Here is a 144,179-nt window from a genome sequence, read left to right on the forward strand (position 1 = left end):
CCTTTCTAACATAAGAAATTTTCAAGTTCTATTTTAGCAATTTCACAGAATGAAAAATGTACACAGTAGTAGTCAATTCGGCCATTTATTTTTTGCACACCAGTGAACCTTGTAGCTCAGGCTTCTTAGTTGTTTGTCCATAGTTTTGTTTGTTTGGTTCTTAGATTCTTAAAATCCTTTTGGGCAGCAAGTTCCAGACCTCAGTTTCAAACAAAATTTTCCTTGCATCTTCTCATTGTCTTCCCAGTTCCATTTAAGCTATGGTCCTCCCTGTCAAATTAGATATTTTGTTCTTGTTCATCTGGTTTGGGCTTGTTAATTTTATTCTTTAATCAAAACTCCCCTGACATTCCATCATTACAAGGAAAAGAACACCAATCCAGCTAGTCTTTCCTTATGACCAAATGCCACATTTTCAAGTTTGCTGAAAATGGGATTGTGTAGGGAGTACAGGGTTTTTTCCCCCACAGTAAATAAAGGGGATTATGGCACGTGGCCTAGTGAATAAGGCATCGGACTAGTAATCTGAGGGTCACTGGTTCGAGCCTCAACTGAGGCAGCATGTTTGTATCCTTGAGCAAGGCACTTAACCACACATTGCTCTGCGACGACACCGGTGCCAAGCTGCTTGGGTCCTAGTGGCCTTCCCTTGGACAACATTGGTGGTGTGGAGAGGGGAAGGCTTGCAGCTTCCAGTCTCCCATGCAACCCTGCCCAGGCCTGCACCCTGGAAACATTCCAAGGTGCAAATCCATGGCCTCACCAGACTAACGGATGCCTATATGTAAATGCAATATAATGTGGGAATTTGAAGTTTTCCACTTTCATGCACAAAACAAATGGATTTTATTTTTATAAACTAAGAAATTAGATAATGTTGATCTTCAATGAGAGAGCAAACATGCAGAACTGTAGCAAGCAATCAAGTAGGCAATACTACACTGTTTACACTGGATTATGATTTCTAACTACAAGTGTTTAGGACCTTTGTGAGACCCACAGTATTATGTAGTTTTGGTTTTGATTTAAAAATGAGACATCCACTCAGTGGCCATTTTATTAGGCACACTTCACTAATGCAAGTATCTAATCAGCCAATCATGTGGCAGCAACTCCATGCATAAATGCATGCAAATATAATCAAGAGGTTCAGTTGTTCAAACCAAACATCAGAATGGAGAAAAGTGATGATAATATATACTTTATTGATCCCAAGTGGAAAATTCTTTCATTACAGCAGCAACATTTAAAAGCACATTTAGCAGTGTGCAGACTTAACTAATAAAGTACAGAATAACATATACAGTAATAATTTACCAATATGCAATAATGTACAAAATAAAACTATTGTACGATGAAGTGTGTTCTCCTGTTGCACAGAAATGAGCTGTTGTGTATGCTTATTGCATTTGTAGAAAAGAGTTTCTGTAACTATCCTTGTGACAATATAGCCAAGTTAGTCTGTTCGGAAGGGTGCTCTGCCGCTTATTCAGTAGATTGACTGTGGAATGATTGTTGGTGCCAAGCGTGGTAGTTTGAGTACTGTATCTCAGAAACTGCAGATCTCCTGAGATTTTCACATACAATAGTTTCTGGAGTTTACAGAGAATGGTGTGGAAAAACAAAACTCCCAGATAGTGATCAGTGGTTCTGCGGGTGAATACGCCTTGTTAATGAGAATGGTTAGGCTGGTCTAATTTGTCAGTAACTCAAATAACCATGTGATACAATGGTCAGTGGTGTACAGAAGAACATCTTTGAATACTGAACACATCAAAACTTGAAGTGGATGGGCTACAGCAGCAAAAGACTATAAACATATACTTAGTGGCAACTTTATTAGAAAGTGAAAATTCAACAGACAGATTTCCTGGACAAAAACAGTGAGTGGACTAGACCTGCAATATCTCTAGAGTTTAGAATAATGAGAGGAATTTTCTTTAAAAATTACAGAATTCTTACAAGGCTGTAAAGTTGCATGTTTTTCCAGGGTAAGGAGACAAGTACCAGGGATGATGGTCTTACAATAAAGGGCAAGCCACTTAGAACTTAGATGGATTGATGAAGATGGTGAATGTTACTGTGGAAGAGTTTGTCACTGAATAAATTTGGAACAGATAAGTTGATTGTAGAACATTTCACTAATACAGAAGATCAACTATTTTATCTCAGTTTTATGCATTTCTAACACAATTTCTGCTTGTATTCATTGTAATAAAGGCAAAAATATTCCATAAGCTTTCATAACCTCATTCTTACTTTAAAAGATCTATGAAATGCAATCCAAAACTCGTCTCTACACTAAATGTCCTTGCATGTATTTTGTAGTTTCTTGCCTTATTTTCCCTCTGCAAGTACTTTGCCATTTACTTCTCTGAATCAAATTCCATTTGTCACTTTTATCACCACTAACAAGTTCATTGAAATCTATCTTGCTAAAGTCCACATAGACTATGTCAACTGCTACTCTCATCAACATTCATCGCTTTCTCATAAAATTCATTATAGCTAGACAGTTTTTTAAAGTCCATACAAACTCTCTAGCTAACCTCCTAGTCTTTTAATGCCAATTTATGCTATCCCTCAAATTATTTTTACAAGTTTCTCACCATTGATTTGGACTGGTGCTGGCCTATAGTTCCAAATCTTATCTTTTTTAAAACAGTTGTCCAACATAAGTGATGTGCAATTTATCCATTGCCCTGCCAGTCAAAAACGTTAGATCCTTTTCATTTCTATTAACCAGATTTTATTCTCCACTTCTAAAGGTATACTGACTCTAAAGATTATTATTTTTATTGATTAGCATTATCTATATTTTCCCCCATCTCCCACCTTCTCTGAAGCAAATCAATCAGAATACATTGTGTCAGGCTTAGTATTACCCAACCCTTGTGTAATTAATTTGGTTTCTAATGGAATCCACTGTGTTTTTTATCAATCCCATTTCCCATTATTTGTTGTTGTACCATACTACACCCTCTTAGAATTTAATTGTTACTTGTTAACGTACTCATTACCTTCCTAATTTTCTTTTTACTCTCATTCCATCTGTCCTTTAGGTTTCCTAAAGCTTTAAAACTTAACTTTATTTCTGCTTTTTTTCCCTCTTCCTTGACATGCAGGGGAAACTAGAATTAATCTGAAACCTCAATACCTGGATTGTGTCCCATCATTCTTACAGTGCTTCTGCAAGTTTACAGTTCTGTTTTGCTAAATCCTATCCCAGTGCAGTAAAATTAACTTTACTCTTGATATACTTCAGGATAGGTTTGTTCCAATAAGAAATGAGATGGATTGCAAGAAAACCTTGGATGTTGAAAGTGGTAGTTAATTTAGTCTAAAAGAAGTAAACATAACTAGAAAGCTAAAGTAGGGTGCTTGAGGACAATAGAGGAGCCAGAAAGGAACTCAAGAAGGTACTTAGGAGGCCGAGAAGTGTCTTTGCTGAATAGTATTAAAGAGAAACCCAAGGTATTCTACACATACATTAAGTGCAAGAGAATAACTATGGAGAGAGTAGGATTATTCATGAATAAAGGATGGCACGTACTTAGAGGTGGAGGATATGGTTGAGATCCTAAACGAGTTCTTTGTATCGATATTCACTGGGGAGAAGGATGTAGAGGATAGCAGGATCAAAGTGATGCATACAAAAATACTATCACAAACAAGAGAAAATCTGCAGATGCTGGAAATCCAAGCAATGCACATACAAAAATACTGGTGCATTTCGAGATTAGAAAAGTAGTTGTTCTAGGTCTCTAGAAAACCACTTAAGGTGTATCTCCTAGTACCTGATGGAATATATTGTATTTCAGCCTACTGATAGGGGTAAGAGAAGAAATTGCTAGGGCTTTGATCAAGATCTTTGAATCTTTTCTAACCACAGATGTGGTACCAGAGGATTGATGCATAGCTACCTATGTCTCTGTGTTCAAGGAGGGAAATAGGGATAATCCTGGAAATTATAGGCTAGTGAGTCTCAGGTCAGTGAGAAGGAAACTAACGCGAGAGGATTTTTGAACATGTGGAGAAACATGATCTAATTGGGGACAATCAACATAGTTCTGTGAGGGGCAGGTCATGTCTTACTCATCTAAGTTTTCGTTAGTCTCGTGAGACCATGGATTTGCACCTTGGAAGGTTTCCAGGCCTGGGCAGGGTTGTATGGGAGACCGGTCGTTTCCCATGCTGCAAGCCTTCCCCTCTCCACGCCACCGATGTTGTCCAAGGGAAGGGCACTAGGACCCAAGCAGCTTAGCGATGTCATTGCAGAGCAATGTGTTGTTAAGTGTCCTGCTCAAGGACACAACATGCTGCCTCAGCTGAGGCTCGAACCAGTGAACTTCAGATCACTAGACCGATGGCTTATCCACTAGGCCACGTGCCAACACATAAGTTTTTCAAGGAGGTGCTGAAGGTGAGTGATGTTGTTCTATGGAATCTAGTAAAGATTTTCTCAAGATCCCGTACGGTAGGTTCATCCAGAAAATTAGGGTGCATGTGATCCACAGTGACTTGGTTGATTTGATTCAGAATTAGCTTGGGAAGACAGAGTGATGGATAGATCTTATTATGGATAGAGGTCTGTGACTAGAGGTGTTCTGCAAGGATCTGGACTGAGACCTCTGTTGTTTGTCATCGTATGGATGAAAATGTGGTAGGGTAGGTGAGTAAGCTTTCAGATGACACAAAGATTGATGGCAATGTAGATTCTATAGAAGATTGTCAAAGAATACAGCAGGATATAAATCAACTGCAGAAACGGGCGTAAGAGTCCCATCCAGGCACAATGAGCTGCTGAACTTTAGGAGATCCATCATGAAAAGAGAATGAATAGTTAATAGCAGGATCTTTAACAGTATTAATTAACAGAGGGAATGTGGGATTCTGGTACAAGGATCACTAAAAATGGCCACAAAGATTAATAGAACATTATTAGTGGAGGCATTGAGTTAGAAGCAAGTTATGTTATAGCTTTATAAAACTCTGGTTGGGCCACATTTAAAATATCACATTCGTTTCTGATCACTTCCTTATAAGAATGATGTGCAGGTTTTAAAGAGGATGTAGAGGAGGTTTATGAGGATGCTGCCTGGTTTGAGGGGCACACACTCCAGACAAGCTAGGGCTATTTTCTCTGAAACAGCAGAAGATGTAAGGAAGTTTGATAGAAGTTTATAAAATTATTCTATGCATAGGAAGAGTAGTAGCCAGTATCTTTTTCCCAGGATTGAAATGTCTAATATGTTATTGCTCTTAAAATTAGTTATTATTTTAAAATTATAATTAGCCTTAAATCACAGGATGTTTTCTCATAGACTGCTTTCAGTAGCCAAAAGACAAGAACAATCTAACAAAGTATTATTGCCTGATGTTTCTTGATTCTGTCCATATTTAATGGAGATTAGCCACATAAAACAAACAATGTCATAATGTTTAAATATTAACTTTTACAAATACTTGGCATTTCTCTTTAAAAGTAGTTGCAAGGTTACATGAATGAACCACATGGTTTGCTTCCACTTGCTGAAGTCACCACTAAAGTTCTTAGCTCATGGAAGATTTTTTAAAAAAACCTGAAAAAGGTTATAATCAATGTTGATGACGTCAACTCAGGGCTGAGAGGCCTGTGTCAGGCATTTTCATGTCTTACAAGGCGCAGAACTAAAGACCGTGTGGTGCACCACTCCTCACACAGACAAGGTGAAATAAAATTTTAAAGAGCAAACATGAGGAAATAAAATATTGCTGCTTTTGATTTAGGAATAAAGGATGGATATGAATTTCATTACTCTAAATGTATTTCTTAATTTGCATCAGGCTCAAAAGATTAGCAACTCAAGTAGGAAAGCAAAAATAGATGTCTCGTGTAAGCAAATAATAACTACTTAATCTTAAATTATTAAACTAATTTAAATCTACCTAAACCATTTGGATAAACTTTGTGAAGCTTTTGATAAAGTATTGCTCTAACGATCAGCATCATCCCAGTTTGTTTTATCTAAAATGTGCTCTAGATGAATCATCTAACATTTTGTTTCCAGAACATTGCAGTTACAAAGGTAGCTTGCCCTCACTTAAAATGAGCAAAAATTTGAATTTATGGCTGCCAGCTTGACTCTTTCTTTTTCGGTCATGAAGGCAGTTGACGTAAATAAATCAATCTCTTTGTTTGCTGGACGTTAAATGATTTTATCTTGAGCTGTACTAACGACAATCTGATTCCAGAGACTGTTTTACAAGTCTGAGCACCTAATTGTATATACGCATGTTTTAATTAGACTCTTCTACCAATAGGAAACTGGTGAACCATTTGATTTCTAACTAAATTCTGCCATTACACATCAACCACTATTTGAGTGTTATATGCATTAGTGTTTGACTAGGCTGCTTCCTGGGATTTACTGCAGGAAGCAGGTAATTCTTGCTCCTCATGGATCAATTAGATAGACGTGGACCACCCTGCCCACTACAAACATGGTTTGTACTTGATTACATGTATTATTTACTTCCTTGGTAAGTAAAATTTCATTTAGTCAATCAGCATTTAAATGGGAAGATTTTTTGGAGCTAGTAAAAATGGAATGACAGAGAAGCAATAACATTTCATGGTCAGTTCTTCCACTTGGAAGAATTTCCATTTGATCACTGCCTATTGTAATGACATTTTGCCTGGTCCTTCATTTGTAATTGGTACTCCTGAATATTAAGTCGATTGCTGGGCACTGCTCATTACTTTTGCCAATTAACCCATTTTTAGTTGCATTGCTTACAGTACTTTTGACAGCAGTAAATGAAGATATCTGATTAATCAGCTTTCCCAGGTTAGGTCCACAGATGGAGACACAAGAGGCTGTAGATGCTGGAATCTACAGCAGTTTTCTTCTTGCTCCAGGTGTGCAGGTGGGCTAGAGAGAACTGATCTAGTTGCACCAAGCTGAGTAAATGGCTCCCACTACTTTAAAAGTTGAATCATATAGCTTAAAGCACTATTTAAATTGTTACTTATATAAAAGGCAAGTACACTGAATTATGTAGATTTAAAGAACTGAATGGTATTTTAAAGCAAATGGAATAGCTGATGAGAAATGAGTGCTCATTTTGCTGAGTGCAATTGGTGGAAGAGCATACAGTTTGCTTAAAAATTTGACTGCTCCAACCAAACCAGCTGAAATGAGATTTATTGATATCGAGAAAATCATGCAGGAACATTTAGAAGTGAAACCATTATTGATTGCAGAATGCTTTATATTCATAAGTGGAATCAAAAGGAGCGAGAGTTGATTTCAGCATACATGGCTGAATTGAGGACATTGTCCAAGTATTGTCAGTTCAGGCTTAATGATACACTCAAAAATAGTTTAGTTTGTGGAATCTTACAAGAAGGCTTTCAAAAATTGCTCCTATTTGAAGTACAACTCACATATAAAAGTGCAGTGGAAATCACTGTATCGATGAAATCAGACAGAGATTCAGCTGAGTTGCAGTCAGGAATGCAAGTGAGCATGAACAAGAATTGCAACATCTAAACAGAAACTGACCTGGCCAGGCAAGTTGTGTTACTACAGAGGCAAGAGCTCACAGGCACCAGTTAAATGTTGATTTAAAGGTGAAACCAGCAGAAAAATACAAAGCAGGACATATACAAAGAGCACATCAGGCAGAGAAAAATAAATGGACTGCATAGGGAAGAGAAAAAGATAAAAAGTCAAGTTGCAGTTTCAAAAAGAGAATGAATCTACATGCTGTTAATGAAAAGTCTGGGATGTTGAGAATGGCACAGGACTGCATAGCCTTAAGACTTTCAATGTGAAATCTTACAAAAAACATAAGCCATATGGCTTACGCAGAAGTGAATGGCAAATCAATTAAAATGGAATTGGACACTGGTTTGGTTCTTCAGTCTTTCCACAAAACAAGTTTGTTTGGCATTTTAACATATACTGTTGAAAAAAATAACTCCTGTGGGATGACATTCTTAACAGTGAAATACAACAACCAACAAGCTGCATTGGGCTTGTATGTAGTAAAAACAGAAGAGCCAGTATGGTGGGGCTGTGACTGGCGAAGACAACCACAACTTGATTAGAGATCCATCCACCATTTGCATGCCACATCCCCTGCAATAGAGTCAACCGAAAATGAATAAAGAAATGCACTGGATGATGCCACAGCAATGTTCAAGGGTGGCATTGGAAGACTCAAACATATCATGGATAAAATAGTGCTAAATGAAAATGCCATGCCCAAGTTTTACAAAGCCCATCCGGTTCCTTGTACCATCTGTGATCAAGTAGCCAGTGAGCTAGATCGCATGGAGGCTAAATGAATCTTTTCCAAGGTTGGGTGGAGCCCTGTGACCAACACCAGTAGTGTCAGTAGCCAAAAAGAATGGGTCTGAGAGGATCTGTGATCATCTTAATATTACCATAAACCCAATACTAAAGGTAGATTAATATCCACTGCTGAGGTTAGAGTATATATTTGCAAACCTTTCTGGAGGGAAACACTGCAGGAAACTGGGCTTAGCTGAGGCCTATCTATAGATGGAGATAGAAGAAGAGTCCAAATTGTTTCTCACCATAAACATTCTCAAAGGACTTTATTGCTATAATAGGCTTACTTTTGGAGTAGCATCTCCGCCTGCACTCTGGCAGAAAAGCTATGGACCAGGTGCTGCAAGGCTGCCCGGCACTCAGTGTTACCTGGATTTCATCATTGTTGCCAGTGAGAATGACAAGGAACATCTCCAAAACTACAAGACAGTGTTAAAAAGATGAAAAGATTATGGGCTCAGAGCACAATGCAACAAGTATGAATTCTTTAAACCAAGCATCACTTACTGTGATCATACCATTGATGCACAAGGTTTACACAAGTCTGCAGAGAATTTTCAAGCAGTGATCAATGCCCAAAGACCAAAGGACATGTCACAGTTGAGGACCTTTTTAGGATTCATCAATTACCATAGGAAGTTACTACCAAACCTGGCCACTGTGCTCCACACCCTGAACTCATTACTACAGATCAAGAAGAACTGGCAACTAACAAAGCAGTATGAGGTGGCTTTCAAAAAGTTAAAGGAAATGGTGACATCAGACACTGAACTACACAATGTGTTCCATGTTGTCCAGTGAAGTTTGCCTGTGACACCTCCGCTTGTTGTACAGCTGCATTCATCACATGTTATGAGTGATGGAAGTGAACACCCCATAGCCTTTGCATCACGTTCCGTTACCACTGCAGAGAAAAATCACTCAGAGGTTAACAGAGAGGCTGTGAGTCTGGTGTGTGGTGTAAAGCAGTTCAGCTAGTACTAGTATGCGAGAGAGTGTCCCCTCATTAATGATCATCAACCAGTAGTTTCCATTGTCAATCCACAGAGGGGTGTTCCACTAACAACAGCAGCATAAGACTACAAGACATAGGAGCAGAATTAGGCCATTCAGTCTGATGTACCATGGCTGATCCCAGATCGCACTCAACCCCATACACCTGCCTTCTTGCCATATCCTGACTCATCAGGAAAATGATCAACTTCCAGCTTAAATGCACCCACAGACCTGGCCTCAAATGTGGTCTGTGGCAGAGCATTCCACAGATTCACTACTCTCTGGCTAAAAATATTCCTCCTTACTTCAATTGTGAGGCTGTGCCCTCTAGTTCTCAATACTCCCACCATAGGAAACATCCTCCCTATCTAGTCCTTTCAATATTTGGCAGATTCAATGAGACCCCCCCCATTCTTCTAAATTCCAGTGAGTAGAGGCCCAAAGCAGCCAGACGCTCCTCATATGTTAACCCCTTCATTCCGGGAATCATCCTCATAAACCTCCTCTGGACTCTCCAATGACAATACATCCTTTCTGAGATATGGGGCCTAAAACTGTTGACAATACTTCAAGTGCAGCCTGACTAGTGTCTTATAAAGGCTCAGCATTATTTCCTTGCTTTTATATTCTATTCCCCTTGAAATAAATACCAAAATTCCATTTGCCTTCTTTACCACAGACTCAGCCTATATATTAACCTTCTGTGAGTCTTTCATGAGGTCACCCAAGTCCCTGTGCACCACTGATGTTTGAACCTTCTCCCCATTTAGATAATACTCTGCACTATTGTTCCTTTTACCAAAATTCATTATCATACGTTTCCCAACACTGTATTTCATCTTTCACCTCTTTGCCCATTCTTCCAATTTGTCTAAATCCTGCTGCAATCACATTGCTTCCTCAGCACTTTTTCTTGGAGGACACAATTGAAAGATCAGATTGCAGAGGAATCATGGAAATGCTGATGGATTGTCCCATTTACCCCTGGAAAGGGAAATACCTGAAAAAAATTTACAAAGGAGGACACTCCTCTTGACATATTCTACCTAATGCAAGTCAAAGGTCTCCCTATTACAACAAATAATCCAAAGGGAAACCCAAAAATACCACATACAAAATGTGCAGCAGAAATTCCAGTTTTACCACCATCAGATGAACTTGCCCTTGATGGGGGTTACTTTATGTGGGCATTGAGAGTTGTTGTACCATCCAAGCTGAGAGCTAAAGTGTTGGAGGTGTTACAGGCTGGTCATCTAGGCATGGTTAAAATGAAAGCATTGGCTCGAAGTTTTGTCTGGCTGCCTGCCAAAGGTCAACAGGTCGAGCTGCTTGCCATGCACTGTTTGGCATGTCAATAGAAGAAAGGTATCCCGAGCTGTCAGAACCACTCCTGCAATCCCAGAACCAATTCCTATAGGCACCACAGAGGAGATCCCAGAAGGACCTGTGATTGTTTTACAGCCACAAGTCTCACCTGGTAAGCAGACTGACCCACCTTGTCAAGAAAGACATTCTCTCTCAAGAGTAAGAAATCCTCCACAGCAACTAAATCTTTAGGCCCAAAAGGGACAATTTAAAATTTACTCTGCTGTGATGTCTATATAATAGTTGTATTATATCGTATACTGTGTGTATAGATAGTACTATGCAAAAGTTTTTTGCCCCCTAGATTTTTAATTTAAATTTTATTTTAGATGTTTACTTTTTGTCTTCTGCATTAGTGTGTCAGTAGAAAAAAGCAAATTTTAGATTTCCAAACATTCAATTTTCAAAAAAATTACGTTACAGAGAATTTTTTACATTTTATTTAAGTACCGTATTAAATCATAGACCACTTTTCAAATAAAAACTTAATTTCTTTGTAGGCATAAGCCCAGTGTATGATTAAACAGAGGTGTTATGAATGTGGAGCAACTCTGGGGGGCCGAAGGGTGCAAAGTCGCCCCCTCCTTTTTGAGAATCGCAAGATCGCTAGTATTTCGGGTCTGAGACCCAGGAGATCAGAGAGATACACAGCATGCCAGGAAATGAGAGAGAGAGAGATGCAGAATACACAACAAGGTGGAATGTCTCCTGACATAAGCGGAATGGAACCACTGATTACTGCTATTGTCTCTTGGAGAAGGAATTGTGTATTGAATACTGTACTATTCATTGAAACCCCTCAGGGGACAACCAGAGTGGTCTGGTTGAGGGATTGCATCATCCCAACCTGATTGACATCTGAGACCCCTTCAGTGAGGATAAAAGATGAGTCTGGGGAACACCCCTTAGACGCACCAGGAGAAACGCTAGAAATCCAGTGACAGCGTTTTATAGCGAAAGCCAGTGGGAGCTCGTGTGTGTCCTCCCTTGCCTGGGTGGCGGAAGAACGGTTTAGCAAAAGGAGAGGTCTACTTGAATGGCCACAACAATGAGACACCGACGGATCGAAATCATAAAGGAAGGTTGGCAAAACACTTAGCGGTAACTGTTCCCATTCTTCTCTCTCTCTCTCTCTCTCCAACAATTGCAACACAGCGACAAACAAACAACGGCAGCCTGTGTGAACTGAAACAAACTTTATATTTCCATCGGACAATTCATTATTCCCTAGACAACGATAGAGCTTATTTCTTATTGATTATTATTATACCCGCAATTTTAGATTTAGTATTGACAATGTATGTTATCTGTATATTTGCATTGATATTATTTTTGTGTACTTTTACTAATAAATACTGTTACAAATAGTATCACCAGACTCCAACGGATGCCTCTATCTTTGCTGGTAAGTAACCCAGTTACAGGGTTCATAACAGAGATAACAAACAAGATGCTAATGATCAATAACTGTGAATTACAATATTATATATATAATAAGGATCCCATACCTTCTCTCTAACGGTAGCAATGAGAAGAGGGCATGTCCTTGGTGATGGGGGTCCTTAATGGTGGATACTGCCTTTCTGATGCATCGCTGGGGAGGCTAATGCCCATGATGGAGGTGATTGAGTTTATAACATCCTGTAAGCTTATTTCAATCCTGTGCAGTGGTCACCCCCTCCATACAAGACAGTGATACAATCAGTTAGAATATTCTCCATCATACTTCTGTAGAAATTTGTGAGTGTCTTTGGTAACATACATCATGGCAAGAGTGAGCATCAGCAAGGTCTCTCCCAAATAGAAATTTTGCAGCAGGCAGGAGTTTCAAGATGTGCTGTCCAAGCTCTTCTGAAGAAGAACAAAGAAATGGGCAAGGATGAAGACAGAAACAGAGTGGTTGGCCATGGAAACCGGATGCAGCAGATGAGAGAAACATCAAACTGATGTCCATTCTAACTCAGAAGCGGTCCAGCACTGCTATCAGCTTTGAACTCTCATAGGGAGCGTAGGAGTTCAGGGAGTTAGGTGCGAAGCTGAAGAGCAGGACCTCCTCGGTAACAATCTCAGGATTGCTACCTGTGCCACGTGCGAGTGAGGCAAGGAACAGAAAGATTATAAAGATTAATACGTGGCTGAGAGGATGGTGCAGGAGGGAGGGCTTCAGGTTTGGGGATAATTGGGCTTTGTTCCAGGGAAGGTGGGATCTGTTCCGAAGGGACGGTTTACACCTGAACTGGAGCGGTACTAACATTCTTGCAGGGAAGTTTGCTAGTGCTTCTTGGGGGGGGGGAGGGTTTAAACTAAATTTGCAGGGGTCTGCGATCCAGAATGTGAGAGAGCATAGTGAGAGGAAGAATAAAGGACAGGTGGGGACTACACGGTTCCGGAATATTAAGTGCGTAGTAGAGAAAGGTGAAGTGGAACAAGTGATAAGGAGGACACATGTACAGAGGGATGGTCTGACGGAACATGGAGTTAAATGTGTTGAAAGAATAAGTAAATTTAGGAAGGACAACAAAATTCTAGGGGCGTATAGCCTGATGGGAGTTCGGGGAGCTGGGTTAAGCACAATAGGCAGCGATTCAAACAGAGAGAGGAGAAGTGGGCTAAAAATTCTATATCTGAATGCACGAAGTGTCAGAAATAAGGCGGATGAGCTTGAAGCTCAGGTGCGAATGGTTAACTATGATGTTGTTGGGATAACGGAGACATGGCTGCAGGGAGATCAGACCTGGGAAATGAATGTACAAGGGTATATGTGCTATCGCAGGTACAGAAATGTGGGCAGAGGGGGTGGGGTGGCCCTGTTGCTGAGGAATGAGATTCAGTCCTTTGAAAGGGGGGACATAGGGTCAGGAGAAGTAGAGTCTGTGTGGATAGAACTGAGGAACAGTAAGGGCAAAAGGACCCAAATGGGTGTTGTCTACAGGCCACCAAACAGTAGCATGGACATTGGGTACAAGTTGAATAGGGAGTTAACATTGGCATGTGGCAAAGGTAATGTCGCAGTAGTTATCGGTGATTTCAACATGCAGGTGAACTGGGAGAATCAGGTTGGTGCTGGACCACAGGATAGGGAGTTTGTAGAGTGCCTATGGCAGGGGTCAGCAACCTTTACCACTGAAAGAGCCACTTGGACCCGTTTCCCACAGAAAAGAAAACACTGGGAGCCGCAAAACCCGTTTGACATTTAAAATGAAATAACACTGCATACAACGTTTTGTTTTGCCTTTATGCTATGTATAAACAAACTATAATGTGTTGCATTTATGAAATTGATGAACTCCTGCAGAGAAAACGAAATTACATTTCTGCATGCAACAAAAACATTTTGAACTCCGAAAAAAAAGACGTTGGGTTGAAGGTTACTTTTAAGTAAAATACTCAACGTCTATTTGAGTCCTTCTTGTATTTATGAAAAACGCCAAACTTGAATTTGCCGCCAGCAGCAAACCAAAAATAACGTCAGCCAGCTGTCAACCTGAAAAATAAAAGGACTATTTCACTGAACAATGAAAACATATGAATATACGTAAAATAATAGGCAATTAAAATATTTATCATACTTGTTCAGGTTGACTCACACCTGACAATGCAGTCGTATTCAGTAGGGATGGATCGATGCTTAGGGGAGTGACCGGGAAGGATAATGTGTTTTTTTCCTCTCTGAACTCACAGAAGCGTTTCCCAAACGATGTTTGCATTGCGATGATTGCAGAATGTAAATACTCCGAATTTATCATGTCGTGACCTTGTTTGAACTCTCTCAAATTGGGGAAGTGAGACAATGTGCCTTTCTGTAAATCTCTGGCAAGCACTGTCAACTTGCGCTCGAATGCCAAAACATCCTCCAACATGTGCAGGGCTGTACGTCCTTACCCCGTTGAAGAGCTGTGTTTAGCGTGTTCAGGTGCGCTGTCATGTCTACCATGAAGTGTAGCTTTTCCAGCCACTCTGGCTGTTCCAGCTCAGGAAAGTTGAGCCCTTTGCTGCCCAGGAAAGTTTTCACTTCTTCCAGACACGCGACAAAGCGTTTCAGCACCTCCCCTCTGGACAGCCAGCGATAAAAACACGTTGTAGCGGTGTGCTACACGCAGTCAGTAAACTGCAGTCAAAGATAGCTTTATTCGAACTAAACAGCCTTGCTTTTAAGCCTCCCTCAACCCGCCCCCCATGGGCGCGGATGCTGCAAAAGACACGTACTCACAAACCCCCGTAGGCTATCTCCCTTAGCCTGAACGCTGGCTAATTGTGAGCCGGTTCGGATGTGTCAGGAAATGGGTCGCCACAACGTCTTATTTAGATTGTACAAGATCACCATAATCTTCAAATTTAGATTTACATTTCAAAAACTAATAAACTAACATAAAATACATTTTAATTAAATACTGACCATGTAGCGGTGTGCTACACGCAGCGCTAAAATTACGACACGGAGTCGGTAACTGCAGTCGAAGGAAAAAACTTTATTCGAAATCTTCAGCCTCACTTTTAAGCCTCCCTCAACCTGCCCCCCATGGCGCAGAGGCTCCAAAGCTCTGTGCTCGCAAACCCCCGTAGGCTATCTAATAGTGAGTCGGTTCGGATGTGCCAGGAAAAGGGTCGCCACAACCAATTATTTCCCAAAGCAACAGGGAGCCACAGCACAGACGTAAAAGAGCCACATGTGGCTCCGGAGCCGTGGGTTGCCGACCCCCGGCCTATGGGATGCATTCTTGAAACAGCTTGTACGAGATCCGACCAGGGACAAGACTATTCTGGATTTAGTGTTATGTACTGAACAGGATTTGATAAGCGATCTTGAAGTAAAGGAGCCATTAGGAGGTAGTGACCATAATATGATAAGTTTTTATCTGCAATTTGAGAAGGATAAGGGCAGATCGGAGGTGTCAGTGTTGCAGTTGAACAACGGAGACTATGGAGCCATGAGGGAGGAGCCGGCCAAAGTTGACTGGACGGATAGCCTAGCAGAAAAGACAGTGGAACAGCAATGGCAGGTATTCTTGGGAATAATGCTCAAGGTGCAAAATCAGTTCATCCCCCAGAGAAGGAAGGATTCAAAGGGGGGAAAGGGGCCACAGTGGTTGACAAAGGAAGTCAGAGATTGCATAGCATTAATAAAAAGGAAGTATGATAGAGCTAAGGTAAGTGGGAGGACAGATGATTGGGAAGTTTTTAAGGAACAACAGAACTTAACTAAAAAGGCAATACGAGGAGAAAAAAATGAGGTACAAACGCAAGCTAGCCAGGAATATAAAGGAAGATAGCAAAAGCTTTTTTAGGTATGTGAAGGAAAGAAGATAGTTAAGAACAATGTTGGGCCCTTGAAGAATGAATTGGGTGAAATTATTATGGGAAACAGAGAAATGGCAGAAGAATTTAATGAGTACTTTAGATCTGTTTTCACTAAGGAAGACACAAGCAATCTCCCAGATGTATGGATGGGCCAAGGACATAGGGTAACAGAGGAAATGAAACAGATTGACATTAGGAAGGAAACGGTGATGAGTAGACTGATGGGACTGAAGGCTGACAAATCCCCAGGTCCAGATGGTCTGCATCCTAGGGTACTAAAGGAGGTGGCTCTGGAAATTGCAGATGCATTGGTAATCATTTTCCAATGTTCCTTAGATTCAGGATCAGTTCCTGAGGATTGGAGAATGGCTAATGTTATCCCACTTTTTAAGAAAGGAGGGAGGGTGAAAACAGAGAACTATCGACCTGTCAGCCTGACATCAGTGGTGGGGAAGATGCTAGAGTCCATTATTAAGGATGAAATAGTGGTATATCTAGATAGCAGTGATAGGATTGGGCCAAGCCAGCATGGATTTACCAAGGGTAAATCATGCTTGACTAATCTATTGGAGTTTTTTGAGGATGTAACCAGGAAGTTAGATGGGGGAGATCCAGTGGATGTAGTGTACCTCGATTTTCAGAAGGCATTTGATAAGGTCCCACATAGGAGATTGGTGGGTAAGATCAAAGCTCATGGCATTGGGGGGAAGACATTGACATGGATAGAAAACTGGTTGGCAGATAGAAAGCAAAGGGTAGCGGTGAATGGGTGTTTCTCGGAATGGCAGGTGGTGACTAGTGGGGTGCCACAGGGCTCGATATTGGGACCACAGCTGTTTACAATTTACATCAACGATTTAGATGAAGGCATTGAGAATAACATCAGCAAATTTGCTGATGATACTAAGCTGGATGGCAGTGTGACATGTGATGAGGATGTTAGGAGAATTCAGAGTGACTTGGATAGGCTGGGTGAGTGGGCAGATACTTGGCAGATGATGTTTAATGTGAATAAGTGTGAGGTTATCCACTTTGGGAGTAAGAACAGGAAGGCAGATTACTATCTGAACGGTGTAGAGTTGGGTAAGGGAGAAATACAAAGAGATCTAGGAGTCCTTGTTCATCAGTCACTGAAGGTGAATGAGCAAGTGCAGCAGGCAGTGAAGAAGGCTAATGGAATGTTGGCCTTTATTACAAAGGGAATTGAGTACAAGAGCAAGGAAATCCTCTTGCATTTGTACAGAGCCCTGGTGAGACCACACCTGGAGTATTGTGTACAGTTTTGGTCTCCAGGGTTAAGGAAGGACATCCTGGCTGTAGAGGAAGTGCAGCGTAGATTCACGAGGTTAATTCCTGGGATGTCTGGACTGTCTTACGCAGAGAGGTTAGAGAGACTGGGCTTGAACACGCTGGAATTCAGGAGATTGAGAGGGGATCTGATTGAAACATATAAGATTATTAAGGGATTGGACAAGATAGAGGCAGGAAATATGTTCCAGATGCTGGGAGAGTCCAGTACCAGAGGGCATGGTTTAAGAATAAGGGCATTTAGGACAGAGTTAAGGAAAAACTTCTTCTCCCAGAGAGTTGTGGGGGTCTGGAATGCACTGCTTCGGAAGGTAGTGGAGGCCAATTCTCTGGATGCTTTCAAGAAGGAGCTATATAGGTACCTTATGGATAGGGGAATCAAGGGATATGGGGACAAGGCAGGAACCTGGTATTGATAGTAGATGATCAGCCATGATCTCAGAATGGCGGTGTAGGCTCGAAGGGCCGAATGGTCTACTTCTGCACCTATTGTCTGTTGTCTATAAACCACTGGAACCCAACTACAGTCCAGAGATGTCTTGTCAGAAGTGATCCTCATGGAAGAGTTGCCACCAAAAAGCCATTCTTCTGAAGTGAAAACGAAGCCAAGAGACTCACCTATGTACAAAATGACAGGGACTGGGGTATGAACAATGGCAGCATGTGCTCTGGACTGATGAGTCTAAATTTGAGGTTTTTGGCTCAAGCAGGAGGCAGTCTGTCCATAGAAGAGCTGGAGAGTGATACATGGATAAGTCTCTGCAGCCAACAGTGAAGAAGAGCGGAGGTTCCCTCCAGGTTTGGGGCTGCATTTCTGCAAATGGAGTTGGTGAACTGGTCAGATTTAATAGAATCCTCAAAGCTGAGAAGTACAAGCAGATTTTCATCCATCACACAATACCATCAGGGAGGCACATGATCGGTCCCAACTTTATTCTGGAACATGACAATGACCCCAAATACTGAAGGACCTAAAGGACTAATTTCAGTGAAGAGAAGAACGAAACAGACATGTACTCCTGGGCTCCCATGTTTTTCTTTCAGTTTGTTTCAGGAGTTACAGAGCATTACACATAGAGCCTTTACTTTATTAACAGTTAAAACATTTAATCATGATCTAAAAACTAATACAATCTAATTATTTTGTAAATGGATTAGGGGGTTATTTATTGTCATGTATTTGATGCATTTAGTATTACAAAATGATTAGATTTCAATATATAGGGACTATTGGGGTTTTATATTTTTTGCTGTATTCACTCTAAATTGTTAACTTTTAAAGTGCAAGATGAAGGAACGGGGAATCGCTCACTAATTGTGATCACCCATTGAATGTAACCAGCTCAGAAACTGGGTAGGGGAAAGGTAAAGAGCTACCAGGTCTAACAAAGAGCTGCAAAATCTGACAGAAAGGAAGCAGAACCAAATATGGAAGTTGGGGTTGTGAGATGGGCACGGGGGAGGGCTCAGCTCTCTGCTGGTTTTTCTGCAGCAATGAAAGTGTTAAAGTGATCTGAGGGATCTCTCCATGGTAATGTGTTTCTCCGCACTGGGAAGAGCAGTACAGCAGAACAAAGGTGGGGAGACCACAGCTTCCATCAGAAGGAAATCTGCAGCAATGGCCAACAATCACCGCGTGGCTGGAACGCAGCCTGGAGTCACGCATCTCAGTGTCGAGCAGGAGCACCGTTCTTCCCAGCCCAGTTAGACCAGCCATTGCTGGAGGTTCCTTAGGTGGCTCACTGTTTTTACCGAGCCATGAGCTGATGAGGTCACTGCTTCCTTACGGCAAGAGTGCCCGCACAGGCGTGGGTTAGTGCCAGACTCCCGGCACTGAGCATGCAACCCAAACTGGTGTACTTCCTTAGAGAAAAGTATAAATGGATGGAACATGCCTGAGAGTGTTCAGGCACCTGACTGAGAGCAGGACACAGGTGTAAAATCCCACTTAGAAATCTCAAAAACAAAGATTTTGACAGCCTGAATTATTAATATCAAATGTATAAAGGGGCAAAATTATTTGTAAATACAGAAATTGTGTGCAATTCAGTGGGAATACTTCTCAAAGGAAGTGTTAGGGGAGTAGTGGGATACAGGTGGGTGCTTCTTTAAGAGGACTGATTGTGATATTACCTAGTTCTCATATAGTTCCTGAGTGGACTGGACAAATCACGTCCACCTGGTAAAGTTATAACTCTGCATGCATTACATTATGTACACTAAATAGTTACTGTCCAACTTAAAAGTGCATAGTATTGGAGTTTACACTACACCTTCCAGGAAAGAGACAAAAGAGAGTGCCTATGCTGGAAACCTAGAGCATCACACAAGAAGCTGAGGTAATTCATGGGGTCAGGCTGCATCAACAGAGGGAAGTGGACAGTTGGTGTTTCAGATTGAGGCCCAAATAAATCCTGATGAAGGGCTACAACAAAGATTTAGCAGACTGTTCTATGAATGGCAGATTTGATAGATGGGAAGAGATTAGGCAGACCTGATCTGCATTCTCCAGAATCTCGTCAAAACTCACAAGATTCTTAAAGTGCTTAAATTGTAAGATGCTGGGAGAACGTTCCCTCTGACTGAGGAGTCCACAGCCATCGGTACAGTTTGAGAATAAAGGGTCAGCTGTCTGGAAATGAGACCGGGAGCTACTTCTTCACTTGAAAAAAGGCTACCCATTGAAATTCCCTACCATGAATGGTTGTTATGATCATTCCATAAGACCATTAGAACATAAAACACAGGAGCATTGATCCGGCTCAACCATTCAATCGTCCTTTTATTTTCTCCTCCCCAACCCCAGTTTCCGGCCTTCTCCCCGCAACCTTTGATGCCATGTCCAAACAAGAACCTATCAATCTGTGCCTTAGTTGGAGATCCATAGGCTTTTGGCTATTACATGAAGCAAGGAACATGGGGCTGGTGCTCGAAGCTGATGCTGAGGTGGTCGATCAGCCATGATCTAGATAAACGGTGAAGTAAGTTCGAACTACGCATTTAATGCAAAATTCAATATTGTTTGTTGTCATACTTCTAAACAGGAGTGTAAAGGAGAAGGAGGTGATTGTTACTCTGGATCTGATGCCACATGTGGGTTGATGGGACAAGGTAGAAAAACTATTTAGCATGAACAAACACGAGGAAATCTGCAGATGCTAGAAATTCAAACAACACACACAAAATGCTGGTGGGACACAGCAGGCCAGGCAGCATCTATAAGGAGAAGCACTGTCGACGTTTCGGGCCGAGACCCTTTGTCAGGACCATGTACAGCCTAGTCCTCTCTTCACCCTAGTCCTGGCGAAAGGTCTCAGCCCGAAATGTCGACAGTGCTTCTCCTTATAGATGCTGCCTGGCCTGGTGTGTTCCACCAACATTTTGTGTGTGTTGTTAGCATGGACAAGATGGGTTGCAACATTCTAGACTCTATGACTCTAAACTTTTGTTCAAAGGTTAATGATAATAAAATATATCTTTATTTGTCATGTGTACATTGAAACGTCGAAATATATAGTGAAATGCTTTATTTGCATCCTGTTTTCTCTCTCACCTCTCTGCTCTCTCCTTTCCTCTCGCCCCCCTCTCTCGTTCCCTCTTCCTTCATTCTTTCACTTGTCCTCTCTTCCCCCTTTCTTCCGCCTCTCTCATCCTCTTTTCCCCTCTCCTCGTTTTCTCTTTCTCCTCTCCCTCTTTCGTTCTCTCTTCTCCCTTTTCCCTGACCCTCTCTCGTTCACCCTTCTCCCTCACCCTCTCCCCTACCTCTCTTGCTCTCCCTTCCTCCTCTCCATCTCTCTCTTCCCCCTCATTCTCTCTTCCTCCTCTCATTCTCTCTTCTCCCACTCCCTCTCTCATTCTCTCACTCTTCCCCTCTCGTTCTCTCTCTCTTCCCCCTCTCATTCTCTCACTCTCTTCCCCCCATTCTCTCTTCCCCTCTCGTTCTCTCTTCTCCCTCTCTTCCCCTCTCCCTCTCTCGTTCTCTCTCACTCCCCCCTCATTTTCTCTTCCCCCTCTCGTCCTCTCACTCTCTTCCCCCTCTCCCCCTCTCCTTCTCTCACTCTCTTCCCCCCTCTCTCCCATTCTCTCTTCCCCTTTTCTCACTCCTCCTTCCTCTTTCTCTCCCTTTGAGTCACATGCTTTGCGTTTGCATTCTATGTTCTTATGCCCAGTTATACACGTGCTCCTGAGCTGCATGATGTTTACAAGAGCCAGATAGAGGTTAATTAGGGTTGTTTCCCCAATAACCCCCCTTTGGTTTGCCTGCTAATTGAAAGCTGAAAGGCACAGATGATTAATTAAAAACATAGTTGTCAAACCTGAATCTTGAGCTGTAGCAGCATGATACACTGGGAATGGCTGTACATTCAAGGAGCTAAAGCCCTTTCTGCTGCATGACTTTGGGCCTAATGACACAGACAGGTGATGAACAAATCAAGTCTGACCCCCTGAAAAGGCCAAAAGAAATCATTTCAAAATGGAAGCGAGATAATTCACATTTAAATCAGTGACAAAAAAATCAATTATTTCAGCCACACAAAACCAAGGGTGAACTTTAAATATAATTTCCTATTAAAGAAAAAATAACCAAAAAAAGCACTGAAACAGTCAGGCAGCATCTGTGGAAAGGGGCTAACATTTCAGGCCAGCACCCTTTATCAGCAAGTCTGATGAAGGTTCACAGACCACAGTTCCTCCTTCCACAGATATTGCCAGAGCTGTTAAGTTTTTTCAAGACAATTTATTTCCAATGTCCAGCAGTAATGATAGCTCACTACAGTTTTAAAAGCTCATTCATTACTCCTCACCAGTCACTCTTTCCAGTGAAGAGCTGCGAGAAGGTGGAGATTCCTCATAAATTCCAGATCCAAAACATACAACAATAAACCAGCATCACAGACAATAATAACTAACCTTTCACATTCAATTGCAGATGAGGATGGCAGAAGTTGCTGCCTGCCCAGGCCATTAACTGCCTTTATTTATGCACTCCTGCTAAATTGTTATGCTTGGAAAGGAAACAAGTGGGTTTTCAGACTGTCAGGGCCCAGGGATTTATTAGCTTTCAATGTTATTATTTTCTCCTGTTTTTATTTAAATGACAGTTTCTTTCAGCTCGTTCTTGGTAGGACTATCGTTCCTTGAGAAGCATATTGAAAGTAAAAGAGGTCAAGTAAGCTTTTCAAAGTTTCTTACAATTCACTTTTAACAAGGCTCCTTCAGAAAAACAATTGATGGGGAGAACATGAGTGGCTGTAAATTTTGTAGCTGGCTGTGGGCAATGAGGACTAGATAAAAGCTAGGAGTGAGTGAAAAATGCCACTGTAAACTGACTGGAAAAAAACTATTTAGTCTTAGTTTCCAGTCAATTTTCAGACTAACTGGAACAAGAGATTCTGCAGATGCTGAAAAGCAACAAACACAAAATGGTGGACGAACTCAGGCAGCAGCTATGGAAAGGAATAAACAGTTGGTGTGATGAGGGGACTTGGCCTGAAACGACTGTTTATTCCCCTTCATTGATGCTGTCTGACTTGCTAAGTTCCTCCACCATTTTGTGTGTGTGGCTGAAAACTAAGGCTGATTTCTGCATGGAAATATTTGTCAAACACATCTATAACAGAAACTGACTGTGAATTTGACTGTCACTAAACTTTCAATAGTATGAACAGTGAGTCCCTTGTGAGAACTACTAGGAAATCCTTTTAGGGTGTATCCAGGTTCAGAAGAACTATATGGTAAAGCAATTTTCAAAAAGTACTGTACCATATTTATAGAATAAACACCAGATTTTGCAGAAGCCAGAAATCTTGAGCAACACATAATTATAGAATAATCTCCTCTAGAGGGTGCCATTTGGAGATCAAGCTCACACAAGGTGTTACAAATACTGAATCAAAATATCTGAAATAAAAACAGAAATACTAATCAGACTAGTGCAGTTTGTCCAGAGAGAGAACCGGAGTTAATATTCCAGTCAAACACGAGGAAATGTGCAGATGCTGGAAATTCAAGCAACACACTCAAAATGCTGGTGGAACGCACAGGGAGAAGCACTGTTGACATTTCGGGCCGAGACCTTTCATCAGGACTAACTGAAAGGAAAGATAGTAAGAGATTTGAAAGTAGGAGGGGGAGGGGAAAATGCGAAATGATAGGAGAAGACTGGAGGGGGTGGGGTGAAGCTGAGAGCCGGAAAGGTGACTGGCAAAAGGGATACAGAGCTAGAGAAGGAAAAGGATCATGGGAAGGGAGGCCAAGGGAGAAAGAAAGGGGGAGGGTATCACCAGAGGGAGATGGAGAACAGGCAGAGAGATGGGCAAAGAGAGAGAAAGAAAAAGAGGGGGGATAAAAGCTAAATATATCAGGGATGGGGTAAGAAGGGGAGGAGGGACATTAACAGAAGTTAGAGAAATCAATGTTTGTGCAATCAGGTTGGAGGCTACCCAGCCGGTATATAAGATGTTGTTCCTCCATCCTGAGTGTGGCTTCATCTTGACAGTAGAGGAGGCCATGGATAGACATATCAGAATGGGAATGGGACATGGAATTAAAATGTGTGGCCGCTGGGAGATCCTGCTTTCTCTGGCAGACAGAGCGTAGGTGTTCGGCTAAATGGTCTCCCAGTCTGCGTCAAGTCTCACCAATATATATAAGGCCACACTGGGAGCACCGGACGCAGTATACCACATCACCCGACTCACAGGTGAAGTGTCGCCTCACCTGGAAGGACTGTCTGGCCCTGAATGGTGGTGAGGGAGGAAGTGTAAGGGCAGGTGTAGCAGCTGTTCCGCTTACAAGGATAATTGCCAGGAGGGAGATCAGTGGGAAGGGATGGGGGGGGGGGGGAACGAAGAATGAACAAGGGAGTTGCATAGGGAGCGATCCCTGTGGAAAGCAAGCAGTGGGGGAGGGAAAGATGTGCTTGGTAGTGGGATCCTATTGGAGGTGGCAGAAGTTATGGAGAATTATACGTTGGACCCAGAGGCTGGTGGGGTGGTATGTGAGGACAAGGGGAACCCTATCCCAAGTGGGGTGGTGGGCGGATGGGGTGAGGGCAGATGTGCGGGAAATGGGAGAGATGCATTTCAGAGCAGAGTTGATGGTGGACGAAGGGAAGCTCCTTTGTTTAAAAAAAGAAGACATCTCCTTTGTCCTGAAATGAAAAGCCTCATCCTGAGACCAGATGCAGCGGAGACAGAGGAATTGTGAGAAGGGGATAGCATTTTTGGATAGCAGCTTCTCCCTATAGATGCTGCCTGGCCTGCTGCGTTCCACCAGCATTTTGTGTTAATATTCCAGTGTTTTCCTTTGATTCCAACACTGTATATTTTCATATCAGAAACAAGTTCTCTCCATGACTCAAAACTGATTACCACTAGATGATGCCATTCTCACGATGCAAGTCAAAAATAACAGGCATCTCGTTTTGTTCGGTTCATTATTGGACCTGATAGTTACGTGACACTGTCACTGTGATAAATGGGTACCAGACAGACACCGGGGCCTAATACTGAGAGTTCATGAGGCACCATGGTCCAGCAACAAAAGTGAATACAATAATCTCAGATTCCTGTGCACTCTAATGTTTATTATTATCATCAAGTTCAATCCTGGGTTAATGTGCAGAAGAGCACAGTATGGGCACAGCTGCAGCTCTAAATGCCTGTTCAAGACCGAGATACCATGACTTGGCGGTGCACTGATAACAAGAGCACATGACAGCACAAGGGTGCCAAACTTAGCAGGCTTGTACTTACTGAGAGCCATTGCTGCAGATGGATCCTCAGCCGCCTGGGGCGGGATCTGTGAGATGAAGGTGTGATTCCAGATAATTTGCAAGTCAGCCTTTTATCACCAGGTTGGGTTGCAAGTTACAATGTCAAGCAAACAGAGGACAACTAAAGTTGGTGACTGAAGATTTCAAAACGAGAAGCTGTTTAGATAATAAACAAAGTTCATTAAGTAAATAAACTTAGGAGAGAGTTACAGGCACAGGTAATGGATTGTAGCTGTGGCACCTGGGTGTTTGTGGAAGGGGGTGAGATGTCAAACAAGCAAGTGTCTACTGCTCCGAGTGAAGAGCTGGTGCCTAAGCTTCAGGGAGGGATGAAATTACTTGGACAAGAGAGAAAATGTTTTGAATACACAGCTGATCAAGAAATGTATATAGGAAACAGAGTATTGATAAAGGTTCTTGACCTGAAACATCAACTGTTTATTCATTTCCACAGATGCTGCCTGACCTGCTGTTCCTGCAGCATTTTGTGCGTGTTGCTCTGGATTTCCAGCATCTGCAGAATCTCTTGTGTCTGGGAAGACAGAAACATTTCTGGTGAATTGACCTTCCATCAGCAAGTTTGATGTGCACAGTCAACATTGAGGCGATTGTCATATGCACAAGAGCAAGGACAAACTTGCCGGCACATAGCATTGCATTCTGAGTGGTAGGTATTGTTCGTCGTAGTGTAACAGTGGTCGAGAGTGTTCAGACCTCTCGTGCATCAACATATCACCTGCAATACTAGGGATCCCAGCACACCAACCATTCTGTGCTATGATTAGGAACACCTACTGTTCCATCCCTAAACCGCATTTCAGGAAATCTGGTTGTTCTTCTGCCTGCACGTACACAGAGGCTAAAGAGCCAGACTCCAGAGATAAGGACAATAAAGAGGTGGTCTCACCAGGCAGAGGAGTGGCTATAGGATTGCTTCAAGTCGGTGGACTGGACTGTGTTTAAGGACTCAGAGGATCTGGATGAAGACGCCACAGTTGTCACGTACTTTATAAAAATACTCCTAGACAAGTGTACCCCACAAAATCATTCAGAATCTTCACAAACCAGAAGCCCTGGATGAACCAATTCTGCAGTCTGCTGAGGGCCAGATCAGTGGTATTCAGGACTGGTGACCAAATAAAATACAAGAGGTCCAGGTACGATGTCCAGAAAGCTAAATCACATGCAGAGTGGCAATTCCAGCTTGAATCACTGAAGGATTTTCAACAGCTCTGGCAGGACATGAATGCTATCACCTCCTACAAAGTGAGGCCAAGCAACATAGGTCAAAACAAGGTTTCGCTCTCAGATGAGCTTAATGCCTTGTATGCTTGCTTTGACCAAAGCATGGAGGCATCTTCATGAACTCCCACAACCCCAAATGACCAAGTGATTTAAGTCTCTGAGGCTGATGCGAGAGTGTGCTCAGGAGGGTGAACCTGTTGAAAGCATCCGGCCCATACGGGGTACCTGTCTGATTACTGGCTGGCATGTTCAGCCAGATCTTTAATCTCTCACTTTGACAGTCTGAGGTATCGACCTGCTTCAAGCAGGTTTCAGTTACATCAGTGCCTAAAAACGTGGTAACCTGCCTCAATGATTATAGTCCAGCAACACTCACATCCACTGTGCTGGAGAGATTTGAGAGGTTAGTGATGGAACACATCCACTCCTGCATGGGAAGCAACTTGAATCCACAGCAGTTCGGCTACCATCGTGACAGGTCAGCAGCAGATGCCACTTCATTGGCTCTTTACTCAATCCAGGAACACCCAGACAGGGGAGATGCATATATCAAGATACTCTTCATTGACTACTGCTCATTATTCGATACTATCATCCCCTCAAAACTAATCAGTTAAGTTCTAATAGCTCATTGATCTACTGGAATCTCTACTTCCTCACTTACAGACCCCAGTCAGTTTGGATTGGCAACAACATCGCCTCTACAAGTACCATCAATACTAGTGCAGCATAACATTGTGTGCTTAGCCTCCCCTCCCCCCACCCCCAGCTCTACTTGGCCTAATACTTATGCTGGTGAGGCCAAGTACACCTCCAATGCCACTTTTAAGTTTGCTGATGCCATCACCGCCAGTGGCAAAATTCAAGGGTGGTAAGGAATCAGCATAAAGGAAGGAGATTGAAAATCTGGCTGAGTGGTGCTCAACATTGACTTCAGGAGGAAGAAACTGGAGATCCAGGAGACAGCCGTCATTGGGGGATCAGAGGTCAGCAACTTTAAATTCCTTGGTGTTTTCATTTCAGAGCATCTGTCCTGGGGTCCAGCATGCAAGCGCCGTTATAAAGAAATCATGACAGCACTCTGCTTTCTTAGAAGTTTGCAAAGATATGTCATCTAAAACTTTGACGAACTTCTAGAGATAAGCAATGGCAAATATCCTGACTGGTTGCATCATTGCCTGGTATGGAAATTCCAATGCTGTTGAATGGGAAAAGCCTACAAAAAGTAGTGGATACAGTCCAGTATATCATGGGTAAAAGCCCTCCAGACCATTGAGCACATCTTCTAGTGGGTCTGGAGAAAATTGCATGGAAGGCACTCCAGGAAAGTGTTGAAAATTTTCTTGGCAATGACAGAGGGCCAAACAATGCGCTGCTGGTTCACAACATGCTTCAAACATACAAAACTACAAGGTGTAACATGTCACTAAAGATTCATGGTCTGCATTCCCATTTAGACTTCTTCCCTGCAAATCTTGGGACTGTCAGTGATGAACATGGTGAAAGGTTTCACCAGGACATTAAGGTCATAGAGAAACGGTATCAGGGCAACTGGAATCCATCAATGATGACTGATTATTGTTGAACACTTGAGTGAGAAGCTTCTGACACTGAGTACAAATGAAAATCATCAACAAACCATGTTTAGCTTAGTTGAAGTATTGCGAAGTGTCAGCACCGTTATACAGTTAAGCACATTATATTTGATAAAAGTTAATTTCTTGTTTCTCCAAATTCCTATGTGATACAAATTATATTTGTGTTCAGCTTCAAGTGGTCTTTCAGAAACAAAAGAAAATTCTGAGGAAGCAATACTTTCTAAAAAAAAAATTGTTGTCCATGCCATTGGCAGTTCAACTACTGGACTATTCGCTCTAAAACACCAGTTTGAATACCACCAAGCTAAGAAGTTTATAAAATCTGAAATAGAATGCTAGTGCACGTAACGATAACCTTGCATTGACCAGACACTTACACAAACCCACCTGATTCTGTCATGTATTCTTTGCAAGGAAATCAACATCCTTTTTCTGGTCTGGCCGGGTCGATAAGTGAGTCTAGACACAGCAATGTGCTGGATTCCTGGTTGCACTTTGAAATAGAGCAACAAATCACTCAGCACAAGAGAAGGTTGGCCTTCATGTTGCATTTGCTTCTCTTGCTGCCACCTCCCATGCTTCACTTCAGACTCGATGATTTTATGGATCCCTCTTTTCTGATATCCACTTCTCAGGAATGTCCAGACCAGCTTCTGAGGAAATAATTGCTTGCTTATTCCTCGAGCTGCACAATATGCTCCAGGCAGATTTGAAATTAATGTCCATATCCTCAAAGCTGTAGAAACACAACCTCAGTCACCAGTGAACTAAACACAGAATTATTCCGTCACTAGATGTTAATGTTAAAAGCAATGTGAATACTAACAAATAATAAATCTTTGTACTATATAAACCCATGTACATCTTGAGTGTGTGGCACAGGAGATATCCTTTGGATACTGCTATTTTGCTGCAGTTTCTAGCAAATCTCTTCTAATTTTTCCTCCACTGATGCTACATGATCTGCTTTGCACTTTCATCTTTGTTTTGTGCTAGCCAATTAGCACAGTGTCATTTGACAGGCAGCAATAGTTGATGTGGTGTCTATATCAGAAGCTGTATACATAAGATATTTACTCATCGATTTGCAAATATTTTCTTAGTGATAATTTAGCCCTCAAGTGACTGGCTGCTGCTCAGAAGCAAATACAAGCAAAAATGTGTAATTATATGCTAAAGCACATACAATGAGTTACTACAATTGGAAAGTTATTATTTTAATATTGGGTCCTGTTTCAGAACTGCATATTCAATAGTTGATAAAACTTTGTAACTTCCAAGATTTTGAGTCAAAGCTTTTGAAAAATCAGACTGAAAAGCAACACCTGCCAAAAAATGTCTATCAGTTGCACTTTGATATGGTATTTGGGCATGAACATACATTACATTTAAGATTACTTTGTTATGACTAACATTGGCATGTTTTTAAATCTAATTACCTTTTAATTTCAATTGCTCTTTTCAAGAGAAATCACAATTTCACGTTTCTCTCTCATGCCTGATTCATATTCCTGCAAGTTCAACAGTCAGTTCTTTTCAATTTACAAGTTCAGAACCCCTCTCTGCGTTTTAATTAAAAAGCAGATTTTGTACTGGGATTATTTAATTAATAGCTATGCACACAAGGAAAACATTTACCTCCAGCAGTTAAATTCTCAGTTTCACATGTACCACTGTAATGATACTTGCATTCTTCTGAACCAAGTTGCATTCTAGCACTGATAGGAACATAACATCATGGGAGAGAGCAAGGACAATGAGGAAGAAATGATCAAATTAAAAGAGAATTATTATTACTAAAGTCACAATATCCTGTAAAAAGGGTTACTGCACATTATTCACAAATTCCCAGAAATCTCTTTAGACTGCACACTTTGCAATTTTATTTACTTAGTGCCCTTGTGCTGTTAGGAGGAATGTACCGGGGTTTCAGCTTCCCAACAAAGCAATGAAAATATTATTTTCTATACTTATTGTAATTTCTTAAATCTATAGTTGATAGCAGCATATAGTATTTGCAACACAAAAAACAAACAAAAAAACTAGAATGTTGAAAGAACTCAGTCCTCCTACAGGGTTTTGACCTGAAATGTTGGCTTACATGTTTGCTAAACAGATGTTGTTTGACTTGCTGAATTCTCCCGGCATTGTTTTTTGGTTCTAGATTCCAGCATCTGCATTCTCTTTTATCGTCTGCTTTACTTCAGCATTACACCTTTTTGTTGATTTTAGCTATTGCTAGCTAAAGTCATTTGAGTTAAGCAAAGATAAATGAAAAGCAGAAACGGGTGGCTTCCTGCAACAACTATCTGCCTGAATTTACAAGTGCACAAGATTTTTCAACCTGATTTATGGAAATATTATCAAAGCTGGCTTTAAATGATCTTTTGAAAAATTGGTGGTTCTCTGCAAATACATTCAAGCTCAATATTTCCCTTATTGGGGAAATCATTCAGCTGTTTATTTTCCTCCTCTATTCTTGGCCCTTTGTTCATGTTGACTCTGGTGCCTTAGTGCCAGATTTCCCCATTCCCTTTACTGACCTGTGACTGACAGTAATGATTTCAAATCCGATTGCAGAGTGCTGGAATAATAGTCATGAAGCTAGCCAGATGCACACGTTCCCTAGATTAGATAGCTGTCAACAAGACCTTTAGCTAATTTTGTACATTCCTTACCTCAAGGATGTTGGAACAACACTTCTAGTATTCCTGGCTGAGATCAGGTGACTTGGCACTGATCAAAAAACTGAACGCATATGGAACCCTCCTGATTCACAGATTTAGTATATGTCTCTATTGTTATTTCCTCACCAATCCATCACAGGAGCGAGCAGTACTTGTAAATTAGAGCTTGTATACTGGGGTACATTGTGCTCCTGTCTGCAGTACATTGTCGAACTTTTGCGCATCCATAAAGACCATATCCTCCTAAGCGTCACCTATTCAAGACCTATCTAATTAACTCTTAAACTAAGTAAACCATTGTTGGTAGAATCTCAGATGGAGACGAGAGGGCGCACAGGAGCGAGATAAGGCAACTAGTGGAGTGGTGTCGCAGCAGCAGCCTGGCACTCAGCATCAGTAAGACAAAACAGCTGATTGTGGACTTCAGGAAGGGTAAGACAAAGGAACACATACCAATCCTCAAAGGGACCAGAAAAGGAAGGAGGGGGAGAGGGGAGAAGGAGCTGTTTCAAGTTCCTAGGTGTCAAGATCTCAGGACCTAACCTGGTTCCAACATATCAATGCAGCTAAAAAGGCAACACAGTGACTATACTTCATTAGGAGTTTGAAGAGATTTAGTATTCAACAAAAACATTCAAAAACTTTATTAATAGAGATGTACCATAGAGAGCATTCTGACAGGCTGCATCACCGGCTAGTATTGGGGGGGGGCTACTGCACAGGGGTGTAAATTTAGTTGGCTCCATCTTGGGTACAAGCCTATAAAGTACCCAGGACACTTCAAGCGATTCAGGAACAGCTTCTTCCCCTCTGCCATCTGATTCCTAAATGGACATTGAATCCATGAACACTACCTCACTTTTTAATATATATTATTTCTATATTTGCATGATTTTTAAAATCTATTCAAAATACTGTAACTTATTTATTTTTTCTCTTCTATATTATGTATTGTATTGAATTGCTGCTGCTAAGCTAACAAATTTCAGGACATGCTGGTGATAATAAACCTGATACTTTTTTTTGCAATTTTTTTATTGAAGTTCATCATCAAACATTTCCATAAGATGTATTTCAGACATTGTACATATATATCAGATAATCATATATAAATAAACCTGATTCTAATTCTAATGATACCTAATCCTGTCGTTCCCACTGGCAGCGAAATCCAGAAGTCAGATGTTGTGTTAATAAAAAATTACCCCTTAGATCTTTAATCCTCCTACCTCTCATCTTAAAACTATTCCTGTTTGCTTTTGATACTCCTACCATTGAAGAGAGATTTTGACTATTGAACCATCTGTTTCTCCCATTTCTCATATTACTTCTCAGGCACCACCCCCTCCCCTGCTTCCTTCACTCTGAGAATATCAAGCCCTGCCTCTCCAATCTCTCCCCATAATCAAAAACCTCCAATCAAGGCAACATCCTTATGAACTTCCTCTGCACTCTTACGAGTACAACATGATACTCGTAAGTGACCAGAACTGCACAAAATGCTTTAAGTTAGACTTAAGTTAAATTTTAAATAAATTAGCACAATATCCCAACTCTTCTGTCCCCCAAATCACAAAGGCAAGCATGCCACCTGCCTTCATCACCACCCTATCAATGTGGGCTAAACTAGAAGCTTGGACCCCTCAGTGCACTAATGTACGTCTTCCCAAAAACCATCCCTTTGCATTTGTCAGGATTAAACTCTCTGCCAATACTCTGCCCAACTTTCCATCTGGTCTGTACCCTGCCAAGGTCATAGGTAAGCTTATTTATCTGTGTCGCCACTAATATTTGTATCATGTAAACAAATCTAACCAACGATTGCAAAGTGAAACCAAGCAAACAAAATTACTAATTCACCTCTCACTGATACACAGTTCTCAACTTCACTGCTAAATAAGCAATGCTGCAGATCTGGTGTAGATTCTTGTTAAAAACTGGACATGAGATTGATGCTGAAAGTAGATAATCTCTCAAGTACAGTTAAGTATTCAGTTATTTAAAAAAGAAAAGCATGCCACAAGGACTAGTTTGCTGAGTATACTTATTTTAATAAATTACTTTTATATGTACATTATATACAGTTCTGGATGAGGCACAATTGAAGAAAGTGGTAATGTAACTGTAGCAGGGAACAAACACCAGAGTCAATTTTTGTGCAGTTCCTGCTTTCTATTTCAGAAAAATATATTTTATAATACTTTTTAAAATGCAAAATATTTTAAGGTATTCTCTTCACAATATTGTAATAGAGCACAACTTAATGAAATAGATCATTACCATGTTCTGCAAAGTAATCAAAATTAGGTGGGTCACATTTTAAATAAATCTGAAACAATGTTAGAAGTTCTCAATTAGAAGTCTGGCTCTAACTCACTACTACATGTGAAAAAACTGATGGAACTAGAAGAGTTTGCTTTCTCTGAAATCAAGTCTGATTGGATATTAATGAAGTGTGTTGAGGAGGGAACTTTGACGTGCTAAAGGACATCTGTCAAAAGTGCCAACAGTAATCTAACTGGTGATTTTGCCAGTGGTGAATAATATTTTTAGGGATGCCAGTTGAGCTGTTTCAGTAACACCAATTAGAAAAATCACACTTCACTAAGTACTTTTAAAGATAGCAAATGCAATTGTGGAGAGTCATAACTTAGGCTTTTGCCTTTCCCCATATTTGTTCTTAACCCAATAAACAGAAATTAAGTAGATGATCACCTCATTTTAATATGTGCTATAATCCCAAAATAACTTTGTTCAGTGCATTTCTTCAGTTTGTATTTGAAGACAAAGACCACCAAGAATCATGGAAACATTATATATATATATGAATTTTAAAAAAAAACAGATTTCAAGGGGGAGCATTTAGTTTCTGTATTGGTTTCACAAGTAAACAACAGGCAATATTGAAATATGTGTTTTTGGAGATGATATTTTTGGGAGGGTAGGCAGATCTTCACTGCTTATCAGACCACAAAAACTAATTAAGGATGATTCATTTGAAAAAGTTTACCCAAAAAAAAAGCCATGGTTTACAGTAACAATTACAAAAATGTTTACCAATTTCCATAGTTAAATTTAATGATCATTTTACCAATCAGACTTTTATGATTAAAATATTAAATTAATGAAACAATTTCATCCAACAGTATATTTGTGTACATTTGGATCAATAATTTTTCATCAGAAGCGTGCATCTTTCAAACATAATAAACAGGAGTTTCATAAACATCAGGGAAGAAGTTTTTGTACATGCCAAGAGAACATCTCAGAACCAAAGTTCAAACTGAATATCATTCATACAGGCTAGAGCCCTAAAGCACAAGAGCGAAGAAGGGTGGATATGAGCAGGCCTATGAAGCTGCATATAGGCTAAAGCTGAGGTAGCAGATTAATGTGTTTGAGGCTGTGCACAGTTAGCAGCTGAGGCCAAGTGCAAGGAAAGAACAAAGACATTGTTATTCTGCTAAACTGGACAACTTTTTTCAGTTTTAGTAAAACCATTTGGACTTTTAATAATAGGCAGCTTTTCACGAGTACAAAAGGTTTCTCTATATTCCCCATTATACTTTGTTTTAAATGTTAAATATAAATTTTGTCAAAAATAGTATGATTAGATAATTAATATTGTTCTTTTTTACAAAACTGTAGTTACTTTCACAGGTCAAATTTTATTTGTACCTTAAAGTAAAAGCAATAAATTGGATTCTTCAAGCCACTGCCATAGGATTTATACAAGCCTTAAAATGCTCATTTAACTATCCATATAAAACTCTAAAGAAACTAGTATTTCTTTAATTACAGACAGTTAAATTGCCTGGCATTTTAACACAAAAAAAATGATAGCTCATTTAATGTAACCACTATGGTTCTAAAGGGAATTCTTCATCTGCAAATAGTCACCAAAATAGTGAGCTTCACATTCTCACGATATATTTTGCTCAAATTTGTAGGCTGTGGGAATGTTGGGCTGCAGTTTCAAAGTTTGCATTCTTCTAAAGTTTGCCAAGTTAACTGAACTTATGAGTTGCATAGCCGTCTTCAAAGATCAATACATACATCACTATTCAGATCCTTTCCCTTTGTTTCAGCTCCACTTTGTGGAGAAAAGGGACTGAACACAAATAAATGTGATGTGAAATGAATGCAGTCTGTTACAGTAGATTGTGTTGTTGTTGAGGGGTTAGCAGTCTACATTATTTGCAGACAGATGTAACAAAACTGAAATCCGAGAGTTCATTATTCTGGGGTAATAAACTGATCGGATTAACATGTACAAAATATTGTCCCTTTCCACTGATGCACAAGTTACAACCCTGAGATGTGAATCTGAATGCATCTTTCTCCAAAATTATCTGAGCATCGATTAGTCAACTAAACTGGAATTACCACCATCAGGATAACACTTCAAACAAGTACTTGAAGAACTGGCAGTGCTGGAAACATTTGTTCAAGTAGCTTGCAATAAAAGCATCCTGGTACATCGACTTTCACGGACCTTAAAGTCCTTCTTCAAAATGACTCCCTTTGGTTTTTCAATGACCAGTAGTTCTATTGCATTTAACAGATTGTTCTTTGTTTGGATCTGTTTATTTTCCTTCAATGCCATAAAGCTGGTCCCTTCATACACTACTGTCCCGCAGCAGCGGCTCATTGTCCTCATCACTGCCAACGGGAGGAGTGGTGGGAATGTTGCCGAGATTGATGCTATGCTTCCTCACGTTATTGGCTTTACCAGACATGTTGTGCTCAGGGATAAATAAGGCAACCAAAAAAGCTACCAGGACTGTAATGGCTCCAAATAAGAAAGGTGGTCCAGGGATAATTGATTCCTGAATGAATAGATATTTAACAAATGAGTAAAGCAGCAATCGTCAAAATCATTTTTGAACACAGAGTGACTAATCAAAAACTATTTGAAACAAGAAAGGATGATCAACCCCTGACGGGTTACAAAGAGAACCTTAGAAGAGAGGCAAATAAAACAAAGAGTTTTGGGATATACACTTAATGGACACTTTATTAGGTACATCTATACACCTGCTAGTTAATGCAAATATCTAATCTGCCAATCATGGTAGTAGCTCAATTCACAAGAGCATGCAGACATGGTCAAGAGGTTCAATTGTTGTTCAGACCAAATATTAGAATAGGGAAGAAATGGATCTAAGTGACTTTGATTTTTGGCGCCAAAAGGGGTGGCCTGAGTACTTTAGAAACAGTTGATCTCCTGGCATTTCTTACGCACAATAGTCTGTAGAGTTTAAAGAGAATGGTGCATAAAAACAAAACAAAAATTGACTGAGTGGCAGTTCTGTGGGCGAAAATGTCTTGTTAATGAGAGAGAACAGACTGGTTCAAGCTACAGGAAGGTGACATCAGCTCTAATAACCAGGCGTTACAACAGTGGTATGCAGAAGAGCATCTCTTAATGAACATGTCAAACCTTAAAGTGAATGGCTACAGCACAAAAAACCACAAACATACACTCAATGACTTTTATTAGGTACAGCAGGTACCTAATAAAGTGACACTGAATGCATTTCCAATTGAATGGTATGGACAATTAAAATCATGGCTGCCAGCTATGGGGCAACAGGAGTGGGAGTGTGAGCACACACGAAGCATCCGGAATAAGACTTGTGACTGGGAAGGATTAGAAATGTAGGGTGAGATTTCAATCCCAGAACAAGAACTTTAATCACTAGAATTTAAAGGGCTTTTTTACTGATGGGCTGAGGTTGGTGGCAGAGACCAAGAATCAATAATGTCAACAAAGATGTTGGGAACATCGACATTATGGGAGAAGACACAAACAATGGTTTTTATCTTATACTTAAGTTTAGAGGGAGAAGAGAGAAAACCAAGTCACAGAGTAGGGCATTAGAAAGTCAACTTTTGAGCATCAAAGATTCCAGAGTTTCAGAGGCAAAGAGATTGAAGCAAGAACAGTATTATAGAATTGGAAAATGTCTCTGACAGAGGAAACATGGAATTAGAAGTTTAGCTCAGAGTCACAAAATAATGTAAACAATCTGCTCTAGCCTGAGACAGTGGCAGTGCATTAAGGTAAAATTTCAAGACTGTAATAGGGAGCAAATACAATGTCTTTGCAGTTTCTAAAGTTCATCTGGATAATTTATATTCACTTACTAAACTGAACACATAACTGATGTGATAGTCTTGCCAGGAGATAGTGAAGTAGGAACATGACGTGTTGAGGAGACAAAAGGCTGGTTAAATTCTAAACACTGTACAGTAATATTAGATTAAGATCCTGTATTCAGTCTGTGCCTGGAGGATAAATTCACTCATGCCATTAGAAAGCAGAGACACATGATTATTACATTTGAAATTCAGACTCAAATCACTAATTAAAGGGGACTCCAAATAATCAAATACAAAATATCAATAAAACTCAGGTCTACCAATACAAACGCGCAAAAAAATTTCAAAAAACAATGAAAAGCCAGGGAATTTTAAAAAATCATTTGCTGAAATTAATTTACCAAAATCCTGCTGAATAAACATATAATTGCTTGAGGCCAATTTTTGTGTTTATAGTTTTGTTGAAATTAGTACAAAAATGCAAATAAATATTAAATTTAGAAACCATTGTAGATGAGATTTTACCTCTATTTTGGAAGTTTGCACATTAACTGTTTTGTCAGGGACTGCATCCAGCTCCACATGGAACAGGTAGAAAATAAATCCATACAGAGCAGGTCCGAGGCCATTGCACAATCCTCTGATTCCTGTGATCATGCCTTGGACAACACCTAAAAAAAGTTAATAATTAGATTATAAACCAAAACAATTACTTCAGAAATGAATTTGTGCCAACATTAACATAACTTAAAAATGTAAGGCAACAAACCAGATGAGGAGGTCTTTTCAAAAACACTTGACAATGCAATAAGCTCACGACTCATCTTTCTACCACAAATCCACTTTCTAGCAATGTCTTAATGTCCGTTTAACACCCTTAGTAGTCAGAATCTATCAATTTTATTCAGATAGCATTTCCCATGCAATGTTTATTTGTGAAATAAATGAGACAACTTGTCAAAAACAAACTTTAAATGTGATTTTCCAACTGATTTAACCAATTCACTCATCATAACTGCTTGATTTACTTTGTTCAAATTCAAAAATCAGGATCACGTCCGATATCACTGTTTAATAATGATGTGAAATTTGTTGTTTTGCAGCAGTATAGTGCAAAGACACAAAATTGCTATAAATTACAACATAAATAAAAAGTGCCAAAAAAAAATGGAAACCAAGACAGCGTTCTTTGACCATTTAGCAATCTGATGGCAGAGGAGAAAAAGCTGTTTCTGAATTATTGAGTGTGGGTCTTCAGGCTCCTTTCCCCCTGCCTGATGGTAATAACATGAAGAGGGCATGTGCGGGAAGACGAAAATGATCCTTAGTGACAGAGAGTGAAGTTATTATTGTGATATCTTCGCTCTCCAATCTATCTCATTCCTGTAGGCCTCCTTACCAACAGCAGTGGTATCATCTGCAAATTTGTAAGTGGAATTTGAGCTGTACTTAGCCACATAGTCATGAGTACAGACAGTAGAGAAGTGATCTAAGCATGCATCCTTGAGATGCCCCTCTGCTGCAAGCAAGAAGGAGATATTATTCGCAATCCATACCGACTGTGTCTCCCAATGCAGGAGTTAAGGATCCTGTTGCACAGTGAGGTACAGAGGCCCAGGTTTAAAATCATGGTGATTAATACTAACAGGATGATGGTATTGAACATTGACCTATAGTTGATAAACAGCTGGCCGACATACATTTTGTTACTTTCTAGGCACCCCAAAGCAGTGTGGAGAGCCAGAGAGGTTATATATGCTGTAGACCTGTTGTAGCTAAGATCCAGGCTTGGACGTAAATAAAATATTAATATAATTGTACAAAATATAAATAACAATTTCCTTGTTTTGTTTTTACTTGTTGCCAAGGGGGAAAATACCCTTTGAAATTCACCAGTCATAAATATTTGGATCAAACTATCTAACTGAAAAGCAACTTAAAAAGCAATGAGTTGAGTGTTCTGAAAATCTGAAATAAAACAGAAGGCTCTGTAAGTGCTAAAAACTATGGTCAGTATTTATTTCAAATATTCATTCTGATTACCTACAAGTATTCATTTGTCTGACCTTGTATCCAATACAGTCTTGTTTTTATATCAATACGAGTTCAGTTTTTTCCAGAACCACCAACTAAATACAATTCATATTTATGAAAGATTTTGGACACAATCTGATATACAATTAACTTAAAAATTAAAGGTTAATAAATTAGTTAAAGGTAAATTACTATTGACAAAAATAATGAACGTCTTTTGACAAACAAAAATTAGATTTTAAAGTAACACACACAAAAAGCTGGAGGAATTCAGTAGGCCAGGCAGCCTCTGTGGAAAAGTGTCAACATTTTGGGCCGAGACCCTTCATCTGGACTGGTACTTCTTCCTCCCCTTCTTCTTATTCTGACTTTTCCTTCCTTTCCAGTCCTGATGAAGGGTCTCAGCCCAAAACATTGGTTACTCTCTTCCATAGATGCTGCATGACCTGCTGCATTTCTCCAGCATTTTGTGCATGTTGCTTTGGATTTCCAGCATCTGAAGATTTTTTTGTGTTTGTGAGACTTAAAGGAACCTTTACTTTCACAAACTACAATAGGCAAGCACAAGACTAAAGGAACAGCAGCATCACGAAGAAAAGGGTTCTAATTCAGAGTTAGGCTAATACCCCAATGGTCAGTATCAGGGGCCAGAACTTGTACAAAGCTTACCATCAAAATCCGCAGACATATGCCCCTTAAAAAAGTAGTGAGCAGCAAGGCCAATGATAAACAATTCTTTGGAGAGATTGATAAAAATAAAAGATGAAATTCAAAGTGGAGAAGAATGACACAATACATTTCGGTAAAAAATTAGGAAGAGGAAGTGGGAACCAAACTGGTACAAATAACAAGGAGGTGAAAAAGATTATGACCTGGGGGTTTATGTACATAAATCATTGATGGTAATTAACAGAGACTTTCCTTGAGCAAATGAGTTAAAGAGATACAGCTGATGTAGTTTACTTGAGCTTCCAAACGGCATTTGATTAGTTACCACAAAATAGGTTTGTGTCAAAATTGAAAGACATGGAATGGAGAGGCTGTATAGAAAGCTGGATAAATAACAAGAAAAGGACTAGTAGCGTTTGGGCAGGACTGGAAAGGAAGGGGAGAAGTCAGTAAAGGTGTTCACAGGTTGGTGCAAAAGTTTTTTCACATGTTTATATGTAATAAAGTAATGGACTGGGGAAACATTTCAGAGGACATAGAAAGTGGAGGTCTAATAATAGATTTCAAGAAGATGTGGACAGACTGGTGAGATCGACAGATGGGCAGTAACTGAAATTTAATGTTCAGGAACATGAGTTATTGCATTGGTAGGGACAAAATAAACCAGAGATGTCCAAAAGGGGTAAAAGGGAGATCTGGGGATAAACCTGCATATTGTGTTGAAAGAGTCACAATAAGGTGGTTATAAAAGCGTATGAGATCCTGGGCTTTATAAAGAGCCAAAGAGTACAAGAACAAGGAAGTAATAGCATAACACAATACAGAAACAGGCCATTCAGCCCACCACATTCACTTTGACGACAGTTACCCATCTACACCATATAAAGAACGATGTAAAGGCTTTGGAGAGTTTGCAGATTTATCTAAATAATTCCAGAGATGTGGGACTCGTGTGGATACATGGGAGATGCTTGGGCTGTTCACTTTCCAACTGAGGAGGTACCGAGAAATATTTAAAATCATGAATGGTAAAGAGAGCAAATGCAGAAACCACTCACACTGGCAGAGGGGATCAAGAACTAGAAAACATGCAGGGAAGATAATTTTTACAGAAGAACCGAAAGTGAAACAAGGGGATTGGGAAATGAAATGCAATGCCAGAAATAGTGCTGAAAGATGGGGAACTGGATAAATATCTGAAAACAAAAGAATTTGAAGAGCTATGGAAAAGTGGTTAAGGAGTGAGACTAGCTGGATTGGTTTTGCATAAGTCCAGTAGACTTAACAAGCCATATAACTTCCTTTTGCAACAATATTGGGTTTGTGGGATTTAAGGTAGCCAGGACATCTAACATCGGAGGAAGTTAAGAATCGAAAAAAGGGAGTAGTTATGTTTTAAATATAAAGAATGACTAATACCGTAAATGATTCAATTATCAAACCCACTGTCCATTATTAAGGACAATGACATTTCTTAAAATTTCAAATAAAACCTAGTCAAAACTGATTTTGCGCATTAGTTTTCATTTGAAGTGTTGAGAAATTCAATATGCAAAGACTTAAGCAGGATAGACTAAGAAATTGGAGGAGAATCAAATGTTTAATGATAAAATACAAAAAAAAAAGGTTGGGCTATCACCAATGTAACCACAAACATAATTGTTCATCCAGCAATCCTGTTAAGATCACTGCAGGATTCTGATATAAAATAAGGGAAGTGGTTGCCATGATAACTTAGTTATTTTTAGTTTGTGATTAAATCCTTCTTATTTTGGCATGCCTTTCTTCCTTTGTGGCCTAATGGCCATTTGGAGCAAAAGCTGAGCTTAATCTCTTAAGGGTACATTATGTTTATCATATGCTCCAAGTATCCTCTCAGTAAGTAAATGTTCATAATAATAATAAATATGTTTCTCAATTAGGTTAACAATAAAAGATTCTTAAATCTCCTCATTCAGGAATGAGTAAAATAATTTCAATGGAACAGCAAAGAAAACAATTTCTGAAGTTGAACCATTGTCAAAATTAGCTTAATAGTTGTGAGAGAATTTAAGAACTGCAAGGGTCCACTCGATACAAAAACAGAATACACTCTCTTAGCACACATTCTTTTTCACAAGCACATACAAGGAAGTAATCTTCCTTGCATACATTAAAGCATATAAAAACCTTGACCAAGCTAGTCATGGTACTTTAAGAATAATTGTCATGAATCTTTGAAATCAAAAGTAACCACATAGCCAAAATCAGATTTATTGCTACTTATGTTTGATTGCTATTAAAACTGTGACTGTGGAAAAACACCAGATGTCATGCAGTAAAGTATTTAATTGGGCAATGACTTGAAAATAAAAACTTATTTTAACATGACTATTCACAAAATAATGGATTCATCAAAGGATGAATTTGGAAACCCTTGCAAATACCCCAGAAAACCAGTATTTTCATTAACAATACAAACTTTACTTGACTAAAGAGTTACTCCTGAGATTATAGTCTCTGACTCGGCCATAGAATTTTCTTCATTATTGTAGATGGATTCAGATGACTTGATAAACCATAATACAGAACATAAGAAATAGGAACAGCAGGAAGCCATCTGGCTCATTCAGCCTGCTCGCCATTCAATAAGATCATGGCTAATCTGGGCATGGACTCATCTCCACCCATCTGTCTTTTCCCTATAACCCTTGATTCCTCTACTGTGCAAAAATCTATCCAACCTTGTCTTAAATATATTCACAGAGGTAGTCTCCAATGCATCACTGGACAGAGAAATTCATAGATGACGACTCATTGTAGACTCAGTAAATTGTCGACAATCATAAACATGAGAAAGAGTGCAGATGCTGGAAATGCAAAGCAACACATACTAAATACTGGAGGAACTCAGCAGGTCAGACAGACAGCATCTATGGAAATGAATGTTTTGGGCTGAGACTGTTCTTCAGGACTGGGAAGGAAGAGGGATGAAGCCAGAATAAAAAAGGTGGGGGAAGGGGAATGAGGATAGCTAGCAGGTGAAAGCTGAAGCAATGTTTTGCAGGAAAGATAAGGGCTGGAGAGGAAGGAATCTGATAGGAGGGAAAATTGGATCATAAGAGAAAGGAAAGGAGGAGGGGACCGGGGGTAGGGGTGATAGGCATGTAAGAGGTTAGAGTGGGGAATAGAAGAGGAGGAGAGGAGGAGGGAAAAATTGTTTTTACAGAAGGAGAAATTGATTTTCTTGCCATCAGGTTGGTGACTACCCAGACAAAATATAAGGCATTGCTCCTCCACCCTGAGGGTAGCCTCATCTTGGCATAAGAGAAGGCCATAGACCAACATGTTGGAATGGGAATGGGAATCAGAATTAAGATGTTTGGACATTTAGAAGTTCTACTTTTGGGCAATGGAGCAGAGGCACTCAATGAAGTGGTCCCCCAATTTACGACGGGTCTCATCAAAGTAGAGGAGGTCGCATCAGGAGCAGCAGACACAATAGATGACCCCAGCAAATTCGCAGGTGAAGTGTTATCTCACCTAGAAGGACTGTTTAGGTCCTTGAATGGAGGTGAGGGAGGAGGTGAATGATCAGGTGTAGCACTCCAGCTACTTGCAGGGATAGATGTCAGGAGGGAGATCAGTCGGAGGGATGAATGGACAAGGGAATCATGGAGGAAGTGATCCCTGCAGAAAGTGGGTGGGGGGAGCGAGGTAAAGAACTGTTTGGTGGTAGGATCCTTTTGGAGATGGCAGAAATTATAGAGGATGTTGAGGCTCATCAGGTGGTAAGCAAGGACAAGATTGTCTACAATTTTTACATTCAACGCAAAACTCAAACATGGAGAACTGCAACTGAGAATAGTAGTTATGTTGAAGCTTTGTACACGAAAGATATTAAAGCTATGATGAAACCAACTGTGACTTTTTTTTATTCCAACCACACAGGAATTTCATCATCTGAACCTCTTGTAAATCACAGATCCTTTGACTATGATTCCACAATTTAGTGAAACTTTGATTTTTGATAAATAGACAGTAAGTCATGAAGGGCCACTCTTCAAGGTAGATTAAAGTCCATCACTAGACACAATATAACTCAATTCAAATATGTAAACAAAAGGGCAAACAGGCAAATCTGATTCTTTTGGAAAGCATCAAATGTTTGCATTTTACAAATCATTCTGGAAGGTGATTTTCCATTGCTAATTTCAATTTATATTGTTTTCTCTCGAGTCATGAAATATTTCTCAAATAATACCATACTCCTATAGTGCATTTACTATAGTGCAAAGAAATGTGGCAGCTAAGTGCCAAATGAAAGGTCCTCCAAATTAGTTCAATGCAGTTGGTTAAAGAAGCAAGATTGTCCCAATTGAAGAAAGAATTCACCAATCCTTAAAATAATGTCACAGCTACTTTACATTCACAAGACAAAACATATATGTAGCCTAACATTCAGTGATGTAGCAGTCACCACTTTTGCATTGGAGTATCAGTCTGAATTTTGTGCACATGCTTCTAGGACTCATAATCTATTGACTCAGGAGCTAGGAGAGTTACTGAAGCCAACAAAGATCTTACTAATGCAGCCAAACAAGTACCATGGTGGTCAATGGACAACAGCACCACATCCATTAAAAAAGCTGTATGTGTGCAAGTTGCAGATTGCAACCACACCTCAGATGGTGATTCCTTCACAAATTGTGAAAAAGATAACCAGCAAATGAAACTGCTGTGAAGTCCTGTATGGAATCCAATCTAGTACTGGCACCAGAATACACAGACCAGTCCTCATATGCTATCATACGTCAATTAGTAGTCAGTACAAGTAGCAGCTGCTGTGTTTAGAAAGCTGAGCTTGGCAAAAATAGGAGAGGTCCTGTGTCAGAAAATGAATATCCATCACAAAATTAAGTCCCCTCTTTGTTTCTACCATTGTGAAGTTTCAATATAAATGTAAAACTGTCAACTTTATACAAAATTATCAAGAATTTTTAACTAACGTGAATGAGGTCAATAGAATACCCATCACCAACAACACTTATGGTGATACGACAAAGTTCAGATGCTACCTTCACAAAAAGATATTCTATTGTTGCCTCCAGTATATTACAGGATGATAACAAGTAAAGGTGTGGTAATTTTTTGGTGACTGATAGATGCTGCCTGACCTGCTGAGTTCCTCCAGCATTTTATGTGTGCTACTCATACCTCACAATTTTATACTTCCTTCTGTCTTTGTATCTCCACCAAACTCATCACAAAATAATTTTGTTTTATGGCACTGGAGGCAGCCAAGGTTACCAAGGTTTACCCAAGGTTTATTTTACACTGCAGATAATTTTACCTCAATTTGTGGCTCTCCTTCATTATTTCAATAAATATAGTGAATTGTTGGGTCTTAATACTGGTTCTCATGAAATACTGCTAGCTCTAACTACTAAGTGTCTTTGATTTCCACTCACTCTTGTAGTTAGGCACATCCTTACCTTTACCAAAGCGAGTCCAATTATGGACTAATTTTTCAATAACTTTTGTTAGATTAACCCATCTTAGCTATGGTTGTCCTGCCTGATGAAAATACTTCTGATGGTAACTTCTGGTACATTTGAGAACACGTCTCAACTCAGTTCCACAATAATTGTGTGAATTGTGTACATTTTGATGGTATTGAGTTTGCTGATTGCAAAGTTCTAAATTTAAACAGACCTTAAGCCCTGTTAGATATAAATAACCACAAGTACCTTCACTAAAGGAAGATTATACTGTAACTTATTATAGTTACTTATTATACTGTAACTTATTGTTACAGATTATACTGTAACAATCTTTGATGACTAGTTCACTTGTTTATTTGCCATGGTGAGTTTAGCTGCCAATTCCCACTATTTGAGTGGTGGGCTCCCCCCACCAAGAAGCAGATACTTCCAGATTTAGATTGGCAGATGGGTGTGTGTAGTAGAATATCAGGTTTAATTGAAACTGGAAAATTCAGTGAGCTGTAGGCTACTTAAGTCAAATACAACACATTGTTCTTCCTATTGCATTTATCAATGGATCTGGCTGAGGACATACAGGTTGGTGTGAGAGTTGGAAGAAGAAAATAACGTGCAAGCAGAAGCTAGGGATGCCACTGCAGACAAGGTGTGATGCAAAACAGCCTAATAAACTACGTTTGTTTCTCTCGTGTACAGGAGGCAACGTCATGAACATCATATCCAAGAGACCAAGTTGGAAGTGACTTAAATATCATGTCATAACTTTTACTTTGTACACAGAAAATTCTTAGAATCCATTATTTTACTCTCTCAAGTCAGAATGATTTTTTAAAAGTGTAAGCAGCCTGTCCTGATACATCTGTGAAGGTGGTAATTTGGCCTGTCGTTCCTTTACCAGTTCCCTGTTCACTTGCTGTTCCTTCATAGCCCTGCAAGTTTTTCATCTCGCTGAAACTTAGTATTAGAATCAACTTCTATACTCTTTGCGGCTATAAATTCCAAATGATAATATCCAACGTTATTAAAAATTACACCAACGTTTCCTTGCTTTGACGTACTTAAAAGATAATTCCAGTTTGGAAGAGTTGCTAGAAAGGCAATCAGATTCAAAAGCATATTGTATGAGCAATTGTCCTGCCTATTATTAACTTACAGAATCCATTGCCTGCATCAAGACTGTATTCTCAACTAGAAAACTTGAAAAGGCAGAACTGATCTTTGGAACAGTTTTATAATTATCAACAAGTAACAACTGAATTTCAAATTGAGCACTGGCAATAAATGAAGCTTGTCTGCTTAATACATAAGGTGAGGAGAAATTACTTGCCTTGCTGATCAGAATCTGCATTGGTTGAAACCAGAGCACTTATTGCTGGAAAAGTAATACTGGACATTGCTGCTACAGCTCCGGCTGCCCACATCATCCTAAAATGGCAAGCAACAATTATGGACTAAACACCAGAATCTCTTGCCAGTTCATTTTGTGTAATTATGATGCAAGAGCAAGACTGCAACCAATTTACATTTTTTCACAAACTGAAAATATAATGTAGAAATTCCACAAGAGCATTATTTTTTCTGGATAATAGAAAATAGAAATAAATAATATTTGTGAAAATATTAAGTAACACCTGCTTACATTTATGCATTCTGCACACAAAGTTAATGGAGAACCCTCAAAAGGAAGAATTTATAAGCTTAAGCATTCAAAAGTCCAGTTGTTTTTAGCACTACTTACCAGGGCTGGGATCCAAAGCCATACCAAGCTAGTTGCAACATTTGAAATCCAAGACCAAGAAGAACTGTGTTCTTATTACCAATGGACCTCATTAGGATACCAAGGAATACAGTCTGTGAAAAACAATCACGAAAAACATTATTGAGCCAATTTAAAAACGCGAACACGAGGAAATCTGTAGATGCTGGAAATGCAGGCAACACACACAAAAAGCTGGAGGAATGCAGGGTCTCGGCCTGAAAAGTCGACTGTACTTCTTCCTATAGATGCTGCCTGGCCTGCTGCGTTCCACCAGCAATTGTGTGTGTGTGTTGATTGAGCCAATTTCTTAGCTAATAAGCTCAAGAAATGAAGAATCAATGAAAATAAGGAAAAAAAAGATATTTTTTTGCGAACTTGACAGTTCAACAACAAAGCAAATCATATTTCTTTTTTCTTTTTAAATCTTTTTATTAATTTTAAACAAACATAAATGAAACATGGATACAGTGTTTGAAAGTACATAATTAATAGTTTAAATAGACATTCAGATGTATAATAATAAAAATATATAACCTCTCAAACTCAGAACATTAATGAACAAAGAAGTAAAAAGAGAAAAAAAAGAAAAACCCCAAAAAAAAGAAAGAGAAAAAAAAACAAAAAAACCCACTAATCAACATGGGCCATTGAATAATATTAAGTACATAAGTGCCAATAACTCCGAACCTCCATCCAAATAATTAAGGATAATATAAGTAAGGTTTAGGAAAAAACAATTCAACTCATGTGAAAATGTTGAATAAAAGGTCTCCAAGTTTCTTCAAATTTAACTGAAGGATCAAAAACCACACTTCTAATTTTTTCTAAACTCAAACAAGAAATAGTTTGAGAAAACCACTGAAATATAGTTGGAGGATTAATTTCTTTCCAATTCAATAAAATAGATCTTCTAGCCATTAATGTAACAAATGCAATCATTCGCTGAGATGAAGCGGATAAATGATTATTATCCGTCATTGGTAAACCGAAAATTGCAGTAAGAGGATGCGGTTGGAAATCAATATTTAAAACTCTTGAAATAATACTGAAAATATCTTTCCAATAATTTTGTAAACAAGGACAAGACCAGAACATATGAGTCAATGAAGCAACATCAGAATGACATCTATCGCAGGTTGAATTAAGATGAGAATAAAATCGAGCCAGTTTATCCTTAGACATGAGCTCTATGTACAACCTTAAATTGTATTAGGGCATGTTTAGCACAAATAGAGGACAAATTTACCAATAATAAAATTTTATCCTATTGCTCAGTAGATATAGGACAATGCAACTCTTGCCATTCCTTCTTAATTTTTTCTGATACATCTGACTGTAAATTCATGATCATCTTATAAATGATGGCTACTAAACCCTTTTGATAAGGATTAAGGGCTAAAATTCTTTCTGTAATGTCCAAAGGACATTCTTTCGAAAAAGACTGTAACTCATTATACAAAAAATTTCTAACTTGCAAATATCTTAAAAAATGGGTTTTAGGTAAATTATATTTATACTACTTGCCCACAATGGGTAAATTTGGAATGTAAATCTGTGCAAGATTTTTCATTGATTTCAATCTTAGGATCTTCACTTCCTTTCTCTTTATTCAAATTGAATAAACAGATAACTAATCCTATAGTCAGATATACATAACGAACTTGGTTTCAATTTCGTAAATTTTTTGGTTTGAATAAATTTATTTTATCATGTCCTATAATATCTAATTTTTTTTTTGGCCTTCATTTATGGATCAAGCTTTTCTTTTATGGAAAACAAAAGGTATAACATGTTTTCGTGATCTGTTTCTGGATGATAACATTATGTCCTTTGAACAGCTAACTAAAGCAAATCATATTTCTTAACTAAGTGATGTAATGGAAATGGTTATTTTCACAGTAAAAACAAAATCAGTAACTTGTGTTAAAACTAAATCACAATACAGACTACAGCAAAACCTCAAGCTGCTTGGACTATCCTGAAAAGGTATTTTGATGTTAATGTCATTATAGACTTTAACAGAAACAGGACTGAACTACAAACAGAATGAGATACTAGGCTAACAAAAGTTGAATACATTGAAATCAGTGTGGGTTAAAATCTCTCTAACTTTATACAACAGTAAAACAAACTGGATACAAGTAAATTTAAAGCATTTAAACTGAAACTAAATTGAAGGTAAACAAAATGACCCAACTTTTAACAAAGGACAAGTTTTATGATCAGATAAGCTATGGTTGAATAGATCATCATAAAGGCTATTCCTCCAGCAACAGTCTCATAAGACACCAGTAATATCAGGTTTAATGTGATAAGTAACATTACTTACTCTACACTTGGGGAAAAAAAAGTTCATTTTTAATTGCACATTTATTTTCTCCCCTCCCTTAATTTACTTGAATTCAACTTAGTTAAAATAAACCTTTAAACTCGCATGTGTGTAAGTAAACACCATTGCACATATTAGGTTGTGCGTTTAGTTTTAATACTGGAAATCCTAGTCTGCAAAGTTACCTCCATAGGAATTTCCAGAACATTAATATACAAAACCATTCAATACACACCTGTGCTATTATAGAGAGGATTCCCACCACAGCTATAAAGGCTGCAAGATTCCCAGGAGAAAAATCTATAACCTGGGAAAATAGTCAAAATTTTAGGTTCAAAGTTAATTTATTATCAAAGTACACATCATCAAATACTAACTTAAAACAAATAGGCAAAGCAGAAGCTGCATGATTTGCCTAGATCAGCAGAACAAAATGAGAACATTGTAGCTATGATTTATACAATTGTATAGAAATTATAGTTTCCTATCAATGGGATTTTCAATGGTTGATAATTTTATTTTAGGGTTTACTTGTAAAATAAAACCTTGCTGATACTCTTCCTCAATTTTCTTAATAAAATTCATCATTTTTGGCCTTCAGGAAGTTGCAGATCTTCTAATATACAACACCAACATCATTCAAAATTGCTTGAAATAAAAATTGTGAGGAAAAAGGCAAAAGGTAATGTTGACCTATTCACATTACAAAGGCAGAAAAACACTTAAAATTGGAGAAAACCCCAGCTGTAATGCCCTCCTTGCAATCCCAACCAAGTAGTTTGTTGACATCAAACTCAAATACAGTGTTAACTCAAAACATTTATTACCAATATAATGAAATATATTGTGGCCAGAATTTATCACATTCTAAATTCTGGTCATACTTACTGGGCAAGCTAATGGCACCATTGAAGCTGTACACAAGATCAAAAAAATGCTAAGTGAATGATTTTATACAAACCTGTCTAAGATAAAGGAAAAAGCTGGAGTACTGTCCAGCTTCAGGCAGGTACGAGAGAAACACAGTTATGCAGATTAGCAGCACAGTGGTGTCCTTCCCAACCTTCTTCAAGGACTGCAACAAAAAAAAACTACCTTGTAAGTGCTGTCAGCCTCAAGTCACTTAGGATCTATTATAATTGATCAGAACCTCACAGTACTTGACCCAACATCCTAAATCTGAATAGCATGACCGAACACAGAACAAATACAAACGTGCTGAAATGCATAGGGAAATCAAGATTAAAGGAATAACACTGAAAAAGATTATTGCAAAAAAGAGGAACGGGTATGGATTCAGGTAGCATGCAAAGTGGAGTCTACATATCCTGCATTCTCTACCCACTTCAAATCAGATATTGCAAGTAAATGAAAATAATAAGATGTGAAATACTGTCTGATTCAGGTAGCAGTTATGCAACTGTGATATTTGGGACTGGTCAGTCCACTCAGTAAAAAAACAGAACAGGAAATTTAAGTGAAGACTGAGACTTAGGCAAGATGCACTGTAGTGTTACTGTGAGCATGGCAGTTATTTAAAGAGCAGATGAAGACTTCTTATATTTCTGGTATCTTGCATGGTAGCATAGCGGTTAGTACAATACTTTAGAGTGTCAATAATTGGGGTTCAATTCCTGCCACTGTCTGTAAGGGGTTTATATGTTTCCAGTGTGGGTTTCCTTTAGGTGTTCTGGTTTCCTCCCACATTCCAAAAGATGTACCAGTTCAGGTTAAGTTGTTTTGGGCAGGCAATGTTTGCACCAGAAGCATGGCAACACTTGCCGGCTGCCCCCAGCACATCCTTGGACTGTGTTGGTTGTTGATGCAAATGATGCACTGCACTGTATGTTTCACTGCACATGTCACAAATAAAACCAACCTTTATCTTCAGCGTTACTTAAACCTTTCGTTTTCTACAACACAGGTAGTGCCATGGGAATTTGCAAGGTGTGCTGTATAAACTGAACAAAGTAAACAGGAAAGGGAGACTAATTCAGATTAGCCTAAATGACAGCAGACAAATAGCTTAGCCACCCCTGACAATCACACTGCTAATGGAGAATGTCCCTTTGTGATAGCAAAACCAAGGATTAGGTCACACTTTTTCCTATCAAACTATTATTGCTGTCAAGAGACAAGACTGTAGTTTGAAAATAGCATTATACTAATAAAGTGAAAGTCAATATGAGAAGAAAACAGCGCAAATTCTAATTCCGCAATTGTTCTCTGGCAAAAATATCCAAAGATGAGATAATGGATAATTTAACTGAAGGCACAGTGTTGGATAAAGCAACTAATTCTACTGGTACAACATCCATTGTGCGAAAGTGGAAATAATCAACTTTTGTTCTGAGCTTCTGCATATCATAGCATCCAGTATTATTAAATTCAATAATGTTTCCAATATTTGTTGAAGTGCAACACAATTTGAACTCATTTAGCAAACACTGCAAAATGTATCACCTTTGGATGAAAGATGTAATACTACCTCAGGGTAGCTTGTGGCAAAAGTCAGCCCAAGATAGTAGATCAACTCTATTTGCTTTTAGTGGGCCCAAGAGTTAAAATAAAAATGCATGAAACTTTTTTTTTAAATTAGAGATTAATTCTCTCCTTTTCTTTCCAACATAGGAACTAGCCATATAGCTCATCAAGTCTCTGACAGCTCCCAGAGTATTCCCATACTATGATAACTATTGTGTACATACAGAATAAAGCATACTTACAGAGAAAGGGTCTGCTTGCTCCCATGAGAAAGCTGATCCTCGTGAAGCTGGTCGAACCTTTTCGGGGAGAGATTCAGGCACAGCCACCAAGATAAAACAGATGTCCAATGCTGCAATTACAGTGGCCACATGTACCACCAGATCATCTCCATATTTACTAGAAAGATAAGCACCAATGGCAGGACTAATTACCAAGCTTGCTGCAAAGGTTGCTGATACCTGGAGAGGGAGAAGTGAGAAAAAAATTACTTAAAAGTTTCATTAACAAACTCAGTTTTCAAACAAGACTGGCAATTTATTAACTGCACACTATAAAAGCTAAAAAATAAACCTAACATATCATGGCCTATGGGTTTGATAAGAACCTGTCTCAGTCTACTAGCACTGACATAACAATTTGAGCTTCGAAGTAGGTCATTACAGTTGACCCACTGAAGGAACAAGACCAAAGAATCCAAATGTAATACTGCATTTGCGTGCTGAGTTATTATTAACCCTATTACAACTGTCTTCCAGGCTACAACAGGAGCCAATCCAGGAATCACATTTGGCACAAGTGAAAAGGATCAGAACTAGCACTAAAGTACAGTCTAGAACTGCAGTACATTAAACTCAAAGATCAAGCAGCTGCTATTCACTCTAAATCATTATCATTTTAAAGTCTCAGAGCAAACAAAATGCACCAATTATAAAATATATCCAATTTATAACAGACATCACAGATTCCCCACTAAATGATTATCTTTACTTGTCAAGATAAATTCAAATATAGACATTGGCCAATGTACTATAGAGGCGGCTGCAATTATCTTCCTCAAATTAGGGAAGACATATCACTTTAAAAGATTACATATTAATTTACTACAGGCAAATTTTGCTGAAAATCCCTATTACTGCATCCTCTAAATCATTGAAAACAATTCAAACACATGACGGACAGTGGTAAACCTGCAACCTTATAAGGCAGTGAGCATCTATAACAAAAGGGAAAGGATTATTAAATAATTATTTAACCATAAAGCACAAAGCACTAAATACAATTTTCTCTTTGCAGCACAGCAGTTTATTTTGTAATAAAAACAAACCGATATAAAAAAGGGTTCCAATATTACTCTAGCTTCATTCCTCTATTCTGACACTTGCAATTATCTTTGCATCGTGGGGATCTTAATGCAGAACAATGAAAACTGGGAAATTTATTTTTTAGATATTGAAGTTAACAGTAGAATTCCATCTGTAACACAGAATGAGTTTTGTTTCATCTGTATCTTATGGCAGTTAGATTTGGCAGAAACTGACCAGAGTACAACAGCATTTTGAGAGAAATTAAGAATTATTTTCTTCTATTCAAATAATTTACAAATGCAAAAAGATTCAAATTGGGAAATGTTAAAATTTACTGGGATAGGAATAGTGTTTCTTTAATTGTTGTATTTCTGCACACTCCAAATAGCTACTTGATAAAATGTAATTATACACTGTTCTCTTCACTACCTTTCTCACCACCATCTATCCCTCCAAGGACTAAACGGCATAAAATACACATTTCCAAAGTGGATTTAATTATATCTTCTATTGCAGTGTTAACAACACTATGTGGCATTCTCCACTTATTGTAAAAATGATCTGTTCATTCTGTAGCTTTATGGCTTGAAAAGAATTTCAACCTTGTTTTTTGTTTTAATCAATGTTTATAACATCATGCTGGAGGATCTCAGCAGGCCAGGCAGCATCTATGGAAAAGAGTACAATCGATGTTTTGGGCAGGTCAGGATTAAGAAAGGATGAGGAGTAGAGTTAAAAGGTGGGGGGAGGGGAGAGGTCGTGGTGAGGTCACACTCAGGTTGGAGGAACAAAAACTTGTATTTCGTTAGGATAGCCTCCAACCTCATGGCATGAATACTGATTTCTTGAACTTCTGGTACTAGTCACCACCCACCCCTTCACCATTTCCCACCTACTTTTCCCTCTCTCAACCAAATATGAGGGCTACAGAGAGGAAAAGATAAAAGTGACAAGATAAACCTATAATTGTAAGGTAAGTAAACTGGTCTACACGTGCATAAAAGTGTGAAAATTGATCTTACTTGTCCATATGCTGTACTCCTCTCGTGCTCTTGTGTAATGTCAGCTACGTATGCAAATATCACTGAAAAAGTGACTGCAAAAATTCCGGACACTGAAATAATAGCAAAATACCACCTGCAAAAACAAAAAGAAAAGCATAACAAACTGTGCCTCCAATTAAACAAAGTTACCATTCCCACAGTTTCTAATCAAGTTTTTGTTTAAAAATCTTTTGACTTTAATATTGCAACTTAATTGTACTTTGATACATAGTATTTACTGAAAAACACTGAGCCTTTACAGAAAGAACTATAATTCTTCCCTGGTATATGCTAAAATAAAGTGCTGGGGGTGGGGGAGAGGGTGAGGTTTGCTTCTTGTATGTGAACATTATGTGATCCAACCAATGTAACTTTATACACTCACCATGGCCTTATCATTAATGGAATTGGGACACATGTGAAGAACACCGTTAACAAAAGAAATGATCTTCTTCCCCACACATCAGACAAAGCACCTATTAATGGAGCACTCATAAATGATAAGAACCCCTAAAAAAAAGGAAGGGAAAAGCATAGAATTACCTCAGACTTCAACATTACTACATTCAAAGATAATAAGCTGGTTTCACTACAAGAAAAACAATAAAATCAGCAATTCTCAACTCTGCTAGTTTAGAGCTGCCAAAATATAATGTTTTCCCAAAGTTTGTTTACTTTTATTTAGCTGCGCTTGATATTAAATATCAGTTCTAATTATTGTATAAATATACAATTCAGATTTTGCATCAAACATTTGAATTAGTATTTGTGAGTGCACTGTCCAATTTACTTATCATCTTTTACTTTGGAACATTTCAAGGGCTAAACACAATAAAGTCCCATGTCCTATTTAAACACATCAAATAAACATGAAATCAGACTCAGCATCACAAAATAACACAATCTGGATGCCTGGTTTATTTTTTTTCCCTCCATGCAAAGTGGAGTCTACATATTCTGCATTCTCTACCCACTTCAAATCAGATATTGCAAGTAAATGAAAATAATAAGATGTGAAATACTGTCTGAAACCGATATGCAGGGGTTCCCAACCATTTTTATGCTGTGGACCAATACCATGAAGCAAGGGGTCTGTGGACTCCAGGCTGAGAAGCCCTGAAGGGTGCCTGAGACTTTTGCATAGTACTGATAACCACTTTATTCTGAACTTTTGAACACTAAAGAAGCAGGCAGATCATTGCTGACGGGGTTGAGGAATTTGGGAGAACTTTCAAAGTTTCATGCTAAATATCTTGATCTATCAGGATTGTAAAGACACTTAACTTGTACATTGTGTAATTTCTGCATTTCAGGTGATTAAAATAGATATCATTGTGAAATTGAAGTCCATTCAATGCAATACTTTAATGACCATTTTGCTCCTGTCATGCACTAGTTTTCTTATTTTCATCCCAGCACTTTCAGACTTTTTGTGTTCTTACACCTTATAGCCGATTGTTTTTGAGACTTAAACTTGGCTCCAAGAGCCACAATGTAATAATATATAGCAGTACTGACTTCAACAACTTTCAATATTATTAAAAATGTCCACACCTCAAACAATAGAGAATTTCTATTCTGTTGTAAAGGAGAAATTTACAGAAGGAAATGGGAATTCTCAGCAACAGTTCTGAAACTGATGCTTTGCCTCTTGGGTGGAAACCAGTAATACTTGTAGAGAACCAGCCAGATTTTAAAGACTTCTGGTCTTTTTATCAAAGGAGTTCTTTCCAGTTTCTACTCAATGAATGGTATAGATTTTATTTACTTATTGAGACACAGCGAAGAATGGCCCCTTTCGGCCATCCGAGCCATGTCAGCCAGCAACCTGATTTAACCCTAGCCTAATCACAGGACAATTTACAATGACCAATTAACCTACCAACCAGTAGGTCTTTGATCTGTGGGTGGAAATCAGAGACAAGGGGAATGTAGAAACTCCTTACAGACCACAGAATTGAGGAAAGATGGCACCAGCCAACAATGTGACAAAGTGCAAAACCCTCCAGACTACTTCTTTCATGCATTCCTTTCCTTCCAAACGTAGTTCTGCTTTTGTTGGAGCCTCTGTGATCGACATCTTGGTGGTGCATTTTTCAGGCCAATCTGGCACTTTGTTGTTTGGGAGGATGTTTCGAGCGAAGCGTGCAGCCTCAAGGGCAAGAAGCCTGAAAATGGTGCGGAAGGAGAGTGGGTATTCAGAGCCATCTACCGGCTTCTCACTGCTGCTTGGGGAAGGTGTCTGTGTGTGATGGTTCCCCCCACCCCCTCTCTCTCTCTCTCCCTCAATGCTGTTAAAGGATGGCACTGGAGACCTGGGCCCTCAGCAAGGTTTAATCAAGCAATTGTGGACGTTATGATGTGTTTCTGGTTGCTTTCAACTGTTGTTCCTATTTTGGGCAATTTTGAATGGGGGCAGCCTGCAGATTACGAACACCGGGGGGAACTGAAATCGTTTGGACTCTTTTGATGGTGTTTTATATCTGTGTTTCTCTCTCTTTTTTTCTTGCCATTAGCCCAGTTTGTTTTATTTTTGCATTGGGGGGTGGTGTTTGATGTTTTCTTTGAACTGGGTTCCATGGTTTTCTTTGGTTCAGGGTTGTTTGTCGAGAAGACAAATCTCAGGGTTGCATACAAACTTTGATAATAAATGTACTTTGAATCTTTGAAAGGAAATGTAGTTGGGCAGACTCATTCCAAAGGTTCAGTTTACATACTTAAATGTCTGGTCTTTAGATCTTAGATAGATCCAAAAATAAGAAAGCCAATTCACCTATTCTGAGATAAAAAGGGGAAAAAAAAGCTGCAAGTAAAATGCACTGGATCATAGTAGCTTAGGCATACACAATTCCATGAGAAGCAGCATTTAAAGTTCTGATTTTGGACTAGAAATATGTGAGATTCGCTGCTAATGCAGAGGAATCAGCCAAGTTTTCCAATTATTTACTTCTCCATGCTTCACAACTGAAGTTAATTTGTAGAAATGGTGTAAAAAGGCACACAAGGTAGACAGAATTAAATGACCTTGTTCACAAAATAGCAAAATAATAGACATTTCAAAGATAAATCAAAAAACAAAATGCTGCAAGTATAAATTTGGTAATATATTTGCATTAAAAGCATAATTCTGTGGAAGCTGGAAGATGAAATGAAATTAAAAACTGTCAAATTAATACTGCATGGATGTAGGATGTCCGCCCTGCCACACCCATGCCAACTGAGTGCGCACCTATATTAGTCCGATTTTCCAGTATGAGGCCCGTAACCTTTGATAAATTGGCACTTTGAATGCTCATCCACAAATAGCTTAAATGTTTTGAGTGACTGCCTTACCACCTCCTCAAGCGGTTAGTTTTAAATCCAACCATCCACTGCATAGAAAAAAAAATTCTTCCTTTGATTCCAGCTAAACTTCCTACTCCTAACTTTTAGACACAATTGGGAAACGTTTCTTCCCATCAACATTATCTATGGCCCTCATAATTGTTTACATCTGTCAGTTCCCTTCTCAGCTTCCTGTAAACAAATACAGCCTAGTCAACCTTTCTCAAGACTCAAACACTCCATCCTAGTGAATCAACCAGCACTGCAGATGACACTTCAGCTTCAACCTAACCAATGGTTTATAGAAGGGGTCAGCAACCTTTACCACTGAAAGAGCCATATGGACCCATTTCCCACAGAAAAGAAAACACTGGGAGCCACAAAACCCGTTTGACATTTAAAATGAAATAACACTACATACAACGGTTTTTTTTTGCCTTTACGCTATGTATAAACAAACTATAATGTGTTGCATTTATGAAATTGATGAACTCCTGCAGGGAAAACAAAATTACATTTCTGCATGCAACAAAAACATTTTGAACTCCGAAAAAAAACGTTGGGTTGAAGGTTATTCCATAGTTAGCCTACCTTGGATCGAAAAATTAAAAGAAATCGCGCACTGGCGGGTGTCAGGCATTGGCAGCGGTGGCATATATTAATAGCGATAAAAAACACGTTGTAGCGGTGTGTTACACGCAGCGCTAAAATAACGACACCGCAGTCAAAGATAACTTTATTTGAACTAAACAGCCTTGCTTTAAAGCCTCCCTCAACCCGCCCCCCGTGGGCGCGGATGCTCCAAAAGACACGTACTCACAAACCCCCGTAGGCTATCTCCCTTAGCCGGAATGGTGGCTAATTGTGAGCCGGTTCGGATGTGCCAGGAAATGGGGTTGCCACAACGTTTTATTTAGATTGTACAAGATCACCATAATCTTCAAATTTCGAATTACATTTCAAAAACTAACAAACCACGGGGAGCCGCAGCACAGAGATGAAAGAGCCAGATGCGGCTCCGGAGCCGCGGGTTGCCGACCCCTGGTTTATAGTGTTGGACCATAACATCTCTGCTTTAATATACTATGCACTGACTAATTAAAGCAAGCATCCTGATGAAGAGTCTCAGACCGAAACAACGTATGTTTATTTCCCTAATCTTACCTACCTGTGCTACAATCGTCAGGGGTCTCTGAAATTGCACATCAAAGTCCCACTGCCCCTTAATATCCCGTTGGGCCCTATCATTCATTGTTTGGTCGATTCAGATGAACCCTTTCAAAGTGCATTATTTCACACTTAGCAGGCTTAAACTTCAGCTGCCACTGGTGTCCCCATCTTGCCAATGGATCAATACCATCCTGTAACCTAAGACCAGCTCCCTCACTATTATTACCACTGCAAGGAAGCCACACTTCCTTTCCTAGTATAGGTACACCACACTGGATGGTTGGCATGGGTGTGGCAAGATGAAAGGCCTGTGTCCATGCAGCATCACTCTACTGCAAACACTCTGCTCCAACATTCACAGTGAAATTGCAACAAACAAGAAGTCTCAACCACTGATCTCCATGGTACATCATTGTTCCAGGTTTCCAGTCGCGTAATCAACCCCCCCACCCCCACTATCAGCTTACTACCAAAAGATTTTGGATCCATTTTGCCATCTTACACTGGATCCCATGGACACTATTGCACTGGCCTAAACTGGCCTCAGTTAAATATTTTAAACCCACTTTGCAATTCTCATCCTGGTTTTAACTTGTCAGTGGTTTCCCCTGCCATTTCTCTGGTCTCCATTTTTTAAAATCCCTTGAATTATTACATTCCTCAAATTCTGATCACTTAATCGCCAGATTTAACTCATCCAGCTTTGGTGGCAGGACTATTAACTATAATGCCCAAACACTTTAAGCCTCCATCTATGTATACCCCATCTATGCAATTTTAATAAGCTCCTTAAAAATCTAGATCTTTGATAAAGATTTAATTATCTGCACTGTGTATCCAACAGTTGGTTTGGTGCCAATTATTGTTTGACAATGCCTTTGTAAAGGATCTTGCAATGTGTTGCATTAAAAACAACGTAATTTTGATTTCCACATTGAAAAAAACAGTCCTTCCTGTTGAACACTGAATGTTCTTATAAGTTTATTAAAGCAAAAAAATCAACACATGGATTTCTTCCACCACTACTATTGACCCCCTGAGAAGGTTTAAAACACATATCTTGTTCACTTGAACCTCGGATATTACACACTTGGGACATTCACAATTGAATGATATAGACACAACAGACAATTAGCCAATCAGCTTTGATGATGTAGACATACTGTGCAGATGTTGGAAATCTAAAGCAATACACAAAATGCTGGAAACACTCAACAGCATCGATGGAGGGGAATAAACAGTTGACATTTCGGGCTGAGACACTTCATCGGGACTGGAAAGGAATGGAGCAGGAGCAGAGTGAGATAGGGGAGATGGAGGAATATATGTGGAGAAAGCATTGGGGAGCATTACCAGTGTAGGCTTGGAACATGTACTGTCCCACATAGCTGATGATGAGGAAGGCATAACTGGGGCCCACATTGGTGCCTGTGGCTACACCTCTGGTCTGGAGAAAGTGGAAGGAGACAAAAGAGAAATTGTTAAGGGTGAGAGCGAGTTCCATCAAATGGAGAAGAGTGGTGGTGGATGGAGGGGGATCTGGTTAGGTCTGTTGCCCACAAAAGGACTTCCTGATGGAGGATGGAGTATACATCTATAGAGAAAATAAGGTGATCAGGGCCAGGAAAGAAAGCGATGGTCCACAGTCCTCTCCTATTAGATTTCTCCTCCTTCAGCCCTTTACCTCTTTCATTTCCCAGTTTCTTGCATAATTTCCTCTTCCTCACTTGATCTCACCCATCACCTGGTAGCTTATACTCTTTCCTCTCTACTCACCTTATTCTGGCTTCTCCCTCATTCCTTTCCAGTACTGATGAAATATTTCAGCCTGAAACATCAACTGCTTATTCCCCTCCATAGATGCTGCCTGACCTGCTGAGTTCCTCCAGCATCGTGCACGTGTGTTGGAAAAGGAATATAGAACATTCTGAAGCAAACACTGTCCTGAGTAGGAAATGTACTTGAAAGATAAAGACTCGAGGGATCTAGAGTTAACTGTGACAATATCTCTCAGATTTGGTAATTTTATATCAATGCGTAAACTGATTTATTATTGTTACATACAGAGGTACCGGGGAAAAACTTTGTTTTAGATGCCACTCATAGAAATAATTTCATCATCTCATCATACCAAGCAATAACAGAGTACAGAATATAGTGTTACAGTTATGGAGAAGGTGCACTACAGGCACACTAAGGCACAAGTCGTTGATATGCTATGTTGTGATATTAACAGTCCATTTTATTGTATAAGAGGTCCACTTGATAACATTGGACAACAATGATTTTGCTTCCCGAATAACTTTGGATGCATTTTATGGCTTTTAGGCTGCTGACATGAAAATCACCATGAAATTTCCCTATCACACATCTTTTTTTGCCTGCATCTGTTCTTTCAATTCATAATTCGTCAGAATAACTGATCCCAAGATTAAGAAATGCATTTTTGTTGATCCATAAATCAAACAGGTTATCAATGGCAGGCAATTCAAAGAACTCAAGTGGGATTGGAGAAAAATCGCACAGAAGGCATTCAAGGATGTTGTTGAAAACTTTCTTGGCAACTACAGAGCACCAAGCTACAAGCAGCTAGTTGACAACATGCTTCAAGCATACAAAACCATGAAGTACAACATGTCACTAAAGATTAATTTTCTGCATTCCCATTTAAGACTTGTTCCCTGCAAATCCTGGTACTGTCAGGGACAAGCATAGTGAAAAGTTTCACCAGGATATTGAGATCATGGAGAAACAGTATCAGGGCAACTGGAATCCTTCAGTGCTGGCCGATTACTGTTGGACATTTAAACGAGAAGCCTCAGAAATGGAGTACAAATGAAAATCATCAACAAAACATTTTTAGCTTAGTTGAACTGTTGCAAATCATCAGCACCTTTATGCAATTAAAAGCCTTATATTCAATAAAAGTTAATTTCTTGTTTCTCCAAATTCCCATGTGATAGAAATAGGTTGAAATCATGTTTGTGTTCAGCTTCAAGTGGTCTATTATCAACAAAAAAATTCAGAGGAAGCAACACTTTCAAAAAAAAAAGTCCAGTGTAGCATTACAGAAGTGGGATAAGCTGCCCCTTTAGCCTGCTGGTACATGCTTTCATGTTTTTAATATTTTCCGCCCAATGAGGTGGGGGTTGGAAAAGGGGAAGAAGAGATAATGGCTAGAGTTGGAGGGGTCTTTGATTATGTTGGCTGAGAAGAGATTGAGTACATGGAAGTGAGTGGTTTTCATGCTGTGCTGACTTGTGACCACAACACTCTGTAGTTTCCTGCAATCTTCGGCAGAGCATTTGCCATACCAAGTCATGGTGCATTTGAGTAGGAAGCTTCCTGTGGTGCATCAATAAAAATACAAGTCGAAAGGGACATGCTGAATGCCTTTAGCTCCCTAGGGAAGCAGGAGCACTGTTACACTTTCTTGGTCATGGCATCTATACATTGATAAAGAACAGGTGATTGGTGATGTTTACTCTGAGGAACGTAAACCTCTCAAACAAAAGTGTATTCAGCACCCCACTACCTAAAGTCAATGACTAGCTCTTTTGTTTTGCTAACATTGAGAGAAGTGGTTGTTGTCATGACACCAAGCCACTTGGCTCCATCTCCTTCCTGTACTCTGACTCATTGTTAAAACCAAAATTACTTTATTTCAATATCATCTCAAAATATAATAGCATCAATTACTCTGAGGTGAATTTAAAGAATAAGATTGAAAATAAATCAGATCATTGCGTTGAGGAAGGTGCAGCTCTGGATTTATACTAATCCTTTTATTTATGTTTAACTGAAATCAAATTCAGACTAATTTTATTCCTTAAAATAAGGAAATGAAATGAAGAAGTGATATTACATAATCACATATTACATTATAAACAAAAATACAACTCACAGTCGAATCTGATATAAAAATGCAGAAGATACTTAAAAGGTCAGACAGCATTTGTTCCCCATTTAATTTGTTTGTTTGTCGTCTAAAGTGTGAGCTAGTGATCAATGAATGGTTATTGGCCAATTAGTTTTGATGATGAACAATTCAAAGGGCTAAGGTGGAGATCATTTGTGTCCATGTTTGAGTCATGCTTTCTGCCTAATGTCACTAATATTGCCTTCTTCTCTAATCTTTACCATCTATATTCTGACAAAGCAAATTTGGGATTAAAATTAAAACTGCAATTTAATCAGATAGGATTCTGTACCTTTTGGTAAAAACCAGGCAATATCTCACAATCAATGATTTTCATACATTCAATATCTAATATCAATATTTGTGAGTTTTAAAGTGAAATCTATGATATCCTTTATTCACCTATTTCTTCATCATTGAAAATTCTTCACAAGTCAGCTCTGGGCATGATAAATTCTTGCACAGATGAAAATAACTTTCTTGCTGAACATCCATGTGCATGTACTTTCAATCAGTGTACAGTGGTTAGGAACAAAGATGCAGAAGAATTTTCTTCTTGCCAAAACGCACAGAGAACATCTGTAATGTTATAATTGCTGATCCTGATTACACTGTCAACTGAACATCAAACAGGAATCAGACTTGGCACCTTAAGATCTAGTAGTCTCTGTAATTTATCAAATAATTTTTCACCAGCAAGTCCCAGGAGACAGATTTTAATAGATACATTATATAACATCCGTGATATTATTGCAGGTAACAAGATAGTTAGGTTTAATCCAAAAAACATTTCAGATCCAAAGAATAATAAACCTTCCTACTGATGTTGCTAATACATAAATACTCCAAACTCTATTAGACATTTCCAATTACATTCAAAGCATTTCTATGATCTCATTTTTGACCTTCACCAATGCACTTAAAATAGGAAATTAAAGGGATAAATTGAGACAGACCTCAAAAAACTGATACAGGGTTCACAATATATGGTTTTCCACACCTGCAGCTTCTGATGCATGGAATAGAATGGGAGGAGACAGCAGCACTTGAAGTTAACCTGCACTGCAGACCTGCCAATGTATAACCCAAAGGAAGAGATGTACTAAAGCACACTGGGGAAGTTGAAGGCCAAAGTCCGTGAACCTGCTGGAGGCCAGAGGCAGCCTGTGCTGGGGTTGGAGGACTGCGTATGTGTGTAAGAAGAGAGGACCAGGGCTTGATTTGATGTTGTTGTTATGTTGCTTGTTGGGTTTTGTTCTGATTTGTTCCGTTTTGTCCTGTCGTGCATTGTGGATGTGCAGGATTTCCCAGTGACTAACCATTTTAATTCCAATCTCCATTTCCATCTGTCAGTCCATGACCTCCTCTACCACCATAATGAGGCCACTCTCAGGTTGGAGGAGCAATAGGACACAGGAGCAAAACCAAGCCATCTGACCCACTGAGTCTGACCTGCCATTCCATCATGCCTGATGTATTAGCCCTCTCAAATCCATTCTACTACCTTCTTTCCATAATATTTGATGCCCTGACTAAACAAGAATCTATCAACCTCCACATTAAATATTCTCAATGACTTGGTCTTGACAGCCATCCATGGCAATAGACTCACCGCCCTCTGGCTAAAGAAATTTCTCCTCTCCTCTGTTCCAGATAGACACCCCTCTATTCTGGTCCTAGCCTCCAACCTGATGGCATGAACATTGATTTCTCCAACTTACAGTAATTTTCTTCCCTCCCCTCTTCTTCAATTCTCTCTGGTGTCCCTCTTGCCTCTTTTCTCTTCACCTGCCTATCATCTTCCCCTGGCACCCCCCCTTCCCTTTCTCCCATGGTCCACTCTCCTCTCCTATCGGATTCCTCCTTCTCCAGCCCTTTACTTTTTCCAGCTATCACCTTCCAGCTTCTTACTTCATCTCCCCTCTCCCACCCACCTGGATACACCCATCATCACCTTCTAGCTTGTTCTCCTTCCCCCCCCCCCCAACCTTCTTAATCTGGCTTCTTCCCCCTTACTTTCCATTCCTGATGAAGGATCTCAGCCTGAAACGTCGTCTGTTTATTCATTCCCATAGATGTTGCCTGACTTGCTGAGTTCCTCCAGATGTGTGCCTGCGTCTGCTCTGGATTTCCAGCATCTGCAGAATCTCTTGCATTTATGGAGTACACGGTTTTCCATTCAATATAAATACAATAAATATTTAATTTTCTTTTTGTAAAGCTTTACTTGTTTATGTGATACATTTACCAATATCTTTTTATTTTTTACCAAGTACAGTGAACATGTGCACATTTTATATTTCAGACAAAAAAACATGAATTCCTGTAATCAAGTCTGAACATTGAACACTACATTCTTGAAAAATTCAATGAAGGTCAGCCCATCAGCTTGAACTTTTTACCTACCAACAAGTAGTTTCAGCACTTGAAAGAATCTGTAAAATTCTTTGAACAGGAATTTGTGGCAAATTAGATTGGGATCTGTAAAGCTTCAATGACAGCAAAAGCCTTTCTCAAATGAAAAGCTAACACAGTAGTGAACAAACATAGATTATAGAATACAAATAATATTCCAGCTCTACAAAAAATATTGTTAAAGAGCAGATGTTCCTTATAGAATGCTGCTTCCAGCACTGATGTTGCGGAATAGAATACACAATGTCATACTATAAGAACCCAATATCAAGTACAATGTATTAAAATTATTTGCTCACAGTCACTTTCAGGATCTTGGGCATTAAAGAAAGTGTCATTAGAGACCTGCAAGGCTGAACAATTAACATAAAACAGGCATCTTAACTCTCAAGGTACTTTGTTTACCTTGTTTCTAACTGAAGAGCTCTGAAGAATCTCATTCAGTTATCTTCAAGAACTTATTTAGTATGTACTCTCAGGCTTTGCCAATGTGGCTACTACCTTTATAGAACAGACTGTGTAAATTACATACTGAACAAGTCTTAGGCAGGTTAAACTTAAAGGGATTTTGACTGAGCATTCCAAAAAAAAAATCTGCAGAAATAAATTCAACTATGCATAAGCATGACCAAGTTTAACAATTGGGGCATTAATAAATAGCATTAATTTCAAAAACTGAATAACGAGTTATGCCTTTTGCATTGACTAATTAGACAAAGTAAACATACATTTTAATGACACATACAAAGTGCATCCAGAAGCGTAAAGCAAAACAAAGATTAAAAGATATCACCCCAGCAAAATGGTATATTTTCCTGCATCGCACTATTCTTTCACACATTGTGTACGTGCTAAACCGGTGTCATGAACTTTTTTGGGAACATCTTTGAAAAATCTAGGTGACGGTATTCAAAGAGAACTTGACTCTTTAGAATACCAAATTTTCAAAAATGACATGACACTTCTGCCAAGGGGTAGGGAGCAATGAGGAACAGCAATACTGTTAATTCACTGATTCAGTTGTGTAGTTTTTTTTGTTAGAAACATACAGAATCATATGAATAGTATGACCTTTAAAATGTGTGGTGGCCGATCTGCAGAGGCACTTCATCTCATAAGTAATATGCACCTCCACACATATTAATTTCTACAAAATTATATCCAACTTTGCTTCTTTTTATCAGGAATGTGAATTTGAGACATTCTTACCTTTACACCCTGAATAAGGCCATTCATTAAAAATGTATGCTTAGGAAAGGTTTCATGCAAAACCTGTCAAAGAAAGAAGTAAAAATATTACATATAATGAAGTGAAAACACTAACAGCTGTATTTAAATAAAAACAGGTTTAACACTTGTCAATACTTCCACTATGAGCAAGTCAAAATTAATTAAACAAGTTTCAAATGCTTTGTTATAGCAAGAGCTATATTTGTAGATTAATGAAAATCGACTACACCAAAATTTATATGTGCTATGCAAAGAATTTTCATGTACAACAGTTGATTCCATGAAACTAAGGCATTAAACTCATTCACTTAATATTTTTCATATTTCTTATGATAGGGAACGAGGCCATTCTGCCTATAAAACTGAAGTCAGCTCTCACTGCAATTCCAACCCTCCATTTTCCTGAAATCCATTCTCTCACAGATGCCCATCAATTCCACTCTGATTACATCAGTGGTAATCTATGCAGCTAATTATCCAATTAATCAGTCTGTTCTGTGATGTCGGAGTAAATTAGCTGCAGGACTAAACACAGATTGTTGGGGCAGTGAACCACTCTGCTGCCAGTTTGGACCTTATTCACAGAGAGCATAAATGCCTCAAATACTGACTAAACAATGTCAGGCAACTCAAATTTTCTCTTGGGAATTCTGTAGTTCTCTACTTGGAGCAATGATTTCAACTACTCCGGGTTTCAACTGTATTCTTTCCCCTTTACCTAAAGGCTGCCACATAGAAAATCAAGAAATTGTTTACAGCGTAAAAGGAAATGAAAGCAAATAATTAAGAGGGTGAAAAGGCCAAATAAGAAAAAGGCATTTAAGCTAGGGAAATGCAGAAGTACAATTGAAGAAAATCATGAAAGATTTCAGATCCAGGAAAAATAAATCTGAATCCTGGTTACAGGTTTCTCTTACCTGCAACTACTTCTTGCAAATTATTCCATTAAGTGGCTAAAACACCAATATACACTCAGTGACCACTTTACTGGGTACCTCCTGAACATCTGCAAACCAGCCAACCATATGCCAGCAAATCAATGCATCAGCATGCATGCATGCTCAAGAGGTTCAGTTGTTATTTAGACCAAACATCAGAAAGGGAAAGAAACATGATCCAAGTGACGTTGACTGTGGAACGATTATTGGTACCAGATGGAGTGGCTTGAGTATCTCCTGGGTCTTTTTTTTAATATGCACAGCAGTCTCTGGAGTTTACAGAGAATAGTGCGAACAACAAAAAAAATCAAGTAAGTAGTATTTCTGAGGGTGGATAATGACAGGGGTCAGAGAATGGCCAGATTGGTTTAGGCTGATAGCAACAGTAATTCAAATAACTATGTATTAGAACAGTGGTGTACAGTAGGGCACCTCTGAATGCACAACACATCAAACCTTGAAGTGGATGGGCTACAGCAGCAGAATGTACAGGTACAGCACTGTTATCTACTCCTATACTTAATAAAGTGGCTAATGAGTGTATAATTTCTCTTCACTCCACCCTTTCTCACTACAATCCTGACACATCTCTCTTGCAGACCCTCTGCTTAGTAACCAATACCTATTCACTTCTCTCATTACTATTTGTCGAACACTATTAAATACAATTTGACTGCAGTGTCTCCTATATTATAGCTATGGTTTTAGTTGGCCGAACAAACTAAGATACCCAATATGTTACTTTAACACCTAGGGACAATAACCATTAACCAGGATAATTTTTTAAAAATACTCTAGCTTACTGAATTATGCTACTGTAAGCAATAAATTTACTGTTCATAATTAATTCTTTGCAAGTAGTATAGCACACTCCACTATCCATAAGAACCTCTTTGCACTTTATTTCTCCCTATTACAATACAAGCTTTTTTTCTAAATTATGGCAATCATAAATGGTAGCAATGCACATTTTAAGTAACCAAAGTATTATCTTTGGCAAAGGAAAGCTTCCTCTGCATCATATGTTAATGTGGATTCAGAAGGTCCTTGCTGACAAGAAAAAAAAATTGATCAGATGCTTTTAATTTAAGCAGCTAAAGACTTTCCTCTTTCTGTAGATGTCTTTCCTATAAAACTAACTCCAAAAAGGTTCAGTGAAAAAAAGGCTTAACACTGTATTGACAATTCATCATTTGCTTCACATGAAGTCTTACTTCAGCAGAAGTAGTAAATACTGTCAATTTGTACTGATTATCAAGAAAACTCTTAATTTATTTTGGTTAAAATTAAATTGTGCATTGGAAAATGATCAAATGGAACATCACCGCCTGCTCACTGTAAAAAACCATTTTGCTGTGAACCACTTTCCATTTGACATCATCACTGCACGTTTTACAATGTTTCCACCCCGAAGCAGTTAACAATAACAAGATCAGATTCAAATCATTTAACGTCAACATTGGCTGTGTTTATTTTCCCCAAGATGGGTAGAACTACATACAGTAATGTGAAATAACTGTTCAATATTTTTCCAGTTGTTTCAGGAATAGAGGCTGCACTGGAAATTAATCAAGCTACTATGCCGGTTGAATAATATTACGACATAACTCATTTGAGGAGACTAACGTTATTATTGAAATTAAGAACAGTAAAGTGCTTTTACTTATGATACCCCCCCTTACAAACAACATATGGTGTCTTGATTAGGCAAATAAAACCTTGTTTTGTGTGTAAAAGTAGCACAAAACAAAAATCATCACTATCAGCCTACTTACACACCACGACTCCCCAAACCCCGTAACCCAGACCATCCAGATGGAAATGTACAGGAAACACTTTGTTTATACCAAACATCACTTTCTCCTCCAGGATGACAATGCACCAAGTGACATTCATCTTGCAGTGCCTTTCACTCAAGCTTCACACAGTCACACGTGGACAAGGTAGATGGAACCAGTTAATTTTAAATTATATATTAATAAAGGCATTAACTTACATTTATGTTAATGTAGATTAACTGACAACCTTCTCTAAATACTAATATCCAGAAATGGGGACACCTCTTTTTACCTTATTGGAGGGGGGGGGGAGAGAAAGAGACTGACTGAGATACGTCGAATAACTGGGTGAACAAGTAGTCTTTGGGGTAATGCAAATCTGTGTTTTTATTGTTGCTTTGCTGTGCGCTTGAGTACCGGCTTGGGGTGGGGGGGGGGGATGCCGACGCCTTTTTGCTGGTGGGGGAGGAGGGGGTCCGTTGCTTTGCTGCTGCTTATATGTGGGGCGGGGTAAGCTGGGGTGGGCTTTGGGGTTCTAACATTTAACTGTCATTCATTCTTTGGGACACTTCTCTGTTTTTGTAGATGTTTGTGAAGAAGAAGATGAAGAATTTCAGGATGCATATTGTATACATTTCTCTGACATTAAATGTACCTATTGAAACCTACTGACCTATACTTCAAAGTACAATTTGAACAAGGCTTCTAAACTATGCAAATATTAACTACAAGGTAGCATAGCGGTTAGCGCAACGCTTTACAGTACCAGCGACCCAGGTCCACTGCCTGTAAGGAGTGTGCAAATTCTCTCCGTGACCACGTGGATTTCCTTCAGGTGCTGTGGTTTCCTCTCACAGTCCAAATCTGGACCAGTTGGTAGGATAATTGCTCATTGTAAATTGTCATACAATTAAACTTGGAATAAGTTGGGGGATCGCTGGGCGGCATGGCTTGAAGGGCTAGAAGGACCTATTCTGCCACTGTATCTCAATCAATAAATAAAAACATTTTATTACTATTTTAAATACATATTAACATTTTTAAAAAACATATGTAGGTTCTAAATACCTCCTCCACATTGAACAGGATTGTGTGTGGCTTGAAAATGAATGCTAAACATTACTAGTGTTTGTTAGTACATTGGCAACTTTCTGGAGAAAATGATAGGCAGTAATTCAGAACACAAAAGTTTGATCTCCAAAGGGTGACAGCCTCAAGATCTGGAACCTTGCTGTATTCAAAAGTGATCACATTTTTCACCACATGCTCATAATATCAAAACAAAATTCAGGAGCTTCATGCTTGGTCAGTTCAGTAATAGTATACTTCTGTTTGAAGAATTAACTGCAGGTAAGTACCATGAAACATATTGTACTTACTGTTAGCATTGGAGTAGTTAACAGTCCCCAGGCAAAGAATTCTAAAAAGATGACGACTACTGCATGATAAACACTAGGCCGCCCAATTCCATGTTGCTGAAAAAAAAGAAGTGAAAGAATTTACTATAGGAACAAAAAATTATAAAATTATGCTGTGTACCCAAATATTCTGCACCAAGTACCCAAAACATTCAATGCAAAATGGTATTTATATGTAGATATTTCCTACAATGGATAAATTCTTATTTTGTAAAAATCGTATTTTTAATCTGATGTTAAACGGAGAGGGCATACCTTTAATTAAAAAGCTGTACTATATGCCTAAATATAGTCTCAGTAGCCACTTTATAATGTACAGGAGTGGAACCAGGTGTGGTCTGTGGTGCTGTAGCCTTCAAAGTTTGATGTGTATTCAGATATGTTCTCTGCACGCTGTTACAATGCGTGTTTATTTGAGTTACTGTCGACTTCCTGTCAGAACTTGAACCAGTCTAGCCTATCTCCTGACTTTCTCATTAACAAGGCATTTTCGCCCACAGAACTGCCGCTCGCAATATTCAAAGTAAATTTATTATCAAAGTACATATACATCACCTCATACTACCCTAAGATTTTCTTGTGAGCATGCAAATAAAACAACTGAATCAATAAAAAACTGCACACAACAGCAATGAACAAACAGCTAATGTACAAAAGACAAACAGCACAAATAGCAAAATAAATAAGCAGGCAATAAATCAGAACACAAGTTGTAGAACCCTTAAGAGTGAGTCTACAGGTTGTGGAATCAGTTCATTGTGGGGGTGATTGAAGTTATATCTCCTCTGGTTCAAGAGCCTGATGGTTGAGGGGGAATAACTGCTGGTGTGGGAAAGGATACTTTTTTGTTTTTCACATCATTCTCTAGAAACTCTAGAGGCTGCTGTGCGTTTAAAAAAAAAATCGCAGATCAGCTGCTTCTGAGATACGTAAACCACCCTGCCTGGCGCCCAACAATCATTCCGCGGTTGAAGTCACTTAAATCACATTTTTTCCTCATTCTGATGTTTGGTCTGAACAACTGAATCTCTTGATCACGTCTGCGTGCTTCTATGCATTGAGTTGCTGCCACGATTAGCTGATTAGGTATCGCATTAACTTATAAAGTAGCCACTGAGTATATACTTGCAACATACTTCATAATCTCTTAAACCTTGCAATTAGCTTGGAGAATGTCTATTATGCTAATGATTCTCATTGAAATTTATGGGTCTTCACTTCTCTGATATCTCTGGAATACTTTGTATCCTCCTAGCTTCACGTACACCATGCTCAAAATTCAAATCCTTATCCTCTTGGCACCTAAATTTGAACCCTCCCAAAACACATTTTAGCCCCACCTCCAACTATATTGTTTATCGCTCTCTTATCTTTTGCTGTTATTGCCAATGTGATCAATTTATCTACTTTATTGCTTTCCTTTCATTGTCAATCTCTGAAGGACAACACCTGTCTATTTTAACACTGATAGTTCTTGCTTTTCCTTCTTATACTCTTCAAAGTACGGCCCCTTGACTTTCTTTTCCTAGGAACATGCTATTCCTACAATGACATTATTAATAGGCAGCACACACAAAATGCTGGTGGAACGCAGCAGGCCAGGCAGCCCACCAGCATTTTGTGTGTGTTGCTTGAATTTCCAGCATCTGCAGATTTCCTCATGTTTGCTTATTAATAGGTAGAGCAGGTTTCCACTGGTGCTGATGACATAATGTTTTATCACTTCACAATATCTCTAGACTACATAACTATCTTTATGAAGTCCAGCTTTATAACTCAATTTGGGAATGAACCTAATTCCATCCAATTTAACAGTTGTTTGCATGATGTTGTCCTTTCTCTTACCGGTTTTCAGTCTGAAAACAAAATTAAACTAATGTATTGAAGACGCAAGCAATCTTACAACTGTTCACGATGCAGCAGCTTAAATTTAGTAATATGCTTTATTATCAATTTCTTAATTCACCACACTCAATTATCAATAAAAAGAAAAATACCCTGCTTGGTGTCACCTGCGCTTCCAATGATGCCCTTGTGGATACTACCCAGTGTGTCGAGCAATCACTTTCTTTGGACTATGTAGTTTCATTGACCACTCAGTTTCAGTGATTGATGAACATGGGTGACAAACAGTAAAATTCTTCACCTAAAGTACATTCTGTGCCTTTTTATTCCCACCGAATGCTTTCCAGGCAATGATCAACTTAGTTGAGTATTTGTTAATAGGAGCAACAAGCTTTTGTCCCCAAAGTAATATTAATAGTATTTCACCTTGGGTTAGTTTGGCCAAGATCCACAAGACTATATCTGTAATCTGAGGTCTCCCAACTGTATGTATATCACTATACTTGTGTATAGAAGACAAGCATTTGGGAGACTGGCGGGATAGCTTTGCCATCTGCCTCAGGTACCTTCTGCCATATGGGAATTCAAGTTCATGGCCACAGTTCTAACTTGAGAATTTTTTTTTGATTTGGGAACAGATCTCAGGAATGGAATCCTGTCGCAACCTGGAGAGGACCTGTATCTCCATCTTTGATGGATCCATCTTGCTCCTGGACAAGACATGTTCAGAGATAGTGATACTTTGAAATAATACACTCAAAGTTTGCATTTATAGACAATGCAACATAGAATTTAAATGTTTTCCTGTACTGTCTTTGCAAAATTAATTTTGTTGTATATAGTATTTAATATATCAGTAATATTTGAATAATATTGTAAATATGTTGTTTGATTGGCATTCTTTGATGTTTATATAATGTGTTGTAGGTTATATGTCAAAGTATGTAAATAGCATGTGTCATAATGTCACTACCTACATGACTTGCTTAAACATGAAGTTAGATACATTATTCCAGACTCTTGCTTTTATTTCAATTCACTTTTACGTGTTTTGGAGTTACAAAACATAACAGTTGTCATTGGGGAGCACACATAGTGATATTACTAGCAGAGCTACTGCCTCATAGCTTCAGCACTCTGGCCTCAATGCTGACCACTGTTGTGGTCTGTACCAAGTTAGTTCGCTCACTGTGTGACCACATGGGTTAATCACAGGTGGCCTGATTTCACCATTTATCCCAAAGATGCGTAGGCTAGTGAGTTAATTTTCCATCACCACCAATTGGTCATAGTACAGGTGAATGGGAGGAACTCAGGAATGTTGATTAGAACATGGGGAGAATAAAATGGGATAGTTAATTAGTTTGTTGCTGGCTTTGCACTAGCATAAGGCTTCGTCTTTTTAATCTGAACACAAGTACATCAATAGAGCAGGAAAGGTAATATAATAAAATACTGAATTTAGTGCAATAATTGTAGAGAAATTGAAGCATAGGTAGACAATGTGCAATGGCTATGATGTTGTAAACTGGGATATCAACATCTCTGCCTCATCATACAAGAGATCCATGGATGAGTCTAATTACAGCAGGTTAGAAGCCACAGCCTGTTGGGAGGTGTATTCAAGCTTGTGTATCTGCTCAATGGAAACTTGGGGAAGAGAGAATCATGGGAGTGGGAAGGGTCCCTAAGCATCACAAAGTTCAGACAGAGTCATTGGAAGAGAGGCTGCTTTTCATGATAGACTGGGTAGGGAGTGTTCACAACTGCAATTTCTTGGCAGTTTGATGATAAAAAAAAGCTGTGACACATGCAGATAGGGTGTTTTCTCATCATTGGGAACATGCCAAATTTCCTCAGCTTACTGAGATGTTTGTATGCTTTCTTGGCAATTGCATCTACACTCAAGGTTAGACCAAGACAATCTATTGGTGATATTTACACCTAGGAAATTGAAGATCGCAATCATATCCACCTTAGCACCATTGATAAAGGTAGGGAGATGTAATCCAACCCCCTTGCTGAAGTCATGAAAACAACAACAGGTGGTCATTAAGGAAAAGGTGATTGTCCTGGGACACTGTTACTTCTTCCTGTACTTCACCTTGTCATTGTTTGACATCTGGCTCACAATTGTGGTGTCGTCTGTGAACTAGTAAACGGAGTTAGAGCAGAATCTGACTGTACAGAGTCAAGTACATAGGGACAAAAGGAGCTGAGAGCACAGCCTTGTGCTCCAATGTTGAGAATAATTGTGGCAGAGGTGTTGTTGCTGATTGGAGTCTGTTGGTCAGGTAGTCAAGTATCCAGCTGCAGAAGGAAATTCTGAGCCCTAGGTCAAGGACCTTGGAGATGTGTTTATTTGAAATTAGTGCAAATGTAAGCTGGAGCATGGTATCCTAGATAATGGCTACCTGACTGGCAGACCACAGTTTGTGCGTTTTCAGAACCATGTGCCAGACATGGCTGTAAGCAACACAGGGTCCCCACAAGGGACTGTACTGGCTCCTTCCTGTTTACCCTGTATACCTTGGAGTTTACATATAACGCTGAGTCATGTCATCTGCAGAAATTCTCTGATGATTCAGTAACAGTTGGGTGCATAAAGGGAGAACGGGAGGATGAACACAGGGCACTGGTGGAGGACTTTGTCAAATGGTGCAAGCTGAATCAACTGCAGCTCAACATCAGTAAGACAAGGGAGATGGTGATGGACTTTAGGAAGACTATACCTGCACTGCTCCCTGTTACTATTAATGGTAAGGACGTGGATGTGGTGAGGACCTACAAGTACCTGGGGATAGACCTGGATGACAGACTTGAGTAGTGCACTAATACAGAGGCTGTGGACAAGAAGGGCCAGAGTTACTTCTACTTCCTGAGGAGTCTGAGGCCCTTTGGAGTATGCAGGCCTTTCCTTCATGTTCTACCAGTCTGTTGTTACCAGTATAATCTTTTATGTGGTGGTGTGATGAGGCAATGGTATCAACACGCGTGATAACAACAGGCTCAATAAACTGATTAGGAAGGCTGGCTCTGTTATAAGAGTCAAACTGAGCACACTGGAGGCTGTAGTAGAACAAAGAACCCTACGGAAAATCCTGGCAATTCTGGACAATGTTTCTCACCCTCTGCATGCCACCTTGGCTGAACAGAGGAGCACTTTTAGTAAGAGACTAAGACAACTGTTATGCTCCAAAGAGCGCTATATGAGGTCACACTTACCTTCGGCTACTAGGCACTATTAAGAGTCAACCTATAGCTGGGCAAGTGATGACCCCCTCCTGTTAGACTGCTTGAGGCAATTTATTTTTTATTCTTTCTTACTTCTCTTCTGATATTTATATCTGCATTTGTAATGCGACTGTGACTCTGTAATTTCCTTTGGGATCAATGAAGTATCTATCTTATAGACTACGAAGGGGTTGGGGAAGGTGAAAAGTATTAAATGATTACTCAAATTGTAAAATAATATACAAGGCAATATATGTTAGTGATCAAGTCTGGATTTTCATGTGACATCTATTTTCGAATGATTTTGATGGATTTGGAAACAGTGAGAGTTCAGAGAGCACAAAAGCAGAAAACAGCTGCAGTGAACAGTAAACATGGCACACCAAATGCTGCATGAATAATTAATTTCCCTGCTATATTTCAGTAATGTCCATCTCTCCCTACTCTATTCTATTACTAAAGCCCAGTGAAAATTAACTCACTTCCCAGCTTCATACAGTTTTGGTGATCTTTCCAACACAGGCTGCCAAAGATTTCAACACAAATTCCATCTGAAGAATCAAGCAGGAATCACAAGGAGCTTAGGCCCACTCAATTTAGTGCATTTATTAAATCATACCTCTCCCCCTTCCTCCGAGTTATTTAATGAGGTACTTGGTAGTGGCGGTGTTCGGCTGGGGGGGGGAGGGGGCGGGATTTTTGAGATAACAGGCATTGAAAATGATTATTTAAATTAGTCATGCAACTTAACTGTCCTGATTTGCACAGATGGATGGAAAATCTAATTCAAGCATTCCCTAGTTTTGTCTTACACCTACTTACAACCAACATCTTTAACTTCAATACATTCAAATCTAATGACTACAGTGCTTGGTTAACAAAGTAGATTGCAATATTTCATCACCATTGTATCCTTTTAAAAATAACTGAAACAAAGACTGCTACAATGCAATTCTGAACGTCTTGTCTGCCTCAGTACATTTCTCTAAATGATTCCACACCTCATTCTGCCTGGAAAATCACCTGCACACTGAGGGAGTTCATCTTCTGTATGTATACTTTTGTTGTTTTTTTTACTTCTCTGAGAGACCACCTAGAAAAGGTCAATGTGAAATCATGAACTCCACACCACATGTAATTTTGAGAACCTTCCCTCATCTCAATCTTTGAAAGCAAATATATCTGAACACTGTTGGAAGAAAATGTATAATTGCAGAGATTTCCTATGCAATCAAGCTTTTTTAAACTGTAATTACTGGTAACCAGAGATAACCAGCAGCCTTGTTCACACTGAAGTTCAAAGGAAGGCATCTAAACATGAAGGAGAGTAGGGCAGGTAGGGTGACAAAGCAACAAAGGAATGCATGGAAAGAAAGGCACATTGTCTTTTTTAATGTCTTGATGGCATGTATGAAAAGACACGTTGGTTTCCTTGGCACTCTGGCTTTCAGGATACGCTCAGGAGTCTGAAATGTACAGTAATCAAGACTGATAATGTAGAAGGTTTTGCTTTCTTTGGGCAAAAATATTGCTGACAGGTTGAACCTTTTCCCTCCTTCATTCCCAGTAACAAATTAAAGTACTAAGCAGCTATGTTGTTGACCCACTTCAGTGCTAGGGCTAAGGGGCATCCAACATTGTTTGACAGTTCCACTGTTGTAAATAAGGTGGATGAGGAAATGCATCTCTTTGCGAGTTTCTCTGAGCTGCGGAGTAAAAGCAACAGCTAACCTAGACTTCTGTAATTCTGGAGGGGGTGGGGGGGTAAAGATGGTGGAAATAATTTGATGGCAGAGAAAAGTACAACTCATAAAATATTGAGGAAACTCAACATTTATCTTAAGAGCATAGATGTAGTTCATTCAGCTCTTTGGGTTTCCTCTACCATTTAACATCAAGTTGACAGTCCACCTCAATCTATCACATTACAGGAGCTGTGTCAATACTGGAATGCAGTAGAAGCTCAGGGTGAGCCACATGAATGTCAGTACATCAGGTCACATTGTGGCGTTTGAAGTTGTGGATTCCTCAAGTGTCTTTGAAAAGGCACTCAGAAATGGTGAATATTTTTCATTATCTACACAGTGATCCAGAACTTTCTTTGCAGCCATCAAATGCTTGCAAAAAGTGAAATTAATTCACCTTCACAGCTGCATACATAGCAGCTGATACAATCTTGCAGCCAAAGCATATTGATGATTGGAGAAATTCAGGCATAGGCTCAGCATAAATTGAAACTATTTGGCGTGTTCAGACAACACATCCAAAGAACCCTTTCTCACTGTTTTATCCCCCTCATCTTACTAAGGCATGCTGGACAAAGCTCTATGCACTAATGACTGCTAGATGTTTAGCATAGGGTAAACAATGAACACACTATAGAGTACAGCAGGGCACTCTTGACTGAACCGAGCAGCAGTCACTGAGAACCTCCAGAACAATCTCCCCTGTACTCCCCATTACCATTTCCACATTTTCAAGGAAACTCTCCAGTACAAATGGGGGATCAGATTGGTTTGAGTCATCAGTGAGAAGTTAGTCATTCAGCTGACTGCTAAGTCAGCTAAAATATGGTTGGCACAGTGGACTGTCTTAGAATAAATGATTCAGGTGAACTTCCTGACGGCATGGCATCATTTAGGTAAAGGTCTCGTTTCAGTGATCCTGTACCCAACCCAGACATTCTCTCTTCTTCCCTCACAATGAACAGGAAGCATAAACCACCAGGCTCAAGGACAGCTACTATCCCACTATAACACCATTGGATAGTTCCCTAATACAACAAGATAGATCTACCTCGTTATGATCTTGCACCATGTTGTCTACCTGCAATGCACTTTCTCTGTAGCTGTTAAAACTTATTTTCTGCATTCTTTTATTGTTTTCCCTTGTAGGAGCCTCAATGAACCATTGTAAAGAAATTATCTGTATGTGTGGTATGCCAAACAATGTTTTCCACTATATTATGGTACATGTGACAATAATAAACCAATTCCACCAGTCACATGCAATCCGGTCCTTTTGGAATGCAAAGTGCCTGTGGTTACTTAAAGATTCGAGGTTAGGAGTTTAAGACTAGAGAGCACATGGGTGCTGATGTTCACTTCCTGAATCATCAGAAAACCCGTAATCTGGGAAAATCCACATGTTCATGCTGCCCACTGCTCTTCACTCAAATTAAAGATAGATCTCCCTTTCATCACCTCAAACACACAGTATTTATTATGTCTGAAGCACATGATTGAATGTTATTGCTAAATCATTCTAAATATTCTATTATATACATGTCAATTATGGAATCCATATCCAGTCACTTTCAACAATCTGATGTATGATACAAACATTGATATTAGAATTAACCTCATTACTTTAATTAGTGAATTTTAATTGAGAAATCCTCAAGTTACAGTCAAAAAATAACTCTGCAATTTGGAAATGGCTTTGCTTTATTCAAGCCGAAATGAAGCTGTTCACTAAATGCAGATTTTTTAAAACTTAAAACTGCTCAGAGCAAAAACAACTTTAACTGTTCCTCGATTTAGTACAGAGTACAAGGTATGCAGTTACACTCAAGTGCTGGAAATTGGTTGTAATCTATTTCATGTCACAAAACTACAACCCATGAAAAATATGCCATTAAGGGACATAGGCTCATCTTGTACTGAGCTTCAGTGCAAGGTTCACTAGTCTGAATGCACTACTAACACCTACCACATCCTTCAATAGCAGCTCATTCATTTTCCATTGATCAATTTAAACCACTACAATTTTCAACCACGTTGGAAGGAAGAGGAGTAAAAGAATAAGAGATCATTTGATCACAGTATTTTAACAGTTCTGGGGGCAGTGTGAAATGAGAGGAATAATCCTATACATTTTGTGTCAGAACTTGTTGGGAGATTTTCTGCCACAGTCCAACAAAATGACAATATAGTTTTTTTTGGAGTGGTATTAGAAAATATTCACAGGCAAGCACTTAAAATATCCCAAAATTATCCATGGCCATGTGATATCTAACATTCTTGAAATGCTTACAGACTCAGAGCTTTCCTAAATTTATTGCAAAAACATTTTGGAACAGGAGTAATTTTGGGAGAAAACTTAAGCAACATAACAAATAATTTAATTCTTTACAGCAAGCTACAGGAAGGCCACATTTCAAATTGGGTTAACATAACTTCTCATGTCTAGATGGCTGGTTTCTGTCATGGAGTCAGTACAGTAGTTCCATTGTTTCATTGAGCCAGCTGTAAGATTGGGGTTTGATTCCTGCCATTGTTTGTGAGGAGTTTGTATGTTTGCCCCGTGACCACGTGGGTTTTCTCCAGGTACTTTGGCTTTCTTCCATATTCCAAAGACGTATGGTTAGGGTTGGTAAGTTGTGGACGTACTACGTTGGCACCAGAAGCGTCACAACACTTGCAGACTGGTAAGCACAATTCTTGCTGATTTGATGCAAATTAGGCACATCGCATGTCCATATTTCATGTATATACATTTGACAAATAAAGCTAATTGTTATCATTAATATCTGTAAATCCAAAAATAATTGAGCATCATGGACAAAAGTCAAATTTTGTATTAAAAGTAGCATCCCACAGGATTAAGGGAGAGGATCTTTAACTTTGTGACTCAAAACCATGAGTGCTGTCAGGGAAATTTTAGACATTATATCTCTGAAGGGCACAGTCATCTATATAAATCTGGGAGCCCCAAAGCTGTCTTTCCCAATGAAACTTTATTTATTGCATATGAAGGTAAAAAGGTAAATTTATCTTTATACAGGACTGATAGGAGGAAACACTCAGAATGTACTCATTATACAATTTCATGCACTTGCATTTCCTCCAAAAATATGCAAAGGTGACAGCACTGCCAAGGGATAGGAAATATTGCCAACATTTTTGATTACAGTTGTCCAAAGCATTGCATGCTTAGGAAAACTCCTAAGTTTCTGGGAATTGTTCCTTCAATTTAAAATCATAAATTTGTTCAGATGTAATGAAAGTAACGCTCAATTCCAATGCTCATCCTTGCCTTTAAAATGAATTCAAAGCCTCGAAGACAACAATCATGATCAATGTTAAAAAAAAACCATTATTTTAAAATAAGTTCTATATCATATTCAATGCCAGTAAAGACCACACTGGAATATTTGTAATGTTTATTACAGAGTTTCAAACAATAAAACTCATTTTATGCAGTTATTTACTAACATAGCTAGCAAATATTTGTTCAAACTAATATTAAATTAGACAGATATGATTATTTTCATTCTCAGCTAAGTCTTAGAGCTTTAGTTCAGAAATTTCCAGACAACTGCACACACCTTGGCTCTACTTTACCATCTGGTTTGGAAGTTTTCAACAGACTATTATAACATGTCCATTTTCCTGCATTGGTAATTACTTTTTAACTGAGATTCCTTAAGCGATTATTCCACCAACCAAAACAGCAATTTCATTTTAAAACATCAAATTCATACTGAGTAATGCCAATTTCATACAGTTCATGTCCGGTATTTGTAATATACTAATAAATAACAATAAACTTATTAGCCATTTTGATACATTGGTCAGGTCAAAATGGACTAGGCTCCCCTTTCCAAAATGAAGTCAGTCTGGAAAGGTTGGCCAACTGACCTCCAGTGCACCACAAACGTGCAGTGGCAATTAGCCACACAGTATCGGTACAACAATGACCAAAGAAAGAAAACCTAAATCTTCAAGAAAGAAACTGCTAACCTGATCCACTAAACTTTGTAATTAAATTACACAAACATTATTTAGAACACTTTATGCTGAATTACCTGCTCAAGATGGCACAGACTGGAGAAAGAATTCAGCAATCTGGCTTTACGCCTTCAGTTTTTGGAGGACGAACAAGGAACACAGGAAATAAGGCAATTAGAAAAATCTCTGCTGACCATCTGGTCAATTCCTAAATTGTTTAACAACTCAATTCCTCATTTGTTAAACAATCAATTTTCCCCAAAAATATCCACCACCCTGTTGTAACATAATTAAATTATAAATATTCCCTACTTCTTCTCCCAATTTCAGTGGCATTTCTAAACTTTATAGTCTTCTGGAACTAGTAGATTTTAAATTACTCCTCCTCCCATGGCTCTCCTTAAATGTGCTTGTACTATATGACAACCAAAAGTGCGCACACACTTATAGGGAATTATTATTACCCTCAAGACCTGTGCTCCACGGCTCTACCTATTCATATTTCCTTTCTGTTATTGCACACAGGTAACAGTCGAGAAACTTCAGATTCCTCTCCCAGTTCGTGCTCCAGTGACTAAAGCCGTACAGTTCATATTTCAAAGTTCATTCCTATATCAATTACCATCTGCTCAACTGGCCTCTTTACCTAGATAGTTAAGTTTGATTTACTCATTATTTGTCAGAAAGTGGAATAATATACAAAACTCCCATCACAGAATTAACAGTTCTGAAACAGATTAATGCAGTCTGAATTCTTAAAAACGGTTTACAGAGGGAGAAATGGTTGAGGTTTTAGTAACATTTGGAAGAAGAGTTCTATGAAGTCTGGAAATCTCATTACTTAAATTGGTATAAACTAAAACATCAAAGGCCAGGTTGCTCCAAAGCACCACAAAGTGTCAGGAGCAAAATCAACAGCTTTCAAAGCAATGTGCTGAAGAATGGATCAGTTTGAATGAATCTGTATCCAGGACTCTGAAGTCTCTGTAATAACATAGTGGCAAAAAAAAACAGGAACCCCTCCCTTAACTGTCTCATTCTCAGACCCGTTTCCAGGATAAATAACCCAGCATGACATAACAGGCAAAGCAGCAGCGGGTGCTGCACCTGATGTTCATTACACAAGCTTGCTGATTCGCTGTTATACCCCAAAACAACCTCACTCGAAAAGGCCTTGCATTATCAACTGTGCACCTGGACTTTACTGAGCTGGCTCCATTTCAGTGATGCACTGTGAAGACCATGCTGACCCTGAAGTATAGGAGGTAGTTTAATTTCTCTTGTAACAATCCGAAAGGAGCACGCAATGGGGTAATCAGTGTTAAACACCAAAATCAGCTGAGACAAAATGGATGATTCCTTACAGGATTCCACGAGTGATGCAACGTGGGCCAGAAATGCTCATTATTCTCTTGGTGGTGTCCATTTCAACTGAGTCGCTCTGTGATCTAATTTCTGGGCCCCCGTTTTTTTATATGATGAAGGTTTGTATCACTATCACAGCACACATCATAATTGGTTTTTAAACTGCAGCCAGCAGTGCCCAGACTGTGATAATATCTCATTACACAAAAATAATCATTACGGCAAAGCTGAAACTGGTCTTGCTGCATGCAAGAATGAGCTGTTTCATTTGCTAAGGAACAGTGAAGAAATTGAACATCCAGCGAGCACCCTACTTTCCACCTTATAGGAGACGGAGGGTTACTGAAGCCACAGCAGATGGACATTAGCCTGACTACAGCTTTGTGATGCGCTGATACTGAAACTTTCTCCCACTCCCATGTTGGCCTGCGTGTGCATTTCTTCAAAATGCCCAGCCTACATGGGTTTCAGGAAAAAGCTGCCACACTGTATCTAAATACTACAGTATCAGATTTGCATCCCAAAATACCTTAGGGAAAGAATAGTCATTAGCAGACGAACTACATCTGAAGGAACCTGGAAAAGAATAGCACATTACTAAAGGGAATAGGTGACATTTCACACCAGAGAACCTGGTGGATTTCTAGAATCCACAGAGAACAGATCACTTCAGATATATTTAGGGGAAGGTGGGTATAGATGGCTCCAAGCAATCAAAGGTAGGAGTCAAATCTCAAAGATCTGGATAAAGTGCAACAAGAACCATTAGGTTTGCCAGAAAGTGGAAGTACAAGGGGCTCAACAGAGGTCTTTGCACAAACCTCAGAATCCAGCCATACCAATATGGAATTGGTAACTAACATAACTCAAAAGGCCCATAAAGAAGCAATATCCAGTGACTAATACCCCAACTTCATTTGAGCCTAAGCAAAACCCATACCATATCTCAGTCGAGTAGAAGCTCACAGTGCTGCCATGCCTATCGTACCTGTTCAGCTAACCTGATACTGGTGACAACCATATGTACTTTAGCTTTTTGAGATCAACAGCTTAGAATGGAAACAAAATGTCAGAATGATGAAAAGAATTTTCAGGAATCTCAAATGGTCACTGTGAAATGGAAAGTAAAGTTAAAACCTTTATTTACCTCTATAAAGGCTACATTTTATTTATTTATTGAGATATAGCATGGAATAGGCCCTTCCAGTCCTTTGAGCCATGCCACCCAGCAATTCCCAGATTTAATCCTAGCCTAATGATGGGACAACTTATAATGACCAACTAACCTAAAAACTGGCAAGTCTTTGGACCGTGGGAGGAAACTGGAGCACCTGGAGGAAACCAACACAGTCACAAAGAGAATGTACAAACTCATTACAGGCAGTGATGGGAATTGAACCCGGGTCGCCTGTACTGTAAAGCATTGTGCCAACCACGCTACTGTGTCTCCCTAAATCTATAATACTGTTATGAATGTACCACAGCTCTGAGGGGCCGAAGGCTGCGAGGTAGCCCCCTCCTTTGTGAGAATCGCAAGATCACTATTGAGTCTGTTCAGCAGACCCAGGAAATGAGAGAAAGACATGCAGAATTCACAAAGATTGGAATGTGACCTGGCCTCCGAGAAGGCGGACCCATTGATACCGGCTATTGCCTCTTGGAGACGGACTTGTGTATTGCATCCTGTACGATGCATCGAAGCCCCAGGCAATGAACCGAGGGGAAGGTTGGTGGAGAGGTTGCATCATCTCAACCTGATTAACATCTGAGACCCTGTGAGTCAGGATAAAAGAGGGTCTGTGGGAACAGCCCCTCAGACTCACCAGAAGAAACGCTAGCGATCCCATAATAGCAAAAGCCGGTGGGAAGGCCACGTGCGTTCGTTTCCATTTGCCCCAGAATCGGTGTGCCTTGACCACGGAAGAATGGTTTTTAACTAACAACGGGGAAATCAACTCCCAACGACTCTCGAAGGATTGTCATCATAAAAGGACTGGGCAAGTTTTAACCTGTCCTGCTCTCAAACCAAAACGCTGCAGCTTGAACTAACTAACAGTGACTTTTATATTTCCATCGGACAATACGTTATCCCCTAGACAACGATAGAGCTATTTCTTATTGATTATTATTATATCCACGTGTTTAGATTTAGTATCGACGACATATATTATCTGTATGTTTGCATTGATATTATTTTGTGTATTTTTATCAATAAATACTGTTAAAAATAGTACCATCAGACTTCAACGGACCTCTCTATCTTTGCTGGTAAGTGACCCAGTAACAGGGTACGTAACAATACTAACTTCTAAAATGGTTCCGGAGAACAGGAAAATTGCAAATGTCACCCCACTATTTAAGGAGGAAGGAAGGCTAAAGACAAAATTATAGGCCAGTTGCCCTGACTTCAGTGGTTGGTAAAATGATATAGTCCATTATTAAGGATGAGGTTTTGGGGTTTTGAAGTGTAGGCCAAAGTCAGGATGGTTTCCTTAAGGGGAACTCTTACCTGACAAATCTGATGACATTCTTTGAGGAAATAGTAGGCAGGATAGACAAAGGAGAGTCAATTTACTTGGATTTTCAGTAGGCCTGACAAGGTGCCATACATGAGATGCAAGGCTACTTAAGACATGAATCCATGGTGTTACAAGAAAGATAATAGCATGAATGGAAGATTGGCTGACTGACAGAACGAAAATAAAGGAGGCCTTTTCTGATTGGCTGTTGTTAACCAGTGGTGTTTTGCAAGGTCATGTTGAGACCACTTCTTCTCATGTCATAAGTTTCATTTGGACAACAGGATTGATAGTTTTGTGGCTAGGTTCATAGATGATACAAAGATAGAGGGGCTGGCAGTGTGAGGAAACAGGAAGTCAAGGAGACAGACATAATGGGAATGGGCAGAGCAGTGATAGATGGAATATAGTTAGTGTTAGAAGCATATGGTCTTATACTTTGGTTGGAAGAATGAAGGCATGGACTAAATTTTTTTTAAATGGGGAGCAAATTCAGTTATCAGAGGTGCAAAGGGACTTGGGAGTCCTTGTGCAGGATTCCCTTAAGGTTAACTTGCAGGTTGAGTTGGTGGAAAAGAAGGCAAATGCAATGTTAGCATTCATTTCAAGAGGACTAGAATATAAAAGCAAGGATGTAATGCTGAGGCTGTAGAAGGCACTGGCCAGACCACACTTGGAGCATTTTGAGCAGTTTTGGGCTCCTTATCTAAAAGAAGAGGTGCTGGCATTGGAGAGGGTCCAGAGCAGGTTCACGAGAATGATTTCAGGAATGAGAGTTAATGCATGAGGAAAGATGATGGCTCTGGGCCTGTACATGCTGGAGTTTTGAATAAAGGTGGGGGGGAGGGGGAAGCTCTTTAAAACCCATCAAATATTGAAAGGCTGAAATAGAGTGGATGTGGAGAGGATGTTTCCTATTGTGTGGGAGTGTAGGACCAGAGGGCACAGCCTCAGAATAGAGGGGCATCCATTTGGAACAGAGATGAGCAGGAATTTCTTTAGCCAGTGGAAGGAATTCATTGCCACAAACAACCATGGAAACCAAGTCATTGGGTATGCTTAAAGCGGAGTAAAGGTTGTGGGGAGAAGGCAAAATGGAGTTGAGAGGAATTAATCAAGCCACAGCAGACTCAATGGGCCGATAGCCTAATTCCACTATGTCTTATGGTCTTTTAGCATTAAAATTGGGACTGAGAACCCAGGGCCCATGCATGAGGGGCACACAAAAGCCCATTGTTAACGGTGGGAGTACGTCACATCATCAAACCAATCCGCCCATCATATCATGGTGGTCATCTGTTCTATGGGTCTGAGGCAACTGGTGTGGAAGCAAATTATCCTTAAGTTACAACCCATGTTAATTTCATTGACCCACCTTGGTTCCAAAATCAAAGAATTTATTTGCTTTACCAAAAAAGCCTATTAAATTTTTCTGCCTTAATAATTCCTCTGTATGCTCCTGAAAATCATGTTCTATGTCATTCAAGGGTATTTCTATTGAGCAGGTTCCTTTTCCAAAAACTCACTTCTGGAAAACATTACAGGGCTATTAAAACAAAAAAATATGCACCATCTTAAAAGTTGATCAATTAATCTGAACAACTATTCTAAGAGTTAGCGCGTCACTGCACTGTAGACACCTTAAACCACTTTTTAATACTGTTTACATTTTAAGCATGTGCAGGTACTTATTTATGTACATTTTGTTCCATATCCATCCTTTAACCTCTAACTTAATTTGTTACATACCTCTTCCTAATTGCTGAAAGTTGTTCTTTGTTGAATGTCATGCCCTGAACAACACACTACAGCAAATTCCTAATATGTAAATTGCAGATCTTTTCATCGTCATAAGCATTTTAAAAATTAAACCACACCTTAAATTTTATAAACTCTGAGAATCCTAGTCTAGTCTGCACAACTTCTTTTTAAATTTACTCACAACATCACTCTAATAAATCTGCGCTGCACTCAATCTAATTTCAATTTATCCTTCAGTTCACTTGAAATTAAGTGCAGTACTAGACATCAATTCAAATTTAGCCTTAATTATAGCCTACACGTAACATTTTAGAAAATTGAAAATTGAAAAATATTCCCGGCCATTTTTCACAAGCTATTTTTCTCCCAAAATTCAAAGTTTGTTCTAAGTTTTCAAGCATGCAACAGGTCACATCACACGTAACAAACTGCTTGAATTAAAGTTGTAGCCATTATTAGAGACATGGCTGCCACCATGGCAGATATGGCTGCTGCATGTTCCAAGGTTTAGATCAGGGGTCGGCAACCCGCGGCTCTTTCATCTCTGCGCTGCGGATCCCTGTGGCTTTGGAAAATAAATGATGAGTATTTAATTAAAATGTATTTTATGTTAGTTTGTTAGTTTTTGAAATGTAGTTCTAAATTTAAAGATTATGGTGATCTTGTACAATCTAAATAAAACGTTGTGGCAACCCATTTCCTGGCACATCCGAACCGGCTCACAATTAGCTAGCGTTCCGGCTAAGGGAGATAACCTACGGGGGTTTGTGAGTACGTGTCTTTTGGAGCATCCGCGCCCACGGGGAGGCGGGTTGAGGGAGGCTTAAAAGCAAGGCTGTTTAGTTCGAATAAAGTTCTCTGACTGCAGTTTACCGACTCCGTGTCGTTATTTTAGCGCTGCGTGTAGCACACCGCTACGTGTTTTTTATCGCTATTAATATACGTCACCACTGCCGATGCCTGACACCCGCCAGTGCGTGATTTCTTTTAATTTTTCGATCCAAGGTAGGCTAACTATGGAGTAACCTTCAACCCAACGTCTTTTTTTCGGAGTTCAAAATGTTTTTGTTGCATGCAGAAATGTAATTTTGTTTTCTCTGCAGGAGTTCATCGATTTCATAAATGCAACACATTATAGTTTGTTTATGCATAGCATAAAGGCAAAAAAAAACGTTATTTCATTTTAAATGTCAAACGGGTTTTGTGGCTCCCAGTGTTTTCTTTTCTGTGGGAAACAGGTCCATATGGCTTTTTCAGTGGTAAAGGTTGCCGACCCCTGGTTTAGATGTTTCAAAAGGGACGGGAGAGAGGTAAAAGAGATGGGGGAGTGGAATTGCTAATCAGGGAGAGTATTACAGCTCCTGAAAGGGGGCTGGGCATTGTAGAAAGACTGTCTACTGAGTTTGGTGTGTATGGAACTCACAGGAAGGGAGTGATCATTCTATTGGGAGTATTCTATAGACCACCCCCCACCAATAGCAACAGGAACAAGAAGAAACAGATTGGAAGGCAGAGTTTGGAAAGATGCAAAGATAACAAGGTCATAGTCATAACAAGGGTGATTTCAACTTCCCCAATATTGATTGGCAGTTTCTAAGTGCAAATGGTTTAGATGGGGTGGAATGTGTTATGTCTGTCCAGGAAGGATTCCTGACACAATATGTAACAAGGTCAATTAGAGGGGAGGCCATTCTGGATCTGGTACTAGACTATGAACCTGGTCAGGTGTCAGATCTCTCAGTGAGTGAGCATTTTGGAGACAGTGACCACAAATCTCTGACCTCTACCATAGCCTTACAGAGGGATAGGAGCAGACAGTATGAGAAAGTAATTAATTGGGGGAGGGGGAATATGATGCTATTAGGCAGCAACGGGAGCATAAAGGTTCAAGATTCTAGTTCATTTGTCATGTGTACATCAAAACATACTGTGAAATGTGTCATTTGCATTAACAACCAACACACCTGAGGGCATTGGGAACTGATACACTCAGGGAAATGCACAATGGAAATTAGCAGGGTTTTTTTTAGGGAGTACTTGCATGGGTTCTGGTTAGATTTGTTCCATTAAGACAGGGAAAGAATGGTAGGCTGAAGGAACCATGGTTGACAAAGAATGTGGAATATCTTGTCAAAAGGAAGAAATAAGCTTACTTAAGGTTTAGGATGAAAGGATCAGACAGTGCTCCAGAGAGTTACAAAGAAGGCCATGAAGGAGCTCAAGAATAGATTTAGGAGAGCTAGAAGAGACATGAGAAGGCCTTGGCAAGTAAGATTAAGGAAAACCCCAACACGTTCTACACATATGTGAAGAACGGGATGATGACTAGAGTAAAGTTTGGACTGACTGGGAACAGAAGAGGAAATGTGCTTGGAGTTGGAGGAGGTAAGGGAGGTCTATAATGACCTCAGTGAGAGAAACCATAACATTTGTGAGGATGGTGTAGAACAGGTTGACGTGTTAGAACATGGCAATGTTAAGAAGGAGCATGTACTGGAACTTACGAAAAACATTGGGATATATCCCAGGTTACTACGGGAAACCAGGGAAGAGATTACTGCACCTTTGGTGATGATTTATGCATCCTTATTAGCCACAGGAGCAGTACCAGATGATTGCTTAAGAAAGTGAGTAGAGATAACCCTGGGGATTATAGAACAGTGTCTTACTTCTATTGTGGACAAATTGTTGCAGATTATTAAAGATGGGATTTACCAGCATTTTGAGAAGCATAATTTGATTAGTAATAGTTAGCTTAGTTTTGTGAAGGGCAGGGCACAAGCCTGACTGAATTCTTTGAGGCTGTGGCAAAGCACATGTATAAAGGTAGAGCAGTGGGTGTGGTGTAAATGGATTTTAGTAAGGCCTTTGATAAGGATTCCTGTAGAAGACTCATTCAGAAAGTCAAGAGGCACAGGACCTAGGGAAACCTGGCTGTAGATTGGCTTGCCCACAGAAGACAGAGGGTGGTTGTAGACGGTGTTCTGCAGGGATCTGTTCTGGGATCCCTGCACTTTGTGATTTTTAGAAATGACTTGGATAAGGAAGTGGAAGGATGGGATAGTAAGTGTGCAGATAACATGAAGGTTGGTGGTGTGTGCAGCACAGAAGGTTGTCAAGGGTTACAGAACACCGATAGGATACAAAGCTGGACTGAGAAGTGACAATCCAGAAAAGTGTGAAGGGCAGAAATGGCAAATAACTGGGCATGCTGCCAGGGATTGTGGTAGAAGCAGATATATTAGGGACATTTAAGAGGCTTTCAGGCAAATAGATAATAGAAAAATGAAGGGCTATGTGGGAGGGTAGGCACAGCATGATCTTAGGGTAGATCATATAATTGATAACCAACACAGGCACATCTAAAGGATGTGAGCTTAGCCTGCTGCCGTACTTGCTTTACACCCATGACTGTGTGGCTAGGCACAGCTCAAATGCCATCTAGAAATTTGCTGATGACAACTATTGTTGGCAGAATTTCACATGGTGACAAGACGACATGCAGGAGAGAGATAGATCAGCTAGTTCAATGGTGTGGCCGCATCAACCTTGCACTCATCGTTAAGTCCAAAGAACCGATTGTGGACTTCAGAAAGGGTAACACAAGGGAACACTCACCAGTCCTCATAGAGGGATCAGAAGTGGAAAGAGTGAATAATTTCAGTTCCTGGGTGTCAACATCTTTGAGGATCTATTGTGGGCCCAACATATAGATGCAGTTTCAAAGAAGGCACAACAGCAGCTATATTTCATTAGGAGTTTCAGGAGACTTGGTATGTCATCAAAGACTTGCAAATTTCCTCAGATGGAGAGCATTCTAACGGGCTGCATCACCATCTGGTATGGGGGAGGGCATTGCACAGGATCAAAATCAGAAAGCAGCAGAAAGTTGTAAACTCAGTCAGCTCCATCATAGGCACAAGCCTCCCCAGCATCCAGCATACCTTCAAGGAGTGATGCCTTAAAAAGGTGGACCACAATCACGAAGGACCTGCCTTCTTCTCTTTCCTACCATCAGGGGGGAGGTACAGGAGCCTGAAGGCACACATTCAACAATTCAAGAACAGCTTCTTCCCTTCTGCCATCAGGGTTCTGAATGGACATTGAACCTCACTACTTTTTTTTCCCCCTTTTGCACTACTTATTTAACTTTAATATATATAACACCCTACCTACTGTAATTCACAGTTCTTTTATGAAGTATTACAGTGTACTGCTGCTGCATAACAACAAGGTTCACAGCACTTGCTGGTAATATTAAACCTGATTCTGATAAGGTCAGGACAACATGGACTTAACGGCCTGTATTGTACTGTGCTGGGATGAAATGTTCCATCGGGAATTTCCAGCACCTGCAATAATATTGATTCACATTAAATTAGCTACTGTTTAAGATCATTTTAAAAACAGCCTCTTATTGCAAGTGGACGGGGGTTTATAGTTATGCAGGAGAGAACAAAAAAGATGGGAATTGGGCTGATGGGATTAAAACTATAGGTTATCGCATTAAATAATCTATTTCACACATGAAACTATAGGCAAAGATACTAAGTGGGAAAGTGGATCTGTTGCTCTTGTTACAGTTATACCAAATTTAAAAACGTAACATTGGAAATCATAAAGTTAACTCTGAGCCTAAGATTTACTAAATTCAGACAACAGACGCCAAAGCTTGTGCAATCACTCGACCCCAGGTGTCCAATGATGCAATGTTTTGATAATGTATATTCTACCGCCTATTTCTACCATAGAGTATATTACAAAATAATTAGTTTTGTAAAGATACCACTCCATCCAATTCTAATTTATCAACCTCTATACATAACTACTATACTACAATTTATTGAATTAACCACTTCCTGATTCTGGGGTTGATTATTTTAACTCAATCTCAAAAGGGGCATGTAAGATTTATTTAAAACAGTCCAATGTTACAGCTGCATATTAATAAGATATTCTTTTATTAAATAATAAGTCTCAGTCTACTTATTCACAAAGGCACCTTCAAATTATGCTTCTGGTCTACTTTTAAATTGTTGTTCCAGTTTCGTATGCCGCACCCTAACTCCAAATGCTCATTTGTGACATCAGCAAGTGAAGTGAAACCGTATAGCATTCAAATTTCTTATGTTACTCAAGGACAGAAAACCTCTTTTCCACATTCAGCTGCTGAGAAACCAAGAACACAGACCATGGAAACTTAGATGAGATGACTGTTATAGGGCTACAAGAAATCCAAAGAGACCTGAGCATCCATAGAAGGAAATTGGGATAAGGATCCTAAAATCGTATCGCTTGTGTTCAGCTACTATTAATATGCAAGTAACAACAGAAAAGTGTGGCTGAGATTTAAAATACTTTAATATTTTGACTTCAGCCGGCAACGAATGTTGATGTGATTTAATCAGCAATGTTTACTTGCCTTGTACCATTATCTAATAAGAATCTACTTGCATTTATCCCAGAATTTTCACAACGCAACTGACCATTTAGTGTGCAGTCGCCATACTAAGAAATAAAATGGGACAAAAGAGGAAATTGAATCACTATAATAGGACACGCGACGATTCTCTAACGGAAGAGTATGAAATTCTCCAAGTTCTTTGTTGCTCTTTTAATCCTATTGCAGTAAAAAGGCTACAAGGCCTTTGGGATGTCGGAGCAACCAGGAGACACTCAGAAAATATCACAATATATTTTCCTAACAATAGCCGATTATATATGTCTTCTTTAAAGAAAACAGATCAAGTGGTTAAAACTTGATTTCGTTTCGATGTTATTTCCGGGAATAGTGAAGTTCGAAGCCAATTGTGAAGGCGAGAATTTTGCGACCCATCAGCCATTTGATAAGTCTTAACGATGATAAAAGCCATGAGTCAATGAGACAAGTTTTTTTTTTACAAAAATGCGACTAGGTTTTTGGCCGTTATTTGAATGAGCAAAGCGTAATTCTGACAGAATTCCCCAACACCAAACAGGCGCTGAGGTAGTGAATACTCACTGCAGATGGATCTCTCATGATAATCTTTTTAGCCAGCGTGACGGTGCGGCTGGTTCGCTTTTTCTCCTGTGTCATCCTGTCACATTTTACCAGGGCTGCGAGGCACTCGCCGCCCTCGGCTCGCTGCTCTCCCGGCGGGGGGACGGCACGGCCCGCTGAGCTCCGCGGCGGCTCGGCGCTGTCACTCATCGAACTGCCGAACCCCGGCCGCTACATCGCCGCCGCCGTCGCCTCCCCCCGGGCCTGCGCCGCCCTCACGTGACGGCGGCCGGAACCGCGCGAGAGCCGCCCGGACACTGGCGCCAAATCCGGAGCTGGCTGAACGGCGTCGTTATTTCACAGCGAACAGAAATTGCACTGCGTGCCGTCCGTACCGATAATTTCTCTTTCAATATTCCTGTTAGTTTCTGCATAGAGGGATACAGAGTACAAGATACAAGTCAAAAGAAAAAAAAATAAAATAGTACCAAATACATTGTATCAAAAATAGTTAGAATCAGAAAACCCTGTATTCATAAAAATTGAATGATAATAATTTTGTTATACAAGTCCAAACCCACTACCAAAGTCAGAGCTGTTAGGAAAAGCAAGAAAAAAGAGAAAATACCCTTATATAAAATATATTATTAGCCACCATCTGTACTTTTACAGGTTTTGAAAATAACTCAGAAATTGTCCCCACAATGTAAAAAAGTTTTGGCTAGATTCAAAAACTGAACATCGGATCTTCTCTAAATTTAAGCATAACAACATTCCGTAACTATTGAGCAGATCATTTAATTACAACCTTTCATTGAGGTGGAACAAGGTTAAACTATAACAGTGCTGAATAAAGCATTATAGAGAAAGTGAAATGCCGCTAAACCATAAAGTGCAAGGCCATTAAACAAGTAGAGTTCATTGAACAGAGGGACCGAAGCTATCCTTGAGCCTGCTGATTAATGCCTTCAGACTTTTTTTAGTATTTTTTGCCAGATGGGGTATGGGAGAAGAGAGAAGGTCCGGGGTGGGTGGGATCTTTGTTTCTGCTCCACGGAGGCAACAAATGTAGAAAGAGTCCCATCGAGGGGGATGCTAGTTGCCTTTTATTATTGCCGTGATGTGCTGAGCTGTGTAGTTTCCTGTAGCTATACCAAGCCGCGATACAGGGCAGGCTATGAAGAGATTGTAATGGAATTATAGTATTGAATGCAGAGCTGTAGCCAATAAACACTAGTCTTACATAAGTATCTTTACTGTCCTGATGCTCCAGGGATGAGTGTGGGGCCGGGGAAATGGTCGTATAGACCTGTTTTGGCAGTAGGTGAACTGCCATCAAGTCATTCATTGGGCAATTATGATTGAGATCTGTTTTTTCTTAGGTATCAGGTTGGTAGTGATATTAAGCAGGTAGGAACCTCAGATCCGTGCATACTGCATTGAGATACATAATATAATTATGCTGCTAAAACTATAGAGAGGATTGTACCTGCAACCACACAAAAATTATTCACAATCAAATTGAATTTATCCCTAAATGTCAAATACCATAAATGTCATGTACAGTGTATTTGGACATAGTGACTGCTTTATTACACATACCTGCATGTTAATGCAAGTATCTAATCAGCCAATCATGTGGCAGCAATTCAATGCATAAAAGCATGTAGACAGGGCCAAGAGGTTCAATTGTTGTTCACACCAAACATCAGAATGGGAAAGAAATGTGATCTAAGTGATGTTGACTGTGGAATGATTGTTGGTGCCAGACAGGGTGGTTTGAGTATCTCAGAAACTGCTGACCTGGGATTTTTATGCACAACGGTCTCTGGAGTTTACAGAGAATGGTGTGAGAACCAAAAAAATCAAGTGAGTGGTAGTTCTGTGGGTGAAAATGCCTTGTAAATGAGAGAGGTCAGGGGATAATAGCTAGACTGGTTCAAGCTGACAGTAACACAAATAACCATGTTACAACAGAGGTTCATAAAAGAGCATCTTTGAACAAACAACACATCAAACCTTGAAGCAGCAGAAGGCAACACCAGGTTCCACTCATGTACCTAATAAAGGGGCCGCTGAGTGGATATCCAGACATATAGTGCAGCTTTGTGCGAGGAACAATCAGACAGACTCAAACTACAAGAATATGATAGTTCTATACATGTTCCAATGATCAGTCACCAATTGTACATACTGACCTAGAAATGTCTTGACCATTTCCTGCATTTGTCAACTGATATGAAAAACGTTAGCAGCATAGTACTTGATCAGTATGAAGAATTATGCACACATCTAAATTTTAACAGAAACTTTTCAATCACTAGGTTTTTGAGAAATAAATTAAAGTACGTTGGATGCTAGAGGAATGCAAACCATTTCTATTATTGGTGAAGCATACAAGGTATTACATAGATCAAAATAATCTCATTAGGAATTTGTACGTAATTGTGGGTGAAATAGTTTTTGGAGCTATTTTCATGTACCACATCCGGAGATAAAATGTGAAACTAAGAGGAAAGTATTGGCTAGAGTAAGTTTTATAACAAGGCTTTGGATATCTTTCAATGAAATTCCTTGAATATACATAGCCTGGCATTTAACTAAATTAAGGAATTGCCCTTTCAATAATGAAATACCCTTTCAACACTCAAAAATCCATACGCTTATTACATTTTCAAGGTGACTGTTTTTGCTGGGGTTTTGTCTGTGAAAAAATGACAGTCTATTAATTCACATAATGGACGATATTAATCCATCTTTGTGCTATTACTGGAGGGATAAAATTTGGACAAGAAAACTCTTCTCAGACTCATCTGATGGGATCAACTCTACTCGTCCTTTGTTTAACGAGTTTAAGATGTACTTTTGAGCCTGGATCACTGCACTGAAATGTCAACTACCATTCTAACACAGGGATTGAATTTATTGTAGTCTAGTTTAAAGGTGAGAGAACTACAACAGGGATAAAATGACACCGATCCTTTTGTTAAATGATAATGACTCTTGGGTTAATAATACCAAGGCCCTAAAATAGGACTCTATTTGTTCAACTTGCATTTGACATTCAGTTTTATCAGGCAGCATAAAATGGGTCAAAAAACACAAAACACAAGCAGCATATTGGTTCCACAGAAAATTGGAGGATCTCATTTGATGTTAGTACACAATAGTGCAAGTCCAATGCCGGGTTAGTCAATTTGGCCTCAAGATAACCTTTTCCACGTTCACTATTATATAGAGAGCTGCCTTTCTACATGGGATCTGAGACAACAAATAGTATTTTCAAAGTTTAAATTCAGTGAATCTGATGGATGTAGCCATTTCAGTTTGCATCTGGCAAACACAGCTACTGTGACCTGTAAACAAATCTTATGAATAAGTAACGGGCACTCAGTCAGATTCAGTTTTAATCAGACAATATACAGTATATATATTTAACAGCTGCACCTTGGTGTAAGAGCCAAGGGAAAATTACAGAGTTGAGAGTATAAAAATATAAATCAAACTAATTTTAATTCAAAGTTACATATGATGCATAGGTAAAATATGCTAGTGATCTTACTTTAATATCTATCATAAACAAACAGACATTCATTAAGGTGGATCTATTTTTTAAAATGTTACTGAGACTTGTAAGTAGGCTGTAGTTATTAAACAAGGCAAACTAGGTGTAATTACTGATCTGTATTTAGATCCATCAAATGCACAGTAAAGAAACATTTCAATGATATGTTTAGTGGCAAACTTCAGCTCAAGTTATCCCCATACTTCATTAAACTCTTAGGCAGTCTCTTGGGATCAGGGATGATTTGCTTCTGTTTCACTTTGATGGCATAGCTGATGAGCCCAAAGTGAGAGATGTGCAAACTCCACAAGATGTGTAACAATAGATGTTGGATGGAGTGGGTGGGTGGGGTAGCTCGTGATCCCTTTCCATAGTTTATGCTGACTTTGTATATCCTCCAAACAAAGAGGCTCAAAGTCCTCTGTACCATCCCCAGTGACTCACTAGCAATTTAAGCAATTATGGAACAAGGATTCCCATGGACTGGTGGTGATAAGGAGATTTTGAGAATATCCTTCAATTTTTGACCCCTTGGTGCCACAATGGAATTCAAATCAGAGCAGCAATTTCCATCATTAAATTTAGGGTATGTAAATCAGGTTGAGAGAAACTCCCTTCCAAGTTTTCGGGGCAGACAGAAACTAACAGCATTTTCAAAACTGATTTTAAGAAGGAATCTGAAGACAGAAGCAACAGGCAAACTTAGCTCATGTGTCTTGGTGTAAGTAAATCTCATGAATAAGTAATAGTGCTCAATTGGATTGAACCTGTGGTTAGGATACAATATAATCCACCTGTTTAAACTGAATCCTAATTGCGGACTTAAACCAACACGTCAGACCTGCAGTAAATGCAACCTGTCCATTGGAATAAGAACTTCTCAACTGTGCAAGGTGGAAGGGAACAAACTCATCATCGTTTCATTTATTCTTCTGGTGGATTTGGAAGAATTTACAGAGATAACATTAGGGGTATCTCTTTGATGAAGTGCCTGTTGCAGATAGTCCAAATCTCAGAGTGATCTGCAGGGCAGTGATCATTTCTACCCAGGAGGTCGTGAAATTTGCTTTGATATTTTAATCTTCAAGATCTCTTTTCTCCATACTGTCAAAGACTGAGCCAGCAAACATCATTTTGTCATTCACACCTGCTGTCACTGAGTGGTAGCTCCTGAGATACGGGAAGCAGTTTAAGTTTTCCACGACCTTGTCATCTACATTATGGGTGGCTGACATTGCACAGTTGGAGCTGGTTAGAAGTTTTTTTTGTTTTGCAAATAGTCTAGTGTAAGACCCATTTTTCTCATTTGTTTCAGTAAGGTGATGATGACTCAGAGGTCAGGATCCAAAGATACAGAAGTTGATTCCTGAATGCTAAAGTGCAATAACTAAGATTGGAGTGACCTTGATTCTGGAGTGAAGGTTGAACAAATTTCCATTTATCCTGTGGATTGGCAGGGAGAAAGTTTCTTGGAGGTGAAGTTCAGTACTGCAGTGAGAAAAATTGAAAATGGCACTGGGGCACTCTCTTGTATGTAAACTGTCTGCACTGAAATTTGTCTGAGCGGGATAGTTAAAGTTCACAGTGTGCATGACATCAAACACAAGATGGAGTCAAATTTCTGAAGGCCACCAAGTCTTGATTAATGGAGTCAAAGGCTTTTGTGAAATTACTTAAGCTATCCACAATGGTTCACGTTGCTGTGTTACTGGAGTTCTTGTACAGTGAAAATCATGCCTATTGTGTTTCAGTACAAATGGAATCTACATCATAACTCAGGGAACAACTCTTCAGCCAACAGCTGCAGGTGGTTAACTCTGCCCCATGTGTCGTCATTCTTGGAGCAGATGAGTGTGGAGACTGGGGAAACTGCTCTGTAATTACTGCAATCAGATTTGTTTTCTCTTTCATGAAAATGGCCTCAATATCCCTGAGGTCTTCTAGATGGTGCTGCTCTTCCTAGATGTGAGAAATTTGAGTTTAAAGTTCCTCTGTGATGCACTATCAATAACTCTCGGAGACGTGGGTTAAGGTAGGCTTTTATTGGCTGGAAGAAAGCACAAGCAGCAAGTGACCACCACACAACATCCTGGAGACTGAGGGAGGAGCAGTGCTTTCAATCGCCTTTATACCAGGGTCTGTGGGAGGAGCCACAGGAGCAGTCAGCAGGGGGCAGGGGGGGGGGGCGTGTCCAGACAGGTATATGTAGTTCACCACACTCTGCACCAGACTTTACAACTTCATTTGGAATACTATGTACTCACAAGGCCTCTCGTTTCTCATTTGATATATTTCTATTTTGATTTCTTGTGAACCTGGGGTGGGGATGAGGTTGGACTGGGTAGCACGCTTTTGAATGGAATCAAGGACGGGGCCACTGGTAAGGATTTCTTTCAAATACAGCCTGGCTCCTACAATGGAGTTTGGGATGGGGAGTAGTGGGTGAGTAGGTTTTCAGCGACTATTGTGACAACACCGTCTGGATACCAGGATCTCATAGCCAACCAATTGTGCTTTAAATATCAGGCTTTCTGTTGACTTGTAAAGACGTTTCTTCTCACTTTGACTGTACAGGAGTTTTCAATATAGTGGTTACGTGGAGAAGAAAAGAGTGCATTATAGCAGGCAACCATTCTACTACAGATTCAGAGTCCTCGATTTGTATCCATGGAATAAAATAGATGAATTGGATTTCACTTTTTACCATCATTTTTCTCTAAATACTTCCAGATTCAGCTAAACGTCGATTGGCTGCACGGTTTGTTGAGCCATCTGGACTGTACATGGGGTGTTCAGTGCCAGCACTTACACTGTGTCAAGTCTGGTTCAAGCCTGTTTCTGTCTCAGGTTTCAAAGGAGTTGCAATCTATCCCGGAACTTCTGTTTCATTGGCAGTGTGTTTAGCATAGCAAATGTAACCAGACAGTGCCTTTAATTTACATTAATTAGGGCTGAATAATTAGTTATGTCTGGAATAACTGATATGATATTTTAACAATGGTTTGCAGAATTTATACAGCACATGGAGAACAGCTGTGTTGCATCTGGAAAACCTGTGCAGTGTGCCATCACCACTGGAAAATCGCTTATACATTCCATAGTTTATACAGGAGGCTAAATCTGAGGTAAACAGTTTGCAGCAAAGAACAAGAAATGGCCCTAGTGTCTGCTCATTGGATTAAAAAAGAAATCAGAGTAGATCTTCTGTGCTCCAGGTAAATTTTACAAAATGATAACCAGATGTTTTGCACTTATAAACTAATCAAAAATAATATTATAGCTGTTAGATTCATGTATGGTTTGCAGCTAAAAATAACTTAATGTTTTAATATACTTTTTTCCAAGCATGGCACAGCATCCTATTAAACAACTGTTTTATTTAGTATGTCACAACTGGGCCAAAAAGGCAGATTTAGTACCTGAGCATGACGTACATTGTTTTGCCTATCTTTAATTATACACTTTCCCAATCCCACCTTCTTCCAGCAATTGTCATGTTGATGTTGTCTCTACTCATCCAGTGGAAGTGGCCACTAATACACTCTTAAAAGAAGTCACCAATTTGTACTGAAGTTTGCCTTAACAATCTTGGTAAATGTTTGCATGTTGGAACTTATAGAAAACCTGACAGAAACACGAGACAGCAAATATTGGAATCTGGAACCACACGATACATTGACAGACAGGAGAAATCAACAGGCACTTTATCTGTAGGTGATTTTTCATCAATTTAAGTAGCAGCAATGGGTGAACTTTCTTCGCTTTTGAAGTTTAAAATAGGAATGTTGACCCTAAAAAAAATCATGCCGGTATGAAATCCACATTGCAAACTTCCTGGAAGTGTTTACCGCCACCTTCAATAAATGTATGTCGTGTGTGTGTGTGTGTGTGTGTGTGTGTGTGTGTGTCAGTGTGTGTGTGTGTGTGTGTGTGTGTGTGTCAGTGTGTGTGTGTGTGTGTGTGTGTGTGTGTATGTGTGTGTGTGTGTGTGTGTGTGTATGTGTGTGAGAGAGTGTGTGTGTGTGTGTGAGAGAGTGTCTGTGTGTGTGTGTGTGTGTGAGAGAGAGTGTGTGTGTGTGTGTCAGTGTGTGTGTGTGTGTGTGTGTGTGTCAGTGTGTGTGTGTGTGTGTGTATGTGTGTGTGTGTGTGTGTGTATGTGTGTGAGAGAGTGTGTGTGTGTGTGTGTCAGTGTCTGTGTGTGTGTGTGTGAGTGTGTGTGTATGTGTGTGTATGTGTGTGTGTGTGTATGTGTGTGTGTGTGTCTGTGTATGTGTGTGTGTGTGTCTGTGTGTGTGTCTGTGTGTGTGTGTGTCTGTCTGTGTATGTGTGTGTGTGTGTGTGTGTGTGTGTGTGTGTGTGTGTGTGTGTGTGTGTGTCTCCAAGAACACCTAGAAGTTCTAAAGTCGCATGTAAGTAGTCAAAATACAAGTGCTAACAGTCTCAATTTGAATTGGTTAAATGGAGAAGAAAGCAAAGGCCTTGGAGTAACAGTAATGAGTAGCAAGCACTGTAATAAAATTAGTCTGTAAACAGCAGTAAAAAAGACTGATGTACATATCTATGAAAGATGGGTTTGCATGAATACAAAATGTAACAAATGAAATCATTCATAGCCATGAAGAGACATGTGGTTAACATAGAGACATGACGTTGGTTTGGGCTAGAATGATTGTGTGCCTTCCTGTTTTGAAGTTTTTTGTACAGATGGGGGTGGGGTGGAGGTTGGAGAGAAACTGTGGTAGCCATGTCAGTGACGTACAGTATGCTGAAATATAAAAATAACCTGAGCTCATCTTAACACAGAAACCACAGAGCAAAAGTAAAGTACCAGAAAGGGACATGACAAATTACTTTGTATGCATGGCTGGGTACCACAGAGAAAATAAAGTTGGGTAAAAGAAACTAGAAACAGCATTCCTCTTCAATGCTTTAGTATTACTTAGTGTCAATCAGGTGTTAGATAATCCCTTATTTCCATGACAATAACCAATTCTTCTACTCTGGAACTGAGGCTCCACTACCAGGCTGTGATGCAGCCAGTCCATATACTCTCCACTACAGAAGTTTGTCAAAGTTTTAGATGTCATGCCCAATCTTTGCAAAATCCTAAGCAAGTGGAGGCGCTGCCGCGCTTTCTTCGTAATTGTATGTACGTGCTGGTTCCAGGACAGTTAATGATAACACCAAGGAATTTAAAGTTGCTGATCCTGTCCACCTCTGATCCTCTGATGAGGGCTGGCTCGTATAACTCTGGTTTTTTCCTCCTGAAGTTAATAACCAGCTCCTTGTTGTGACACCACTCAGCCAGATTTGAATCTCCCTCCTACATGCTGATTCATTACCACCTTTGATTTGGCCAACGACAATGGTGTCATCAACATTTTAAATATGGCATTGGAACTGTGCTTTGCTTCACAGTCATAAATATGACGCAAGTAGAGCATGGGGCTAAGCACACAGCCTTGTGGTACACCTGTGCTGATGGAGATTGTGGAGGAGATGTTGTTGTTAATCCAAATTGACTGGGGTCTGCAATTGATGGAGTCATGGATCCAGTTGCACAAGAAGGCAATGAGGCTTAGGTTTTGAAGCTTATTCTTTAGTTTTGAAGGGATGACGGTATTGAATGCTGAGTTGCAGTCACTTTGCTATTCAGATGTTCCAGGGTTGAGTGTAGAGCCAAAGAAATGGCATCTGCTGTTGACCTGTTATGACAGTCGCAAATTGGAGAAGCTTCAAGTCATTCCTTTGGCAGAAGTTGGTATGTTTCATCACCAACCTCTCAAAACACTCTATCACTGTGGATGTAAGTGCTATTGAATGATTGTCATTGAGGCAGGTTATTTGTTCTTCGTAGGTACCAGTATAAGTGAAGTCTACTTGAAGCAGGAGGGTACCTCAGACATCCAAAGTGAGAGGTTAAAGATCTCAGTGAACATGCTAGCCTGTTGATCAGAACAGGTCTTTAGTACTTGGCCAGGTACCTCTTCTGGGTGGGATGGGTTACCATCCTGAAGGCTGCTTGCATGTTGGCCTCAGAGGCTGAAATCACAGGATCATTGGGGGCTGTTGGAGTTTATGGTGGTTTCTCCAATTTTTGATGGTTAAGGCAAGCATAGAAGGCATTAAGTTCATCTGGAAGCAAAACCTTGTTTTCACCGATGCCACTTCATTTAACTTTATACAAGGTGATTGTATTCAAAGCCTGCCACAACTATCGAGCAGCCTACATTGATTCATCTTTAGTCTGGAATTGCCATTTTGCCTGAGAGATGGCTTTCCAGAGATCATATCTGGACCTCTTGTAACTTTCTTGGTCACCAGATCTGAATGCCTCTGATCTGGCCCTCAGCGGACTGCAGGTTTATCCAGGGCTTCTGATTGGGGAAGGCTCTGAATGATTTTGTGGGGACACGTTCATCTACAACTGTTTTAGTAAAGTATGTGACAACTATGGTGTACTCATTCAGATCCGCAGGTGAGTCCTTGAACATGCTGCAGTCTACAAACACAAAGCAATCCTGTCACCGTTCCTCTGCCTCCTGTGACCACCTCTTTGTTGTCCTAGTCTCTGGAACTTTGCTCTTTAGCCTCTACCTGTATGCAGGTAGGAGGAGGATAGCCAAGTGATCAGATTTACAGAAATGCAGTCTGGGCATGGAACTGTAGGCATTCCTTATCTTAGTATAACAGTGGTCTAGTGCAGGGGTGGGCAAACTTTTTGACTTGAGGGCTACACAGGGTTCTAAAATTTGACAGGGGGGCCAGACCAGGAGCAGATGGATGGAGTGTTTTGGTAATACACCTCATAAGAGAAAATAAAATATCATTGGATATGTAGAAAACATGTGCTTTAGTTTCGATTGAAAATGAACAAATGCATTACAACAAAATATCTGTCTTTGAAGTCACATGGTATTTAGCTATTTATTGAAATGACTTTTAAAACACTGAAAATTAAATGAATAAAATACAGCTTTTTTTAATAGTAATAGTTATTATTTTAAAGCACTGAAAATTCTGTTATCCTTCAAGATATTATCATCATCACTCTCCTCCTGACTGTCTTTATCTCAAAAACGGTAGGAGATGCAGGTCTACTTGTCCTGCTCCTTCTTATTCAATTGTCCCCTGTGCCAAAACTCAACAATGACCTGCACAATGACAGAACAGTGAGAGCGCGCCAGAATGCGGAGCGCGTTATTTGATCTGGAGCGCATTTTTTATTTTGAGAACGTACGTGCACCTGTGCACTACTCATATCCATCACTTAACAGAAATGACATGTAACATGTAAGGCTTATTGAAAAAAATATTTTCAAATGCATTTTTTACATAACACAACGAAGAAACTTATTTTTAATTTCAGTGGGAACAGTGTTGTTGGTCTCCCTTTTTAGCCAGTGCATCAAAGTCTGGATTTAGTTTTGTTGTGGCGATTCTCAGGATGGATCTGAGGTGTTGGTCAGTTAACTTGGATCTGTGGCTGGCTTTGTTTATGTTCATGACGCTGAACGCCTGTTCACACAAATAGGTCGAGCCGAACAACGCCAGCATCTTCTGTGCCGTCCTCCGCAGGTTTGGAAACACTTCTTTACCAAGTGAAGCATAAAAGTCATTCAGTTTAAGAGAGTTGAACTTCTCTTTTAAGACGGGGTCAGACTGAAGGTCTATCAGTTCCAGCTGTAGCTCCTCTGGTGCTGTTTCAGGATCTTGTGACAGGGGACAGGCCACCAACTGAAGTGACCTGTCAATTTTTTCAAAATCAGAAAAGCGACGGCAGAATTCTCTGTGCAACGCATCCAGTGACTCGCTGTATTTTTTCACATTTGCGCCGGCCTCCTCCAGCGTGGCTAGTGTGGGAAAATGAGTGAATAACTTATTCAAAATTTGCCTGGAGAAAGAAGCCAGCTTGGATTTAAAGGCTTTCACGTTTGTGTACATGTCATGCACAAACTGATCCTTCCCCTGTAGCTTCACGTTCAGTTCATTCATGTGTGAAAATATATCCACGGCAAACGCAAAGTCACAAAGCCAGCTCTTGTTGCTCAGCTCAGGAAATTCGCTGGCTTTCCTCAGTAACTCCAAAAATGCACCGATCTCCTCTTTGAGCTCCCATACTCATTGAAACACTTTGCCCAAACTTAACCAGCGGACACGGGAGTGATAAAGTAGGTCCTGGTGATCCAGGAACGTGATGAACTGACGGTGCTGAAGTCCCCTTGCACGTATAAAGTTGACAAGTTTTACGACAGGATTCACAACATGATTCAGCTGTAATACCGATTTACATAGAGATGCTTGGTGGATGATGCAGTGAAGGAAAGTAACATCCTGGTCAGGATTTTCATCTTTCACTTTATTCTGTATTCTCCTCAGCAGGCCGACATTTTTCCCCGTCAAATTAGGAGATCCATCTGTGGTGACGTTGATAAGTTTACTCCAAGGGAGCTTTATATTTTCGATGACAGCAGACACCCGGTCATTCAAGTCCTCTCCCCGTGTTTTTCCTTTCAGAGACTCCATTGTCAAAAACTCCTCCGTTATTTCAAAAGTATTGTTAATTCCTCGGATAAAAATGAGGAGCTGAGCAGTGTCTTTTACATCGTTGCTTTCATCCAGTGCTAATGAATATAACGTGAACGACTCTGCCTTTTTATTTAAGTCGCTGGTTATATCTTCATCTATCAGTTCCACACGGCGAGTCACTGTCCTGCGTGATAAACTGATTTTTTCAAATTTGTCTTTGCTCTCCGGACACAATACACCTGCTGTCTCCACCATACATTCTTTTAAAAACTCGCCTTCAGACAGAGGCTTGCTGGCCTTTGCTAATTTGAATGACAGCATAAAACTCGCCTTGGTATTTAACTCATGAATGGCAGTTTGACGGTGAAAAAAATTTTGTTGAGCCTGTAAATTAGCTGCCAACCTCTGAGCATTAGCTTCCCATTCTTTCGTTGACTGGTCGCTAGCATAATTGGCATGTTTTGTGGCAAAGTGACGGCTGATATTATATTCTTTAAAAACCGCCACAGTCTCTTGGCATATCAGGCATACAGCAGTTGATCGGTGTTCGGTAAAAAGATATTTAGTTGTCCACTCCTTATTAAACACCCGACATTCTCTATCCACTTTTCTTTTCTTAGCTCCACTCATCTTTACCGAAGGGGTGAGAGGTTGTAGCGGTGTGCTACATGCAGCGCTAAAATTACGACACGGAGTCGGTAACTGCAGTCAAAGGAAAAAACTTTATTCGAAATCCCCAGCCTCACTTTTAAGCCTCCCTCAACCTGCCCCCCCGTGGCATATAGGCTCCAAAGCTCTGTGCTCGCAAATCCCCGCAGGCTATCTCCCTTAGCCGGAACGCTGGCTAATTGTGAGCCGGTTCGGATGTGCCAGGAAATGGGTCGCCACAAGGTCACAAAGTAAAGCGCAAATGTGGAGTAATACGCTGCACCTCAACAAAGGTCAATGTATATAGAGTGCGTCATCTATTGGGAAAACGCCAGAATTGCGGGGAAAAAACGTTAACAAGGTTTATTAATATAATTTCATCAAGTTCTGCGGGCCGGATTAAAAAGCTTAACGGGCCGCATATGGCCCGCGGGCCGTAGTTTGCCCATGCCTGGTCTAGTGTGTTGAGGCTTTTGGTGCTACAATTTATATGCTGATGGTAATTGGGCAGGGTTTTTTTTCAAACAAGCCTGGTTGCAATCCCCGATTATGAAATGTTTTGGGATGGACTGTTTCTTCTCTGGAGACGGGACCATGCAATATCTAAGGATTTCTCTAAGGGAGCTATGAACACGTCCTTCCAGTCTTCTTTCTGTCCACCTGGTGATCTCGTCCCACAACAGAGCATTGCATAGAGCACCTGCTGGGGGAGTCTGGTGTTGACTGCAAAAAGGTTCTGCTCGAGAGTTTGCAAGTGACAGCATAGCATTTACAGTATGAACAGTCACTTTGGCTGCAAGATAAAAGGAAGGCAAATCATATTCTTGTATCTCAAACACCAAAGATACTTCTGTGGGATATTTCATGTGGTGGGATCTTGACAGAGAGGTCAAAAGGTCCAACCTGCTTAAAACAAGAAAGATAGCATAAAAGGGAATGGCAGGACTTATACAAACACTTATAAAGAAAAATAGCAAAGAAGAGTTTATGACTGACATGGATGAGGGAGGAAATAAACATGTGAAGAATTAACATGTAGCAGAATATTAAATACTATGAATTTTGAAATAATAACGAATTTAGTAAATTACATCAAATAAACTAAGAGGCTGTTGCTGGGATCTGGAGTATCAAACAAGATGCTGGAGGAATTCAACAGGTCAAGCAGCACTGTGGAAAGGGCAGTCAACACTTGGGGTTGAAACACTTCGTCTGGACTGAAGGATAGAGAGGAGATGGTCAGTACAAAGAGGAAAGAAGAAGGGATGGAGCAAATGCAGACAGGTGATGGGTGGATCCAGGTGCAAAGGGGCAAAAGACAGATGGAGGAGAGAAAGGTGGAAATAGTGACAGAGGCTGGGAGGTGATAGGTGGAGGTGACAAACGGATGAACATGATGGAATTTGACAAGAAGATGGAGCATGGAATCAAAAAAAGAGAGGAGAGTGGGCAAATGGGAACAGTAGGGACAGTGGACCCATTGTGAGGGGTGTGTGGAGGAGGGACCATAGGAGACGTTGGGTAAATCAGGAGGAAAGAGAAATAGAATGGGGGAGGGGCTAATTTACCTGAAATTGGGCAGTAAATCTAATGTTAATTGAAGGATCCATTAGAGAGAAATGATAAATCACAATAGGATGTCATTCGGCTGATTGTATTAGCTTTAAGGGGTCAATGAATTCCTTCCTCTCCACTGCTCTTTCTTCATGGCCCTGCTGAATTTTTTTCTGCTTTCACCCCTCCTTGTCAATACTCTGAGGGTTATCACCAAATGGCAATTTAAATTAATTCTTATCCCTCATGTTGTTTGATGTTTCACCCATTCACAAATCTACTGACTTGTCAGCCAATAGAAACAGTTTTTCTTCATTAACTCAATCAAATATTTTACGAGTCTGAAGGAATCTCACTAATCTGAACTTCCCAGAGTGAAGGAAACTCTGGTTTCACTAGCTTCAAGGATCATTCATCTCAATAACAGTACTGAGATCTGCCATGATATCCATATATCAGTTTGGGGTTCAGGACTGGGGTTTGGGAAGGGAGGGGCATAGGGCTTGTGAATGAGTTCCATTTCTTTACGAAAGCTAGTATTTTAACTTTTTTTTGCACATATGCCTTTAGTTATAAAGCAAAAAATCAGTTATGCCTTAATTTGAACTACCAGCTTCAAAGTCTTGGTAATGTACATTCCAGATTCTCACTCTTCTTGCAGTGCCTACAAAGCTAAATCATTTTAACTTGGATTGCCTCTCATTTAAATTGGTAAATTGGTTTATTATTGTCACATGTACTGAAATATACTGGAAAACATAGTTTGGCATACCACCCATACAAATCATTCCATTACAACAGTGCATTGAGGGTTGTACAAGGGAAAACAATAATAGAATGTTTAATGTTAATCCGCTCTGATTAACTAGCAGAACAGGTCTATAGCAGATGATATTTCATTGGCTCTTCATTCAACCCTGGAACATTTGGACAGCAAAGGTAATATGCTCTTTGTTGACTACAACTTGGCATTCAATACTATCATCCCCTCAAAACTAATCAATAAGCTTCAAGACCACAATTGGATCCTTGATTTCCTCACTTACAGACCCCAGTCAGCTTGGATTAGCAACAACATCTCCTCTACAATCTCCATTGGCACAAATGCACCACAGGCTGTGTGCTTAGCCCCCTGCTCTACTCACTTTACATTTATGATTAAGCACAGCACCAATGCCATTTTTACATTTGCTGATGACACCATTGTCTTTGGCCATATTAAAGGTGGTGATGAATCATTATCTAAGAGGAAGATTGAAAATCTGGCTGAGTGGTGCTATAACAACAACTTCTCACTCAATAGCAGCAAAACCAAGGAGCTGATTATTGACTAAAGGAGGAGGAAATCAGAGCTCCATGAGCCAGTTCCCATCAGGGGATCAGAGCTGGAGAGAGTCATCAACCTTAAATTCCTCGGTTTTATCAATTAAGAGTACCTTGTCTGGGCCCAGCACTTAAGTGCTATTATGAAGAAAGCACAGCAGTGCTTCTACTTATTTATACTTGGCATGACATCTAAAACTTTGATAAACTTCTATAGATGTGTAGAGGAGTGTATACTAACTGACTACATTATGGAAACATCAATATCCTTGAAAAAAAAAAATCCTACAAAAATTAGTGGGTATGGCCCAGTCCATCACAGATAAAGCACCACTCTCCGCCGGTGAGCACATTTACATGGAGTGTTATCACAGGAAAGCAACATCCAACATCAAAGACTCCCATCAGAAAGAAGGTACAGCAGCCTCAGGACTCACACCACCAAGTTCAGGAACAGTTATTACCCCTCAACCATCAGGCTCTTGAGAAAGAGGGGATAACTTCACTCAACTTCACTTGCCCCATCACTGAAATGTTCCCACAAACTATGGCTTTCACTGGTGCAAACAACTCCCAGAAACATCATGCATCTGAATTTTTCTAAGAAAACAAACTTAATGTTGCTCATGAAAGTAGAAATTAGCTTATTTTTTGTTACTTGCAAATATTAAAAGCAGAGTTGCTCACAGGTGTTTGCTCAACACTGATTTTAAAACTCTTTATTTTCTGAATAATCTGTTTCAAGTTGAACTAATCAAATCATCAATTACATGCAGCAGTCATACACATTCCTTGATAAATGTTTGTTAACATTCAAGCAAGTCAGACAATATTTTCATTTGATCCCTCATGATACAATTAAATATTACTTTAGCATTCTTTGAACCCACTGCTGAGGTTTTTACATTTTATTTAGCTCAACGATTCACCTAATCAATTTCACTATTTTTAAGAAGCGCTGTCTCCCTATAGATGCTGCCTGACCTGCTGTGTTCCACCAGCACTTTGTGTGTGTTGTTTGAATTTCCAGCATCTGCAGATTTCTTCGTGTTTGTCACTATTTTTAAACCAGATTTAGCAACATGTTTTCTGTTGCAGGCCTACTGCTTGAAAACAGAGCCCCATATAATTTTCAACATTGCATCCCATTGTTTCAGTTGTTACATAGATAAATATCTCAGTATTTCTATTCTATTATTCCCACTAACCTTTTATGTGACTGCACATGTTGTCTTCTATTTCCTTCCAGCAATTTGGCGATCTGCAGTGTATCCCTACTAATGTGACAAATGCGTCAAACGTTGAGCTGAAATCAGAGCAGCTAGATATCACTTCCTTGCTTAGTAATCACAAAATGTTTGATGTTTTTTCTATATTGCCATAGGACCCCCTTTTATCACCTTTGTTCCTCTCTTAAAGCAAAAAAAAAGATAATTAGTCACAGGATACTATATATCTTCCCCTGTTTAATGTCAGGAGTGCAGCTCAGATCTGCCACTGTGGAAATGAGTTGAGGAAAATTGAAGCAAAAATAGAATGTAATAAACAATAATCAAAAAACAGATTGCTCGGAGTTAAATGTTTGAGGTGTTTCAGTTAATGTTGCATTTAACAAAAAGTGCTATAGGTTAAACAGGGAGTGATGCAGAATATTGAAAACAGTAAGATCAGATTCATAATTTACAAAGCAGGCTACTTATGCAGATGCAGTCAGTGGCCACTTTATTAGGTACACCTGCTTGTTAATGCAAATATCTAATCAGTCAATCATGTGGCAGCAACTCAATGCATAAAAGCATGCAGGTATGGTTAAAAGGTTCAGTTGTTTTTCAGATCAAACATCAGAATGGGGAAGAAATGCGACCTAAATGACCTTGACTGTGGAATGATTGTTGGTGACAGATGTGGTGGACTGAGTATCTTGGAAACTACTGATCTCTTGAGGTTTTCATGCCCTATGGCAGGGGTCAGCAACCTTTACCACTGAAAGAGCCACTTGGACCCGTTTCCCACAGAAAAGAAAACACTGGGAGCCGCAAAACCCGTTTGACATTTAAAATGAAATAACACTGCATACAACGTTTTGTTTTGCCTTTATGCTATGTATAAACAAACTATAATGTGTTGCATTTATGAAATTGATGAACTCCTGCAGAGAAAACGAAATTACATTTCTGCATGCAACAAAAACATTTTGAACTCCGAAAAAAAGACGTTGGGTTGAAGGTTACTTTTAAGTAAAATACTCAACGTCTATTTCAGTCCTTCTTGTATTTATGAAAAACGCCAAACTTAAATTTGCCGCCAGCAGCAAACCAAAAATAACGTCAGCCAGCTGTCAACCTGAAAAATAAAAGGACTATTTCACTGAACAATGAAAACATATGAATATACGTAAAATAATAGGCAATTAAAATATTTATCATACTTGTTCAGGTTGACTCACACCTGACAATGCAGTCGTATTCAGTAGGGATGGATCGATGCTTAGGGGAGTGACCGGGAAGGATAATGTGTTTTTTTCCTCTTTGAACTCACAGAAGCGTTTCCCAAACGATGTTTGCATTGCAAAGATTGCAGAATGTAAATACTCCGAATTTATCATGTCGTGACCTTGTTTGAACTCTCTCAAATTGGGGAAGTGAGACAATGTGCCTTTCTGTAAATCTCTGACAAGCACTGTCAACTTGCGCTCGAATGCCAAAACATCCTCCAACATGTGTAGGGCTGTACGTCCTTACCCCTGAAGAGCTGTGTTCAGCGTGTTCAGGTGCGCTGTCATGTCTACCATGGCTGTCAGCCACTCTGGCTGTTCCAGCTCAGGAAAGGTGAGCCCTTTGCTGCCCAGGAAAGTTTTCACTTCTTCCAGACACGCGACAAAGCGTTTCAGCACCTCCCCTCTGGACAGCCAGCGATAAAAACACGTTGTAGCGGTGTGCTACACGCAGTCAGTAAACTGCAGTCAAAGATAGCTTTATTCGAACTAAACAGCCTTGCTTTTAAGCCTCCCTCAACCCGCCCCCCATGGGCGCGGATGCTGCAAAAGACAGGTACTCACAAACCCCCGTAGGCTATCTCCCTTAGCCTGAACGCTGGCTAATTGTGAGCCGGTTCGGATGTGTCAGGAAATGGGTCGCCACAACGTCTTATTTAGATTGTACAAGATCACCATAATCTTCAAATTTAGAATTACATTTCAAAAACTAACAAACTAACATAAAATACATTTTAATTAAATACTGACCAATTATTTCCCAAAGCAACAGGGAGCCGCAGCACAGACGTAAAAGAGCCACATGTGGCTCCGGAGCCGCGGGTTGCCGACCCCCACCCTATGGTCTCGAGAGTTTACAGAAAATGGTACCAAAAAAAATTTTTAAAAATTCAGTGAGTGGCAGTTCTGTGGGTGAAAATGCCTTGTTAATGAGGGAAGTAGAGGAGAATGCTGTTCCAAAGAGTGCTATATGAGATCATTCTTACCCTTGGCCATTAGGCTCTATAATGAGTCAACCTATAACTGGGGAAGTGATGAGCTGCTCCTGATAGACTGTTTGAGGTAACTTACTTCTTATTCTTTCTCACTTCTCTTCTAATATTTGTATATCTGTGCACTTAGAATGCCACAATGACACTATAATTTCTTTTGGGATCAATAAAGTATCTACCTGTCTCTCCATCTAACTGGTTCAAGTTGACAGGAAGATGATAGTGGTTCAAATGTGTTATAACAGTGGTGTGCAAAAGAGTGCCTCTGAATGCTCAACGTGTTGGAACTGGAAGTGGTTGGGTACAGCAGCACAAGATCACAAACATACACTCAGTGGCCACTGTGTAAGGTGCAGGAGGTACCTAATACAGTGACAATGGAGTGTGTGTCATTCCTGGAATAATTGAATTTAACTCTAGACCATTTTATATTTGTAGACTGAAGAGCCCAAATATTTTAGTGACTTCTATCTACATGCTTACAGATATGTAGTCAGAGGAGTGTTCTTACAACCAGTTACCAAATTAAAATAATGAATGTACTCCTAGCAGTTGTAAGCTTTGTGAGATGTAGATATGGTTTTGAACTATCTATTGCTGCAATCTGCAGCCTGTAGTTTTGCTTCAAGTAATGCACTTTTGAACTATCTAAATAAACTAGTCATTCTACAATCTCCTGAAGGACTCAAGTGAACTTGACCCTCAGGAATACAGCTGTGGTATCATGAAACAGACGCAAGACAGTTATCACTGGAAGAGAGGGCACTGGGGTAGACTTCCAGTCAGATTAAAGCATCGGGTATGAAACTATCTTTCTCAACATTTTGTTAGCCAATGTATGGTCACCGAAGAATTAGGTTGAGGACCTGAGGGCAAGATTGTTAAATTGGAGTGAAATGAGGGATTGCTGCATTCTCTATTTTACTGAGACATTGCTCCCTCGAACATGGCGATCCAGCCCAAGGTATTCTCAATCCACGGGATGGACTGAACTGCCAATTCAAAGAAAGTAAGAAGTGGGAGATGGTGTTTCACGATAAAATCTTTGTGGTGCTTGGACATAGTGGTCTTGTCGTGCTCTTGTTCTCCCATCCTGGGGCATCTAATGATTAAGTGCCAACCTTGAGTTCTCTGCCATGATCCTTTCAATCAGGCTTGCATGAGGAAATCTCTGCCTAATCATCATCAGCATATCACCTGCAGTTCCAGACACCCAACACACTCAAGCACTGCTCTACACTATCATCAGGAATGCCTAGCAATCCGTGGTCAGATCATATTTCAGGAGATCTGATCATCTGGCTGACCTCCTCCTACCTGCATACAGGGAGAGGCTAAAAAGCAAGGCACCGGAAGTAATGACATCAAAAAGATGGTCATGCGAGGCACAGGAGTGGACTGGGCCATATTTAAGGACTCATCAGAGGATCTAAATACACAAAATCATTCAGTCTTCTCCAACCAGAAGGCCTGCGTGAACCTAGAGATCCACAATTTGCTGATGACTAGATCAGTGGTGTTCAGATCTGGCAATCAAGGAAAGTACAATAAGTCCATGTATGATCCCTGGAAAGCCATCTTACTAGCAAAGTGGCAATTCTGGACAAAAATTGAATCACAGAGGCTGCTCAACAGCCTGTGCCAGGGTTTAAATGCTCTCACTTCCTACAAAGTAAAACCAAGTGATATATGTTAGAAGGTTTTGCTCCCAGATCAGCTCAATGCCTTTCATGTTTGCTCCACAACATGGAGGTACCTTCCTGAACTCCTAGTGCCCTGATAACCATGTGATTTCAGTCCCTGAAGCCAACATGAGGACATCATTCAGGAGGATGAACACACAGAAATCATTTGGACCAGATGGTGTCTCTTGCCAAGTAAGTCAAGTCAACTTTTATTGTCATTTCGACCATAACTGCTGGTACAGTGCATAGTAAAAATGAGACGTTTTTCAGGACCATGATTTACATGACACAGTACAAAAACTAGACTGAACTATGTTAAAAAAAACAACACAGAAAGCTACACTAAACTACAGACCTACACTGGACTGCATATAGTGCACAAAAACAGTACAAAAACAATAAATAATAAACAGGACAGTAGGGCAAGGTGTCAGTCCAGGCTTCGGGTATTGAGGAGTCTGGTAGCTTGGGGAAAGGAACTGTTATATAGTCTGGTTGTAAGAGCCCAAATGCTTTGGAGTCTTTTCCCAGACGGCAGGAGGGAGAAGAGACTGTATGACGGGTGCATGGGGTCCTTCATAATGCTGTTTCCTTTGCGGATGCAGCGTGTAGTGTAAATGTCCGTGATGGTGGGAAGAGAGACCCCGATGATCTTCTCAGCTGACCTCACTATCCGCTGCAGGGTCTTGCGATCCGAGATGGTGCAATTTCCGAACCAGGCAGCGATGCAGTTGCTCAGGATGCTCTCAATACAACCCCTGTAGAATGTGATGAGGATGGGGGGTGGGAGATGGACTTTCCTCAGCCTTCGCAAAAAGTAGAGACACTGCTGGGCTTTCTTTGCTATGGAGCTGGTGTTGAGGGACCAGGTGACATTCTCTGTCAGGTGAACACCAAGAAATTTGGTGCTCTTTACGATCTCTACCGAGGAGCTGTTGATGTTCAGCGGGGAGTGGTCGCTCCGTGCCCTCCTGAAGTCAACAACCATCTCTTTTGTTTTGTTCATATTAAGAGACAGGTTGTTGGCTCTGCACCAGTCCGTTAGCCGCTGCACCTCCTCTCTGTAAGCTGGCTCATCGTTCTTGCTGATGAGACCCACCATGGTGGTATCATCGGCGAACTTGATTATATGGTGTGAGCTGTGTGTTGCAGCACAGTCGTGGGTCAGCAGAGTGAACAGCAGTGAATTGAGCACGCAACCCTGGGGAGCCCCCGTGCTCAGTGTGATGGTGTTGGAGATGCTGCTCCCGATCCAGACTGACTGAGATCTCCCAGTCAGGAAGTCTAGGATCCAGTTGCTGAGGGAGGTGTTCTGGCCCAATAGGCTCAGCTTTCCAATCAGTTTCTGAGGGATGATTGTGTTGAATGCTGAACTAAAGTCTATGAACAGCATCCAAACATAGGTGTCTTTTTTGTCGAGGTGGGTTAGGGCCAGGTGGAGGGTGGTGGCAATGGGGTCATCTGTTGAGCGGTTGGGACGGTCCAGTGCAGGGGGCAGCAGGGTCTTGATATGCCTCATGACAAGTCTCTTGAAACACTTCATAATGATGGATGTAAGTGCAATGGGACGGTAGTCATTTAGGCAGGACACTGAAGACTTCTTTGGCACGGGGATGATGGTGGTGGTCTTGAAGCGTGTTGGAATGGTGGCACTGCTCAGGGAGATGTTGAAGATGTCAGTGAGAACATCTGCTAGCTGGTCTGCACATCCTCTGAGCACTCTACCAGGGATGTTGTCTGGTCCAGCAGCTTTCCGTGGGTTGACCCTGAACAGGGTTCTTCCGACATTGGCCACAGAGAAACACAGCACCTGGTCACTCGTAAGAGGGGTGGACTTCCTCGCCGCCTCGTCATTTTCCGCCTCAAACCAGGTGTAGAAGTTATTCAGCGCATTTGGGAGGGAGGCATCACCTGCACAGTCAGGTGATGTTGTCTTGTAATTGGTGATGTCCTGGATGCCCTTCCATATGCGTCGCGTGTCGCCACTGTCCTGGAAGTGGCTGTGGATTAGCTGGGCTTTGCCCCTCTGATGGCTCAGGACAGTTTGGCCCTTGCTGTTGTTAAAGCTGCCTTGTCGCCTGCTCTGAAGGCAGAGTCGTGGGACCTCAGCATCCTCTGTGGTCATCCATGGCTTCTGGTTGTCACGTATAGTGATGGTCTTGAACAGAGCAACATCATCAATGCACTTGCTGATGTAGCTGGTCATTGATGCTGTGTACTCCTCTAAGTTGGTACAGTCGCCATCGGTTGCAGCCTCCCTGAACATGTGCCAGTCAGTGTGCTCAAAGCTGTCTTGAAGAGCAGAGATGGCTCCTGTTGGCCAGGTTTTCACCTGCTTCTGAACTGGTCTGGAGCGCCCCACAAACAAACACGAGGAAATCTGCAGATGCTGGAAAGTCAAGCAACACACACAAAATGCTGGTGGAACACAGCAGGCCGGGCAGCATCTATAGGGAGAAGCGCTGTCGACGTTTTGGGTCGAGACCCTTCGTCAGGATGGTCAGTTACAGACGTCTCTCACTCCTGTACTTACTGGTCTTCTGAGTTAAGCAATACCTGGATTTTAAAGTGATCATTTTCAATTCCTTCATTACGTTGTCTGTTCCTAACCTCACTAGCTCGAAAGGTTTCAGAAATACCAGTGTTGCTCACTTTCTGGATTCTTGTTCATTCCCAACTTTAAATATTTTTTGGTAGCAATACCTTAAATTGGCAAGAATCCATGTTTTAGATTCTCCCCATAATCTTCTTTTACCTCTAAGACAAGTTCACAATGTACCTCTTTCATAAAGTTCTTGGTTATCTGCTTTTAAATTTGGTGGAGACACTCAAAATATCACATTCAATTAACACTTATGATCAACTTTACTCTGTTACACTTTTTACTGTAAATATATTTCCTGTTGTAACCTCTGCTTGTTTAAATTCCCAATGTTCATCCAGCAAAAAATGTAACCAAATCAGGTGTCATACTGAACAATTACACCACGCCCTGACACAATTAATACTGTTTAAGTCTCAAGTACACATCTGTACAAAAATAACAATTGTATCAGCTGAAAGGATTGCAGATCTTCAGTGACAAGCACCTCTCCTGCCTCTGTAATGGAAGAAAATAGACTATAATCACAATAGTTGTAGATGACACTGTGCAGAGATATTGAGGGACTTAACATAAACATGTTCTCTTTCAGAATAGTGACACTGCCCTGGTAAGGTACATGCAGTATGGAGCAGTAACACAAAAAAATTGAGTTTTCTGATGAAAGTTCTCAACGTGAAATGTCAACAGTTTATTTATTTCCACAGATGCTACCTGATCTGTTGAGTTCCTCCAGCATTTTGTGTGTTGTGTTGGACTTCCAGCATCTAGAATCTCTTTAAAAAACAAACATGAGGAAATCTGCAGATGCTGGAAATTCAAGCAACACACACAAAATGAAGGGTCTCGGCCCGAAACATCGACAGTGCTTCTTCCTATAGACGCTGCCTGGCCTGCTGCGTTCCACCAGCATTTTGTGTGTGTTTCTAGAATCTCTGTTTTATTTTTAAAAAAAGAGGAATTCAGCTGGTCAGACATCTTCTCTCTTTCCCTCCATAGATGCTGCCCAACCTGCTTAGTTCTTCCACCATTTTGTGTGTTGCTCCAGCTTCCAGCATCTGCAGTCCTCTCTTACATTGCATTTTTGCATTTTTTTCCTTCCAATCCTAACACTTTGTCAGTCACCCAGCCTTGTTATTGTCCTTGTTGGTGTTGTACAGGTAAACACAGACCATCTGTGGCAAGAGCCACTTAGGATCATTCTGAAAAGGTGTCTTATGTCTCCTTCACTGAGCCAGCATCATTTTCTCTGACCAGTATGCGCTGGTAAAGTGAAGGCTGTATGGATCATGAGAAAAGTAAAAGACACAGAAGAGACACACAAGAAAATGTATTAAAGGTGATTGACTATCATTTTGATATGGGCATGATCTTATTACCCGGTAATTTATTCTGGAACATTTATTATTTTGGAACTTACCTCTGCAAAGTGGAGAGGAGATCAAAGTTTGGTCATTAACCAAGTGTTACATGTTGGTGTTCAGGGTTATGAGTATCAACATCAGAGGAATACTTTAGACAACCCAGAAGAAGGGCCAGTGTGTTTTTTCTCCTCAACCACTTCATACACCTGCTGCTCAGGTGTAGATCATATGGCAGGTGATGGAATTCCCCTTGGGATGTTGAGGCCGTGCAGCAAGACCCTGGCTTCCATTTTATCACGTTGAGTTTTCCTCCAGGGAGACCCAGGTAATAGAAATGTTCTTTCAGCAATCAGTAGTCCACTCTACCATGTTTCATTTGTGTGTATGCTGCAGACAGTGACTTGGTAGCTCATTGGAGTTAACTTCTTCTGACAACTGAGTGTTATGTGGCTCAACAGCCAACCTTTGGTTCAAATGCAGCAAAGAGGTCCTACCACAGAACGAAGGCAATAATCAGGCATTGACCGACATGATCCATTTTTTGTGGTCCTATACCAAAGACACATTGAGGCAATGCACTCCCTTTCTGTTCACTAAAAGACGAAGTTGATAATGTGTTTCAGTCAAAGTAGCATGCACACAGTCCATCAGGCAATCTGTTATTCTCACAAAGTCTTCTGGTCCCTGGTAAGGAAGTGTGAAATGCAAGCAGCTTCCCTTGAACATAGAAGCTCAGTGACCTCAGTTTTACAAGAGGACATAAAATTACTGAACTACATGAAAACTCCAGCCTGCAAAAAGCCAAGCACATAAAAGTTCATTGTTACTGGCACTTTCACAACTAGGTCCTTGATTAGTAAGGTGTCAATAGTTACAGGGAGAAGGCAGAGAATAGCATTGAGAGGGAAAATAAATCAGCTAGTATCGAATGGCAGAACACACTTGGCAGCCAAATGGCCTAATTCTGCTCCTGCCTCTTATGGCCTAATTATGAATGCACTTATTATCCAGAGATTCTTTCCCAAGTTGCCATGTGTAGTTGGTGGTGGCTTTTTTTTTTGGGAAAGTTGCAATGTTTTCTCTAAGGGAGAAAAGTTACAAAGATTTCAGAGCTCGTGGTTCTTGGTCTCTAATCGATTTTTACTGTTGTTGGGCGAACTCTGAATTCCAACTTGTGGAAGCACCCTGGGTCTGTTCTAGGCACTGATCAATCGCGATTCTTCAGTCTAGGTGAAGCCCCAAGAACCGAGAGAAAGGTGCCTCAACAGAGAGGGGCTCAACCTACAAGCCTAGTGAGACACACAGAGACAGACAAACTATTTGGTCTTTTACTCTCATATCACTGTGACCGAGGCCAGAAAGAATCCAACCACTATTAGCAAATATTTAACAAACTTACAGTGTAAGAATCCAGCCATTATTAGCAAACATTTAACAAACCTACAAAGAGTTAAAGTGTCACTTGGAATTGTCCAGATTTACATTTAAAATATTTTTACACAATTTAATACACCTCAACATACAATGCTCACTATTTTTGCACAACTGTGATAATTCAGGAGGGACAGATTTTTGGGTCAAAGCAAAATTCCTAAATATGCTGCACCATATTTTGTTTTAAGACACACCGTGTTCCCTTTCTAATTATGTGTATCTGCTCAGGCCATACTTCTTTTATTCCAGGGGTCCTTTTTTAAAATACAGGGAATGGCAAATCTTACTCACTACCAAACTATTTCTCTGGCATGGAAAATTAATTACAATCAGAGAACAAGTGACCATCATTTGGTAAATTCAGCTGGGCTTTGCATTCTAGATAGGGCACCTGCTAGTCCAGCTGACTTCCTCTACAAGCACTCTATTCCTTCTGTTGCTATTACTGGTAGAGATCAGGAATATATTCAATTTTATTTCTTGTTCCTTTCGTTTAATGATACTGGGAAGCGATGTGGCCGTGAATAACACACATGAGAGATGGAGAGGTGAGGAACAAAAGTGCAGCTGTTCATTTTGCTTGTAAGTCATCTACCCAGAATGCCCTCCAGTATGAAACACACGGGAAAGCTTGATGGAAACCCATAAGGGTCAAAATATACATGAATACATAACACTTTATATATAAACCTTCCTCTCTTGCTGTTGCTGGCACCTACTCAGTCTATCATTTGGATATCCATCGTAACTGAGCACAACCCTATCCTTCAACATGCAGAAATGTTTCAAGCTTGAAGAACCTTCAACAGCTTTTGGAATTCAAATAGAAAGGCTAAATATTCAACCTCTGTCATTATACTACATGAATAAGGATGTAACCTTTCGGTTTCTCCCACTTATTGCTTATTTTCTTGGGGGGGGGGGAAACAAAAGCAGTCTCAATTGAGTCAATTTTAGTAACAATGCAACCAGGTGGTTTTACAATTGTGATATCCATGATGAGTAACTTTCCATGTCAAAGAATTATGGTATTACAGTATTACTGATACATTTTGCCTTTATAACAGTATCTGCCTGGGAAGTAATACTAAGAAGCAAATGCATATGATCATTCAGAGAAGGGCTTTCCATGTGGTAAGGAAGAACATTGGAACTGTGGAGTGTGTAACTGAATGTGCCAGAAACTGAAATGGATATTTATTTATACTAATTGTGTTTGCTGGATTCCAGATATGACTAGCTGGAAAGTTAAGTGCATTAGAAAATAAGTAGAAATTTTACAGTTGCAAGCAGCAATGGAAATAAATTCTCTTTTCAATTTGTAAAGTGTGTTCTTTACTGAAGTGAAATGGGTTGGTTTCATTTCACATTTGACAATAATCAACTTAGAACAAAGAAGGTTGGATACTGATGCATGTAACAGCCCATTGATATTTTAATGTTTACCAGCTGGAAGTGAAATTATAAAATGCTGAATTTCAGCTTTGTCAGCTTGCTCATCTGGATTTATTTTCAAAATACTGTTGACCTTTAAGATGAGAGTTGAGTAGCATGGAGCTCAAAGTTTAAAGTTACTTCATTATTAAGGTATGTGTACGAATGTCATATATTACTTTGAGATTCAAAACAAGAAATACAATAGAATTTACAAAAAAATCTAGACATAAGGACTGACAAACAGCAAATGACAGGTTCTCTGAAATAGTAACACCCAGGAATTTAATCCTCTCCACCTCTGATCCTCTGATGTAGGTTGGCTCATGGCTCTCTGGTTTCCCTCTTCTGAAGTCTACAATCAGTTCCTTGAACATTAAGTGAGGGGCTGTTATGACACGACTTAAGTCAAATCTTCAATCTCTCTCCTGTATGCCGGTACATCTCCACCTTTGATTAGACCCCCAACGGTGGTGTGCAACAGTGGAGTTGGACAATTCAGGGCAGGGAGTGCATTAGAGAGCTACCTTTTAAACAGGACCGCGATCAAGATTTCAAAGACAGAATTTCACGGCAATTTACAAAAAAGATCTTTGACCAACAACCAGTCGGTGTTTGGAATTGATCAGAGTGGACTTTAGCTCCTTGAGGCTTCAATCAGAGAAATCAAAGAAAAGATCTAGGTTGTTTTTTTCCTTCCCTTCTTTATATCTGATCTGCTAGGATGGTAGAGATGCCCTTTCTTTAAGATTAAACAAGATTGGGAAAAGGAACTTAATTTGACTTTTATAGCGGAGGACTGGATGCAGATCTTGAAGTTGGTTAACTCTTCTTCGATTTGTGCTAGCCATTCATTGATTCAATTTAAAATTGTACATCATTATTACTTGATGAAGCAGAGATTGTCTAAAATCTTTCCTAATATTGATAGTTATTGTGATAGATGTAAAACTGAGACAGCTACAATGACACACGCTTTGGTCTTGTTCTATATTGGAACGAGTTTGGAAGTCAGTTTTTTCTACAATTTCTAAAGCACTTAAAATTAATTTACAACCTAACAAATTAACTATGCTCTTTGAATAATACCTCAAAATATTTGTGATATTTCTTTGTCTGACCAACATGTTATTGAGTTTGTTACATTGGTAGCTAGGAGGGCCATTTTGTTGAAGTGGAAGGATACGTCGGCTCCCACTCTGTCACAACGGTTCTCTCAATTGATGTTACGTCTTAGTCTGGAGAAAATTAGAGGTCGAACCTTCAAACCTATGTTTGATCTTGAGAAAAGGTGGGGTTCATTTGCTCGTTATTACCATTCGAGTTAATTGATAGATTTTCTCCACGATCCAATTGTAAATTTTGGTATAATTTTTTTTGCTGGCACTTTGATGTTCATCTTCAGAAGCTTTTTGTATGACGCACGGCTCTGGGATTGAACACCTAATGGGTCTTTTCCTCTCACTTTTTTCTTGCTTCAGTAGGGTTTTTTCTTTTCTTCTCTTCTTTTGTGTCACCATATTTTTCAATCCTTAATATTGTTTTTTTTCTCTCTTTTCAGACATTGTAAGTGTTACTTACTTTGATGTACTCTTGTATTTTGGATAATAATAATGATAAAAAGATTTGAAAAGAAAAAGAAAGAGATGCCAGGCAGGATAATTGAAAGCTCCTCTACAAGATGTGGGAAAACAGGGAAACGTCCAGTGTCCTTGGCGAGTATAACTGTGAGAAGTACATCCAGCTGCAGCTTCTAACAATCCACATTAAGGATCTGGATGCACGCCAGATCGTTTGGGAGGCTGAGGGGGTAACAGTTAGGACATATAGAGAGGTAGTTACACCCAAGGTGCAGGATACAGGAAACTGGGTAACAGGAAGGGGAAAAGGATTAAGGAGCCAGTGCAGAGCACCCTTGTGACCATCCCCCTCAACAAAAAGGTTTATCACTTTGGCTACTGTCATTTGGGGGAGGGGACAAATGATCTAACAGAGGAAAGTCCCAGTGGTCAGGTCTCTGGCACTGGGTCTGCCTCTGTGACTCAGAAGGAAAAGAGGCAGAAGAGGTATGCTGTGGTGATAGGGGATTCGCTAGGAGAATGGACAGGGAGCTCTGTGGGTGAAAACAAGAATCAGGGATGGTATGTTGCCTTTCAGATGCTTGGGTACGGGATATCTTGGATTGAGACCTCTACATTCTTAAGTTAGAGGGTGAACAGCCAGAAGTCATGGTCCATGTAGGTACCAGTGACATGGGTAGGACAAGTGACGAGGTTCTGCATAGGGAGTTCAGAGAGTTAGGTGCTCAGTTAAAGGGCAGGACTGTTATGCATGGATCTGTTTCTTTTAGAGCAATGACCCTCCTCTGCTCCAGCCCCATGTATTGATCTGTTGAATGCACATGCGCTGTTGTCCACCCATGCACATAGTTCTCTTTGTCATTACAAAGTGAACACATCAGTTAAAGCTATCTCACACATGTGCGTGCTTCTATTTAACTGATATGAAATTAATAGTGACAAGTATGAACCTGAATGTCAGAGAATATCACGAATAGCACCGACAGTTAAGAGACAAAACAGCAACAGTTAAACAGCATGAGAAAGCCGAAGGATGTATATGAGTAACCGAGAAAGATGTGCTGAATTTAAAGTAAAAATAATGTGGTGATGGCTTCAGCATTTGGTCGTGCTAATGAAGGCTGGGAGTTTTATATCGAGAGTGTGGAACTGTATTGTAATGCAAACAACATGGAGGATCAAAAGAAAGCCCTTACACTTCTTAGTTTAATGGGCCCAAGAACACCACACTAGATCGGCTAATTTTGAAAATGCCGGTTTTGTGTAAAAACAATAGGTGTCCACACTATGCATTTAAAAAAAATCTCTGTCCACATTGAAATGGATATTTCAGCGAATCTCCTCCTACTGGGCATGTGCAGGACACACCTACCGAAAACAAGCGATATGTTTGGTGTCGAATCTCGCTGTGAAAGACAATGTGTGTTTGTTCAGTTACAGACTAGAAAAACCTAAATGACGGGCAGCTGTTGGCTCTCGCGCAGGAGGATTTAAAAGTGAAAAAAACAAATACTGAAGCGTACGGAGGCAACCGAAGGAGTTCATGGACTGTATGACCTGGCTGATGACAAACATTGAAAAACTGACTAACTCTGTTGCATTAATAAAGCACCTTGTTAAATGTGTAAAACATGTCTGCGTCAGTGTTATCTTGTATTTCCATACAATGTTACATAAGGCTGTTACACGTCTATTGCAAAAATAGCTAAACCACATTCATACACTGTACAAGCAAGGACAGAAAACACGGCAAAGTGAGTATACATATTTATTCAGTAAGTTATGGGTCAAGGTATTTGGTGAGTACATTTCTAACTCTTCTGGCTTCAGTCTCGTTGCCGTCTGTTCTGAAATTGTTAGGTTGTGTTCAAGAAAACAATGAAATAACACGCTGCCGTCTGATAGCATTTTCAGAAGTCTCCGGTTACCTCGTCCACACTGATCTGCCCGAGCAGCGTTTTCAAAAATACCCACCCTGGAAAGCGTTTCTGAAAAGCTCCAGTTTCAGGAGACGAAAACCCCGTTTTAGCGTGGACGGGGTAAAAACGAAGAGAAAAAGCTTCGGTTACGGATTTATCCAGTGTAGTGTGGATGTAGCCTTAGTCTCTTATGCAACTTAATAACTCCTGAAAAGCCAGCTGCAAGACGTTTCACACAATTGTTACAATTTTACTTGAGTCCTAAGCCACTGGTAACAGCTGAGAGATTTAGATTTTACAAAAGGAATTAGTCAAAGGATGAAACACTTCTGAATACATTGCAGAACTGTGCAAACTTTCCCAGGCTGTGACTTCAGAGATGGACTTTCCAATGCATTAAAGGACAGGCTTGTATGTGGCATGCACAGTCAAAGCAATCAAAAGAGGCTATTATCCGAAAGTGACATAAGCTTAGAACATGTATTGACCATTGCAATATCATTAGATATCATTAGAGACTGCAGCAGAACCACAGAGAAGTTGGTTAGAATGTGAAATGCACAAAATGTTCCTGAATGGTACAAAATGCCAAAAATGTTACATGTGGCAAACCCTCCCATGATGCAAATGACTTGGTTCAAAGAAAAAGTCTGCAGAAAGTCTCACAATCAAGGTCATAGTGGAAATGTACAAGGCAAACAAAAGGCACAACAGAGTAAAAACTCTCAAACACAAAATTAAGCAAATGAGAGCATTCTGATAGGCTGCATCATTGTCTGGTATGGGGTGGGGGTTACTGCACAGGACCGAAAGAAGCTGCAGAGGGTTGTAAATCTAGTCAGCTCTATCTTGGGTATTGGCCTACAAAGTACCCAGGACAGCTTCAGGGAGCGGTATCTCAGAAAGGCAGCGTCCATTATTAAGGACCTCCAGCACCCAGGGCTTGCCCTTTTCTCACAATTACCATCAGGTAGGAGGTACAGAACCCTGAAGGTACACACTCAGCGATTCAGGAACAGCTTCTTCCCCTCTCATCCGATTCCTAAATGGACACTGAACCCTTGGACACTACCTCACTTTTAAAAAAAAATATACAGTATTTCTAATTTTCGCACATTTTAATCTATTCAATATATGTATACCGTAATTGACTTATTTATTATTATTATTTTTTTTCTTCTCTTCTATATTTTGTATTGCTGCTGTTAAGTTAACAAATTTCACGCCACATGCCAGTGATAATAAACCGGATCCTGAAATGCATAGTTACTGAATACAACATAGAGTCTGTCATGCCTAGAACTGCATAGTATTACTGAAGCAGATAACAATATGGATCACAATTAATGTTTCTGGTGTAAAACTGAAAATGGAATTCCAGAGGCTGAGTACAACAGATTGTTTACTAGGATACCATTAAAGAAGACTTCAGTGTTGCAAAAGACTTGCGCAGGCGAAAAGGTGTCTCCCAAAGGGAAACTGAAAGTAAATGTGACATACAGAGGCCCAACACAACAGTTAGAGCTTTATGTATTGAAAAGTGGAGGAAATATTGCATACGTGAATGGTTGAGAAAAATCCAACTAGGCTGGCACCCATTCAAAGCTCACAGTGTGGCATCAACAGGTAACTGCAGCCCAAATGGTAGCACTGACTAGAGGTTGTCATAACTGCTTAATGCTAATCAGAAGGCATTTGAGAAGGGAATAGATAAACAGATCGAACTCTTGGCCAAAAGCTGTTTGTAATGTCATATGGTTCAAAATGCACCCCCACAGGCAATGTTACCCCCACAGGAGTGGCCATCATCACCATAGCAAAGAGTACATATTGACTCTGTTGAGCCATTCATGGACTTCATGTATTTTATTGCTGTGAATGCTCATTCGAAGTGTCCGGAGGTAATTCCAATGAAGTCAGCCAAAGACTGTCTCTGCTCTGAGGACTATTTTTGCCAGAAATGGTTTACCAGAACAGATTGTGAGTGACAACTGACCTCAATACATGTCAGAAGAACTCTAAATGATCATGAAGAAAAATGACATTTCAAGCCAGCTCTTCACTACCCAGCAACAAATTGGTTAGCTGAAAGGTTTACCCAAACCGTCAAGAAGTCTATTAAAGTGATGGACAAGGAAGACATTTCTCTACAGCACAAGGTGGACAACTTCCTTTTTGTGCATCGGAACTCTGTTCATACGACAGATCAAACACCTGCAATGCTGTTCATGAACAGGAATCTGAGATCTCACATAGACCTCCTGAAACCAGATCCACAGAGAGAAGTGAGGAATAAACAGGTCAGCCAGTTGCCAAGTGAAGCAACAAGGATTTTTGAGATTGGACAGGAAGTCCTAGTGTGTGATTGCTGAGAATACAAGTGGACACCTGGTAGGATAGCTACAAGAACTGGACCACTGATGTAGACAATGAAATTTGGAAGTCAGACATGGAGACATCATGTGGATCAGATACTGGAAGCTCAACCGAAGAACACACCTGAGTCAACTGCATCCAACAAGACTGACACATTATGGTCACTGGACTTAGCTCTCAGTGATGATATCACTGTCTGCAACATGACACCAGAATCCAAGAACATTGTCTTAGACAAGACACCTACCAAACCTGATGCCTCTCCACAGGCCCAGAGGCGTGATGAGAACATTATCGTTGACAAAACACCTGCCAAACCTGATGCCACTCCACAGATCCCAGGGTGCTATCTTGAAAGAAACAGAGCCCCACCCAAAAGACTGAACCTTTAGAACAGTCTAGGGATTGTTATTGTGAAAGCATCTTGATTTGAAATGTGGGTTTATGAAAGGGAAGTTGAATGTTTTGTGTATACAAGTTTTATGTTGCATTAATCTAAAGGGGGATAACCCCTTTTAGAGCAATGACCCCCACCTTAGCACTATGTATTGATCAGGTGTCTACACATGCACATTGTCCTCTCTCCCTCTCACTGTAACGCGAAGACACCAGTTAAAACCATCTCCTGCATATGTACTTTTATTTAATTGATATGTAGTTGTGCACAGATACAACAAGGATCTCCAGGGTTGTAATCTCGGGATTGCTGCTCATGCTATGTGCTAGGCAGGCCAGAACTAGGAAGATTATACAGTTCAATACGTGGCTAATGAATTAGAGCAGTAGGGAGGACGTAAGATGTTTGAATCTTTGGGCTCTCTTTCAGGTAACATGGGACCTATACAGAAGTAGTAAGGATGTGATCTACAAATTACAACAGGCAATATTTACAATAGTCATGGGGGATTTCAATATGCAGAGGAAATTCTTGAGTGCCTACAAGAAGGCTTTTTAGAACAGCTCATAGTTGACCCTTCTAGGGGATCAGCTATTCTGGAATGGGTATTGTGCAATGAACCAGGATTGATTAGAGATCTTATGGTAAAAGAACCCTCGGGGCAAGTGATCAAAATATGATCAAATACACTCTGAAATTTGAGAAACTAAGGTTAGATGTATCTGTATTACAGTACAGAAAAAAGAATTACAGAGGCACGAGAGAGGAGTTGGCCAAAAATGATTGGAAAAGAACACTGGCAGGGATGATGGCAGGACAGCAATGGCTGGAATTTCTAGAAAGAATTCTTAAGTCACAAGATACATACATCCCAAAGAGGAAGAAATACTCTCAAGAAAAGATGTGGCTAATAAGAGAAGTCAAAGCCAGCATAAAAACCAAAGAGAGGGCATATAATAGAGCAAAAATTAGTAAGTAGTTAGAAGATCGGGAAGCTTTTAAAAACCAGCTGAAGCCAACTAAAGAAGTCATTAAGAAAGCAAAGATGGAATACAAAATTAAGCTTGCCAATAATATTAAAGAGGATAGCAAAAATTTCTTCAGATACATAAAATATAAAAGAGAGGTGAGACTGGATATCAGACTGGTGGAGAGGAAGTAATGGAGGACAAGGAAATGGTGGATGAACTGAATAAATATTTTGCATCAGTCTTCACTGTGGAAGACACTAACAGTATGGTGGAAATTCCAGGTGTCAGGGGTCATGAAGTGTGTGAAGTTACCATTACTAGAGTGAATATTCTTGGGAAACAAAGGTTAAAAGTAGATAAGTCACCTGAACCATATAGTGTACACCCCAGGGTTCTGAAAGAGGTGGCTGAAGAGATTTAGAAGGCATTAGTAATGATCTTTCAATAATTACTAGATTCTGGAATGGAAGGAGAAAGACTGGAAAATAGCAAATGTCACTCCATTCTTCAAGAAGGGGGAGAAGCAGAAGAAAGGAAACTATAGGCCAGTTAGTCTGACCTCAGTGGTTGGGAAAATGTTGGAGTCGATTACTAAGGATGAAATCTCAGAGTACTTGGAGACACATGATAAAATAGGCTATAGTCAGCAAGGTTTCCTCAAGGGAAAAATCTTGCCTGACTAATCTGTTGGAATTCTTTGAAGAAATAACAAGCAGCATAGACAAAGGAGAATCAGTTGATGTTGTGTACCTGGATTTTCAGAAGGCCTTAGACAGACTTAGGAGAAGGGGCAAAAAAAAATGGCAGAAGAAATACAGTGTCAGGAGGTTTATGGTCATGCACTTCGGTAGAAGAAATGAAAAGGTTGACCATTTTCTAAAAGGAGAAAAAACACAAAAAAGCTGAGGTACAAAGGTACTTGGAAGTCCTTGTGCAGGATTCTGTAAAAGCTAATTTGCAGGTTGAGTCTGAGGTAAGGAAGGCAAATGAATGTAATGTTAGCATTCATTTCCTCACGGAGTATTGGGAGCAGTTTTGGGCCTCTTATCTTAGGAAGGATGTGCTGAAACTGGAGACGGTTCAAAGGAGGTTCACGAAAATGATTCCAGAATTGAATGACTTGTCATGTGAAGAACACTTAATGGTTCTGTGCCTGTATTCACTGGAATTCAGAAGACTGAGGGATGACCTCAAAGAACCCTATTAAACGGTGAAATTCTTTGATAGTGTGGATGTGGAGAGGATGTTTCCTATGGTGGAAGAGTCTAAAACAAGATGGCACAACCTCAGATTAGAGGGGCATCCTTTTAGAACACAGATGAGGAGAAACTTCTTTAGCCAGAGTGGTGAATCTGTGGAGGTCTTTGTCACAATCAGCTGTGGAAGCCAAGTCTTCCTGTATATTTAAGGCAGAGGCTGATAGATTCTTGATTGGTCAGAGCATGTAGGGATATGGGAAGAAGGCAGGATATTGTGGCTGAGAGGAAAATTGGGTCAGCCATGATGAAATGGCAGAGCAGACTTGATGAACCAATTGGCTTAATTCTGCTCCTGTATCTTATAGTCTTTTGGTCATCAGTGAACTTGAATATGGTGTTGGAGCTGTGCTTAGCCACAGTCATAGGTGTAAAGTGAGTAGAGCTGGGAACTAAGCATACAGCCCTGTGGTGCACCTGTGCCGATGGAGATCATGGAGGAGATGTTGTTGACAATCTGAACTGATTGGTGTCTATAACTGCACGTATGCAGGTAGGAGGACAGATACATGATGCTACTTATCAAAAACATTTACAATACTCCAGATGAAATTTCACTTGAGGAAATGGTTCAAGGTAGCAACAGCCTGGCTCGGATCCCCTTTGCCTCCTCTATAACAAGTTCCCTGTTCCTCAGGATAAGAGAGGGCTTTCCTCAATGTCGCATCATTCATTGCATCAAATTGTGCATAGGAAGCATTTGAGCTGTCAGAAACAGAGGTGTCACTATTGTTGATGGGCAGGGTGGGCTTGTAATCAGTTATGGATTGTATACTTCGCCACATGCATTTCATGTTCCTGGTGTCACAAGGGTGTCTGAATTTCCTGTGAGTACTGACACTTTGCATTCATGTACGGGAGAGCATGGCTCTTGCTGAGCTTAGAGTCATCTTATCCCACACCCTGAAGATTCAAATCTCTGCCATCTGGCATGCCCTGGCAGTGTAGTGTTTAACCATCGTAACATCCTCAATTCATTTTCCAACGTAGTCACCGATCCAGCATATTCGTCAACGTTGATGTGAGGGTTGATGATAGCTGCCTTCCTGAGGGGCCTGCATTTCACCAAAAGTCTCTATCTGGTGAGCAGTGGACCATGACTACTAAGGTGTTCACACACCAGTTTTTTATTGACAGAGGCCCACAGACCTCTTCCACAGGTCTTGCCAGAGATCTCAGCATTTCTGTCGACCCAAAAGGAGATTAGGCCTTTTAGATGGATGGCTGAATCTGCAGTAGTGTCCTGGAACCATATTTCTGTCAGGACAAGTGTGCAGCAGTCCTTCATCTCGCGCTAGTTCAGCTGCAGGTAATCCACCTTATTTTCTAGCCGTCACTTGTTAGTGAGTAAAAACATTGAAAGTATGGGTCTGCAAGGATCCGCTTTAAGTCTTGCTTGAATACCAGTGCGCATACTGTACTTCTATGTTCTCGCGCACTGCTTCCGATGGCCACTTCCCTGAGTAGCCGTAGCGGGCCGCAGCTCAGAGTGAGGGCCCACTCTATGTGATCATCTGTAACTGCGCAGCACTTCCTTTATCCCGCTCACCAGCGAGATAATTGCAGATTCTGGTGTTTTTTTATGATCACCAGTGTCTTTTTGATCATAGAGAAAGATGAACAGTACAAGAAATTTCATCTTTGATTGGCGCTGGAGAAACCACAGCGACTGTGCGTGTAGTCATTTTGTTTTATCAGGCACTATTATTGGAATGGGAAACAGAATTAATGCTCAAGGTTGATGATATTTATCAGCCTGAGAATTGCTCAGCTTCCATTTTCTCCAGACTATCCCTCAATTTCTTTCTCCTTCTCAACTGCTCCACATTTGGTGCAAGGACTAAGCTTTCATAATGCCTTAATTCTGTGACATTACACTGTGATATCACGACTGACATATTAGCTCAACATTGAGAGGAAACCCTTTTGGTTTTATCATTGCACAGAGCCAACTCGTACTGCTCCCAGTGTGACGATGCACAGAGTCAGTGGTATCCTGCAACATATTGTAGACAGTCCTCACTAAGCCAAGTGATCACTGTTGTTCCTGGACTGGAGAGTACTAGCTGTGGTCAGCCCAGTTTTCAACAGGGAACGTTTGGGACCTTCCTAATGCCACAGAGAATCTAAACACCAAATATCAGTTGCTGTAGTCTGAAAGGTGGTAAGCACTAATCATTCTATACATCCAAAATGCTGGTGGAATGCAGCAGGCCAGGCAGCATCTATAGGAAGGAAGCACTGTCGATGTTTCAGGCTGAGGCACTTCCTCAGGACTAAATGAAAGAAGAGATAGTAAGAGATTTGAAAGTGGGAGGGGGCGGGAGAGATCCAAAATGATAGAAGACAGGAGGGGGAGGGATGAAGCCAAGAGCTGGAAAGTTGATTGACAAAAGGGATACAGAGCTGGAGAAGGGAGAGGATCATGGGAGGGGAGGCCTTGAGAGAAAGAAAGGGGGAGGGGAGCACCAGAGGGAGATGGAGAGCAGGCAAGGAGTGATTGCGAGAGGGGCAGTGAGAGAAGAGGGAAAAAGTGGGGGGGGGGAGGGAGGGAATAATAAATAAATAAGGGGTGGGTTAAGAAGGGGAGGAGGGGTACCAACAGAAGTTAGAGAAATGAAAGTTCATGCCATCAGGTTGGAGGCTACTCAGGTGGAATATAAGGTGTTGTTCCTCCAACCTGAGTATGGCTTAATCTTGATAGTAGAGGAGGCCATGGATAAACATATCGAAATGAGAATTGGACATGGAAGGAAAATGTGTGGCCACTGGGAGATCCTGCCTTCTCTGGCGGGCAGAGCGTGGGTATTCAGCGTAACAGTCTCCCAGTCTGCGTCGAGTGTCACCAATATATAAAAGGCCGCACCGAGAGCACCGGACGCAATGTACCACACCAGGATCTCCCAGTATATCACACCAGGCCCCTCTCACAATCACTCCTTGCCTGCTCTCCATCTCCCTCTGGTGCTCCCATCCCTCTTTTCTTCTCCTAGGTGATGCACCATCAATAACTCTCGGAGACGTGAGGCGAGATATCGGCTTTTATTGGCTGGAAGAAGTAACAAGCAGCAATTGATCACCACACAACATCCTGGAGACTGAGACCGGGGCTGTGCCTCCAATCACCTTTATACCAGGGTCTGGGGGAGGAACCACAGGAGCAGTCAGTGGGGGGGCGTGTCCAGACAGGTATATGTAGTTCACCACACTAGGCCTCCCATCCCATGATCGTCTCACTTCTCCAGCTATGTATCCCTTTTGCCAATCACCCTTCCAGCTCTTGGCTTCATCCCTCCCCTTCAGGTCTTCTCCTATCATTTTGGATCTCCCCCTCCCACTCTCAAATCTCTTACTGTCTTTTCTGTCAGTTAGTCCTGATGAAGGGTCTCAGCCCAAAACGTCCACTTTAGATCTTCCTATAGATGCTGCCTGGCCTGCTGCATTCCACCAGCATTCTGTGTGTGTTGTTTGAATTTCCAGCATCTGCAGATTTCCTCGTGTTTGCGTCATTCAATATTCTGTGTTCTGTAGCAGTTTACAGTAAAAAGAATTATTTCTGTGTTGGTTGGAAGACAGCTACTCAGCCCAATTTCAAGGCTCATGGGTGTTATCTCAAAATCACTCGGTTTTTAATGGCAAGGATTTCTGCCTCCAAAACCCTTTCAGGCATCAGGGACAAAAAGAAATTTCTTCCTCTCCTATCTGATCCTTCTGCAGTTTACTTAAAATTCATGCCCCCTAGCTTTGATTCTCATTTCAATGCAGTATTTTTTCTATCTACTTATCTGGATTTCTCATGAGTTTATACACTTGAATTAAAAACTTTTTTTTGTAAATGCTTGTGAAAATCCAGATTTCAGAAGGGCTGTCCACAAGAAAGCAGACATCTCACCATTTTTTCCTTCGTGCTGCAAGTCAAAAGTTTTATTGTCTAATCTACGTTGCTCAGTACAAGAATAGTTGTACAACTACTTATTAAGGAATTTGTTGCCTGCAATTTATTCAAGATATTTATAAACATACAATTGAAACTGGTGAAGTTACTTAATTTAAAATGCATCAGACATGCCTTGCAAGTAGGCCTGATTCAGGTTAAAGCTTTTGCCAACTAATGTGATGCATTTAATAACTAGTTGCATTGTAGTTTCCTTTAGCATTGTTTCATATTTATTTTGTATCATTGACTTGGACCCCAGTCAAAACTATTGGCCTTCCTCCAATTCTCATGTGAATTCTACTTTAAGGTCAGTAGAAATGCAATCAATTGTTTAAGTAAAAATACCCAATTTTAAATAAACCACGTTAGATGTTTAATACATAGACCACACTTTTTACTTCATGTTGAATGCTATTTTTCTTTCATTTGTTACAAACTTTTGCCTGATAACAACAAGTCTTGGGAATTTTTTTGCTAAATTAAAGAGTTCTGAATGAATACAAGTTGTTACTGGTATGCCATTCTAAGGAGTGTTACACTTTTGAAGTTTTTACTTTGAAAGAGATATTAAACACAAGCTTCCTATGGCTTGTGAAAATTATAATGATCCCCTGGCTCTATTGCCTACACATTATGACAATGGTTAATCAATGTTCTTTTCACTCCAAAAGTAGCTCATTGCATTAAGTATTTTTAGTAATCTCAATTCTGTAATATGAATATTTATTTCACTAACTTTACTTCCACAAGTCTTTCACAACTCTTCTGACCTTGTCCTAATAATTTACACAATTCCTCAAGCTCATTGATAATATTAATCCCATTTAAACTCACCATCATTTAAAAATTATTATGCATGATTTTGCATCCCTAAATGTCTCCATGGACTCACTTATCTATACTTCTCCTGGCCTGCAACCCAGATCTGTGCTAGTCTAATTCTAGTTTTCTAACCACTGAAGGTATTAATCACTATGCCATTACTAATAATGCCTTTGCCTACTTTCAGGAACTCCCTGCTAAAACCACTTCATCTACTTTGGCCCTCGAAGTCATTCCTCAAAATAACAAAAGGCAAAACTGTGTTACAAATCAGGGACTTTAAAAAAAAATTAGGTATTCTTGCCCATTCTGGAGCAGAATTTTTTTCATAAATTCACTATTTCTCTTAAAATAACTAGAAATACAATTCATCAAAATTTTAATGCACTGAAGAGATTCATAATTTCTATTTTATGGCTAGAGCTTTTATGTAAATATAACTAGTAAGATATTTAAAATGCTATAGTTTGAAAGGTATTATGTGAAAAAGCATTGAGTATTTATAGAAATGCACAAAATACAGCATATGCTACACTGACAATGACTTATCATGATAATTTGGAAATGATAGTTTCTGATTAATTCTGCCCTTTTTTGAAACAGAATAAATAATAATTTGTGCTTTATTTTGTCCTTCATTGCCCTGGTGCCCTGAGAGATTGATTAGAGTTACCGTTTCATCTGAAAATAAATCTCATTGCCATCTGCCACTTTCAGTGTCAAATTATTATTAATCAGAGACAGCACAGATGGGAACTCACCTGGGGCTCATGAATCCTTTAACTAGTAAGCACCTGAGTTTGTTCTTGTATACCAAAATTCGTTTGATCACAACACCTGATAATTACAGGTGAAGCAGCATATTCACGCACACTAACTGAGCTGCCTTAAGAGACATTAAAATCCATCTCACCCCATCATGCCAACAATTATCTAAATTGCTTCTGAAATCATTCCAGAATTTTTTTGATCACTCTCTGGGCGTGAAACTGATACGAAACATTCTCCTGAATCAAGAATGCAGCAAATTTGCTGGCGTCTCCATCATGCTATTCCTGGATTTGTTACACGCAAATATTTAGAAGTGAGCTCACAGGGCCAACGTTCACTTCTAGAGGAATCTTGAACATGAATGGGCCGAAGATACCAAGAAACATCTGAAAATGCTGGATACAGCTATGGGTACGAGAGCAGACAATATCTGAGCTACTGCTTTAAAACCTTATGCTCTAGAACTAGCCTCACAGCTATCAAAGCTGATCCAGTACAGTTGCAACATTGGCACCTATTCAGCCATGTAGAAAATTCCATGGGCAGGTTCTGTTTGTCAAAAGCAAGACAAATACAAATGAGCTAACTATTTCCCCCATGAAGAAGGGTCTCGGCCCGAAGCGTTGACTCATTTCCATAGATACTGCCCCATCAGACTGCTCTCAATCTTCAGCAAAGTGATAGTGTGTTGTTGACATGTCAGGTGGCAGTTGCTCAGCGATAATCTATACACCAAAATCCTGTTTGTACTTCAAGGACCATTTGACTTTAGAACTTAATATAGCCTTGCTCCAAACATGGACCGAAGTGTTGAAATCTTAGCAGTAATGCCAGAGTTTCACATTCAGTAAAAAGATGTTTTGATGTCACCAAGCCCTGGTAAAATTGAAGCAAATGGGCTTACAAAAAAAAGGTTAACACTGCAATGGTTAAAATAATACAGTGCACGAAATGAAGGTAATTCACGGGGTCAATCATTCCAGCCCTGGGCCACTTCTGGAGATTGGGGCAATATATTGGGCTCAGAAACCCTTGGATGATTCATTAATGACTTTCCTTTCATCATAGTTTCATAAGTAATGATTACACAATTTTCAGGCATGGGCTGATAAATGGCAAGAAACATTTGGGCCATGCATTTGGCAGGCAATAATCATCCCCAAAAAGTTTAAACACCTTTCCCTTTGTATTCATGTTATCATCATCAGCTCCCCAGGCAATTTCATGAATTCACAGTACATTATATCACAGAGGGAGTGACCCCTGTGGAAAGCGGAGAGTGGAGGGAGGAGAAGGGGGAGTTGTTTGGTGGTAGGATCCTGTTGAAGATGACAGAAGTTGTGGAGAATGTCAAATGCAGAGATTATGGGGTGGTAGGTGACGACAAGAGGAACTCTATCCCTGTTAAGGTAATGGGAAGGTGGAGTGAGGGCAGATATCCAGGAACTGGAAATTGCTCCCTCCACGATTCCTTTGTGCATTCGTCCCTTCCTGCTAATCTGTCTGGCACATATCGCTGCAAGTGACACAAATACTACACCTTCCTGTTCACCTCCTCCCTTACCTCCATTCAGGGCCCCAAACAGTCCTTCTAGGTGAGGCAACACTTCATTTGCAAATCTGGTGTGGTCATTTATTGTATCCGGTGCTCCCGATACGTCCTCCTCTACATTGGTGAGACCATCCAAAAGTGGTATGTCCCAGTGACCAACCATTTTAATTCCTGAACCCATTCCTGTTCCAACATGTCAGTCCCTAGCTTCCTCTTTTGCCATGATGAGGCCACTCTGAGGGGTAGAGGATCAACACCTCATATTCCCTCTAGGTAGTCTCCAACCTGATGGCAATGACATCGATTTCTCCTTCCAGTAATTTTTTTCCCCCTTCCCTACTGGGGCCTCTTATTTCTTCTCCTCACTTGCCTGTCACGTCTCCCTGGTGCTCCTCTTCTTCCTTTTCTCTCAGGGTCCACTCTCCTCTCCTGTCAGATTCCTTCTTCTCCAACCTTGTACCTTTCCCACCCACCATTCTTTACATACCACTTTCCAGCTAGTACTCCTTCCCCCTCCCCCCCCCCCCACCTTTCCAGTCCCGACAAAGGGTCTCGGCCTGAAACGTCACTATTTATTCATTTCCCTAAATGATGCCTGACCTATTGAGCTCCTCCAGAATTTCTTATGTGTTGCCCTGGATTTCCAACATCTGCAAAATCTCTTGTGTTCAAGATAAAAAGCAAGTTATAAATCATATTATTCTGTCAAATCTGAAAGAATTTCAGAAGTTGAAATTGTTGGTTTCGTACAGCTGATAAAAACCTTCATCATTTTTTCTTAGGAAGTGTTGTACAGAACATTATTTATTTCCTAGTATTAGAGCACTTGAAATGCAGTTCAGTGAATCTGATTAATGGAGGATTAATCATCTGTTATAGATAATAGGGCTGAAACAATGCAGCAGTCTTGTTGCATGATCATTGGCAGGACAGTTAATTCTTTTATATTGAAAGGGAAAGGTTATACAAAGTTAACATCTGCAAAAACATCTGTACTCAGTGAGATGAATCAGTCAAGTCAATGTTATGATAAGGATAACAAGTATACTTACATCTTAAATTCTTAATTGGATCCACCCCGTCAGATCCATGCTACGCTTTCAATTGGCCCCCTGCCAGATTTATAACTGAACAATGAATTGTGTAACGATCATTTGATATATTTAACAATCTGGCAGCACCTTAGCTGTATGGTACTGCCACTTCAAAACCTGTCAGGTCCTTGAGTAAAGAGTGGACATGTTGTGTTTGCATCTTTGAACAAAACTGGGCACTCCACTGGATATGCAGCCATACATTCTTGGAAAGCTTGGGCCCATTTTGTGACAAAATAGTCAACTGAAGAGCAAAAGAAGAAGATTGTGGATGCTAGAATTCTTAAATAAAAGCAGGCCACATGGATAAGCTCAGCGGTTACCCATGTTTTTCTCTGTTCTTAACGTTTCAGCTTGATGGCCTTTGATCAGGCTCTGGATTTTTCTCCACATATATCCTTGCACAACCTGAAGAATGACTCCAGTATTTTTTTTGTTTCTCTTTTATTCATTAGAAAGGATGAAAGGAAAACAGCCAGACTATGTGAAGACTTGTCAGATTTGTGAATGTTCTCCAGGGAGGAATTCTGCCACAGTTCACTGGCCTAAGCGTAACTCCAGACTCACTAACATAGTTGTCTTTTAAATGTTCTCTGAAATGGCCCAGCCAGCCACTCAGTGCAAGGGGAATTAGAGAATGGCAATCAAGCACTGGCCTTGCTGGAGACTCCAAGATACTGAAAAAGAATTGTACAAGTACATTCCATATATTTTCCATGGGTCTCCCTTGCAACAAGGGCTATCTCAGATACAATCTACCTTCCCCTACATTGTCCCAGCTCACTTTCTTCAGTGTGTAAACCTTAAAACTACACTGGGAACCTCTGCATTTGGCTGTTACTGAGCTGCAACATTACCATATACTGTAATTATTTGCAATGTTCCCTCTAATTTGTAATGACCAGCGTGTGCAAATATCTTGGGCTTTGCAATTTTTTGCCCAGTGACAACATGTGCACACTGTATTTTTAAGTGGAAGTAAACCTGAAGCTATTCTAAGGATAATAAACTACCAAATCCAATTTGATGTTCATTGTTTAAAAGAAATAAAATTACTGTTAATAAGAATTTTGATCTCCTATGGTTTTGAACATTTTTGCTTTTGTTCATCTGCACTCTCACAAAACAGGTAATGAAGGATTTTCTCACTGGAGCCTTTGCACACTGTCCATAATTCATTTGCTTGCTAAATGACACTTTAAAAAGTCAAGTTTCCAAATATCACTCCATTTCTTCCCACTGGCAAATTCTTCAGCAACTTTTGCATTGCGACAATACACACAGGTAACACCAGATTCTGTACATTTATTTTTCTCTTAGCTGCACGTTCCTGACCTCAGGCGCTTTCAGTGTAGCAGTTTCTGTTTCATTAAGCCATTATGCTTTAAATGAACTAGCAGCTCTTTCCTGCATTAGTGTCAGACTGATTGATTTGAAGAGAGAGCAAGCTTCACACAGGTTGGGGAGAAAAGTTCAAAAAAAGGAGTGTTTCGTGGCATTAGCAGTGGACTTACCGATTCGAAGAGAGTGAGCTTCACACAGGTCGGGTGTCGGGTGGGGGGGGGGGGGGGGAGTGCACAGACACAGCAGCTCATCATCATGCAAGGATGCTGAGAAAACAACGAAATAGAAGAAAGACATTGTCTAGCAGAGTGGTCGTCGGAGTAGTGCAAGTCAGAGTAGTAGGGCTTTGGCACGGATGGGCCCAGGCGCCTTCCCCACCCCCCCAGCAAGAATAGTGGGTATGACTCTGAGGCCAGTCTTCTGTTCTGGGTGTCAGATGTGGGATGTCCGGGAGACTTCCAGCCTCCCTGATGGCTAAATCTGTGCCAGGTGCATTGAGCTGCAGCTACTTAGAGACCAAGTTAGGGAACTGGAGCTGCAATTCAATGACCTTCAGCTTGTTAGGGAGAGTGAGGAGGTGATAGACAGGTAGACACACTGGGGCCACAGGAGACCAATAAATGGGTGACCATCAGGAGAGGGAAGGGAGGCAGTCAGGTGTTGGAGAGCACCCCTGTGGCTGGCTGTTCCCTTTAACAATAAGTACTCCATTTTGAGTGCTGTTGGGGGGGCGGGGATTACCTTCCAGGGGGAAACAACAGTGGCTGTGCCTCTGGCATTGAGTCTGTCCTGTGGCTCAAAAGGGTAGGGAACAGAAGAGGATGGCAGCGGTAATAGGGGACTCTATAGTTAGGAGGACAGATAGGCGATTCCGTGGGTGTGAAAAAGAAACGAAGATGGTAGTTTGCTTTCCAGGTGTCAGGGTTTGTGACGTTTCTGAGCATGTCCACAATATCCTGAAATGGGACGGTGAGCAGTCAGAAGTCAGGGTACATATTGGTACTGACAACATATGTAGAAAAAGGGTAGTGGTCCTGAAAGGAGAATACAGAGAGTTAGTGAGGAAGCTGAGAAGCAGGACCTCAAAAGGTAGTAATCTTTGGATTGCTGCCTGTGCCGTGTGACAGTGAGCATAGGAATAGAATGAAGTGGAGGATAAAGTGTGGCTGGAACAGGGGGCAGGGATTCAGATTTCTGGATCATTGGGACCTCTTCTGGGGCAGGTGTGACCTGTACAAAAAGGAACAGGTTGCACTTGAATTCGAGGGGGACCAATATCCTGGTGGGGAGGTTTGCTAATACCATTGGGGAGATTTTAAACTAAATTTGCAGGGGGTGGGAAATGAAGTGAAAAGGTAGAGGATGGGGAGGTTGGAGCACAAGTAGAGAGTCTGTGAGGAAGGATATGCAGATGTAAGAGCAAAGATGCTCTCAGCCTGGTGGTTTGAGATGTCTATTTTAATGCAAGGAGTATCATAAACAAGGCAGATGAACATAGAGCGTAGATCAATACATGGAACTATGACGCCATTCCAGAGACTCGGATCTTTCAGGGGCAGGAATAGCTGCTGAGTGTGCCAGGCTTTAGATGTTTCAAAAAGAACAGAGAGGGAGGCAAAAGAGGTGGGGGGGGGGGTGGCATTGCTAATTAGGGATAATGTCACGGCTGCAGAAAAGGAGGAAGTCATGGAGGGATGGTCTACTGAGACAGTGTGGGTGGAAGTCAGAAACAGGAATGGGGCAATAACTCTACTGTGTGTTTTTTTTTTAAATAGACACCCCACCAATAGTAACAGTGATATCGAGGAGCAGATAGGAAGGCAGATTCTGGAATGGAGCAATAATAATAGGAAGGTTGTTGTAATGGGAGGTTTTAATTTTCCTAATATTGATTGGCATCTCCTTAGCGCAAGGGGTTTAGATGGGGTGGTGTCTGTTAGGTGTGTTCAGGAAGGTTTCCTGATGTAAAAGGTAGTTAAGACACTAGAGGAGAAGCTGTACTTGATCTGGTATTGGGAAAAAAACCTGGTCAGGTATCAGGTCTCTCAGTGGGAGAGCATTTTGGAGGCAGTGACCACAACTCTGTCTCCTTCACCATAGCACAGGAGAGAGGAGCAGACAACTTGGGAAAACTTTTAATTAGGATAGGGGGAAATACGATGCTATTAGGCAGGAACTTGGGAGCAGATGTTCTCAGAGAAAGGCATGGCAGAAATGTGGCAAATGCTCAGGGAACATTTGCATGGAGTTCTGCATAGGTATGTTCCATTAGGGCAGTGAAAGGACAGTAGGGTTAAAGAACCATGTTGTACAAAGGATGTAGAAAATCATGTCAAGAGGAAAAGAAAAGCTTACGAAAGGTGCAAGAAACTAGGTACTGTTAGAATTCCAAAAAATTACAAGATTGCTAGAATGGAGCTTAAAAATGGAATTAGGAGAGCCAGAAGAGGCCATGAGAAGGCCTTAGCGAGCAGGATTAAGGAAAACCCCAAGGCATTCTACAAATATGTGAAGAGCAAGAGGATGAGCCGTGTGAGAATGGGACCAATCAGGTGCAATAGTGGAAACGTGTGCATGGAGTCAGAGGAGTTAGTGGAGGTACTTAATGAATACTTTGCTTCAGTATTCACCAGGGAAAAGGACCTTGGCAATTGTGGAGATGACTTACAGCAGATTGAAATGCTTGAACATATAGACATTAAGAAAGAGGATTGCTGGAGCTTTGAAAAGTTCAAGTTAGATCAGTCACCTGGACAAGATGATATATACCCAGGCCACTGTGGAAGGTGAGGGATGAGATTGCTGAGCCTCTGGCAATGATCCTTGCATCATCAATAGGGACAGGAGAAGTACCAGAGGATTGGAGGATTGCAAATGTTGTTCCTTTGTTCAAGAAAGGGAATAGAGATTATAAACCAGGAAATTATAGACTAGTGAGTCTGACTTCAGTGGTGCGCAAGTTGTTGGAGAATTTACAACAACTTGAAGCAGGATTTATGAGCATTTGGAGAGACATAATCTGATTAGGGATAGTCAGCATGGCTTTGTCAAGGGCAGGTCATGCTTTATGAGCTTGATTGAGTTCTTTGAGGACATAACAAAATGCATTGATAAAGATTGATGTCATGTATATGGATTTCAGTAAGACACTTGATAACGCAAGACTCCTTCAGAAAGTAAAGGGGCATGAGATCCAAGGAGACCTTACTTTGTGGATCCAGAATTGTCTTGCTCACAGAAGGCAAATGTGGTTGTAGTCGGTTCGTATTCTGCATGGAGGTCAGTGACCAGTGGTGTTCTGCAGGGATCAGTTCTGGGTCCCTTCCTCATTTCAATTTTTACAAATGACTTTGATTTTAAGTTTGCTGATGACACAAAGGTTGAGAGTGTTATGAACAGTCTGGAGGGTTGTCAGAGGTTAATGGGATATCAATAAGATGCAGAACTGGGCTGACAAGTGGCAGATGGATTTCAAACCAGATAAATGTGAAGTGGTTCATTTTGGTAGGTAAAATTTGATGACGAATATAATATTAATGGTGAGACTCTGGACAGTGTGGAGGATCTGAGAAATCTCAGGGTCCATGTCGATAGGACACCCAAAGCTGCTGTGCAGATTGACAGCATTGTTAAGAAGGCGCATGGTGTGTTGGTATTCATAAACCAAGGGATTGATTTGAAGAGTTGTGAGGTAATGTTACAGTTATACAAGACCTTGGTCAGACCCCACTTGGAGCATTGTGTTCAGTTCTAGTCCCTTCAATACAGGAAGGATGTAGATACTATACAGAGAATACAGAGCAGATTTCCAAGGATGTCACCTGGATTGGAAGGTATATCTTATGAGAACAGGTTGAGTGAACTCGGCCTTTTCTCCTTGGAGCGATGGAGGATGAGAGATGACCTGATGGAGGTGTATAAGATGATGAGAGGCATTGATAGTGTGGATAGCTAGAGGCTTTTTTGCAGGGCTGAAATGGCTAACATGAGGGGACAGAGTTTTAGTGCTTGGAAGTAGATACCGAGGGGATGTTAGGGGTAAGTTTTTCCACACAGAGAGTGGTGCGTGCATGGAATGCACTGCCAGCGGTGGTGGTGGAAATGGATACAATAGTGTCTTTTAAGAGCCTCTTGGATAGGTACCTGGAGCTTAGAAAAATAGAGGGCTATGCCCTTGGGAAATTCTAGACAGCTTCTAGAGTAGGCATGGGCAAACTACGGCCTGTGGGCCATATGCGGCTCATTAAGCTTTTTAATCCGGCCCGCAGAACTTGATGAAATTATATTAATAAACCTTGTTAACGTTTTTTCCCCGCAATTCTGGCGTTTTCCCAATAGATGACGCACTCTATATACATTGACCTTTGTTGAGGTGCAGCGTATTACTCCACATTTGCGCTTTACTCTTTGTTCGGCTCGACCTATTTGTGTGAACAGGCGTTCAGCATCATGAACATCAACAAAGCCAGCCACAGATCCAAGTTAACTGACCAACACCTCAGATCCATCCTGAGAATCGCCACAACAAAACTAAATCCAGACTTTGAAGCGCTGGCTAAAAAGGGAGACCAACAACACTGTTCCCACTGAAATTAAAAATAAGTTTCTTCGTTGTGTTATGTAAAAAATGCATTTGAAAATATTTTTTTCAATAAGCCTTACATGTTACATGTCATTTCTGTTAAGTGATGGATATGAGTAGTGCGCAGGTGCACGTACGTTCTCAAAATAAAAAATGCGCTCCAGATCAAATAACGCGCTCCGCATACTGGCGCGCTGTCACTGTTCTGTCATTGTGCGGGTCGTTGTTGAGTTTTGGCACAGGGGACAATTTAATAAGAAGGAGCAGGACAAGTAGACCTGCATCTCCTACCGTTTTTGAAATAAAGACAGTCAGGAGGAGAGTGATGATGATAATATCTTGAAGGATAACAGAATTTTCAGTGCTTTAAAATAATAACTGTTACTATTAAAAAAAGCTGTATTTTATTCATTTAATTTTCAGTGTTTTAAAAGTCATTTCAATAAATAGCTAAATACCATGGGACTTCAAAGACAGATATTTTGTTGTAATGCATTTGTTCATTTTCAATTGAAATTAAAGCACATGTTTTCTACATATCCCATGATATTTTATTTTCTCTTATGAGGTGTATTATCAAAACACTCTGTCCATCTGCTCCTGGTCTGGCCCCCCTGTCAAATTTTAGAACCCTTTGTGGCCCACAAGTCAAAAAGTTTGCCCACCCCTGTTCTGGATTATGTTACATGGTCAGCATAATATTGTGGGCCAAAGGGCCTTTAATGTGCTATAGATTTCTATAATTCTACGTTCACGCCCTTTGCTTTTTTGCAACTCGACATAGTAAATCAACAATTAAAAACAGTATAAATAAGCCAGTTCTAAAATCTGCAGACAAATCATCGCAAACTCTGTGTTGTCAACACTATCGCATCAGAAATTGGAAAAGAAAATGTGATTGTGTATGAGCATGAAACATACTTAATATGCCATTGAGATAGAGGGTGACCACCTGCCATGTGCAGTTTAAATTCCTTTATGGACTAGTAGCAAATGAAGTGTGCATGTGCACACCTTAGAGGGAACATTGATTACATGGTACTGTAGTGGCTATTCAACCAAACCTACACCATGGTAGAGACTAAGCACAGGGAGTTATCCTGTATGACGATTCCTCTGATCCAATCCAATAATAATGTTAAAAAAGTGTATTCAATCCTCTATTTGTAACTAGCAAAACAATCCTGAAACAATGAGAATAATGAAACCAAAAATAATGATACTAAATGTACTTAAGCAGATTTAAGTGAAGTTAAGTAGAATTAAAAGCCAGTGTTTCCCCAAACTCTTTTTTTAGCCCAATGACCCCCTTAAAGCATTTTCATGTTTAACATCCCTCTTAGGCACAATGTGCTTTCTAGTGCCCCCATAATGTGAAAACATGCTTATCATATGCTACGCTGAGAAAAGTTATTCTGCTTCAAATTTTTATTTGTCTTTAAACCTGGCTTACACAGTACCTGTGCACTGAACAGCAGCTTCAATATCAATGTGATC

General features: G+C 40.0%; 1 protein-coding gene and 1 long non-coding RNA gene across 3 annotated transcripts; both read right to left on the bottom strand.

Moving 5' to 3' along the window:
* Nucleotides 1–13,883: 13,883 nt before the first annotated feature.
* On the bottom strand, nt 13,884–28,684 carry LOC132393682 (uncharacterized). 2 transcript variants are annotated; one of them, XR_009512034.1, is made up of 3 exons: nt 28,317–28,684; nt 21,626–21,754; nt 13,884–14,187 (listed from the first exon to the last, which is right to left on the bottom strand). It is a non-coding gene; the product is annotated as an uncharacterized LOC132393682 (long non-coding RNA). The 2 variants fall into 2 exon arrangements; XR_009512035.1 differs by lacking the exon at nt 13,884–14,187 and adding an exon at nt 17,947–18,123.
* Nucleotides 28,685–33,155: 4,471 nt separating this feature from the next.
* Nucleotides 33,156–92,744, bottom strand: LOC132394122 (hippocampus abundant transcript 1 protein-like). Its single transcript, XM_059969885.1, has 12 exons — nt 92,479–92,744; nt 69,983–70,078; nt 65,867–65,929; nt 54,215–54,339; nt 53,809–53,923; nt 51,722–51,940; nt 49,957–50,070; nt 49,231–49,302; nt 46,646–46,758; nt 46,235–46,332; nt 37,247–37,392; nt 33,156–35,445 (listed from the first exon to the last, which is right to left on the bottom strand). Exons 1-12 carry the CDS (start codon nt 92,665–92,667, stop codon nt 35,236–35,238), a joined length of 1,560 nt encoding a protein of 519 aa, XP_059825868.1. The 5' UTR covers nt 92,668–92,744; the 3' UTR covers nt 33,156–35,235.
* Between the last annotated feature and the right edge of the window lie 51,435 nt (nt 92,745–144,179).

Source organism: Hypanus sabinus, chromosome 5 (assembly GCF_030144855.1).
Source record: "Hypanus sabinus isolate sHypSab1 chromosome 5, sHypSab1.hap1, whole genome shotgun sequence".
NCBI classification, from domain to species: domain Eukaryota; kingdom Metazoa; phylum Chordata; class Chondrichthyes; order Myliobatiformes; family Dasyatidae; genus Hypanus; species Hypanus sabinus.

Bases quoted from the DNA above. Each gene is read 5' to 3' on its own strand.
- LOC132394122 (XM_059969885.1), bottom strand. From the start codon at position 92,667: ATGAGTGACAGCGCCGAGCCGCCGCGGAGCTCAGCGGGCCGTGCCGTC. The intron at 65,930-69,982 runs GTAAGTACAATA...TTTCTTTGACAG, and splicing joins TAACTACTCCAATGCTAACA to GTTTTGCATGAAACCTTTCC. The intron at 51,941-53,808 runs GTAAGATCAATT...CTCCCTCTCCAG, and splicing joins GGAGTACAGCATATGGACAA to GTATCAGCAACCTTTGCAGC.